Genomic DNA, 144,179 nt, shown 5'->3' with positions numbered 1-144,179 from the left:
TACTACCTAAAGACATTTACAAACATCCTTGCCGTGGGATATTTGGTATGTGAACCCAGAGTATATGCTATCCACTTGCCAACGAGGCCGATACTTAGTTAACACATGTGTCTGAATTGTTGAGAATGGGATTTTCCTCTGAAATTCGAGCACTACTATACTACTAATAAAAACATTAATAAAAATAATGTCATCAATGTAGTCGCTTCTAAACTGAAGCCAATCTCCAACTTCCTCACGATTTTTTACACATGAGATAAATGCATAACATTTGCTATGTGCAGGAAAAAACTGAGGGTGTTTTGCTGGTTTGTAAATAAATCTTAAGCATACGTTCCATTTTGGTTTATCATAAAATAAATGTTATGCAATATAAAAGTAGCACACTGTTCACCGAAGCTTGGAGTGACTCTACTGGAATTTCACGCAGGTAATAAGTTCTTTTGGTTTTCAGTTGTTTTAATTTGAGGTGTATTGCGGTATACTTCGTTCTTGAAGTAACCCCACAGAGACGGTTAGTTCAGGTAAAGGTAGTGGCATAAATGTCATCTCCCCCACATCGAGAAATCAGCTTGGTTTCTGGAACGTACTTAAGTCACAGATTTGAAGTTGCAATGAAAACAGTTTCATTTTTATAACTGGTTGATACAGACACTACAGTTCTGTACCAAACCTAATCAAAAATTACGTTGAATAAACAAAACGAAAAAAATAAAGATGACAATGAGCACAAAAATCACCCTTGTGGAAGTGAGTACTTGGATAGTTTACCCAGAATAATGCTTTAGGCGTGGTGACTATTAGTCATCTCTGGCAAAAAATATCTTTTCTTTTGGGATGTGACACAACCTCCTTTAAAATACAAATAATAAGGAAGCGAAAGTAAATAACAAGATATCAAACTAATCCGGAGAATTTTTCATTGTGAAAAAAAATTCAGTTTCTGACTAAGGATTATCCATAACACATGGAATGATTAAGAAGTAGGGATGAATTTTCAGTCTTCTCCACGATCTTAAATGTAAAAGGATTAGTGACAAACGACCTGCAATAAATAAAACCTTTTAGAACGCTTTAAGCAACGTATTTTAATTTTTGTTTCTTATATTTATTGCGATGTTTCCAAGTCTAAACTTTCCACACTTAAATAGTGGCCAGTGCTTATAGATGTGCATCAACAAGAATTGCAACATAACTGACTAAACAAACGCATCACTAAGTCTGGCAATGGAAGTCTTCATTGCCAGAATTGGAGAACGAAGGTGGCTGCTTGCCAAGGACGATAAATCAGTTAAATGATTTCAAAGAATAAGATGGAAAATCAGAAAAAGCGCGTCCATAGTTTCATACAAGAATAATCACTTGGTAATTACAAATTTTAAAGTAAAAAAAACAAACAAAGGGATCAAAAAATAAAACAAAAATACACGGGATCACGAAATAAAATGCCATATTTTTGTAAGGATTTCAACTTTGGAATGTTTTATATTTTTGCCATCCAAAATACGTAAACTAAAACAATAAGCGCGAGAAAAAGAAAAAAATACTACTATCAGCAGTGCTTTGTGCATAGAAGGCTGATTTTATAGTTTTTCCAAGGAGATACCATACATATTTTCCACCAACAGGTGGCGAGTAGAATACTGCTTCAGTATTCTACTCGCCGTTGGGCATTGTTTGTGAATGCCTTAAAGTCGGAATTTTATCTAAAATATGTAAAATAAATATAAAATATAAAATTATAAAATATGTAAAATAAATATAAAATATAGATTATGTAAAAATAAATATAAAATTTAAAATTTAAAAAAAAATGTATCATTCATGGTACTAACGTACTGTAGGTTTGCATCCCTTCGTGGGTGAGAGTCACATAAAAAGTTACCACAGTATAAAGCGATCAAAATTTTATGTGAGTGATGTGAATCGACTATAGTCAATTATTGGCTTTTGAAACCGTGAAAATAAAATAATGATAGTGTAAATTTTTATATCATTTCGCTGGCTATTCTGTTTTATTTATTTATATTCTTCTTTATTTATCATTAAAAAATACCTATGGAAAAAAAGTGCTACTGACCAGCTTGGTCAGTAGGCAGGCGATGCATTTCTAGGAAATGCTTTGTGGTTTAGATATTTGTCGCCCTTGTCAGAAATTGTGCTAATGCATTTACTATATGGGTTTTTTTTTTGGAGTTTTTTTAACTGTTTGTTATTAAATTTTTATTGTCTAATTCCTAGCCTAGCACAGCATACTGGAATCGAGCTGAAGAAGTGTTTGGGGTTCGGTCAAGTTTCGATAATGATCAGAATGTCTCAACATTAAGCAGAAACAGGGAGAGGGAGAACTCCGCAGCAGAGCATTTTCACCCAAAGGCTAAATTCCAACGTGCACACAAAGGGTCACTTAGTATAGTAACACTAACTAACACATACTGCGTCATTTATTCCGGTCCAGCAGGCCAAAGACAGCTGCGTTAACCTCATGCAAGCATTGGAATGCATAGCAATTATCCACAATGGATGTGATGTGCTTTGTTCTCATTTGTTCCATAGCCTAGAACCCACGAGTTCAAGGTGGGAGATATTCATAGGGTGGAGTAAATCCCTTGCGATTGTTGTCCTTGAGTTATAGGGTGGGTTTAGCCTAGGGACCGTTCTCCATTGTATGTGTTCTTGGAATTTTGTGCAACGTTTTTCTATAGCGTTAAACGGCAAATTCGTTTTATTAGTTACTAATTCGATGTTAACATTAATGTTAGCAATGATAGTTTATGAGATTGGCCCTACAAAATTATATTTTAAAATTTAAAAGATAAGTTAGGAGAAGAGAAGTGAAGGCAGCTGGAGACACCGTGTTTTGTGAAATGCATTTAGAAGAAAGAGTTTGTGTTTGTCGCAATTTTAAGATTCAAGAGATGTATTCAATATATATAGAGATTATTATTTTTTAAATGTATGTCTCGTTTCTTTTCAATTCTGTATGGAATTGCTATCTTAAACCGAAGAAAGTGCACAGAAAAGAAAATATGCCATCAAAAAAGAAAATTAAACAAGTACAGACATGATTCCAGTGAATTGTGAACTCATGTCTGAGGTTGGACTAGCTAAATGAAGAAATATGCCACCTATTATAGTTTACTGTACCTATAATTAAATTATACTGCGTCTGTTCACTGTAAAGTAAATTTTGCGTGTGATTCAATCGACGAACAGTACTAGATTCTTTTTAGTGACAGTGATGAGTAGAAGGAGTTTAGGGTGGATTCTGTTCAAGAACCTTTGCAATTGAAATAGTCTTGGGACAGAAGAATCCCCAAAATTTCAAAATTTGGAGAGTATGTGATGTACAAATGTTTCTGCAATAAATTTGTTACCATCACTATCTTTGCATTCCACGAAAAAAAAAAAATAAAAATCCCGATTAAAAATAAAGAAATAACAAGAAGTGTACAAGCATATCAAATGTATCAGTAAACGAACTCAAATTGATATGATACTAGTTTAGGAATAAATATTTTTTATATAATGGCATAATGTAGAAATTGATTTAAAAGTATAATGTATTTAGACTGTTATTTAGTAAAATAATTTATTACGCCTGTCTGTCAGCATAAAGTTTAGTAGTAATAATGAGAGAAAAAAATGGAACAGTACGAAAAACAAACAATTAGGGCAGTCCACAGTTCTCGTGTGCGCAGTCAAGTGGTTACATAACTAAAAGCTAACACATTATACATATCACATATTATTTTATTTTATTTATTTATTTTTGTTGTTATTGTTCCTGCAATTTTTTATATTTTGGAACCCGGCGCAAGCACTTCACTGTTTTTTGCCTACAGAGTTCCTCTAACCCGGGCGAAGAGTGAACATTTCTGCAAGAGGCCTATATATAGGCTTATATGTATGTATGTATGCGGGAATTGATGTCAGCAGCCACTCTTTTCATCAACAAAGGTTGGTGACTGAGGCAGTGGAAGCTGAATGGCTATTACGTAGACAAGTTTAAAAGCAAATGGAAATCAAATAGGAAACAACGTTAATTATTTATTATATCCAAAATAAGCATACGTTTTAATTTCCAACAATACTGTTTAGTACTGTACAATACTTCTAGAAACTTTTTCATTTTCGTAAAATTCTGATGACCAGACGTATCAAACTCATTATATCCAGTGGCCTATATACAGATGAATTTCTTTGAAAACACAATGCAAGGATATAATCCCACGCTATTCAAGGTTTTCCTTTATACTTTACTTGGATTTATCTGTATTTTAACAAGGTTCACCGTTCACTACTCAGTTGCTATAAACCTTGCTCACAGAACCTTGCTATCTTTTTCTTGCTGACGCTAATCTTGGCCATTTTCGCCTTTTATTTAACTTAAGAATAAAAAAAAAAAAAAAACAGAGAGAAATCAGGGGAGGGGAAGAGAGAAATAAAAGAAACTCTACGAGCAGCGCTTGACTCTCTTTTAAACTGATGTAGGTATCCGTTGAGTTTGCTGCCAACATCACAGCGTTGACTCACTCAAAATTACGCGCGTTCATGGGAACGTCGGCCAGCGACCGTGCGGTATGGTACCGGTTTGAACCAGAGTAAACCGAATCGTGTCAAAATACAAGGGAGTGTCAGCGAAAACGATGTGATTAAGTCTCCCAATTCTACAACACACATACACGTTTGCCTCGGAAAGCAGTAAAAGATATTTCCGGTATTACTGTTTTGGTTTAGAAGAATTATATCATCCATTCATTGATTAATATCTACGTACTGCTTACATTATAAATAAAAATAAAGTTTTATTTCCATTCTTTACCCAAACTTGTTTATTTTGTAAAATTGCCTCCTTAATGCCGTTGCTTTTTAATAATAGCAATGCAGGCACATTCTACCGGTGGCAAAATGCACTTTACAGTACGTATATGGCTATGCGATATCTTACTACTCATCGCAAGCGGCAACTCGACAGTTCTACCCCACCCACTAACTTAAGTTTGTTTCTTTTTCTTTGAAGTAGTAATTTGGGGATTTCTTTCTCTATGTATTTAGACTTTCATTAAAGCTGGCCTTTCAAAATTTACGTATAAATCTGTGAATTCATTCACAGAATAACGAAAACGCAACACTGTGTTTATGTCCAAACTTTTTTTGCGCAATTCACAACCACTAACTTGTTTTATCAGTTCTTCGGGGTAATTCTCACGTGTAGGTAGAACAAATGAGCTTGTGTGCGTTCAACCTACACATGCTTTGTGACGTATAAGATTGCGCAACTGATACTGGGAACTGCATTCCGTGTTCACGTGCTTGCGAAGGCAGTTAGGTTCTGTACGGGAGCTGATAAAAGCAAATCTCTTAGGGGGAGCAGCGAAATGACCTTCAGGGTAGTATATCTATTATGACGTTTCATGTCCTAGCTAGGAAACAGAGGGAGAAAATTACCGAAATTTTAGAGATTACTCGATTGTCAAATATCAACAGATAAAACCATAGTAGATGCCGCTTTCTAATCTTCTTTGACTTTGGCATCAAGTACCACGTGACACGTTGGTTTTACTATAATATAATATTTATTTGGTTCTGTGGTACGTAGACAAATGAAAACCGCTCGAGGTTATTCACTAAACTGATTTATCCAAGTTTGCTATAGTTTTGTGTGGTCTGATAACGTATGTTCAACTGAAATAAGAATTCTGTACTTCAATCAGACTTTTCGGGGGAGGTGGGGGGGGGGGGATAATGAATATAAAGCAATCAAAATTCAACTGAACTGATTTTTGTTTTAAAACGTAGCAAAAATTTAACTTTTCTTAAAAATGCATGTAAGACAGCAAATGTACGTAAACATTTTGTTGATTACATGTCCTGGAAAATGATGTCCTTTGGATTTATTCACATTCTGTTTCTTTCCCACATTCCCATCTAAAGAGTAACTTGATTAATTCTTTAATCAAGTTAATCATGCCTTCACTTTTTTTTTACTTGTTCACGCATCTCCTTAGGTATTGATAGAGTTGTTGCTCCTGCAGTAACAACACTCAAGTCAAGCAGTAAACTGTTTAATAACATTAGGTTACACTTCAGCAGTAATAACTGTTCCTTCAAAAAATAACGGATCAATAATTCGACAAAGTGAAACTGCACATGCCTTTTTTGGGGGGGGGGGCTTGTCTAACGGAGATTCGTGCAGTGAATGCGAATTTCCCGCGCTCCATATTTCAATTGATAATTTTCATAACCTCCGAGATGGAACTAAGCTTCGTCTCAATAGAATATATTATAGCTAAAATCTGAATGTTGTTATGGACAAAATTAAGGGACAGACAACAGCAACACACTCGGGCAAGTAATAAGCAGTATGTAATTCTTGCATTATGGATGTTTTGTTTTGTTGCACTGAAATCAATACCAAAAGAAAGCGTGTTTATTGAGACAAGTTCTTTAATGGTTTCGTGGAAGAGTATAACAAAGGTTGACAATCTTTCTGCAAAGAATCATCATTTAAAACTGAACTCCTGGTATTATGTTGAGAGTTTGTTAGCCTTCCGGTACACCAGAATTCATTTACTAAACGCGGTATTGATATTTGGTTTGTGTGTCACTTTTGGGAATTTGTGACACGAAATGTTTACACAGTTAACTTAAGATGGTAAAGAAAAATAAATAATGTTCAATAATAATAATAATAATAAAAAGGTTGTCGCTTTATGTTTCTTTCAAACGATGTAGTAAACTAATCATTAGACGAATGATAGAAGATAAGAATTAATAAAGGAAGTCACAATTTTTAGTAAAATTGGATTCCCATTAGTTGCAGCGGATAGTCAAGTGAGTTGTAAAAAATGAACACCGTCTATAACACAAATTTAGTAAACTACAAATTCACTAAAAAAAAAAAAAAAAAACTGTTAAATCAGCGCACCACCAGTCATTTAATTGACCAGTATTACACATTCATTAAGCAAGCAAACAAAAGCTATTGTTTGCTAGCTTAACGCCAAAAGGAGATGCGACAATGATGTTGGCAAATGAACTTATATAGCTCCTTCTTCAACAGAATGAATAACTCTAATGATTTCCCTGCATAAGCTATTAGCACTATTCTACCTAGCTCTGTAGAGCACATAAAAGTATAACAAGGAAGTAAATAAAAACTAAAATTAAGAGCAATGCAAATATACACAGCCAGTCAGACATACAAATAGGGATATTATACAAATTTGGACGATTGGACAAAACTGAAGAAGAACCTAAGAGATTGTCGTCCTTTATTTCAGAGAGGGTTTTGAACATTTACACACACACAAAGTAATCCAGGATTTCCTGCCACAAAAGACTGATTTCTTTTCTTTTCTCTTCTCCCCTAGTTCTGGAAAGTGTTATGCAATTTACTAATGTGCTCGAGACACTTATTTTCCTAATAAGTTTTACGTTTCCGAAAAAGAGACTATTTCTTAGAAGAGCAAAATGAATACAAACTTCACATGGGATGTTGCCATGTGAACGGATTTTTTTAACACTTTCAAGTGACTTCTGTGTTGCTATGAGAATGAATATAAAACTATTAGGTGATGCACAATTTTACTTTCGATCTATTAGTATGATTTTGGATATTAATTTGTTTTACTTCATTCAAATAAAAAAATAAATAAAATAAAAAGCGACATGAACGAAACTCAGTATATATATACTGTAATTTATTAATTAATTTATTTATTTTGTGATCCAAAACACAAGAGGGCAGTCGACAGTTAATAATATACTATGTAGATGAGTGAAGATCGGAAAGCAAGAAAAACCCTGTTAATATTAGATATGAAAATTTATAGTTTTATGTTTTAGAAAATATACACATGAAGGGAGGTTGTTCCGAAGGGCAGCAATAAACAGAAGAAAAGAAGGTGAACAATTTGTTCTGTGAGTTCAAGCTGAATTCTAAATGAGCGGATGGTAACTTGGCCGATTTATAATAAAACGGGGAAATTATTGATATTTTTCAGATTAGTAGTGAAGGAGAACAGGGGATATTCAGCCTATTCCGTTTTTAGTTATTACAAAAAAAAAAAAAAAAAAAAGACAGGAAAAACCGGAGATAATAATAATAATAATATAATGAGTATAATTATAATAATAATATTCTTATTTCTTATTCTTTTTATTAATAAACCAAAGAAACCTTGTGTGTTGTTATTATCGAGAGATCTGAGTTTTATCCCCCCACAAAAAAGAGAAGGGGACAGACCATAACACTTGAAATTACTTAAAGAAGACTTTATTTCCAAACTAGAAATGACGCAAAAATAAACTGGTTGAGTTTCTCCAAATTCAGGAAATTCAACGCACTTTTTCTACGATGCAAATTTTCACTTATGAACACGTTCATCCATCTGGCAGAGCCAATATTCTGCTCCTCATTCAAACTATTCGATGCAGATTTTTTAAGATAATGTCTCTCCTTTAACAAAGCGTTGTCGTATGCCAAAATGAAAGCTTTTTATGAAACGTTTAATTTTTTTTCCTATTTTTTCTTTATTTTTATTTTATTGTGATTTAAAATGTAATGTATGTGCTGTGGTTTCAATTGTCATTTTACAACTCAGCGATAAAAGATGGCAGCAAGGGTTTTTTTTAAAAGAAAATTTCTTTTACGTTGATCTGCTATTAAACCATCACCTTGTTTACTAGAGATCTGAAATTGAACAAAAACAAAGTGTTGAGTTTAGGCCAGGATTCCTGGTTTTACTTAGACCCACCACCACCACCACCACCATATAATACTGGTGTCCTACAAAGCCACACATATTTATCATTAGAGAAAAAGGGTTGGTTTTTATAATCAGTAGCTCAAGGACTCTAAAGAAGCTTAGTAAACTTTTTTTTTTTTTCAGTTTTTAATATAATGACCAAAAAAAAAAAACCCTCTGGACTTTGAGAAAAGGATTGACTAAAAGGCTATCACTACATGTACGTATCATTCAAAGAAAAGAGTCGTCACCAAATGGTGACTAGTTTAGTCAAGGAAAACTTGTGTTTTTGTGTTGTTTACAGCTCCTGAATTGTGGAACTAGGCTTATTAATAAGAATCATGAAGGTCGCATCCGTACCTCTCTTGCACGTACATTAACATTATAAGTCCTATACTTACTTAGAAATTAACAATAAAAAAAGAGAACCAAACACACCCTTAACCAGAAGTTTCATGGTTCTGTGAGTATTCCCAGTTCGTTACTACCGAAATATACCACAAAGAGTAACGAAGATTTTTTTCGTTTTGTTCTATTGTTTTCTTGTTCAAATAAACCATGTTCTGCAATATTCCTTTTTTTAACAGGTCGAACAGCGAAATGTTTTCCGCCAAATAACTCGTCTGATATCTCAAGTGTCCTTCAGTAACTTGTAATATCCACCAGTTCGTGGAAGTAGGTGTGGTATTGTCATTGGTAGATTTTCATAAGTTGCACCTGTCTGATAGATAATGTCCTAGAGATTTCATCCTTGACTACAGTTACAGTTGACTGTATGTTGAGTACCTTAATACTCAAATTTTAACAACAATGAAACAAAACACTATATTTACAAATAATTTTTAATAATTTAGTCCAAGCTTATTCTTCTATTTTTCCTTGAAATGACTATTAGTTTGACATACTAGCGTAGCGCAACTAGTATCTTGAAGTTAGAAGTGCGCCCTCTCCCATGAAGTTATCAACTAATTTGCATTTTAAATCACGCATAAAATGACAGCGATGGTTTTCAAGTATAATGACGATCAAGGAAGGCATCTATTTCTGGCTATTTTTAAAGTTATTAAATACTCGTAAGTAATGGAACTGATCCGAGACAATCACGAGGAATATTTTATCATTATTATGATTTCGCCATAACATTTATATTCTGTACACAACGTCATTTATTACAGCAATTAAACCTAGAGTTGATTTTAAGTGTTTCGCAATATGCGTAGACACAACATTAGATTTTATCAGTCTATCCATATGTGTGCAACAATTTCGCTCTGGCTGGAAGAATTTTAATGAAATTTGATGTCTGAGTTCAATCATTGCTAAAATTTATAGTCACTTCAATTTTGGCTGAAACCGAGTATGTTATAAAATTACGCACAACGATTTGAAACAATACAACATTATTTGTTCCAAAAGAAAATGAATAACTGGTCTTTGGCTTCTATAAAGATAAAAACGCCCGTGACTGTTCAAGTGCTGATAATAAATGACGTCACTGTACAAAAATATATTTCGAAATGTTCTTTTTATGATTATCTGGGATAATTTCTATACTGGCATATGGAGTGCAGATAATTTGTTATCATTTGCTATATATAAATTTGTATACTTTTGAATTTTTCTGCTTATATTGCCACTAAAAACCCATCCGAAACCAATATAGGGATGGCAATTTTCAGTAGAAGTCCTAAGTAAATCCCAAATTTCTTTGAAATCCGTTCAGCCAGAACGGAGTCACACTATATATGTGTACGAACCAGAAAAAAAATCTGATAGGTTAAAGCACTTTATGAAGAAGAAAAAAGAAAACATAGAAAGCTTTTTCTTAGCATCGTTCATGCTAAGGGGCTAAGTTACCTTGTAACTGTAGCCCCCTTTCACTTATTTTCACTCCTTGAACTCCGTCCCTCCTTTGCTGACCTTTCCATGAAAACAATGTCCATGACCCTGGCGGATCGAGGGTCAAGAGAACCCCATATTATCTTGATACAAACGGCTGCCAAAGTTGAATATCTATGGAGCAAAACATCCTGTTCTTTCTACAAAAGGACAAAAAAGGTTATAAATCAGTTACAGAAATAAGTGACTGGAGTTTTTGTGGAGCAAAGTTTTGATTAACATTTTGAGTTAAGTCAACTACAGTTGAACACTGAAAGCACAGTTCAGGCCTACTTTGTAAATTTTTAGTCAAGAGGACCTAAACAGTTACTTGCAATACCAGTTCAATTAGAACCGATTAAATCCTCCATTCACCTAGTTATAGATGCTCAACAAAGGAATTATGAACTTTTGAACACATAAATGTTAGGAAACGAAGAGTATTAATCTCTCTCTCTCTCTCTCCAAACACACACACACACACACACACACACACACACACACACACACACACACACACACACACACACACACACACACACACACACACACACACACACACACACACACACACACACACACACACACGCACGTGTGTGTGTGTGTAATATATACAATACATATCTTCGTGGTCTCAGTCCATTGTCCGTGACGTATCTCTTTGCACTGTTTATCCCAGAAAATTTTAAGAATTACATATCAAGCTAAATGTTACGAGTCATGCTATGAATGCGAATGAGGACAGATGACGTCACATCCAATCAAGTATCAAGAATTTTTATCTGTTTTTTTTTTTTTTTTTTGTATGACTCGCGACTGGTTACGGTACATTCTAATTCCAATCCCTTTTTTCTGTTAAAGACTTTGAAAAGAAAAGAATTTACACAAAGAAGATTCGGATATAAACGTCGAATTATAAATTGAAAAAAAAAAAACCTAAATAAAATAGCAATACTGGTGCAAACCCGAGTGAACGCACCATTGAGCTAAAAAGTTTACACAGCGATTCTGGAGATATATACTTATCATAATTTTTCTACAACAATTGAATTAGCTATTACAGAACGAAAACATACAGAACTGTTTTAGCAGTTCTGAAGTAAATAAAAATAACAAATACATAAAGATATTACTAGCTAGCTAGTTTTGATAAATACGTGATGAAGATTTTTTGGAAATACGAAAACATAGTTTATTGTATTGGAGTTAATTAAAATCAGTTAAGAATGATAATAAATAAATAGAAGTTTGGAAGCGATGGAACCAGGAACGTGTCTGTTCTTGGATCAAGCTCCTTTTTTTTTTTTTTTTTTTTTTTTTTTTTTTTTTTTTAATGGAGCAAAATTAATTCTTAAGTAACTTTCTACTATACTTTGATGAAAGTTAATGATAAACCCATTTCCTTGCATTTGAACAGTCTAGCATCTTCAGAAGTTTAGAATACTACCCCAAATGCAATTTGTATTTTTGGTAGAACAATTGCAAGATTACAAGAGTTAACAGAGAATAAAAAGTGAAAAGTAATGTTTATTATATTTTATTTTTTTTATCTCATCTACAAATTAATTCGCTTCTGGTTATATTTTGAGTCAGTTGTATTTATATTTTGTAAGTATATTTGAGATACATACAAAACCATATGTATTCGTGAATTCTGAAGTCGTCTTTAGCTATTATACGGCACTATACATATAACATACACAATAGGTACTCAAACAACATACTAGCCCTCTAACATATTTTTTTGACCCATGACAGCAAGTTTTGCCAACAGTGCTGTCCAACTGGCAGCTCGTGGAACGAAATTTTGCGGTCCGCAAAATTCAGAATAAACCAAATTTTATTTCTGAATATTTTTTGCCTATTTTAACACTTCTAGTGGTTCTGCAATTCCTGAGTTTATCAACTAACGGCATATGACTGTAGGCCCACAATCTTACTTTTTCAATAAATTTAATTAATATGTACTTCATTGCAAATAATTGTGCACATTTATAGCTATATAAGTGTGACGGCTTGATTGACTCGCTTCGAATCCTATAGGGAGATTTTTGATGCAGGGCCGACTCTACCGACGGTGCAAGACGTGCATTTGCACACGGTGCGACAAGTTTTTTGGAGCGGCAAAATTCGCATAAATTATACGAAAAATAAGGGGGATGGGGAGGCAAAATATGCTACTGCACGGGGCGGCCCTGTTTTGAAGAGATGCAACTCGGTGAAACTATAGATTTTAAAGTATTTGTTATTAATCATAAATAAATTTTTGATCTGGCTCTAACATAGTGCGTTTGTAAAAGTGTCGAGCATCTTATCTTATAAGGCGAACAGAATCGATCATTGTCCCGGCAACATGGAAGCATTATGTTGCTTTAAAAATAAACAAACGAAATAATTATCTTATATTAATTATTTACATGTGTTTCATAAATGTAATGTACATGTAGAAAACATCAGCCTCCCTTAAAAAAAAAAATCCTTGTCCCTAATGATGACACCGATTCATGCAGGTTAATTGAAAGGACAAACTGAAATGTCATGACAATAACAGAGATAAAATTCAATGTGAATACACTTAGACTTACTCTAAAATTCTAATGAGACTAATAAAACCTAACAATGATCAAAGGCATCGAATAATTACAGTTAGGTACTCTTTCGATTTCTATCTACCTATCTTCAGTATGCCCTTGAGTTTTAAAAAAGATTTTCAGCTTAAATTCAAGGATTTCTGCTTCACTCTTGACAGAGAAGAAATCGTTCACTTGCCAAGCGTTATAAGTGATGGTTAGTTTGTCAAGGATCCTCAGGACAAGTTAGGACTTGGTGGGTAGATGTAGTGGCAAGCCCCCAAGGACTGAATGGAAAAATCAATTAAAGCCTGGAGTGATCAATTTAAAGACAGGAAATCTGTGCTGTCTCACTTTCAAGGTAAAAACTCACAGACTGGCTACCACAAATCACATGGCTGTTGAGCAGTTGTCATTACCTATTTAAGTAATTAAGAAGTGGTGGAAATAACTAGGATGAATCACAAGTAAACCTACTGTAATTTATATGTCTTGTTAGACAGAAAAATGACCTAAAATTACACTGTAAAAATAAACTGAAATACAGGACGTCAACTTCATTTTACAAGTAAAATTTTCGATTTTGTATTTTTCATGTACTTATCAGTTCTTAAGTTGTGACATGACATGGAGTGAGAAGCTCTGTGACACTTTTGTTACAGACAGAGGATTTAAGCCATGATGAAAAAATTGGGTGATATCATTTATACTACACCCAATTTTTGTGATTTTTTTTTTTTTTTTAATTTATGATCTCTGACTGATACTGGAATTTTTATATCTCATCTATTTATCAAAGTATATATCAAAAGTGTTCATCTACTTATATGATGGGGCAATTACAATAATACCGAGTGCAGATTTGAAGTGGCTGAAAGAAATAAACGTGTCAATTAGCGCTATAATCAGTTTAACAAATGTTAAAGTAATTAAATAATTACTTTAATAGACTTGGAATTAAATACGAAAGAGCGGAAATTAAAATGAAAGAACATGAATTACACATATTCTTGAAAAACAGGTATCAGCCAATACCAAACTGCGAAATACAGTGGGACATAAACACGGGCGAGCGAGCGAGCGCGCACACACACAACTCAAGCAAGCAATATCATTCGATTAAAATAATTCAACCTAGCATATTTCAACAGAATAATTACTTTAAATTCAGAATATTGTTTCATTCAAGCATCATCCATTAACTTCGGTGAAATAGAAAATACAGACAGTAAAATAAACTGAATAAAAGAACTTCAAACAAATACTCGACGATTCCTTCTAAACGAATCTACTTTCTCTAAACACTGTCAAGACTTAGTTGTCTTTTAAGGTAGCATTCTCCCACTTGAATTTTCTGAGGAGTCTCTTCCATGCTTACACTTTATTCTTGATAGATGTCAATAATGTAAGTGCGAAATACTCTTCAAAATTGCCGTCATTAAGAAGTTTACCATGCACTCTCCCTGGCAGTGCATGCTGGAAGGCAGTCAAGTATGGCAACAACCATAAAAACAACTCAGTCAGGGTTGCACACATCATCTAACAAGCTTTCTCCTACACTCCGTGAGTCATCTTGATACATTGTAAAAAAAAAAGTCACTGTTAGCTTGTGCCATGATCCGGTGCATTTTCAGGTGCCGTAACCATACACCTGAATAAGCGATTCCGAAACCACCAATTATCCATCAGATCTTTCCCATTATGAGTGGAAACCCGACGAGGTTACTGCCTTAAGGAACAATCAACATTTCCTTGCCTAATTTCCAACTGTCATAACTCACAATTAATCATCAAATTAAAATGAACTGCAAACAAACTCATGGAAAGCAATTCAGAAGTTTGTTTTCATTTTTCCATATAGAAAGTGAACAACAGAGAATGATTAAATTATAAAAACAACGAATAGGGGAGAACAAAAAATTGACAGGTCCTTAAGAAAGTCCCAAAAAAACTACAGAAGAGAGATTTTGTGCCTGGTTTATAATTCGTAAATTGGTCCTCGTAAATTGGTCCTCAATATATCCAACTGCTTTTCTAATCGGATACTTAGCTTCACGAGGTTCAAAGTGCCATATTTTGTTCCCTAACCTTGGACTATATTTGTAATCGTCTTTGTTGGTAAACAACTGGCCCAACTATTCATAATGGAAGACAACAGATTTTATTGAATGGATACATCTACAAAAACAACTAGTTAGGAAACCTATGAATCTTCTCTCGTATTTTATTATTATTATTTTTTTTTACGAGAGAATTCTCCCATCTATAAATTTCCTTTTAAAAATGTAGAAAAGGCATTTGTTTCATTTCTATAACGGTAGTGAAAAACACAGCGATAAGTTCCTTCTTGTAGACTAACACGAGAGAGAGAGAGAGAGAGAGCAGATCAGAATCGAAAAAACGGCCTTAATGAAATTAAATGTTACTAAATTTTGCTACAGCGCATTCTAATTAGCAGCGCTAGTCTTCGAGTAAGTTCTGCTTATCAGATACACAATGTTCTCTGATTGGTTAAGCGATATATTTGAACACGGTGACAATGTGCTCTCTCAGTTATTCGTACTATGAGTTATCCGATATTATATTACACTTCCTTCCTGGCATGCTAATAAAACAAACCTTAAATATCAACCAAGGTTTTACCTTTCATTTCTATGAAGTAGATGAACAACCAAATCAATTATGGAATCGAATGCCAAGTGCATAGATTAGATACTCGACGACACTATACATGGGCATTTCTCTAACTTTATAATCAGTATTGAAATCTCTTTGGAGATATTTCAATGCTGATTATTCTGATTTAAAAGGCAGGTAGAAGTAAGATTGCATTTACATTCAGAAAGCGATTCTAGCGGATAGAATTTCATTCGAGCTACCTGACACCAGCAGATATCGTTGCAATAACCGATTCCAGTCATATATTCAGGTACTTATATAAGAGTAATAGTACACCTACTTGACCAATGAATAAGTTTATCTTGCCTTGTCATCACTTTTAGAGGATCATTCCAGTCATACATGTTGTTTCTGAGTGCATAAATAGTCTGCTTTTTGCGCACCACATTATAATCGCATAATTTAAAGGATACGCTTTTGCGTTTCATGCCATTACATATATAAACTGCACGATAGAGAAACATTGCTTACTATCGGTATTTAAGAACAAGATCGATAATGTTACCTTGAAGGAAAACATACGATATTGTAATACAACACACACACACACACACACGCACGCACACACACACACACACACACACACACACACACACACACACACACACACACACACACACACACACACACACACACACACACACACACACACACACACACACACACACAGTGGACTAAAGTTAAAGTTTTCATTGTTTAGCAAATAGCGAACAAAGTGTCAAGTAGGATCGTTCTTCTAGGTTATAAGATAGGACCGTGTGTTTGAAGCATAGCATTGAAATTCGATAGATTATCTTCAGCTCACTTGACAATGACGAGAAGATCAGTATTTTAGGTACTACTTATGGACTACCTTGGAGCTTGAATAATTTGAGTACTGCAAGGTTTCTCGAGAATGAAGAGTATACTGTCACCAACAAACTTATGGATAAGATTTGAGATTAGAGGTTATTAATACATAGGAAGAGTGTGGATAAAAGTACAGAACTCTGGGATACTTCAGCACTGATAAAGAAATCTGAAGACAGGAAGCTGTCCACCATATCAAGCAAAAGTGCAGGAGGAAGACTATATGACGATAGCTTTATAAGAAGACCAATGCCAGTCATCATGAAATATCTTAGAAATATGTGGTTCTTCAAATCTTTTCCATGGCTTGTGCTCAAAGATGGGTAAGTTACGAAGAAGTTTGTTGGATAAGGAGAATGGTGAAATAAATATTGGTGATCACCAATTAGTAATTATTGAGAGTATTAAAGTGCGTACGATAGTTTGATGGCTGACTTTTATATCCTTTTTTTAGGGACAGGGTGGCTTCCATGCTGTTGGGTAGATGACAGGTGAGTTTGACTGCTTATATGGGCAATGCAGGATGGGTGTTAATTCTGGATGACCGGAGGTCTTCCCATTTGGAACCACTATGATGCCATAAGGTAAAAGACTGAGAAGATTTGGGAGGAGATCGATTCTTAGATAAGGAAACGTGAATAAGGTTATGGTCGGAGTTGCAAAGAGGAGGGCAAACATCTACAGTATATCTGAAGGACGAGTTGGTTAAGAAGAAACACAGAATGTTGGAAGAATGATGAGGATTATCCAGTAATCGAATTCGCAAGTTAACAATTTGCGTTAGATATGGCTGACAGCAAGTCTTCCAGCTTGATCTGTGAAGTTAGAGGAGAAGAACCCATTTATATTTCTCTCTTATTGTGTTAATCTTCAGTGAAACCTGATTCATGCTGTGAGAACACTTTTTATTTATTTATTATTTTATTTTATTTAATTATTATTTTATTTTATTTTATTATTATATTTTTTGTAGATCATCGTATATTTTATATAAGGAATACGAATCCTACCTCCACACTTTCAGAATATATTTTCAGTTTCAGCAAAACATTGTGTGTGTGTGTGTGTGTGTGTGTGTGTGTGTGTGTGTGTGTGTGTGTGTGTGTGTGTGTGTGTGTGTGTGTGTGTGTGTGTGTGTGTGTGTGTGTGTGTGCGTGCTTTTTTATAAGAAAAGCATTTTTATAGCAAGTGTCGTAAGCACAACGCGCGTTGGATCATATTATCGATTATGTTTTAAAAAGAATTTGTGATCAATACATGATTTTGTATTGATCACACGATAACTCTACGTATAGCTTTTTTTATAAAAGAGGATTGTAATAACTAATGAATCTGCAAATATATTTAGTGAAATACGTGTAAACTCTCTATGCCTCGTATAAGATAAAATACTACGATCCTCACCGTGAAAACACCAATTATTATAGAGAGATAGTTCTTCATAAAGAAGTTTAATTTACCTGAAAAGAACAAGCATGGGAATGGGGAAGACTTTTTTTTTTTTTTTTTTTTTTTATACTTGCGAAATGAAGGACCAACAAGTTTTGCTATTATGCCATAAGTATGTTTTATTATTTTTAAGTTTAAGTCATATATGCAAACTTTTTTTTTTTTTTAATTATCGTTCCCGATCAGTCTTTTAATATTTATTTTCACATTACTTTTCCGGTTTAAAAAAAAGTCGAATGTAAGATATTAAAGTAGTCTGCTGTCTTCGTTTTTTTCTTTGCTAACTGATCAAGTCAATGAAAAACGTCCCCACATAAATAGATTAATAAAGAGTGGAGTTTCATAAGTGTGATATATATATATATAATCAGCGAGAATTATACATTTATGCATAATTGTGAGGTTGTGACTAACAGAAAGTGCTATTGAGCAGTTGTGTCTAACCTTTTTTTTTTTTTTTTCGCTACAAAATTTCCTCAGTAGCACATAGTATAATTTACAAACTATCGCTCTGACTTCATAAATTTCCATTATTGCAGACTAGTTGCCATAACCACGTCGACTGATAATTTTGAGGATTTCATACACGCGAATATCTACTAATTCACAACATCTGGAAGTGAAATTACAAGTACATAAATCACAGCTGTTCCGTACAATGCAGAGCATTTATTATGTAATTTGGCATCACCTTTGTGAGCGCATCTAGTGCACAAGAGATTTTTTGATATTTCAACATTAGTATTTCATTATTAAGCGTATAACAGTGTCGAATGATTATTATGTAAACTTTTACTTAAATTTTAACTTTTCATTCTCACTGTGTTGTATAAAGAAGATGTAATTCCCAAGGTCGTGCTTTTTTAAGATTTACTCCGTCGCAGACCTCATTCTTGTGTCTTTCGTCTTCTTATTCACCCACCGACTTCCTGGTTCTCTGTGCTCAGCTCAGGAAGTTGGATCTTCTTCAATTTCTATTTTCAGTTGTTGAGGGAGGAGATGGACAGCGGGAGAATGGGATATAGGGGGAGCTAACGTCACTTTTTATAGCACATCGCAAAATAAAGTTAAATAAATAAACTTTTATTTGTTACCACTTCAAAGCGAAGTAAATTTAGATTTGAGATCATTATAAGGGTGTTAAACCACGAAGTATTGACTGCACTTGTGCATACTCTAGATGTAAACATTATATTATTCTAATTTCTGCGGATGTTGCAGAAACAGATTGTTCAACATTCTAATTTTGAAAGAGTAAATACGACACTATATGCTAACAGTAACATACACTTTTATACTGTAATATTCTTAAATTTTTATTATTATTATAATACAGCTATATCGCCTGCTTCAGTTTCTTAAATTTGGTTGGAAAGAATGTGAAATACGAGCGGAGGATGTCGCTGACGATCGGTGTTTAAAACCAGAAGTTTTTTTCCCCCCTCCCATAACACTTTCAATCTCTTCGGATTCATTCCTTTTCCAGATTAGGGAATGTTTTCTTTCTTCTTCTTCTTCTTTTTTTTTTTTTTTTCTTTCAAGATGACAGTAAACTTAGCGAATAATATGCAAGACATTCAATAATAACTGGGGCTGTTGAAATTATTTTCATTTCCATGTACTTGTTGCAGACATTGTGTCCATCATTACGAGTATGCCAGCTTTTGTGATGGCAAATGTCTGTAACTTATTATAACTGATGCCAATCTCTTACCCTCCCCCCCCCCACACACACTTATTACAAGTTTCTGTTTAAACTGAACTGTGTCCGAAATAAATCATCTGAAGATTTACCTCATGCTGCATCAAAAGACAAGTATAACACATTTACGTCTTAGAAATCAGCAAAGTGGAAGAGGGTTTTTATCACTCCTGAAATGACGGTCGTATTCATGCACCCACCGTAGCGACTTGATTTTAGTTTGATGGGAACGGAACTCGGCGAGGCGTTTGCAGTATCCCTCTCGGCGTATCACATATTCCAATATACTGTACTCCTTTGCAAGGTTGTGTTGCGCTGTCATTTGAGAAATTGTAGCTCGACGATTCTTATAACCCTTGTCACAAGAATCGGTATTTCACAACACATTTCCAACCACAGACAGGATTGATGGTGGATGGAAGTATGATTATTTTATTTTTTTCATAGTACACTTTCGATGTGATAATCGACAGATAATCGACTTCTTTACTATCGGGTACATTGCATGCTGAAAGATGAAGAGTATTATCTTCCTTAGAGTTTTTAAAGTGTAAATATCACTAAGGTGTCCAAAATCTTCAACATTAACATAAAATGTTTTTGGTACGAAATTCGTTTGTGCTTTGGAAACCCAGTTTGAAAACTTGCTTCAAATATCAGCATTTTATCAGCCAACTGCCCTACTATAAATAAAAACTGAATTTTCTTGATAAATCTGAATATCCAATAAGCCCAAATTTCATCAAAATGTACCTTACTCAGTGGTACATTTTGTCTGTATGCTAACAGATGAGCAGGAAAACAGACTTGGAACCCGGAAGGTAATAAGCATAAGCATCAATGCGAAACACGTTTAAAAATATCCAACGGAAAAGATAACTGCAACTCAAGTATTGTATACTTCTACATCTATTCCTGTTTCGCGTACGTGAGATTACATGCTTTCACTCTGGTGGGAATGTAAGAATATATGTATTTTTTTTGAGAATATATTATATATATTATATACCTGCCTCTACAGAATGCATTAACAATTGATGCATTGGATTATAATATGCGCACTTTCGTGAGTGAACAAAGAAAATACAGCAGAGCACTGAGGAAAAATCAAACGTAATTCGCCATGGTCCTTCGACAAGTAATTGTTTATCCTTGGCCTAGTAAACGGTCTATCTGAGCTAATGGATGAAAGGTCATCTACATTCATGCCAGTACTCCCTTAATGGTTTTTCTTACCCCCTTTCAACACAATCCCCCTTTTTACGAGATAAAAAGTAACAGGAAATTTGATGTGTCCTGCTCTATCACGCAGATCAGCCATCTTCTTGAAGGCCAACTAATGCATGTAGAATCTCCACTAACAAACGTTTGATGCCGCGTTTATTTCTGTAAAACAGAAAACGTTTGTTCCTATTCTTCGTACTTTGATAGAAAGAGGTTCTTATTAAATTTATTCCTTGTGATGTATTTGTTTTCCACATGTAGTTCGAAAACATTAGGCAATGAAATTCCATTCTGATTCTGGTAAATTCATAAAGCCTTACAGAATTAAAGGGAAAATACCATTCGCAGGCCACTTTAGTGTCTAAAAAAGTATTATTAAAGAATCACAGTCTACAATACTCTCGTATTCATATTCATCGATTTTCCTACTGTATAAATAATCGTTCTGTATTTCCACGTATCAGCAGGATAAATCTTGAGCTTATCTTTCAGAGTGCTTCTTACTTTACGCACTTTAGTTTATCTTTCTTAGAATAAAAATTATATATATATATATATATATATATAAAACGTTCTCAGTTATTTTTGTGTTGTCTGCACGTAATTATCAACAATCTTGAGAAATGCTATCGAGGCATGTCTGCAGTGAACAAACATCTTACGGTTTACAAAATTCTTATGAGCTTCCTGTATTCTGTTCCAGGTATTCGTAAGATGTTTGTTGCTCGACGAATACGCTATTCCACACATGCCCTGACGAGTAGATTTTGCTACCTGGAGAGCAGTTACAGACTGCAAAATAGAATGTTTTATTTAATAAAAAAAATTCTCCAACAATGGTACAGCACCAATAATCACTACATGGATTTCCTACTGTGTCATTTGGACATATCATTAAAAAATTATAGGTCTTGGGAGGGTAACTTTTTTTGGTTGGTGAGTAGGGTTTTACATAATTTGTCGAACCCTATATATATATATCATTCAGATATTTTTATAAATCTTAAAGAAGTTACGAGAGTCATTTTTTTAAACATGATTACTCTCACTTCAGTAATCATCTCAGTATATACTTATTTCTCTTTTCATAGTTGCAAGTTGCAGTATTTCCATACGAAACGTAATGATCGTATCAGAAATAATTTCTAATATTTATTTCAAGACTCGTTAGACATTTTATTATCAGGCTCTTCGTCACGTTACTAGCTGATGTCAGACCAGTCTGGTGAAACTTCTGTGGTTGTCCAATGACAAAGGAATGTCTGCATGGTGTTATTTCACTTATAAAAAGTTATATTTTATTAGATCAACAGTTTTTTTTTTTTCACTTTTTCTACGAATCAGCTTCATCAGGATCTCAGGTTGCAAAATACCGAATGACATCTGTGAAGATAAGAAATTACACAAGTGAGCGTAAATAAGTATAAAATTGTAAGACCATTAGAAAAACAAGAATAATCTTTTGAAGTTGAACTGAAGTTCAACTTCAAATGATTATTCTCAAGATTAAGATCAAGTCTGGGAACAAATCCTTTTGCCACTTATACCTCATTTCATGCATGTACAATTGCTTAATTAAAGCACATCTTTGAAAATTGAATGTCATCTGTGCCTGAATACATATAATCTACACAAGCACTTCCCAAACTGTGGGCCGTAAGTTTTGTTGAGGGGGGGCTCGTGAAATAATGAAAACAAATTTAAAATGTTTTAAAGCTAAGATTTTTTAATCTTAAAAGAAACGTATTTAATTATTATCATTTATTATTTCTTTTTTGTTCTTTTTTTATATTTTAATGGAAAAAATCACACATTGGTGTTGGTTCACAAATTTTGCTTCTTGCGTATTTCGGTGCTTAATGAATATTGATAAATATATGCTTATTCATATAAGTTTCATTTCAAAGGTATTGATAAGAAACACACAAAAAAAAAAAGATTACAAACGCAAAATCTTGAATATAAATTGTATGTAATATAAATACAATAAATATTATAATAATATATGTCTATATTACGATTTTTTTTTTCCAAAGGGGGGGCCATGGCATTCATAAGTTTGGGAGGCACTGAATCTTCTTTTGTGACTGCGGTGTGCAACGTACCGCATTTTTGTCACTTTCCAGACAACATTCTGTTTTCTTTAGTAGTAATGGAATTCTGACATTTGTGATCTCTTTTTTTTTTTCCCCAACGTCTTTGATGTGTTCAATCGCTACCTATTTCTCCCCACTCCAATAACGCATGCGCAATGAATTTCAGACATTGGTCTCTCCATGTGCGTACAGAGGTTTCGGATCTGTTTGTTTTCTTTCTTGCTATCTTTTTTCCTCCCTAAGGGCAAAGAGGCCGCTTTAATTCCGTTATTCGTATGGGGTTAGAGCAACCTTGTAATTGTGAACTTCATGTTGATGGGTGACCGGTGTTGCATTGTTTCTAGTGAAATGATGACGTCATAACTATTTCTGATCTCGATTGCTTTAATTTAATGCCCTTCTTAAGATATTTTACTGATTTCCAGTAAAAAGTTGTTCTTAATAAATATGTGTACAGATCTATGGACGCATAATATAAATATATTTCAATTTAATATTTAAATATATGTAACAAACTTGGCAGGTACTTCAGAATGATCATGAGTATTAGGTGCCAAATACTCGTATAGTAAAAATCGGACTACTGGAGAATTCGAGGGTCTTAGGGACCTCAAGATTCTCTTCAATATTTCTCTTATTATTTTAATAGTTATCATCTTTTGAACACGTGATATCGCTGAAAATTCGCAAGTTTTATTCGCAAAGGCTGGGTGGGTAATTCGTTCAGTTAGCTGTTACTATAAAAATCGTATGATCATAGAATAGAACCTTGAATTTATCGCAATCAAACTAAGAACAAACTATCCAATTCAACAATTCAGTTCGACACAGAGATTAGCCTTCTAGTTTTACAAAATTTAACACCTCAATTAAGTGAAAATACGAGTCTCCATAAAATGTATTTTGCTTCACTAAAGCTGCAAATATATTTTATGATTCGTCATCTTCTATTGAGATCTTTATATTTAGACTGACAAAAGCACACCTGGGCTTAGACCTCGAGAAGAGCAAAGTTAACACTATCTAGTTCATTCGACCCTCTTCTTGGCCTCTCGCCAAGAATTACGATATCTGGAAGGTCATGAACTATGTATACCCTCCCTTCCCCAAGTCTATTGCATCAGCGGCAATAAACAGTTTTATTTTACAGATGGGTTAATACGAGTTTAATCACCATATAATTCTAGCACAGCAAATCAACAATATGCAAAAGAAATTTCTGCCTCAAACATCAATTTAGTATTCTTTGAGATGTGAGTGAGGATTAATCATACGCTTAACAGGTTTAAAAGTCTATGCTCGAATTGAAAAGACCATGACAAAACGGACTGAAAAAACGCTCCTTCTATAAATACCTAAAATGATGAAGTGAAGAGGTAAATAAGAGATTATAATGCCCAAATCATATAATGATTTGGGTATTATAATCTCTTACTTGAAAGAGAAATTTCAAGTAAGAGATTATAAGTGAATGAAAGCGAATTTCTCGTGAGTTTTCGATTATTGACTTGCGAAAGGCACTTAGGCTTTCTTGTCAGTTGGAAATATTGTTTATTGTTCTGTCAAAGAATGAATGAATGCTGGGGTAAAGGTTAGAAATAATATTCCCTCTAAATTTTTGCTGGCCCATGTGCGCAAGTTTCTAGTCTCAGACTCAATGTGCGTGGTGGTTGGTCTGTGCTCACAATAGCGAAAGTCACACCGCAAACACTTGTGATATATTTATTAAAAATCTTGTACGTTGCATATTAAATATTTCTCTAAAAACAATCTAAATTGTTACTCCTTCAGCTCCTTAAATATTGCATATACATGCAGTTTATAAAGAGAGTATGCTATATTTATGCAACCACTCAAATTTAATCGAATTTGAAGTTTATTCCTGTAATTTCGATATGACATTTTGAGGGTTTCACGCACTAAAACGTTTTTTTTTTTTCGTCTAGCTATAACTAGACGAGAAAATTGCAAACAGTAAATTAATTCGCTAAAATCCGTAGCTAGAAAACTTCGCCCTTGTTTGCACAAGTTCAAGTGACTGTGCTGACTACGCAGTAGACACTCTAAACAAATATGCGTCTGCAACTTGACGACATCATCGTCAGTTCGCACGCACACACACAGTGCAGGCTAAAAGTAACTACCGTAATTAGAGTGTATTAAGCTAGAATGAGTTAAAGCCTAGATGGCGAACCTATGGCACGCATACCAGAGGTGGCAGTTCAACATTTACAGGTGATATCCTTTTATACGCTTATAAATTATTCAACCTTTTTTTTTTTAATTGATACAATACGTACAAGTTAAATTTCGTTTTACACGAGAGAGCAGCTATGAAGACGTGCATATGATTGGTGCGGTATTAACAAAACATCGCGCGACCCAAAGACAAAGGCAACCTACAATTGTTGAGTTGAAATGCTAATTCTCTTCAACCGAATTCCATAACATCTGAAACTGTCATAACAACATTCCATATTCAGTAATTCTTGGTCCCTTCTGTGATGTGACACCTTTTTTGGCAACTCTTGTGGTAAAGTATAAGTTCTGTATCACTTCAACCTGAGTATTTACATCTGGGTCTGGCTCCCACTGACGAGACCTCAACAAAAGTCGAAACCGGTCTGGGTAGTGACTTCCCCCCCATAATGTATAACATCATACATGTCTGCTAGGAAATGTATTTTACATTATGGGAAATACTAAGGATGGTGATCAGAGCTTGCTCCACCTTTACTACGAGTTGCCCCATCTCATGAAAGGTTTGCTTACGCTTGGATCCGCCGAAACTTTTATAGTTTCTATATTCGGCACGAAACTCTTGTAGTTTCTCTATTCGGCTTTGAAATAATGTTGGATTCAATATCCACTTAATTTGAATTATATATTTCTTAGTTTTAACACATTCACGACAGGGGTGTCGTTTATCGTTTCGACGGAATTTTTCATTACAGGCGGGCTCAACTCACAAAGTTTCAACCCTTGGTTGATTTTTATTGCTGCTTGTTTGTGTTTGAGCTGGCAGGCAAACTCACACAAGCATTATATGGCATGTTTCAATTCGTGGTAGAATTTTATTTGAAGTTTGCCTTATGATTTCTCATAATGACATCGAGAATTTCAAATGCAATAAAACAAACACTTATTTCATGTAATTGAAAAATTGGACAAGAGTTTTTAGTTAGATACTGTGTTTCCAATGCCACATGTGGTTTTGCTTGAGTCTATACGGGGTAGTTTCTGTGAGAGGGTTCATGTAATTCATTAGTTAGCGCCATTTTTATTCAAGTTGTCTCTAATTGCACTATTTGTTGAGAAATATATTACACACACTGCAAAAGCCTCTGTACCTTATTCAGGGAAACTACTTTTAAAACTACTTGTTTTTCTTGCATCTGCAGTATAATGGCTATTGGGAAGGGCGTTTTGTTAACCGCAGAGAGCGAGTTACTATCTTACTATCGTCTCGACGTGAATATGTTTAAACATTTTTCGTGTGCGAGGTATATGCAAAACTTTTCAATGTCTTTTTTTCCTAAAGTAAAATCAGGGGTGCGAGCTATACGGGAGGGCAAGTTATATTCGAGTAAATACTGTAAGCGTTTCGCCGACAAGTTGACATCCCTCTGCTTTCTGCTGCTTCCTCAGCTGACTTCTACGGTGAGCTACAATCATAAATATTTTTCTCAGTACCGTTTTTTTTTTTTTTTTTTCAAACCAATATCATTAAAATCAATTTAATAATACAAAAATCAATTTTACACTGAATAATACTATAAAATTTTGGTGATCATAATGGGATATGTCAATGAAAATTAGCAGAAATTAATTTAATGATATTGGCCTGAGGAAACTAAAGTATGCTACAAGATTTCATTAGTCCAGTGAGTGATAACTAATTTAAACGTACTTTTATATTTTGTTAAATTAATTAATTAAGTTAAATTAATTTTCTATTAATTTTTCCATCATTAAAAACTGCCCGGCACGTCAACAACTCGATTTGTAAATTTTTTGGCACGCGCACGCATAAAAAGGTTCGCAACCAATGGCATTTGGGTTACAGTAATATTGGAGTGCAGACGCTGGAGAAATTATTAAACAAAATAAATAACGAGTGCGATTTATCATATAATTCGTTTTTATAGTATGTTCAAAAATTACTGAGTGCGAATTAGAACTTCTGAAGGCAAAAATTTTGTGTGAGCAGTTACTAGATGTGTGCGTTCCTTTTTCAACTCTTGTGAGCGCGAACACGCACACAGCTTAGAGGAAACATTGGTTAGAAAACAGATAATTGAAACTTTATAAATTATCCAGAGCTACGGCACTTTGCACTGTACACTATGCAAAGAGAAGAAAAAATCGCATACGTAAATTACACATGTCATCAGTAAAACCACAAGTTTCAAAACAACATTATTGAGATTATTATTATGGTTATTTAATAATAAATGTATAACAATGACTATTATTTATTAGTTAAATAATAATATGTTACAATTTATTATGATAATATATATTAGCAATTTCTTTTATTTATAGTTCAAAATTCTTATGGTAATTTATAATATTTTAATCATTTTAATACTTAAAATTTTATTTATTAATACTTTGTTTTAATACCTTTAGGTTATAAAATTGTACCGATGTGGGCAAACAAAACCTCTACTGGAAGCCTCTCAGTTAACAAACGATCGCCAGTATGGATTTGGCCGATGTCGAAATAGGAGATCTTCTGGCGTATGTCATTCACCTTCGCTTCGTAAAAATATTATGGAAAGGTCTGAGAAGCTGAAGTGATTGCTAGCCTAATGGCCTTTGTGCCAAAACTGATCAAATGCCTTAGAGGTATTAAGAGCAATCACTTCAGTTTTTCCAACTTTTCAGTAGTATTTTTTTCCATAGTAAGGTCCGTTTTGTGATTTTTGCAGCTTCTCTTTGGTCGTATATGACGTGATAGTGAATCGATCTTTATCTTCGAACTTTGAAACTAATGTTGGAAAACCACAAAACACTTCTAAAGTACACTACTTCTACAAGCCTAAATTCTAATCTCCCATCATTTTTTAATGGGGTCTCACAATCTTCTTAACTTCAATGTTTGCAGAACTCAATCTTGTCTGATTTCTTATTTCTAGACACAAAAGAACTCTTTTCTTCAGCCTTTCTCTTGACCACACTCAACTCTTTGGACTCTTGATGACACTTCGTTTTTGGGATATCTATTCCTTCCGATCTTTCTTGGGTATAAACACATCACAAATATGACCTCCATTAACATCCAAGAAAAGTTTTCTTATTCGCTCTAGGCGTTAATTTATGTCCAAACGACCATATATAAATCACAAACTTGATTTATATATCCAAACATTGAATACTATTCTCATATTTGGAAAACCTTTAGGGATTATCTCAAAAAGTCCTTAACTAAGTAAAGAAAAGAGTAATAGATTGATTAAAGATCATTTCACAACTTCATTCTACTACACTCTTTCATACAGAAATTCGATTTTATATTGTCTGCATCATCTACACTTATTTTCAGTTACATGCATTAGAATTGGCATCAATAATTCTTCCACTCTCATCGACTGTTCAACAGCTCTTATTTTATTTACATAATACGGTCTTGATATTATTTTTGGTTTTTTCCTGCATTTTTGGCAAACTATGAGGAAGCACACCCACGCACACACACACATACACACAAAAAGGTGCGCCGTGTCAAGCTATTTTTAAAGAATATAATAGGTGAATTGTTCTTTAATACTTAGTTTGTATTATATACGTACATGTTTAGTTATTGGTTACTACTTTTTTTTTAATTTATGTACTGACTTTGAAATAAATATCAGTTGATTATTTAAAAAAAAAAGTTAATTTTAATAAAATTTTAATTTCGTGAGCAATTCGAAATCCTTACAGTTACTCAAATAGTTTTAATTATGTAATTAATTTTATTTATTTGTGGCAGAGCAAAACCTTTTCGTAGTCACACTGTATTAGAAAAGTTCGGCCGTTGCTGTTGTTACAGTATACTTTTTATCAGCAATATTTTTTATTTCATGGTAGACGAAAATGTTGTGCAACCAACTGTTAAACATTAAATGTACAAAAGACTTTAGCTTCCAAGTGATAAGGAAAAAAAATTAAGTCTAGAGAGCCATTGCCAAATGAAATATCAAATAACATTAGAGGAATAACAAAACTGACTAAAAAAAAGGGGGGGGTGATAATCAGCCTCCAAGCTCTAGATAACGGTAGCTGCAATATCTTATATAATACTTACCCAAATGAATTTTTGCACTCTCACTAAATATTAATGCAACATGCAGATGTGTCAACTAGCAAAGTCAAAAGAGGCCAAGTGTTTATGAAATACATAGTTTTGTATGCTTTCCTTATTGCGTGTTTCAGGATTTATATTTTAGAGTTTTATTAACTTATATTTAATATCAGTCAAATTACCACAGGATAATCCCATTAAATTTAAGTCACTCACTATTAATGAAAAGTATTATAAACTAAACTGCTCATTATTTGCGATTATCGCTGATCTCACAAATAGCCACCATCGCTTATATAACATATGAATAAAGCTACTCGTAAATTAAAATCCAACAAAATATGCCATAAAAGTATATGAAAAAGTTATCGACAGCTGCAAATTAAAGTCCTCTGGAGTCTAGGGTATTTCATGTATATATCACTCATGATAGAATAAGAACAGAAAGTCAGAAACTATAACAAAGAACTGTACGTTTATCTTAATACGCTGTGTCGAATAACTGGGATAGAGTGATAGAGCAAATTATGGCAATCTAGAACAAAACTGAATTTGTCTTAAATTTTAATGAGACTTTCCTTATCAACCAAAGTTCATTTTAAAATCAGCGTGTTCTATGGCTGGTTTGCATGTCTTGCGAGATGATAAAACCCGAGATTGTGGAAGAGAGAGAGAGAGAGAGACCGCGGGGGGGGGGGGGGACAGCTATATCCGTATGAGACCGACTAACTTACATTTAAGTGAAAAGTCTTTATAATAATATGTTTCTGATACTTCAATGGAATCGAGCCTAGGTCTTTCTCAAGAGGCCATTGTTACCGACTGCGCGACGAAGGAGCTTGAGGAAGTACTGTAGTGGCGAGTATTTTATTACTGGGCTATACAGTGTTGATATAACTGTTGGGCTAGCACTACATTTCAGGAAATCAAAATTCACAAACATTTCAATGGAATCGAGCCTAGGTCTTTCTCAAGAGGCCATTGTTACCGACTGCGCGACGAAGGAGCTTGAGGAAGTACTGTAGTGGCGAGTATTTTATTACTGGGCTATACAGTGTTGATATAACTGTTGGGCTAGCACTACATTTCAGGAAATCAAAATTCACAAACATTTCAATGGAATCGAGCCTAGGTCTTTCTCAAGAGGCCATTGTTACCGACTGCGCGACGAAGGAGCTTGAGGAAGTACTGTAGTGGCGAGTATTTTACTACTGGGCTATACAGTGTTGATATAACTGTTGGGCTAGCACTACATTTCAGGAAATCAAAATTCACAAACATAGTTCAACAGTATTTGAGCTCTCCTTTTTTCCTGATCTTTCCGCCCTTCTAGGCATGTTCTACATTGCTTTGTACTAAAAAGTCAGCTATTTTGGACCTTTTTTTCCCTTCAGCACGACTATAATTCTATGTACAGTTGTTGGATGCACTTATCTTGCACGCAGCCATCCAACACAGACAGGTGTTATCTTAAGGGAACATCAGCGAGGTCAGTGAATACACCTCATCTGCTCCAAATGTACTTTCACAAGTCTTTCTGCCACAAGGACGCCCCACGCGAATTCATCAGAACTGACATCCCACGTCAGAGAATTATAACTTCACTCCCTGCAGTTTGATCTGCTCTAACTCAAAATTTCTTTACCGAATTTCGTTACATTCATTTATTGCCTCCATAGCTCTCGAAAATCTGATTCTGATTATTTGATTACCTATCTCATAGTTTGATTTTCTGTAGTCAAAATATCCAAACAGTGAAATCATGTTCCCTTGGGAACTTCACTGTCGATAACTCAACCTGCCTTCCCTTGTCCAATTCCTCTGATCAAACTGGTAGGGATGCGGAGGTATTTGTCATTGACAACCACCTAACACAAATAGTCCGTTTATCCACAGAATACCAGACAGTCGTCTGCTAACCAGAATACCAATCCCGCTAACATCCTTGACCTTTTCTCTTATTAACCTTAACGTCATCTCAATTTCTTTCACCAGGGACACCTTCATCCAGCTGTTCTCAGTCTCGTTCTTTAGGCCCAAGTAGAAATCAGAACGAGACTGAGAATAACTTCATAACTCACAAACAATGTCTTTTTTTTGTGATTAGACTTTGCATATAAATATATTTATGTACCGCTATTCTTTATTCAAGTATTTATTTCAGAAACTGCTTCAATTTTGCATAACTTTAGCTTCATAGAACACCAGGTTCTATAAAGGTTCCGTGAGGAACCTTTATTTGGTTTCTTTCGACGAAAGGTGAATTAGCCAGTCTCATACGGATGTAGGGTTTATTTTCATCTGGAAACTCGGGTTTTTCGTCCTCCCATAACAGGAAACGTCCCCGCGAACACACGCATCTACAGACATAGGAAACTACGGGAATGACTGACCGACCTATTCCGTGCGATTTCCGGTTTCGAATCGTAAGGCCACTAAGCCTAATACGTAAAGGAAGAAGAAGAAATTAGTGTTTTTAATTTATGAACTTAAATTATTTCACGAGTTCTTAAGCATCTAAACATAAACATTCCTTGTGAATTCATCAGTCAGTTACGTGAAAATTCCACTAACTTTTTAAGTTAATCTACACATCATTCTTGTGTCTTCTTAATGGTTTTTGCATGATAAATTTCACTGTGATTAATTAGTATTATAAAATGTTCATTATATAATCAATTTTATTATTACCGGTTACTTTGTTCTATGAGGGCATTACATTCTAAAACAATACCTCACACACACACACACACACACACACACACACACAAGAAATTCAAAATGACGTTTACCTGTCTATCACGTAACTTTATATTAGTTCTTATCGGCAATTAACTTAGCTATTACTGCTCAACTCTGCAAATATGTGTGAGGAAAGGTAGAAAACGTACAATTGTCCAATTTAAAGCTTACAAAGGGGGAATTGGTGAAATCTAGTTGTGCGGCCTTGCTTTATTAATAAATGTTTTTCTTTTTAAATTTAAGTCTTACGTATTCTTTACTTATATTGAACCCATTTCAATGTAGTACTTTTAAACAATAATAGCTAATATGATCTAAATTTTCAGATAACAGGGAGAAAGCTATTAGCTACATTATCAAGTTTGTAAAATAAATAAATATGACCGAGAGTAGTACGAAGGAATTTCTTAAAGATGGATGGGAGAAAGTCCACCCGATAAGACTTTCTTGAAAGCTGTAATTTTAAAATGATCTCTTTATATATTATTAACCACTCATATGCCATCAATTAATAGCAAAAATTCGATGAAACAAAGAAATACCTTAAAATGAGAGCGACGTATGGGGCATCTTCATGTTCATTACGCTTGACTGCTGGTTTTAGAGGTTTACACAACATAGAAACATGGATTTCTGAAAATAAAATACAAGGTAAATTAAATCTCTGAATGTACATTAAGAAATAAAACAACAACAACAAAAATCCATAACACTTATTTTCATTACATTACAAATTATCAAATGATTTGTAATGGCAGTATATAATTAGTTGAACAAATTATCTTAATTCCCGTTGCCAGTACGAATCCGAGAATAAAAGAAACGATACAGGAGATTGTGCCCTTCCCCAAGAAATTAAAGAAGAAAAAAAAAAAGTGGATGGTTAATAGTGAAAATGGAGAATTAAGTTTTTATTATTATTATTTGATTTTTATGGCGCAGACATCAAAAGTCATACTACGCCAGGAGACAGCAGTACATATGGTACTGCTGTCTATCACAAACATTCATGCCTGTGACGGAATTCGAACCTGCAGCCTCTTGGCTAGAGAACGATACGCTAACCACTTGGCCAACCAGGCCGGCTACAATACTACAAACTGCGATGAGTCTTGGACTCTTAGAGGTGTCGTTATAATAATATAAGGAATGTTAGGCACTGAACAATAGTAAAATTAGTAGGATTATATCAGATTTTAAAAGAAACATTTTATATTAGAAAAATGATGAATGTTTTCATTAAAATGATTAAAATAATTTACCAAATTAAAGTCTATCACTTTTCTCAAATCAATAAATAAATCCTTTTATTGTTCACTTGAAGTCAAAGCGTTTCGTAGCAGGTTATTATTTCTGAATGAACCTTACTTAGTTAACTTACAATGAAAACTGAATGTAACATTTAAACTAATAAAATTTTTACTGATTATTATAAAGATTGGTATCAAAAATTTTATTAAGTACATGTGTTTATTTATATAATACAAACGTATCTACTATACAGTGTGCTATTATTCATTTTATGGAAATAATATTCTTATTCATAGCGTATGCAATAAACGCAGATGACGTAAACAACATTTATACTCTACCTAAAATAGCAAAACGACTTTAATTTTGATCATAAGATTAGTGAAGATAAACGAAACCTAAAGAGTTATAACTAATAAAGCAAAAAATATAGTAATCACTCCTTGACACTGAGAGACGACAAATTTTTAAATCGAATGATTTTACTTACAAAGTGTTACTCAGCGTATTATGCAAAACGAACTTACCACACAATTTTTTGATAAAATTCCGTGCGTAACTCAAATAAAATCCGTCAGTGGCGCTGTTAGCATGAATTGAAATAACATTTATTATTATTATTTTTATTAGATCAACAAGTGCCAGTTCATTGAACCTCATAGTATATTTCTCAATTAATAAAAGCTTATTAAATGATTTCTACGGCACGACAAGGCTGTTTTGTTTTAGCAGATTCCTGCAAATTCACTATTTTTTATTTGTACAACATACAGTTAGCATAACTGGGAAACGTAATGCTGAAAATGAAATAAAAATTTACTACGCAGAAACCTATGATGAAATGAATGAGTTAGTAGCCGCTTCGAAACTTTAGTAAACATTACACAAAATCTAAAAGAATTCACACTCCCTCGGCTTATGTTTATAAATAATTTTAATTGAGATATTTTCACTATCCAGTTACCAAATCCGTTACAATTTAGAACATATTATAGAATTAAAACGATGCTTATTGATTTATATCTCTCATTAAATGGAAGAAATAATAAAGGCAAGAATTGTTAACCCTTGTGACCTTTCTCAGTTAAACAAATGTACTAAACTAATTGCGTCATGTTTTACGTCAACTTGAAACATTTCGCCATCAAAGGCCAACATGGAGGCTGAGAACAGGCCAGTCATATTTACTATATTTCGAGTACTTTATATCGTCACTGCTGAGTGTTCCAAATGGAATATGGACTGCCATCATGGGACTGATGGGTGGGTAAAACACTCGAAACTTACACAAGTGTTGCGTAAACAAGAAGCAAGTCTTGCTTTGTTTAGTATTTTTCTTTAGGTTTTGTATATGTTTATCATAGTGTGCATCCCTGTCTCGTCTAATCTACAACCCCCCCCCCCATCTCCTTGATGTTACTTGCACCCCCATCAAAAGTCCGAATGATATTAATAGCGTGATTTTTATACAAGACTTTACAGACCATGAGCAAACAGAATGATATCAACAAGAATGTGAAAGTTGGGGTCCAAAAGCTGGTAAGTATTTTGACTTCTATAGTTCTACTTCATAACCGAATTGTGTAGCTGCAGAGCTAGTTGCATAGGTGAATCATTTTCGGTAACAAGATACTTTCCGTATCATGATGCGAAAGATCTTTTTTTAACTGCCTGCCTTGGAACGTTAACGGAACAAGAATTTATAATCAGTCTCTTCTGAGAAATCCATGAGCGTATATAGAATAGCAACTACCTAACACTGAATATAAACACTTACTAAAAGTAAGTTTTAAAAGAGGTATACCGTGAGTAGACATATCGATACAAAATTAATAACGGAAAAAACTCACGTAGAAAGATTATTTAATAGTATAATTTTCGCCTGTGTGTCACAGGCATCTTCAGTACATTAAGCTCAAATTAAACAATAACTGACAATTCCAAAAAGCGCCACCTGAGTAGCTGGTGTAAGATAACTAAAAAGGTCAATAACTTTCCTTAAAAAAAAAAATCAATACAATGAAAAGTTAGGAAAGATTAGCTGATTTATAAAGTATTATCTCCCATAAAGGGGATAGACGTAAGCCGTCGGATCTGTTTAAGTTAGGAGAATGAAGTAGAGTTTCACATGTTTCTTTATGAAGGCGTTCCATGAGAAACTGACTTTTGTGAAGAACTTTTGTCTTTCTCCAATGAACTCTGTGTCTGGTGAAGATGGCATGTTCTGAAAGTCCAGACTTTTCAGGTTTAAAGTATTCAATATAAGATTGGTGTTCTTCTAGCCAGATTCCGTGCTCTTGTGGATTATCTTATTTCAGACAAACGGGAAGATCTGCCTCTATTCGGTTAAAGTCTTACTTCGCTGAAGTGAAGTCTACTGGCTTCACTTCAGCGAAGTAAGTTTATTCAAATTAAGTGGATATTGAATCCAACATTATTTCTTAGCCGAATAAGAAACTCAAAGATAGAAAATCTAAGAGTTGCATGCCGAATATAGAAAACTATAAAAGTTAGGCGAGTCCAAGCATAAGCCAACACGTGGTACATGCTGGGGCAACTCGTAGTAAAGGTGGAGTAAGCGCCGATCACTGTCCTTGGTATTTTCCAATAATGTACAACACAACTCCTAGGAGATGTATGCTGTTATACATTATGAAAGGTCATTACCCAGACCGGTTTCGAGTTTTTTGAGGTCTCATCAGTGAGTAGGTAGACCCAGATGCAAATACTGAGGTAAATAATGAGACCTCAAAAGAGGTCGAAACCGGTCTAGTATTGACCTTCTTCCATAATGTATAACAGAATACATCTCCCAGGAGTTGTGTTGTACATTATAGGAAAATACTAAGGACAGTGATTGGCGCTTACTCCACCTTTACTACGAGTTGCCCCAGCATGTACTACGTGTTGGCTTACGCTTGGACGCGCCGAACTTTTATAGTTTTCTATATTCGGCATGAAACTCTTAGATTTTCTATCTTTGAGTTTCTTATTCGGCTAAGAAATAATGTTGGATTCAATATCCACTTAATTTGAATAAATAATATAAATTTTCATTCACACTACAAATGAAAGTATTAAATACTCTTGTGGATATTTCTAAACCTATATACCTCTCAAATGAATATTTCAGTCTTTATTCATATTTTAATTAAATACACGAGTCCGATAAACTCAAAAAACAAAACTGTTAATTTGTCCAGGGCAATCATCAATGTCATACGCATTGATGCTTGCCGAATTGATAATTGAATCCTAAATAAGTCAATAGAAATCGAACAGTTCCTTTCTTTATTTGGTCTCATAGTCGGATACTAATTCTGGGCAAGTTAGATTATTCTTCTACATGGCTTTTTCCAATTTCATATGTTACACAAAGATTTCTGAAAGATTTCTTATATTCTTTAATACCAATATTTTCATATTTATTTCTGTTTGTAAATCTAGAGGAGAAATTAACGAAACCATTTTTATAATTACTTTTACTAAATAATGAAAGTAATGTATTTCGTTTAAAAATCCTGTTAGTTATTACTAAAAAAAAAATTATATTCACACCTAGATGGCGCATCGAACAAACTGTCAAGGTCTTATCGTGCTTGAGAAACACGTAAACTTTTTATTTTTAATACTTCAGTAGAGATATTAATAAGTTTTGAGATTTTTATTTTTTTTTTAAATAGGAAAACTACAGAGTAAACTAAAATGTGAATTTATAATTAGTACCAATAATCCAATAATGTTGTAATCCAGTTTTTTTTTTCTCTCAAAATGTTAACGTATACTGAAGGCATAGCTAATTTGGCACCTTCTCGAATGTTATTTGAATGGTTCGATAATATTAATTTAATGAGTCAAAAATGTTATTCTAATGATATCTGTAAGTAATCACTTGTTAATTGATCTAACGAATGCTTATAAATGAAATTACAGAATAATGGAGGTTGTGTTTAAGTATGCAGATAGATTATTAAATAAAATAATAAACTGACACAAAAGTTAAGCAATTTTCGTAGTGTTTGGAGATGTTTTATTCTATATATGGTATCCATCTTAAACTATTTCACTAATAGCTGTTGCTTAAACTGCAAGACCAAAGGTAGAACTGACTCAAGAGATAAGTTGAAGAGGTTCAAGTTTATATTATGGTAACACCACAGCAACACAGAAAGAATAAACTTTTATCGGTGATGACCTACGAATGTCGGCAATTTCAAAGCTTTCCAACATATTAATTTAACAGAGAGAGAGAAGATGAAGTTGACATAACTAAACAGTCACATTTCGACAAAATTAGTTTAAGAGAGTGAAGTTGAAAATTTTCAGATGAATTAGATTAAAGATGCCTTACATATATGTTTCGTTATACAGTTCGTGATTTTTCAATTTCTCTTATTAGGCAAGCTGCATTTGTTATTATTATTATTATTATTATTATTATTATTATTATTATTATTATTATTATTATTATATTTAAAATGCAATGACGATAAACGTTTTAAAAAACAATTAAACTTTTAAAAACGCTTCTTCTAATTGATGAACACACTGCGACTGTAAAGCTATTAGTGATGATAACAATTACACAATACGAGGGTGGTCGGAAAAGTTCTCGGCCTAACAATGAAAAATCGAATTTATAATTTCGAAATTATTTTTTTATTTTTCAACATAATCTCCCTTAAGACTAATACATTTATTCCAGCCATGCTCCAGCGCCATTATCTCGTCCCTGTATTGGTTATCATTAAGATCTGCAAAATACCCTTCTACAGCTGAAATCACCTCTTGATTCGAAGAAAAACGTTGACCAGTGAGGATGAGTATTAGTTTTGGGAAGAGATAGAAGTCAGAGGGAGCCAAATCTGGGGTATAGGGTGGATGTTCCAACAATTCATAGCGCAGATCCCTTGATTCTCCCATTACCAAAACACTTTTTGTAGGCAGATGCATTGTCCTGATGAAAGAGGGTTTTTTCTTCTGCAAACCGGGACTTTTCTCACGAATTTTTTCGTCTAGTCTGGATAAAAGATGGGAATAATATTCCCTGGTTATTGTTTTACACTTTTCAAGATAATTAATAAACAAAATGCCTTTGGCATCCCAAAACACCGATGCCATGACGTTTCCTGCTGATGGAACTGACTTTGTCTTCTTCGGCACTGAACAACCGGCTTCTGTCCACTGTTTTGACTGTTGTTTGGATTCTGGGGTGTCATGGTGAACCCAAGTCACATCCGTAGTAATAAATCGACGTACAAAATCAGTTTTATTCTTGTTAAAACGCTCCAAGCACTGTTCAGAGATTTTCATGCGAGTGCGCTTTTGATCTGCTGTGAGCAAGGGCGGCACCATCTTGCGCAAAGCTTTTTCATTTGCAATTCTTCATGCAAAATATATCCTACACGTTCTTTTAAAATGCCTATAGTCTCAGCAATTTCACACATTTTGACTCGGCGGTCATCCAATACCATATCGTGCACTTGATCAATGATTTCTTGTGTTGTTATTTTTTGAATGTCCTTCAAGTGGATCATCTTCAAGGCTGGTACGGCCACGTTTATACTCGACAGCCCATTTCTCAATTGTCGAAAACGAAGGAGAAGAGGGCCCATAAACTTTTATGAACTTCGAATGAATTTCTTTTTTTGTTAAACCTTCTTTTGTGTGTATTTTGTGTGTAAAATAATATTCGTATTATCCGAAGTTTCTCTCTACCATTCGCTGTGAACGCAGAATAAGTCAAAACAGATATAACATTCAGTTCAAAACAAACGAACATCACTTTTGCCGAAATATTTTTGAAAATCTCCAGATAATACTGAGTGCCCGAACATAGAAGAAACAATTAAGTACTGGAAGCAGCTGTGAGATAATATAAAAGAACAAACCAGAAATGCTAACTGGATTAAAGATGTTGAAAAACCACTGAAAAATATTTTGGTGGAAACCTTGTCATAACATCAGAAACAGTTAAAGACAAGAAAGTAAGTAAAGAAATGCAGTGTTCTAGACAAACACGAATTGCTTGCATTTGGATCAAATACCTAACCAGCTTTCAAGACCATTAGTTAACAATCTGTTGCAAAAGGATGCAACTGAAGATTGGATGACAACTATTGAATTAAATGGTTGTTGCAAAGACTCCAGAGAAACAAGCATCAACTGTTAATGAGTCCAACAAACAGAAGAAGAAGAAGAAAATAGCCTTGAATGATTACATCTAGGTAAGTAGAAAAGGTTCTAATGAAGGTAAAGGAATTTTCTCTGTACTGAAGTAGAAAAATTCAAGAAATCACTGTAAGGAAAAATAAATTAAAAAAAGTCAGATCAAAAGGTTGGAAAAATTAATAACTCCATGGATCAATATTTCAAGGATACTGAAGACAGATGACGATGAAGTTAGTAGGACACCGTCAAAAAAGAGATAGAAAGTCAGATACCTCTTGCTCAAGAAAACGATTGTAATGAATACTGAGATAGAAAAAGATCATTAAAGACAGCAAACGGCAACTATGCAGAGATTAAAAACAGTGAATCATCTGAATGGTTCCTGTGGTAAGTACAGGAACTACTTTGCTCAAAAAAGACTATAAACAAAGGCATGACTAGATTCCAAAAGCTATACACTACAATTTCTATAGGAAATATGGTTTCCCAAAAAGAACACTTTGGAAACATAATTTAAAAGTTACTGAAAAATGAAAATGCAAAGATACTATTATAAGACTTTAAAATTAAGTCTGATTGACAACTGGAACACCTTATAAAGGACATCACCGAAGTTGTAGTTGACCAACCATGTTTGGTTTATTGACATTGCAATATCCTGCGACAGTAGATGACAAGAAAAAAAGTGCATGAAACCTGGACAAATACAAGCATCTAAAGACTGAAATTCAACCAATTTGTAACAGAAGATCAACAAAAGTTACGACTGTAATATGAGAGCTAATGTGAAACATCTAGAAAACCGTGCACAATCCTTTTTTTGCTGTTGTAATTTGCACATTGTTCCAACTGGAAGTGGCTAAAAATACGTAAGGCTGGACATTTGTGAATCACAGCGAGTACGGAACTGCCTTCGTAACATCCATTATGTTTTGTTCAGATTTTCTAGGACATTTCTTAATAATTATCCCCTTCTTGAAATAATTAGCCCATTGTTATTACTTGTTATCTCCTTTTCCTTTTACCAAGTCCATGAACTCTTCCATGGACTTTAATTTAAAATTGTTCTCTTCCAGAACGTCAAGACTAATACCTACCAAAACAAGTTATTCCAGACCATGCAATTTATCGTAAAGCTGGTTATCACCGTCTAACCTTTTCTTATTGTTATTTAGCTACCGATCCTAATGTCCCGTGACAAGTAGCATATTTAAAAGATTATGTGTACTTATTATTTTTTAGGTGCCTTTTTATGCATGAAGTGCGCTTCCACTGTGCAATATTTACAATGTGCTACCTATTTATCTCGATGTAATTCATGCTTCAGAGATACCTCCATTGAATGACTAACTTGACAGTCATTTTCGACGTCATTTATTTCATTTCACTGGACAGATAAGTTCCAAAATGTTGTGGCAATTATTCTTCTTTTTGACACCATAATTGCAATATTGCAAAGGCTGCAGCTGTATGAACGCCTATTTTGGTTTATTTATTAAGAGGATATTTCGAAGGAAAAATTGTGTTAAATAGTAAATATCAAGGAAATGTGCATAAAAGAAAGCTTCAGAATCCTTGGTTATAGTAGTTTGCCTTCGACTGTCCAATTCTTTATTTATTTAATTATTTTTTTTTAATAATACTTCCCTTTTATCATTTACTGTAAATTTGGCATTCAAACACAGTAATAACTGACCGAGAGAACCGGGGATAAGTAACTATTTTTGATGAGAATGAAATGGTATATTTTTATAATACAATCATGGGAATGGAAGTCTGCACTAGATCGGTTAAGCTAACTTTGTCAAGTAGAACGTATTTAAAACTAGATTTCCGACTAACTTCCCTGATCATTAAAGCACGCGAGACCTTGACCTAATATTGCAACTAAAAGCTGCATTATGTTGGAGAGCATACTTTTACTCAGGTCGAGAAAAATTTCTAATATCCATTTCTGACATTAGTAGTTTGGAAATTTTATCTTCAAGAGGTGAATCTACAGCACTGAAGAAGAAAAAATAAATCCTCACCGGAATTTTTTTTTTTTTTTTATGTTGTTGTTGTTAAGGACAGTATTTAAGCATATTTAAGTTTCAGAGCTCTAAATGATCTTGGGTTAGAATTGGGGACGAAAGTACTTAATGCAGTTTCCTTTTTTTTAATGAAAAATCCGAGTTTCTTGGAGTGAAAGTCTTGTCACCTGTACATGAAACTAGCTGACTCACTTTCAGCTGAAAGCTCTTATAAAAGTTCCTCGCAGCGCAGACAACTTTCGAACCCATATTTTCCTAACCGAAGAATGAATGCCACGTGGTACTGGTAACTGCGCTACTGAAGCATATTGAATGATAAATTACCAAATTGGACAACTTATGTGATACATAATTAGAGTGGTTAGCGTATCCGCTCCCCAGCCAAAAGGCTGTGGGTTCGAATCACGCCGTGGGCATGGATGTTTGTGATTGTCTGTGAAAGTACTAGTGGTGGTAGTCAGCGGTAGATAGCGTTGGTATTAGATGATGAAAGTTGGTGAAATAATGAGACGAGGAGTTGTAGAGCTGATGCCCTCCCTCGATGAGTCTTTGGACTTCCTGGAGATGTTATGTAATAATAATAATAATAAAAACAGAGACAGTATGTTGTCAAAAATTTATCTTGATACCCAACTGTTTCAAAATCCTTAATCTGTAATCTGGCTACCTTTGGCAGTCATTAACAAATTCCATTCTCCTCCAAAATAATTAGTATCTACAGTAAAGTGGAGAGAGCGGTTGCACCCTCAGCCGATTTTAACCCTTTCCAAATGTCATCATTCTATACGGTTTGAAACTGCGCTAGCCAGTGCAACCTTTTCACACCTAATGTCACAGACATTATGGCGATGTGGCAATATCATGATGACACTCACTGTATCATTGTACAGGAGCGGTACTCTAGGCAACCAGGAGGAGTATGCGAATACTTTATACATAACGTTCAGTAGATTAGCAGTCACTGACGAACATATCCATCTGGTGTAACCTAATTCACTCCAAAGCACAGCTTTCCAGTGGTCTACTCAATGCAGAGCTTCTAATCACAAGAAGTTACAATCGTGGCAGTCGAACTCTAGTATTGTTTGGGAATGTTTCCCAAAAACAGCGATGTTGTGGTACAAGCTTCTATGGTTATGGAACTCCTGAACTCGTGACTAAAGGATTCCATTGTTGCTTGATGAAAAAACTCAAAAACCTTTTCAGTACTGTCTTATTTTCCGATCAGGTTATCTTGTCTGCTTGAACGATTCTTGTGTTTTACTTTCAACATAACGTTTCTGTCCTTCAGTGATGCCGGTCGTACTTGATCGCAAACGCGCTCTGCTTGTGGAACAGCCATACGAACTCAGTGATGACTAACATGGCAGCCTATGATAGCACCTCTAAAAGCTGGTTAACCATAAACAAGATAGAAAGGGCTTAAGCATTACTGATATTCAAGCACATGGAAATTTAACTTATTGGAGATACTACATTCATTTCAACTGAATTCTACTCTCCACAGAAGAAATATAACATCCAGATTGATTTTTATGTGCTTCCCACCCGCGAAAGGTTGTAATCGTATAGTACATTAGTACCGCGAGTGGATTTAAGGAGTTTATTAATTTTTATATATTTTTGTTTTTCATTATTTTTTGCTTGTTTCAGAAACTCTGCTGAGACTAAACATGGAATTTTTTCAAGCCACTTTAGGCCTGAAAGAAGCTGGGAGATAGTTTCACACCTGGCGATGAAATTCGTCTAAAGATAGATGAATTTCATCTATTTAGGTGACAAACATCCATGTCCTATGGAGGGATTCGAACCCACAGCCTGTTGATTAGAGAACTTGTACGCCAACCAATCTGCTAACCAGACCCGCAAATTAAGTGACAGACATAAGAATTGATTAGGCTTTGTGAAAAATATGCCGATTTGAAAGAAAATTGTTGATAAACTAGTAAAGAAATATCGTATTTGATCATTTTTTACTGTAAATATCATTCAAAACTATATTTATTGCCAAATACTGCGCCTGACTAAATGTAATTAGTCTGATTTACAACTGACAGTATTATTAAATGATCAACTCTTATTGTGAACAGAAGAGCTACTCGGCTGCATCGAACATTTAAATCACTATAAGTAAAAGTAATTTTACTAGTTATTATATATGATTATGCTCGCATGCTTTGGTGTATTTCTCATAATTTAAGTATGACTAAAAGTAGCCTGAAGACGGAACTTGTTCAGACCGGCTAGTTTCATTCTCTCGTTAGTGAGTTCAACTCTATAACTGAGAAGTTAATAGCTGTCACTTTATAAAAATATTGTTTCGTCCCTCCCTTTTAAGGAATTCGCATAGCTCATTTAAATTAATTTGTATATGTTATTACTGTCCCTAGGATTTTTCCTTGGAGTTATTTTGACTTAATTTCAAGTTATGTACTAGTATGTTTAGGAGAACTCAAGGTACTAAATTATTTCGTGCATAATAGTTTTTTAAAAAAAAAACTTTGTGGCGGACATTTCTTTAAAGAAGTTTGCCATATAATAATATAATAAATAAATAAAATATTAAAGTGCCTTTCCGTTTTTTTTACAAGTGCAAAATTCATTGTGTTCGTCAACGCAAGCATTTAGCAAATACCATATAGCAGCTCCAAATTAGTAATTAAGATCTTGACTAAAATTTGTCTTGTCAGGTTTCGTTTGAATCGAACTATTTGCAGCAAAATTTGGCAAAACGCTTTGAACTTCCAAAATTTTGTAGGTAAGAATGAAGAACTTACCTGTTTACATCTTTTACAATATTCTTATCAGGTAAACAGATGAGTCTTTGACTCCATGAGGTCTTGGGTAATAATAATAATAATAATATGCATCTTGTAAAATGCCTAACGAGGATTTTATTTTTGCTTAATAGAATGCCTAAAGGAAAATTAACACTTCATTGGTACAGTCAAAGAGTACAAGAAACACGTAACATCATAATCTAATCTTTGAGTGGCAGTTCTGACCAATCTGGACCTTATCCAAAAGCCTAAAAATCGACTACATATCATCATAAAATGTGAGATATCCTTAATAGTGCCATTTTCTGAACTTGAGAGATGTTACATCTTTTCCAAGTGTTTCATAAATTGTCCTAATATTAACTCTTAGCTCATCAATAATGATTGAACTGTTGTTGCCCTTTTATTCCAAATTATTTGAATTTAAGCCTCCATATATCTATACTTGGTAATTTTTTTAATGCCATTTTTTTTCTTCTAATCTTCTGTCCCCTGGTATTGCCTTGTCAATAAGTAACTACAATTAGGGGCAGAATATTATTTTATTTGCAATATTTAGTTATTTATTTTTTATTTTTATTACTTTTTCAGTTGCATGTTCCAAAGAGAATTTGCTAGTTGGAAAAATATATCTCCTACACAATCGATCATTCCTTTGTTAGTCTGTACGAACAATTTTGCCGCAAGAACTAGTAAGATGATCTACTGGGTGTTCTTTTATCTTTGCACACATCGGCATCATTATTGATCTTTCTATATTCGCCTTTATTAAATTATTTGTAATGTCCGTTTTTAAGCAGCAAGTATCAGATTTGGTTTCTCTAGTATCAGACCTTCTATATCATTCTTAATGGTGTCCTGCTGAAGCAATGGCCAAGTTAAGCGACTGTGACATTTCCACTTCGATATCCTTCAAATACTAGCCAATGTGTTGCTTTATTCTTTCCAAACGTCTGATCTTTTTTGTCGTTAATTTCTCCGTATACTGCTATTTTGAATCCACTATATTAGCTACCTTTTCTTGGAGAATTTACTTTAGCATATTTTCTATGCTTACGTCGATGTAATCATTCAGCGATTTCTTTTATTCTTCTATTTGCTTGACTTGCAAATGATCAGATCCGTTTTTTTTCTTGAATCGGTACAATTTTTCTTTTCAGATATTCAGTGAAAGCTTGCTTCTTTATGACTACCGGATACAAAACGTTTTCTGTCTCATGAATTCCATGAAAAATTAAATAAATAATTATTTATTATTTAATAATAAATAATACATTTATTCGCAATGTTTTGAGGATGGTCATGAGATTGAAAATTTCTCTCGTACGTAGGTTAAGCACCATCAGCGCAATCTATCACTGCAATGTAAGCCTTATCAAAAATTACAAAGAAAATCTTGCCTTCTGTATTGTTTTAGCAAGTTAGCAGTTGAGAAATTTTTTAAATTTTTCGAAAATGGATGATTTAAAAAAAAAAGCAACTCACAAAACTCCAAGATTTATTTCTTAAAAAATATACGTCATTAGGATTGTATAAATCACCTTTGTCTTTATGAACCTTTTAATGCAATTATTATTATTATTATTATTATTGTTGTTGTTGTTGTTGTTGTTGCACCTCCAGGGAGTTCAAGACTCATAGCGGGAGGGCCCTAGTAGGTATAATTGCTTTGTAACTATCATATCTCTCCTTAAAAGCATTCGCCGAAGATGTCCTCACAATGTCCCTGCAAGCGTATTCCAGTCACTCGTTACATGCCATGAAAAGAACATGGACCTCACATTCTTTCTGACCACCAGTGATGACCTGAGTTCGTTCCCCACCTGCCATGCGCTATAAAATTTTCTCTGTATCGATACTATGAAAATCCTTACTTGTTTGTACAGCTTGTCTTTATAAGTCAAGTTATGCAATCCAGATACGATTTTGGTTAACTAGTTCTGATCTTTGTTGATTGTTTCTCTCTCTCTGTCTCTCTGTCTCTCTCTCTCTCTCTCTCTTTCTCTCTCTCTCCAATGAACCCAGGCGACTGTATTTGATCAGATTTGAAGGCAGATGGTCCAAGATTTTTTGTCCTTTTATAACTTTGTCCAAGGGAACATTCGTTCGGTCGGACATTTCGTCCAATCTCAATTTGTCCAATCGATGTCAACTGACTATTATTGTCACCTGCGTTAACTGACTAACCAATGTGTCAACTAACTAACCTAACCTAACCTAACGTAACCAAACGTGCGAGGGCGGACCATGCATGTTGTCTTGAGCCCTTCTCTTTTGTGTCAACTGACTATTATTAATGATCACAAGTTACTTATAACTCCTTGGACTATGAAGAATATGAAGAATTGGACAAATTGAATTGGACGAAATGTCATCCATCTGATCTGTCATGTCATCCAAATGACAACTACTGAACGAAAAAAGTAATAAACGAAATCTTGGGATATGACGAGATTTGCATTGGACGAAATGCCTTGAAACCTTTGATCATATTAGTACAGATGTGATCTTATCAAGGCCCTGTAAAGTGTGAAAATACCTTCACTATTCCTAGAAGTTATTGTTCTTTTTAACGTTATCCGATGTGATGCCTTAACACCCCCTTGAAAATGTGGCTTTTAAACTTTAGCTCACTGTCTACCATCATCCCTAGCTTCATCGACCGCCTGTAGCAAATTCCGATTAATATATTAACCAGTTTGCAATGTCTTAAGCAACATTAAAGACACTATAGCATCTGCCCATAGAATCAATCTGGGAAAGTCTGCTGTAAGGATTCTGTATCTGAAATGTCCCTGTCATCCGACTCAACTTTAACAACACAGCTCATCATTCTCATAAAACTGAATGTTTTCCTCCAGACCATCAGTCCAAGAACAGGATCCTGTGATACTCCACTAATCATTCTTATTCTCTCAGATTCAGCTCCTGCATACATCACTTTTTGATATATGTCAGATAACCATGCTCCAGCTTAAGCCACAATCCTATTTTGCAATACCTAATCCTTTAAGTTTGTATAATAACTTCTTGCGCGTAATTCTGTCAAAAGCTTTGGCATAATCAAAAATAATCACTGTATAAAAAACAACATTAATATTATTATTAATGTTGTTTTTAAAATTTTTTGAAACCTTTAAGTAATAACCCTTTTTTTAAAAAATAACCCTTTAAGTAAATTTATCCAACCTTCCACTTCCTTTTTTTTTTGGTTTTCTTGTATTTAAAAACAATCTGATAAGTTCACTTAAGAATTAAAAACATAATAAATTTTCTTATTTACACTTATGGAAAAAAAAGAGAAAAAGAAGAAGAATTGCAGTCCAAATATTAAAAAATTAAATAATGTTCCTATATATTAAATGATTTATTTTCCTATTTACCTCATCCCTAGTTATCCATTAGTGTGTGGTTATTCTTCTTTGCCTCTGTGATGTAACTGGAAGGATGCAGCCATCTTTGTTGGAAAGTTCTAGGTTTTGAATTGACTCAATTACTTGAGACATCCAGACATCATCCAACGATGGATTATTGAATAGCGGATGGAAATGGAGGATTTCATCCGGAAAACTACACTTTTATCGTCTCATGAGACAGATCAACTAAATGAATAAAAAAAAATTAATGAAATAAAGAGCCAAAAGGCTTCACTTCGGCGATGTTAAAATTATTTAAATTAAGGGAATATTTAATCCCACATTATTTCAAAGTCGAATAAGAAAACTCTAAGATAGAAATCAAAGAGTTTCATGCCGAATATAGCAAACTATAAAAGTTCGGCGAGTCCAGGCGTGAGCAAACACCTGGGTGGTACAATACCGGGCAACTGTAAAGGTGGATAAAGCTAGGATCGCTATTCTTAGTATTTGCCCTAATGTAAAACTCATCCCCTAGGAGATGTATATTGTTTTACGTTAAGGGAGATAGGTCACTACCCAGACCGGTTTCAACCTTTATTGATAATAGTTTTAATACTTTACAGTACATATCTGTACTTTCAAATGAAAAAAAAAAAAAAAAAAACTTACAGGGATTTCTCATGTCCTTGGTTACCTTCACTAATCAAATTGTGATTTTATCTCTGCTGTTATTGAATTAAAATATATATGATTTTAATCCTGCTCCATCTATCCGAACACCTGGATTTAAAAATAACAGCAATAAAGTTCGAAGTCAGTTGACAGCAATTCCGACACTAGTGTGTAATCGTCACGCATACTAAGGCTTTGATATCACATGCGATATCCAAGAGTACGAAAGGTTAATAATTATTTTATCGCAAAATGTCGATATTTTGACTTTTATTTATTTATTTTTCAGTAGTGCTGGTAACGAATACTAAAAAAATACGATACGAATGTCGCATCTAATTACGAAAAAAAAAAATAAAAAAACTTAATATTTATTGTATCATTTTTTCTCTTGTAATTCACAATTCAAAATTGTATTGTTATACGTTTCACGACGATTTTCTATTGAATTGGAATAAATATAACTTTTTTATTGGTTCCTGAGATAAATACTTAATGAAATATGTCTAATACTGTGGGTTGTTATATATAATAGACGTGTATCTACTCTATTGGAATAACTTTAATTGCTATTTAGTCATTTCGTGCTTTCCCATTAAATTGCTTATAGCTAATCTCATTTCCAGTAGAATGGATGTACTCAACAGATAATTCACTTATATTGTTTCGCAATCCAACCAAGAACTGCACATTGTTATCATTCAATAATAGCTTGAAATACTGTGGGTCTTTCCATATATTAAGCAACCATGTTCCTGTTATTATTTCGCAAGCTTCAATTCTCTTATGTCGTTTCAACTTAAAGCAGATTATTTGGTTAATTTCTTCAATACATTTCCTTTTTATCTTTACCAATCTCTCTCTCTGTAATACTAGTAATTAAAGTTACTCATTAAACGCCACACGCTAGGAATAAATGATATTTAATAAAATCCCATCATTTTAAATTGGAGTAATTTATTTTTCTGTATAAATGATATATAAAAAAAAAGTTTTTAAGAAATACATAAACCCTTTGACATCGAAATGGATCTTAAAAAATCTATATTGCATTTCTTAAGTTAAAAAAAAATTAAAAATGTACTGAGTTACAAGGGCGATTCTTAATATTTTTAATTATAAGAATCTTATGATCATTACAGTACACAGCTTATGAAATTTATACTTTACACGGAATTAATGAAAAAACGAGAACATTTTGAAACTAGCAAAATACGACAAAAAAAAAGCTTTTTTTTTTTTTTTTTTTTTTTTTAAGGAGAGGGGATACAAATTGCATTGTACAACCAGTTTCGATTAGTTTGGCTTTTTTTTTTTTTTTTTTTTTTTTTTTTTTTTTTTTTAATGTAGCTTCCATCCACGAAAAGTTTTTGTACAACCACAGTATATTACTACCGTGGACAGGCTGAAGATTTTTTTTTTTTTTTATTAAGTTTATATATATTTTTTTATATTTCTATTTATTTTCTATTTATTTTATTTTTTTATGATCCGGAAACTCTGATCTAGAAATCAAATATGGAATTTTTTTCAAGACACTTGAGGCCTTGAATAAGCAGATGGTGGTCTCACACCAGGTGGTCTACCACCTACAGACAATCACAGAATCCATGCCTAAGGTATGGTTCTAACCCGCTGCCTGTTGATTGAAGAACGGATACCCTAACCGCTCCGCCAACCAAGCAGACCAAGTACTGAGAGAGAAGTATAACCACAGTGTAAAAGTGTCAACTTGGCTGACATTATTACATTATAGTGTAGATTTCTAAGCATCTAACCTCCGAAATTCGAACTGTACCATAAAAGGTAGTCACTTTTAAATAGTAGTCAACTTTCAATGCTACTCTTTTTCTGGTTCCTGTGAAATAAATCTGAATTACAAACACCGGAAAAGTTTACGTTTTAGCCATTCTTAATTCTGTACCACAATAATTTCAGTACTTCTTGAAGTCACATACGAGGAGAGGAGGCAGTAAGGAAACATCCACAGGAGCGGAATAAAAAAAAAAAAAGAAAGAAAGAAAGTAAAAGTAGAAAACTAATTGTAACTAATCGTATTATTAGCAGAGAATGCGTCATTTTTAAAATTTATCATAAGGCATAGAAATTATTTGCGTACGCACAACAAAACAGGTTTTGTCTCAATGTTAAACAAAAGACGATAAAATCAGCAGTATGTCGATTTGTATAAATCGTCACAGATAACATTGATTAAAATAAGGAAGTAATTATGAAATAAGCTAAATAAATTCTAATATATTTCGTGAGTCAGTTTTAGTGAAAAAAAAATTTTTCATTTTAGATCAAACGATGATTTTGCAAATTTCTGAACACAAAAGCGAACTTCCAAGTAATATTAAAAGATATGAAATAATAATAATAATAATGCCATTTTTCGTAGATCATCATCATAAAGCGGTTCTGTTAATATTATATACAGTAGACATTAACATAAACGTAACAATAGAGAATCAGACATTACAAGCATACCAAGAATCATATCAGAATGTTTCACGTGCAACAAGAGGAAAAATGAGTGAGAAATTGTTATTGTTGTTTTTTTTTTAGGGGGGAGGATTTTTATTTAAACCTTAATACTGCTTTAAGCATCTATTATGCATGGCACACCAGATTTCCTTGTTTACAAAAGCTGAATTTAAGTAACGTTAAAAGATATGAGTAAAATCGTTTTTTTAAAATTTCAAGGGCGTGCTGTCGCAATGGCCTTGGTTGCCTGTATCGTATTGGTTTAGTGCTCAGGGAAAAAAAAATGCTGCAAATGTTATTTGTACATATAGGGATCGAATTAGAGACATAAAGATTAAATCTTTCAATAATACTTTTAAAATCCCCACTTGCATGCAGCGGGTTGTAAAAATGATTATTAGATTTTCGCTAGTTTGGCTTCCTGTGTTTTAAGATTTTACCAACAAATAAAACTTATCAAAATGGACCAATAGAAGGCAATATAGTGGTCAAATGCCACTGACGTCACTCATATGGTCTGGTGACTATGGTGTAGTGACCATACTCCGTACCTAATAGGATTTGGGGGTGAAGTCTCTGTTTGAAGAACAAGCAGTAGATTTTGTAGATGCCCTTTCCACAAATTAGCAAGACAATAATAAACGCACATGTCTCTGGTGGAATTTGAACTCACAGAACAATATTCTGTTGTTTACAAAACAGAGACACCATCTACTCGAATACCACAAGGCTGGAGAATGATACTTAGAGCCATCGACAAGCAAAGAGTGCGATAGCTTGAATTTAAACGATCAGCTGTTGTCATCATTAGCTCAAGTATTGAATAGTTAAGTGCTGATTCTCAGTCTACTATGCACTTTTTTACATCAACGTAAAATTTAAAATTCAGGTGTCTTATATAACAAAATGCTTTGCTAGTTGAATAAATGTATATTTAATAAGAGAGAAATTAGCCAAAACTATAAACTAGAAGTATAAAAGACAGTATCGAACCTATTTTAAATTAAAAATATGAAAGTTGCGTTAAAACAAAACACTTGATCAAAAATTACAGTGTTTTGAACCAACTTAATATAGTAAAGATGTGAAAATGGTTCATCGACAGGAATTGATGATGGATTCAATATCAAGTGTTTTCTGAGAGAAAATTCGAAATGTACAAAACATACAAATACTACTTATGGCATTTAGCTAGAATACCGCAATCTCTTTCTCTTTCTCGCTCTTTCATCTATTTAAAACGTCATTTACCTGTCCCAAATTCCATAATCATGTAAGTTCCTAGGAGGGGTGGTCAGAAAGTAATTCCCTTGACCTAGATCGACTGGTCGTAGTGTATTGAAATATAGCACACTCGACAGCGCCTTCTCTGCTGCTGTTAGAGCTCTATCAACAATACATTGTCAACCTTGATATGCTTGAAGTAAGTTGTAGCTTGGTTGTACGAAACAAAGATTCACTGAAATTAGTGGATCGCTATCATAAAATAAAGAAAATGAGATGGAGGATTTGGTGATCAGGAAGGATATCACAATATTTCTTAATTATACTACAGCCTAACTTTTGTCAACACCAGCGAGTCATTGTTATATTATGTGTATGTTCAAACTATTACAGGATCATTTGTAAACATTGATGCTAAGCCCTTATCAGCTAGTTCTTTCAGAACCCTCCCCTCCAATAATGATCTTAATTCATAACTGCCCACTAAGTCCTTACATGTGAAATAACGTTACATCTTCCTGATTCACTTTCTCCATATCAGGCTCTTTACACTTTTCTCTATATTATAATGTACGACCTTTAAATACCTCTAAGAATAGAAAGAGACAGGACATACGAGAGTTGCTCGATAGCAACTCTTGTATGTCCTGTCTAGTTACTTTACTATAAAAAAAATTTGAGGATACTAACTAGATTTAGGTCAAGGAAATTTCAAACTATGACCACTCATTTTCATTATCTAGTAAATGAATCAAAGTTGCTATTTTGATTATTTATAATGAACAAGTATAACGATTTATATTAGGTGTATTGATAATTGATTATTTTAAATTAGCATTTTTAAAATTAGCAACTAATTTTAGTAAATACTATAATATTATTTTAAATGCTAAATAGTTTTAAAATTTATTTATTTATTATGCAGATAATTCGTCTACAAAACTTGAACGAGAATGATTTGGAATTACTTAAAAACCTACTGTTGTAATCATCCATACGATTAACAATTGAAATATTATCAACCAACTCTTGCAAGGAAAATGTTATTGTAATACTGTATAGTCTTGCTTATAATTCTGTTTTCTTATTCTACTGTGGTTTTCCTCATGATTTTTCTTCTATGACAGCCTCTTCACCTTTAGTGACACAGACAGCAATTTAATGGAAGCTTGCCATTAGTTCATAAAGAAGCATGGTGCATTCATTACCTTTGAGAAAACAGGAACACCGCTATGCAATCATTTCCTTTGGGGTAAAACAGAAAACCCATGAAATGCTGACGTCAGAATAGAACACTAAAAGGGAGCCGATTTATCTCGAAGTCACATTCCTAGAATGTTGGAAGTTACAAAACCTACGATAAAAAGTCTACTTATTAGACGGGATTTCCCGATAGAAATCTAGGGTTAGTGGGAGGGATTTTTTGTTTATTTTTATGTTTTTTTACATTCTCCTTTCGTTTACTGTTTAGTGTTCTAGGAAAATTATACCTATTTTTCACTTATTAGCTGAAATGTTTATCCAGAGATGCAGTTTTGTTTCATATGGGGAATCCTATAACAATGAAGGAAGCGATGAAAAACAAATAAAGACAAAAAAAAAAAAAAAAAAGAAAAGATGGTTTAAAAAGTTAAGTAACAATCATTCCTATTGTTTAAAAGAGAAATCTCCAGTTTCTCTTTTAAACAATAGGAACTTTTGAATACTACTACTATTAATAATAATAATAATAAATCTAATACTGATAAATATTTTTATTTTAGAGGTTACGCTATCGTGATTGATGAATATTTCGAATTTATTTCCAACTTCGGTACACTATAATGTCTTCATCTGTATTTTACTTACTAAATTAAACAAATACTTTTAGAAGATCCGTTATTTTTATTAATATGGGGAATAAAAGCTTTGGCAATGTTGAACAACACATTATAGGAGTTATAAAACTAAGAAATTATCTAATAGATACAATTTTATTTCAAAAACCAACCTAGTGTCATCATATCTATTGTACACAATGCACGGAACTTGTCAACTGACAAGTAAAAAAAAAAAAAAAAAAGATGGACTTTATCATGAGTAGCGCTGTTTAGAACTCCTCTAGGATCTCTGTAGTCGTTAGTTTGCAGACATTCTGGGCTAAAAAGGTTTAATATTACTTCAAAAGTTTAATTCATCATTCAAACACTATTAGATTTATGGAAGTTTTTTCACTTGTCTATGCTAATATTAGATTTAACTAATGGCTTACCTTTTTGATGATGGTATAAATAGTAAGATAGAAAGAGTCACATAGAGAGGTTGTAGGGTTCTTCAGAACTTTTTTTTTTTTTTGTAGATGGCGAAAATTTGCGTCAAGGGATATCTTCACTTAAAATTAAGAAGAAAAAAAAACGAGATATAAAAGATAAAACTTAAAATATTATTAATTGATATTTTAAATAAAAATACAATATATATACATTTTTGAATCATTTAATCACTATACTCACTAAGTGAATTAATGATTTTTATATTTTATAGTTATCGAATGATAAACTATCATAATCACGTAGTAGTTTCCGTTTCTGATGAGTATGCAAAGGTCACAGATGATAAACACACAAGCGCTTATCAATTCTGTAACGTCCCACAATAAATATTCAGCGCATAGTCTGAAAATATATTAGAACTGTAAATAACGACATCCATAAAGAATATCACGGTAGTAGATACAAGCAACAGTAAAGCACTTATGGAAAGTGCCGACAATATCAAGAGAAGACTATCCTGTCCCATTCCATACACACTACACAATCTTCACTCGACAAAACACATTGTTCGCATCCACAATTTTACAAAACTATCCCAAAATATAGTGAAACACGTAACCAAGAGGGGGGGGGAGAATGTCAATGTTAGAATATACAAACTTCAGCTACTCCATATAGATAAAGAATCTGCACCGAATAACTTACTGAGCACTTAATGGGGCAGATGATCCTGTGTTTTAGTTGCCATGACATCCGTTCTCGGTAGCTTAACGGACGATGGTGCTACTGATATGGGATCGATATCCCGTTCAAACTAGAAATAATCCTCAAATTCTGTATTTGTATATTTTATTTAGCATTTTAACATTATAATATTGGATAATTTTAGAAAATATACAACAAAAGAATGTTTTATAACTTAATTCCGAGGCTTGGTGCCGAGGTCAATAGGTCTAGATGGGAAATTCATTCATTTAATAGAACTTGTTACAAAAGAATTTTATTTATTTATTTTTAATTACTATTATCTAGTTATCCTTAATAAAAAAAATTCCTTTAGATAAATCATTTAATATTAGTGATTTATTTAAAATAGCACCTGGATATTGTGTTTCGTTATATTCTAGAATTTAATCCCTAAAATTGCTTGGTGATAAATGAAATAAATTGGAGAAACTTTGTTTTCACAGGATTAGGTTGAGGTTGTCATTATTATGATCTGCGCCTCAGACTTTTTGTTCTTCAAAGTATGAATCGCCGATACCTATTCTACATGATCGGTATATGTATAGTTCCCTGCAGCTATTCTAAGCAGAATAAGTAGAAATCAGAAAGTTATGAGTTACTGTGAGAGTTATTTCACACTTCGTAACACATTTCAGCCCCACCTTTTTTTTTTTTTTTTTCTGAAGGATCATAAAATGTAGTTTTAATTACAGCTGCGAGTCACTTGGTTCGTTATATCGTAAATATGAAACTATATTTAAATTTTATTTTAAACTAAACCATCTTTTTTGTCTGAATTTCGTAGCAAAATCATAAAATGCATTAATATATTCAACCTATAAGATCTCCCACACTATAAATGTAATAACGTGTGCACAGTGTTGTCAGTCACAACATGGGATGGAACGCAAGAGTTTAAAAAAAAAGCAAAAAAACTTTATATCATTACACAAAACACACCTTATCCAGAATTGTCTACCAAACCATGGAAACAATTATATATAAATCTAGGAGAGTTTATACTGGGCCATCGCTTAATACTCAGTAAGGTAATACTGAATTGTATATTAGGAAATACACTGAGTGGCCACTTTATTAGGAATACCTCTCAATTTTCCTAAATAGGGAGCTGTTACTAATAAACTGGCCATTCTCCGAATACAGTATATTCAACTATTGTAACCGCAAATGAGTTTAGCAGTATCGTAGCGCACAACTTCGAATTATTATCACGTGCAAACCTTTGTTATTATATTGTATTGTTATTGCATTGTGTTTGTGTATGCGTGCGCATGTGTGTTGCGTGTGTGTATTTATAGACTGAATGCAATGACGTGAGCCCATAGTCAACTTTTTTGTTGTTGTGGTTCTTCTATTCAATAGAAACGAGGCCTGTACTGCCGCTACGACTATTAATTGTGCTTAATGCTTTTACATTTTTATTTTCGTAGATAATACATATTTCGTACATAATATATAAGTTGATTTAGCTGAGTGTTTTGATAATATACAACAGGAGAGCAAATTACTCCTCATCCTTTGTATGCTAATTATATAGGTACTATGCGTTATACCAAGTGGCATCATAGCCTAAATATCTACTAACAAAAAAAAAAAAAAAAAAAAAAAAAAAATCACTTACAAAGAACGTAATAGGCCACACTAGTATTATTAGGTAACGAATACGAGTATTGTGTCATTTCATATTCGTGGCATTACTTGATGTGCATACGTTGCTTCAACACGTTCATTTTATCACGCGGTAGAGGAGAAGGATGAGGAAGATGAGGAAGGAGAAGAACAAGAAAAACTCACTAACCAATGAATTAAGTTACCACTCTCTTTTCAGACAGAAGGTGTTAGGAAATGTGAAATATTCCAGACGGTTCCAAGTTGATTATTAGTTTCCCCTACAAATTTACGATGTAATTCCAAGCAGATAAAAAGAACAACATTATATAGTTTTATTCAATTTATATAATAAAAGTGATGTTCTCATCACTAAATTTAACAATATAATTTTTTTTTTACTATGATTTCTTGTAAAGGGTGAGCATGCCAATCTTCTTCTTGAATTGGGCATTTTAATGAACTTTGGTGAATCAACTGTGGCTGATATATGAAATTATGTGCTTCCCTAAATAACATATAGTTTGCTGAATTCGCTAAGAGTCTAAAATTCAGAACACAGTGGCCATAATAATTCTTAAATGCTACAAATCTAGTAAATATTAACCTCCTTTAATCGACATTGCTATAAAATTTATCAAACAATTTACTGTGTTACGACTGTATTAGTCCTTGTAACCTTCAGTTAGAAAGACCTAGGTTTGAATACACTCTAATGTGAGTAACTTACACAGTTTCATACAGAGAAAGCAGAGATTTCCTCCTAAAATCTCATATCTTTTATCCCGAGAAAACAAGCAAACCAGCTTGAGAACACACGTAGTTAATTGACATAATATAACTGGCCCCACAACTCGAGCTTCTTTGGGCGTAATTTCAGCAGGTTATATTTAGCAACAGGTGTCAACACCGTCAGATTCATTTTTAACCGTTCGCCAGTCATAATAACTCTGCTCCGACAGACAGATTTTATGGTAATTCTTATCCCTCAAATTGTCCAATTTTAACTCTGCGAAATCGAGTAATAACTCCTTGTTGGTAGATGAAATTTGATATCTAATTTCATCTACCAACATCTAGTACTGAAAATTGTACGTTTTTTGCATTGCGAAATTTGTATAAAATTATTCTCTAGCTCTATGCAATGTAATAAAAATTAGTATTTCCGGTTTCATTTAAAATTGATGAAGAGATAGAAGTGCATAAGAATGGAAGGTGGGGTTCAAGAGCTGTTGCATAACCAGGATATCAATTCAGCAATAGGACCAGATGGGATATCCGTACGTGTGCCAAAGGATGTTCAGCCGAAATGGCTTGGCCCTTGACACGTTTGTATAACTAATTTCAGCTCAGGAGAGATCCCACAGGAATGAAAAGAATGTATTATAGTTCCTGTTGCCAAAGGATGGTACAAAAAATGATGTGCCTAACTACCGAGTTATCAATATATCTGGAACGGTGGTAAAGATTTTTTCTTTTAATGGAAAAACATGCAAAATGATTCCAACTTAGAAAGGTCTATAATTTTGAATGGTAAAGCACATATGTCGGAAATTAAATGAACTTCAATGCATAAGTTGAAAATAACAGCTGCTGTTGTAACGAATAACATGCTATAACCAATACTATTACTAAATTCAACCTTTCTTACGATTGCCTTCGATCATTTCCATACATCCTGGCCTAATTAACAAATTATTTATTGATTTCATTATCATTTTATAAATATATTTCATATTGTTGCCGAGTGTTTGGTTTAAACAAAACATTTTGCCTAATTTGTTAACAGTCTGATTTAATTTAAAATGAGTTAATGTTAAATTTTGAAAGAGATCTTTTGAAAACTTAAATTCCGTCACCCAAAACAGAATAACTGAATTAGCATCACTTTTTTTTTTCTATTAATCGTTTTGTTTAATTTTGTTCTGCAAATATTTAATTTAGTTTTAACCTATTATTTTTATTTATTTATTTATTTTACAATTTTTAATATATATATATATATATATATATATATTTTTTTTTTTTTTTTTTTGAGGGAATTTTTATACACTCGGTAAAAGTTCGTAAACCTTCATTTCTACCTGCTTCTCTCATCGACTGCCTCTAATAACCTACCAGATGCAGCCTGATAACGCCAGGGGGATTAAAGAGTAAGAAAAATAAATAAAAAATAAAATACGGCCAAGGATTTATATGTATTCTGCTGCAAGATAATACCTCAATTTTTCCAATTTTGTATTTGACACCGTTTTATCAGAACTACTAGTTCCACTAAAAAGAAGACAAAGTAAGATTAAATAAAATAATATGAAATAAAATTTTAATGCGTCAAAACCCGAAAGTTTTTGTATAAAAGACAGTAAAAAACAAGATCGTTAAAAGATAAAAATATAAAACTTGGATATGAAATGTAATAAAGAAGAAAAAAGGGAAAAAAATATTAATTACAATGGGTATGAACATTACCAAACACTGCAGCAGGAAAAACCAGAGTATTATCCTTGAAAAGAGATTATCCTTGCACTAGATAAAGTACATGTCATATTCATGATTATTTAATTAGATCCAAACAATATTCTTGTCAAATAAAGGGAATGCCTCTTCTCAAAGACCTCTAAAAATATACCTTATGTTATAAAGTAATTCAAAACAGTAGTGATCAAAGACGTAGGTATGTGACAAATATATAATATTTAAAATCTCAGAGCAAATCATTTCAATTCATCGTCAAATCAATTCAATTCCAATTATTCGAATTAAAACAAGTTAAAAACCAGATCTTTCTAATCACAGGGAGTTGTTAGTAGCGACTGGGTTACAGAGGTTCTCAATTATTATTATTATTATTATTATTATTATTATGGGCAACTCCAAGGAGTCCTTAGACTCATCGAGGGAGATCCATATCAAGAACAACTATTCGGCATTCGCATAGTATCTATCATACTTTGCTTTGAACTCATTTACAGTCATCGCACCCACAACAAACTCTGGCAGCTTATTTCACTCATTCACCACTCTCCAAGTAAAAAACCTAGTTCTAACACCTTTGCTGACTATACACTCTTGCTCAGTTTCCATGGATGTCCCCTAGTTCTCCCATCACCAGACCTGTTCTGAAAAATTTCCTCTGAATTAATCTTGTAAAAACCCTTCAGTAATTTGAATGTCTCAATCATATCACCCCTTTTCCGCCTATCGACCAATTTCTGTAACCCACAGATCTTCAACCTGTTCTCATAAGGTTCATTCCATAGACCACCTATCATCTTGGTCACTCGCCTTTGGATCCTCTCTACCTCCTCCCCATCAAGAAGAAACCCAGGGGCCCGATCTAGGCACAGTAATCAAGATGGGGTCTTATCAAGGCTCGATAAAGAGGAACAATAACTTGCTTGTCTCCGTTCGTCAAAATATTATTCAGTAACTAAGTGATCTGATGAGCTGATTTAGCCACTTTTGCAATGTGCCCCTAAACATCAACTCCCTATCCACCAACACTTCCAAATCCATGGCCTTGTCAATCTCCTGGAGTACAGTTCCACCAATGTGTTATACTGCTGCTAATCTCTTCACCCCAAAGTGCATAACCTTATTTTTATTAGCCCAGACTGCCAATCTATTCAAATCATCCTGAAAAATTCTGACATCATGTGCATTCACTATTGCTCTACCCTACTTTGCGTCATCAGCAAATAAATGAACAGTTCCTCTCAGATCCTTTCCTATATTAAACAGATTAAACAGCAGTGGTCCAAGAACAGAACCTTGCGGAACACCACTAGTAACAGGCTTTCTTTTGGACTCCACTCCTGAATAAACTACTCTCTGATATATCTCTCCATCAACTACCCTCCTATCCATCTCACCAACCCTATATCCATTCCCATATGTTGCAATTTACGGATTAGAATTCCATATGGTATCCTGTTAAAGGCCTTAACCAGGTCCAGCAGTATCACTGTAAACATTACCCTTATCCAGTTCAGCTGTCACTGTGTTATAAAACCTGAGCAAGTTACTGAGCCATGATCTACCTTTCACAAAACCATGCTGTCCTCTATACAGTATCCCATTTTCATCTATCCATTCCTGTATTTTGCTCTTGACTAATATCTTCAAAACCTTGACAACGATTTCTAATATGCTGATTGGTCGATAATTTGCAACAGCAGTCTTGGAACCTCCTTTATGCAATGGAACTATCTTCCCTTCTTTCTACCCCCCCTCGGGACTAACCCAGAGCTGAAACTTAAATTAAACAATATGGTCAAGGGAACTGAAAATTCCTTTGCCGCTTCACGTAAGAATCGAGCTGGTATACCATCCAATCCCACAGATGTATTTACATTAAGGTTCTGTAACATACTATTCACCTCCATTTCATTCACTACAATTCCTGTATCAGCCATTCGTTCTCTCATTCCTGCAATATCACAGCCTGGATGATATACTCTTGCCAAGTGTTCGCTTAGTAATTCTACTATTTCAGCTGATGCAGTTATCTCCCTGCCAGAGTATCAGAGTAAAGAATATCATATAGTTGACTTTTGATTGGAGAAAAGAAGCTGCTATTGACATTTTTTGATTCTCAAAATACATCCGAGAAAAGCTAATCGTTGGGTTCTATAGCTTAAGTAATATAATAAGCAACATTGTTTTATCGATAATTGTATAGTCAATAGGGGTTGGATAATTATAAGAACATAATATCAGCTAATGAACTATTGATGCAAATTTTCCAAGGTACTCATCTTCCTTCTCAACTGGTCTTTCCATCTTGCAGCTTGCCTACTCTTTTTCTCCCTTTTCCTTTGGTCAATATTTACCTCCTTCTTTTGATAGCAGATATCTTTCCATTCTATTTAGATGTTCCTTCCATTTCTATTCAGTCTAATGTTGTGCATCCTTTAAATTTTCTCAAAAATCTCATTTTTTTTTTTTTTATTTTACTTTTAACAGTCCATGTTTCCGAACCATACAGTGGAGTGGGAGTAACCATTACTTATAAGTTAGTTTCTCGTCTTGTTTATCTATTAGGTGTCCTTTTAATTGTTCCAGAGATTTTCTAAAAAATATTTATTTTTTACCCCTATACCTTTGTATTTTAGATATATTATTATGCAACCCAAATAATTAAACTGTATTACCCGTTTTATTATTTTTTTTTCTTCTATGATTAGTTCTAATCTACTATGACCTTCAACTTTAAACGTCACGAGTTTTTTCTTTTGTGAAATCTTAGAACTGTACTGTTGACTTATTTAATTCACAAACCGATTTTGAAGATCCTTTTCAATGTCTTGTAATATAATCTGATCTACTCATCCTATATTTACTAAAAAGGTTATGGAAGCAGAAAGGAGGGAAGGAAGATCTGAGGTATGATTTACCCGAAGATTAATGGACAAGTCACAGCGTATGATCTCCTCATAAATGTTATTGAAATTCAGTGACGCACCCAGAGGGGGGCCAAATGGCATTGCCCCCCCAAAGAAAAAGGAAAAAAACACTAGAAAAATTTCCAAAAATCTTTTCCTGATTAAAATTCATTTTTTTATTTATGTTGTGTCGTGTCTTCTATTTGTATACTATTCATGAATTAGCGATCATTGCAGATGCTCAGTCATAGGTCGTATGCGATGCGTGTGTATTCTCAAATCGTCTACTCAACCCCCCCCCCCCCCCCCAAATTAAATCCTAAGCGCCACTACTGAAATCTATAACTAAGCTACACATTAATAAATTTAAAAAATTAATTATAATTTATTTTTTATTATTATTATGCATGGCTTTATTCTTAGACTCTATTCTTTCTCCCTATTTAACGCAGCGAAATGGCAATCTGTATGTTCTAATTGGTATGGATTCTCTTGCCCATGGTAATAATGACAAAGAAGAAAATGTGTTATCTTTTAACAAATGAATTTCTTTTATATAAGAAATAAAACGAATTTTGCAGCATATTCATGTCCACACATTAAAAGATCGTTTAATATTAAGTCTTTGTACTAGCGTTGAACGCAGTAAACTTTACCCACGGTCATATTTGCTCTTATAAAATTCAGATGGCAATCATCCTTATGAAAATTGTCCTTTAACTTATTTATTTATTTATTTTTAACGAGAGCCAACAAAATTTAATACGTTATTATGCAAATTATGCTGACATTAGAGGAACTTGGAGTAATACGGAATACCATTTTGTGTGTAAAATGGTATTCTCCATTACCTGAAGTTCCTCTGCCTACTGTAAGTTAGGAAAGGAAGAGCTGTCCAAAATATTTATTAACATCACTGTGCCTTTGATTTATAATTTTTGATTTATAATTTATAATTTTTGATTTATAATTTTCTGTGGTAAAGGAACAAAAATATTCAGAATTTCTTAATTTGATTGATAACATTAAAAAAATAACTATCATCATCATCATCAAATTCCTGACATGTACTCTCAAGGGGTGTACAGGATATGATAGTACTACACGAAAAATTTACATCATTGCTAACTCCCTATCTACAATTTTCCTCCAAATCAGTCTGTTACATGTCAAGACTCCAACATTATCAGATCTTATATTTCTATCGTCTAAGGCACTTTGTACCGTATCAATCCACCTATATATATATATTGGTCTTCCTCTGGGTCGTTTTGTTGCCAACCTGGCAGAGAACACTTGTTTTGTTAATCTTTCCTCACCCGTTTTGTTTAAGTGACCATACCACCTGAGATTAGCTCTGCTAACGCATTCCTGGATGCTGACAATGTCAAGTTCGTTCCTAATATCCTCGTTTTTAAATGATATTGCTATTGATGCCATCTGTTCACGCCTCTAATCTTTCTCAGGACTTTGATATCTGCGGTCTCTCGTCTTTAGTCAAGTGTTTTGCTTCAGACGCAACTCTCAGATCCATAAATTAAAACTGGTTTGAACACTGTCTTGTATACAGCTAATTTAGTATTCCGACTAATTTCTCTCTTATTCCATATGAATTTATTCAATTGACTTCTTACCATGCCAGCTTTGTTCATTCTGTTGTCTATTTCCATATTTAATTTACCATCTTCACTAAAAATCGTGCCTAAGTAGCTGAAATGTTTTACTTGTTCCACAGGTTCTCCGTTCACAACACAGTTGACATTTTCAACAATTCTACCTATTTTCATTGTCTTTGTCTTTTTAATGCTGACCTTTATACCATATCTATTACAACAGTTATTCAATTTAGTCAGGGAATCTTGCAAACTTGTAGCTGATTTATTCATAAATATAACATCGTCCGCATAATGCAAACAGCTGACATTAACATCTCCAATTCTGATATCATGTTTAATACCACTTTCCTTCATAATGTGATCCGTATAGATAATGAATAACAGAGGGGATAATGTACATCCTTGTCTCACACCAGATTTAACATTAAACCATCTTCCTGTACTTCCTTCAATTCTAACTGCTGACTTACAACTCAAATAAGGACTAAGTATTGCTTGATATAATGCCCCATTCACACCATATAACTGTAGCGTATTGAATAGCTTCTCTCTTGGCATCTTGTCATGTGCCTTTTCCAGATCTACAAAACTTAAATACAAATCTTTGTTATATTCCCATGCTTTCTCAACTATTTGTCGTAAAGTGAAGATCTGATCCTAACAGCCTCTATTTGGCCTGAATCCAGTTTGTTCTTCTGTCCAGGCTTTCTGAACTATGCCGTGCAGCCACTGTAATACTTTTATACCAACATACGTCACCATTTCTGGTCGAATATCATCTGCTCCTGCTGCCTTTCCACATTTCAAGCCTTTGATGGCTTTTTCTACTTCAAGTATGGATATGTATTCCTGACTGTATGCCTGTTGAGTGTTTTTTTACCACTGTGCTATCACTGCTTGTTTCATTTAGCAATTTTTCGAAGTAATTGCTCTATACTTCAAGGATATCCTTTTCTCCTGTTTTAATGTAACCTTTATCATTTCTAACTCCTTTTACAGCACTCCTTCCTCCATTTCTAAGCTTCTTCAACAACCTCCAGAATATCTTACCAACTTCTTGATATTCATTTTCTATGTTCTTGCCAAAGTCCTCTCATGACTTTTGTTTCTCTAGTTTTACACAGTGTTTCGCTTTCTTACATTTGTCTCTGTATTCTCTAAGAGCAAAAGCTGACTTATTTGCCAGGAACTTTTGATATGCTTTCTTCTTTTCCTTCACTGCCTCTTTAACTTCCTGTGTCCACCATGTAATTCTGATTTTTCTATCCTTGGAGACTACCTCACCACATGCCTCTCTGGCTGAATCAATCAGGGTTTTCTTCAAGGCTTGCTACTGAATAACCAAGGTTTTGGTTCCTGTTCTCAAACTCTTTCATTTTTTCTTCAATAATCTTTGAGTGTTTTAGTCTGCGGTTTATATCTGATAGCTGCTCAACTTTCATTAGCTTTAAAACTTTCTTAAATGTTCTTCTTTTCAATATTAAATTCAATTTTATCCTGCTCAAGACTAAATAGTGATCACTTCCAATTTCAAATCCACTGTACACTCTGGTGTCCTGCACCAGGGAGAAAACATCACTATCAACAATAACATAGTCAATGAGACTTTTCTTATTCCTTGCTTCTTCTCTCCGTGTGAATTTGTGCACATTTTTATGTTGGAACATGGTGTTAGTAATAACCAGTCCATGTCTTGAGCAGAAATCCAACAGGTATTATTATTAGCTTTGCTCTTTTCTCCAAATTTTCCCAAAATATATCTGACAATCAAGGAAAAGAAGAGCAACATTTCCTTTTTCATTGTGTCAGTTGCTTTCTGTAAAGCATCAAAAAATTCCTCCGCTTCTGCTTTAGTAGAACCGTCTGTGGAACCATAGGCACAAATAAGTCTCATTGTCCAATTCCCCATTCTGATATTAGCCCACATCACTCTACTTGAGACTGCCTGCCATTCAAGAAGATTAGCCTCGTATTTTGTGTTGAATAGTATGGCTATTCCTTTTTTTCCTTGATTGTCATTTCCTGAATATAACATTTTGTATTCATTGCTCATAAAGAGCTCACCAGATTTTTTTTTTTGTTTCAATAACCCCTATTATGTCGATCTGGTACTTATATAATTCCTCAGTTAGCTCCATTTCTTTGCCATTCAGGCTTCTTATGTTGATAGTACTGACCTTTAACTCTGTTGATGTTGAGTTGGGGTGTGCTTTCAGATTTGTTCCAGTAGCTGACTTTTCTCTGTTCGCCCTGGTTCCCTGGCGAAAACAACGGGAGCCTTGTTTAACCGGGCGACGCCCCAGCCGGCATGAAATTTTGTCATGTTGTACCATCATTTTGTATATTGGTTTAACCAGTAAGAATACAATTTATTCGGCTAAATCCCAAATTGCCAGCCCATCCTCGCTCGTTCAGCATCCAGATGGATACCTAACAGGGTGCACCACGAAAAGGTGAGGATTGGACATTAGGTCAGAAGCCCTGGTCGGTTGTCCGCATTCCTTTAAAGGCTATGTGGAGGTCTCCTCTCAGTTATACAGCTTTGACCCTTAAGCACCATATTAAAAAAATAACTATTGAGAACTTAAATTTTATTACGAACTGCTATTCACAATGGCATTCCATCTTATCTCCTATCGCATCATGCGCAGTGTGTTATGCTTTTTTATTACTCACCATGATCTTTATCCTGATAATGACTAAATACGCATCACTAAAACGCAGTAATTTTACATCTTTCATGAGTGAGATTGACATAAAAAATGAAACGTGCAAAGTTGTTATTCACCGCATGTGAAAAGTCGTTTATATTTTTGGTGCAAAGCACTTCCGAAGTACAATCACAGGAACAATACGATTCTCTTTGGTTGGAACCTAGGTTCGAGTCACCTAGGGCTTGAGGAACGTTTACAAGGAATGTTTAACTGAAGATGAGTTAGTCATTCACTTAAAAAGTGGGAGGGTAGAAAGATACTGGATGTTATAGTTTAAAACAAGGGGGGGGGAATGACAGAAAGGGAAAGAGGTATTTGAAAGCAATTTGCGTTCATATTGTAATTGCAGTGACGACAACTAGTGAAGCAAAGGATATTTTTACTGCTAATAGAGAAGTAAATGATATAATTGTTAACTGGAACCGAGTTAATGGAAAATTAGTTAAAGAATGTAAATCCTATTAATTTCTTAAATCTTGTCAATGGCGACGATTTTATAAGCATCGCTATAGGATTTACAAAAGAAAGGTTTTCAAGGAATAGAATGTTATATATATATATATATACACACAGTATATATATGTTATATAATATATGATAATTATAACATGTTATATATTATAGAATGTTATAATTATCGGCTTGCGATAAATTTAAGTGGGGGTACTGCATATTCAAAATAAGAAAAATAATTCATTTTTTCCTAATCAGTAATCAATTTATTAATAAATAAATTTACATATTAAAAAATTGCTTTCTTAAAAATATTTCACCCTCACCACAAACACACACCAATAATAAAAGTTTCAATAACACAGAAATAACGCGCGCAAGCATACAATTTATCTGTAGCGACACTGCTCCACGAGCAATGTCGGATTCATTTGTTATGTGCAGTGACAAGTGCAAACGAATATCGGCGAGTCTAGCTGCAATTGGCCGAACGTGATAATTCCGACACTGCGTTAGATCGCAGTGAATTGTTTCGTAATCTAAAGCATTAATCGAATGATTCCAATTATTAACTATTCAATCAATGTCGAAACATAAACTGTAACCTTTAACATGTTGTATTGCATTTATATAATGTTTACATTATTATTATTTATAAACATAAACAAAATTTAATGTTTTCGTGTGCAGGTGCTTATGTACAAGCCGCAAATGATAGCTAGTGAATTAAAAAAGATATTTGAATGACTGAGAAGAGAAAATTGGGGAATTATAGAAACATAATTCTAGAGGTTTCTTAAAACAAAGAAAAATGACGAATAGGAAATTCTCAGAGGTCAAAGGATTGATCGTTGAGTTGATGTATAGTCCCTGGAGTGGCAATGAGATAAATGTTATCATCCAAACAGTTAAGTAACAGTTAAGTACCAAGAGAGGATAACTCCTAATCATTGGACACAGGAGTTTTCTTCCAATACAAGAGATACCCAAAGGAATATGCTAACATTCGTGGCTGAGTGTCTTTTGAGTGAATTTTAACATTGTTTTGATATTCGGGAAGTACAGTCATTTTTCGATGCAAATACTACTCACTGTGGGACAACCACACTCTTGATATACAGTACATGGTGTAGCTATATTGTGATTCTTGAGTCTCGAGGGAGCATTCTTTCAGCTTGTAAACAGTGTCAATTTGTATGTTATCATTATGTTACCTAAAACCCAGCTAAGTTTTTATACTAGGAGAGAGAGAGACTGACATTTATGTCATTTACGATCCTTGGAATATCTACACGCTGTTGAGATTTCCCGCTTCTGTTGTCCTAATTGATAAGTTTTTCTTAAAAAAAAATCAGTAAATATATGCGGAAACTAGATCACAATTACACGAGAAATATCCCCACGTTCTGCAGTTCTTATAATGACTCTTTGGAGGGTGCTACATAGAGAACATTCGCATCTTTTGCAAGCAAACTAATAAAAAGCAGATTACGAACTTCTGTAACTAGATGCTCGCAAGTCATGGTATATGCAGGTTCATTTTATTCTTAAATAAAGCGAAGTTTAATCAAGATGGAGTGAATGTTATCAGTAAGGGCATTTCGGGACTGGTGAAAATCCTCATTCGATAACTGAAAATATTAAAACACCATTTTTCACTGTACTGTTCTAATCCGGTTAATCAATCCATCATGTGTGTTCAATGATCGTCTCACACGAGAAACTCTTTTTTTTTTTTATGTAAAATGAGTTGCCAGGCTATTTGAAGGATCTACAGTGTATTTCTTACAGGGTTCAGATTATCTCATATTTCACTGTCTCGACCACAGTCTTGGATCCCTAGATCTTCGACTTTGTTGGTCTACGCTAAAGGATAACTATAGGGATGCACTTCATCAGAGAATTTAAGATTGTACAGATACATTCAAAGTAACCCAAACCAATGACGAAGAGATCATACAAGCTTATCACCAACTGATACATAATTCTAGTATATTACGTCAGTTAATTACAGTAAAATTTTTTTAGTCAGTACTTAACGTTAATAGGAAACTCTCATTAAAGTTCCCCATATTCTGGATGTTCCGAGGACAATACGACTACATTAAATATTTGAAAATATGCTTCTGTGGTGGTAGTTAACGATAAATGTTTATTATTCTTTGCATAGTGGGGATGTAAATAAATAAATAAATGAAAGAACACTAAGTGGAATGTCGTATATGAAAGAAATAAAAATACCAAACGGAATTGAGTGTGCTCTCCAAAAAGACCGAGGAAATAGGAAAAGATTTGGAACAACTTGAGTTGAAATAGTGGTCACAATGAAAGCGTGTAGATGGATTAACCTAACTGAACAGTTTGGGTTCAAACGCCATACTGATCCATTAATACTTAAATAAATATAAATCCTCTAATGCCTTTTAATTCTCCAAAGGGAGTAATGGCACTTTTTCTTGCGCGAATTTTTCGAAAGTCGGTAGACAACTATCTCCACTCTTTGTCCTCTTTTCAGCTGAGTGCAATTCTCATAAAATGAGAACTGTATTCAGCTGAAAAGAGTCGAAGCTGTAATATTAATTTGTATTTATTTGTATATAATTCGTCTGTGTTCTGTAAAGGTCGATTTTGCGGAGTTGTAAAGTTAAAAATCTGATTTTTCTTCCTAGCAACAAAAACCCAACTTGCATGTCCCAAATGTTGACTGACTCTAAAATAGGCTAAAAAAAAGGCTTAGGAAAAAGTTTCTCTTGTTGGTAACTAGAATAGAGCATATATATAATGGTCTTTCTTCTGCAGACCTGTCATCATGCAAATTAACGTGGTTTCTAAGACATTCCATTTAATTTTTTAACTTGAATAAGGCACTTCTCATCGCAAAATATTGGAATGTAGTTCAGAAGATTAATGGCATATAATTTGACCAGGCAGACATTATGTTTCATTATATTAAGTATTCATTTCAAACCTACCAAGGTAAGTTTATTTATTTTATTTTGCTTTTATTTTAATTTTAAAGTTTGAACTTCGAGAAACTTTATTGTGCTGGAAATAGTCTCAAGAAACTCTGCAAAAATAGTTGCAAAAATAATTAAACATTTAAAGATACCTGTGTATTTAAAATGGCCACCAAAACTACAGCTCATGAAACTATAAAAAAAAAAGTATTTGATGTGCAAATAAACATGGTAAATTGACGAGTTATTAGCAAAACGTACTGAGTGATTTGCTTGCACACTGGGAAAACTCGCTAATGCTGCATCGATAAACCGAAAAAAAAAAAAAAAAAAAAAAAACGGAGGGACGTGATTCGAACTTTAGCAAACACGATATGGCAAGGATGAACTAGTTTAGCGTCGAGATCCACATCAATTTAGATGGAAAAAGTTTCTCGGTATTGTTGGAATGGATGCAAAAGCAATTTACAGATTTAAAAACGTGTGCATTTAAAATGGCGACCTAGACTACCCCTCATTGTAACTGTAAAAAAGGCATTTGATATGCATAAACTCATGATGAATTGAAAAATTCATTGAATTACTTTTATAATTCTAACTGACGTATACCTTTGTGACCCTTAAACTTTTCTTTCATTGAAATTCGGAACACCAATTAAATCTTAGAATCAAAAATAAATAAATAAATAGGCGAAAGTGCTCATATACTCATGCACATAAGAATTCCTGAATGCAACCACCAAACATTCTCAGTACAACTTGCAAGCATTGATTGCATGGTGAATAATTTTATGAAACAGGTTTTTCCACTTGAAAGAATGACACACCTGTATGAGTTATGAATATTTTTTCAGCACACACCTGACGAACTAGCTTGAGGACATTCGAAATGAGAACTCCAATCATAGCTAGATTCGATAAATTACTCTATTAAAATTATATCAAAGGTTAGTAGAAGAGTTGCAGTTTCCCCATGAGGACAAATTATGAATGAATTACTAAAACTAAGATACAAAATTCTAAAGAAACTACACGGCGAAAAAAAAAAAGAAAAAGAAATAGCTTACTTTACTTTCTTTGATTACCACGATAGATGTTAACACAGAAACTTTTCAGTCCTTGAACTATTAATAATTTGAATGATTTTTAAATCACTCAGACTAGTATATCAATAGTTTTATGTTTATATTCATCGAATTTAATACTGGAATGATCATTATCGTTCGTTTTAAGCAGCCATTTGTAATTTTTAAAGACTTGGTCAAAATTCTGTTACCATTGGTAAGATCACGACCTTTTTTTCTAAATTAGGTCAATCAATTGTTGAACGAATGTTTAAAGTACTTTTCTCTTTTAATGTAAGAAGAATCAGTACTAAGGATTTTAGATGTAAATTAGACAGATGTGCACCAAAATGTATATCATCTTGTTCCTTAAAAAGAAATGTATAATAATTGAACTATGAGAAACACAAACGAATATTTGCTTAAATAAGAAGAAAGGGGAAACGCGAGTACAATATGACTAAATGAAATAGAAAGTTAAAATAAAAAGATGTATTACGAGCAAAAAATGACACTCTGTAACAGCTTAGGATGTTTAGAATAATAGCCGAAGTAACTAAAGAAGAGGCCAGTGTATTTTGTTTATTACATGTGTATGTTCTTCTCTCTGGTTTGTTTGTTCTTCGGAACTGAGGAAAAGGTGCTCTGTGATATAAAGCGAAACAGATACAAGAACAAAAATCAGATTTGTAGAGACGAGGTACAATAGAATTATAACGAAATCAAAGCGATAGGAATGTTTGGATGAAAGCAAGCCAAAAAAGGATGATACAGTTGATTACATGTGCGAATAAAAGAGAGAAATATGCTGATTATTTCTGGTAGTTAATGGGAAAATATATTGTGATGTGGTGCTGGATAGATATGAGTATGATTTAATTGGTGTTATCTTCTGAAAGCTTCTTTCTGCTATCACCTTCCCCCAAATCTGTAGAACTTGTATCTTCGATCACAGTAGCACATAGTTTCTACAGACTTGAACATTTTAATTCAATTCTTGAATATTTCAAATAAAGCAAGCTTGCTCATAAATATGATACGCATTTACCTGAAAAGTTTTAAGTTTTAGCTATCTTTTTCTTAGGATTTGTTAGTGGTCCTCAGCGATACTCATTTGGTCAAAACTGCATCTGCATCGTGACTTGTAGCAGTATCATGTCAAGAGCTCTGTTTTTCACTTAGAGTTGTTGACATATCTCCTTGTGTGAACTACAGTTTGTTCATAGCCAATTCGTCTTCTATCTAATAATGACTCTGTTTTTAAAGTTTTAGCAACTCCCAGTTTTTCAAAAGTATACAGAGATGCTTCAGTAATGCTATAAATATTCAGTCGTTTGAAGTAACCGGTTTATGTTATCGGATATGTTTTGTATCTTATTGCACTTCTACGGATTAACGACCCTTATGCATTACGAAAGTCCAATAATAATATGAAAAAGGAAAGTCTATGTTTTATCGTCGAAACTGCTCAATCTTTGTGATTGATTTTTATAATAAATAGTGTTTAGAATCAAATTAAATTATTTCCCATTCTATAAATATGGAAAGTTCACTTGGTGCTTTATTTGATCTAACCCATCAAGGTTACCCATTTGAGAAAAAAAACTAAAAGTCCCAATCAATCTCATGGAACTTTCTTCTTCTTCTTGCAGGTTTTCTCACTTGTCAGCAGCTGTCTGTTTTTAGATTCTGTTCTGCACAATTCCTCCAGTCCTCATCCTGTAAGCTCTTTTCCTTATCGCTCTCACAATGATCCCTTTCCACGTAGTCCATGGTCTTCCTCTTTTTCTTCTTTCAGTGGGCTCATAGAACCTATTTCTGCAATGCTCTGTATAGGCCATATGGCTGTTTAGCTCAAGGTTGAAATTTATATGCATTTATATAAAAAAACATCAAGAAAATTCCTTAATATTTTTGTATTCTTCCAGATTGATGTTAATATATGCAATTGCTCAGGTGATCCATACTTTTTAAAAATATCTTTGAGATACCGTGTACATTTATGGAAGATACGGCACTTCTAATATGTCAATGACCAATATTTTTGGAGAACATGCAAAATAAAACTTATATGTCATTTTGAAGTGAACGACTTAATTTGATTTTACTTTTTTTTTTATATTCAATAAATAATCTTTGGGAAATCAATCTTATCTCGCAATTAAAACAAAAAAGTTCAAAATTTCCTACCTGTACTCATAGTTTTCAAATTGGTAGCAAGTTACTATTATAAAAACTGTACCAGTGTGTCCTGTTTTCTGCTTATGATTGCCTTCGTGTTTTTTTAACTCAATAGCATTTTTTCTGGAACATCGAGCCATGCATATTGTAATATCGAACCACTGTTGATTCCCCAACAGTGTTCCGAAAATAAATTTAATAAATGCTATTGATTTGAAAAACGAAGGCAATCATAAACAGAACATCATATCATATTATTCCAATTACTGAAAAACAATTTGCACAAATCAGTGCGCACTGATTTGTGCAATATATATATATATATATATATATGAAAGTTTTTTCTTATAACCAAGTAAAATAAACAAGTAATTTTTATAAACTTGGTTATTTTAGTCCTAATCCCAAGTAAGCAAACAGTTAAGTTTGCGCCTGAACGTAGTTCAAGTCTAAAGGTGGTGCAACACCAGGGCAACTCGTTGTAAAGGAGGGTAAAGCTCTGATCACTATTCTTAGTATTTTCCATAATGTATTGCAGAGATCTCTTAGTGAGATGTGCTTTACATTATGGAAAATACTAAGAATAGTGATCAGAGATTTATCCACCTTTACAATGAGTTTCCCTAGTATTGCACCACCTTTAGACTTGAACTACGTTCAGGTTCTAAAGGTGGTGCAATAGTGTGCTTGAACTACGCGCCTGCAAGTGATGCAAGACTAGCTGATCCTACAGGTAGTGCAAGACCAAGGCAACTCGTGGTAGAGGTGGAACAAGCTCCGATCACTAATCTTAATATTTACCCTTAATGCCAAAACACATCTCCAAGAAGGGGATGTATGATGTTTTGTATTAAATATATCCCCTTCTTGGAGATGTGTTTTGGCATTAAGGGTAAATATTAAGATCAGTGATCGGAGCTTGTTCCACCTCTACCACGAGTTGCCTTGGTCTTGCACTACCTGTAGGATCAGCTAGTCTTGCATCACTTGCAGGTGCAAACATGACATTTTTGTCTGTTTGCTTACTTGGGAAAAATGGAGTAAAACCAGGTTTAAAATTGCTTGGTATCTTTAACATATATATATATATATATATGACTACTACTATTAACTCGGGGTTGGGATATGTTCATTTTTAATATTAACTGACTTAAAACCCGAGAATTATAACAAAATGAGATTTATTTGAAAACGCAACATGTTTCGTCGAGATTAACTTTATCAGGCGTTAAGAACATAGAAAGATATTAAAAGACACCGAAAATAACATTGAGACACTCTAAAGCTATACAATTATAAAGTTATAATATTCGACTGTGAATTACAGTTATTATGAACTTGAGCTATAGTCCGTGTTAAAGTTCTATTGTTGTACACTTGTGCGTGTGTGGAACCACGCGATCTCCAGTATCTGATAGTAGAGCTGAAAGAGTCAGGCAAATTATAGCTAAGATTATTGTTCATATGAAGCGGGTCCAAGGTGATTTCTTTTGACTCCACAATGCGGAATTCCACCTCATCATGGCAAATGTGTAGGTTTGAAGCTGATGTCCAATTTATCTCATGTTGGCGGCTTTCGTTGTTCGTGTTTATTGAAAACAGGACATGGCCCGACAGAGCAGTTGCTCTGGTTCTCTTATAAGCAATGTCTCTCTGGTGCTCCTCGAGACGCAGTAGGATAGATTTCTCCGTTTGCCCATAGTAAGGCTTTCCGCACTCACATGTGACCTTGTATACACCTGGGAATTGTAGAAGGTTGTGAGATTGTTTATAGTTGTTGAAACGTGATCTTATTTTTGGCAGAGTCGAGAAGCACGTTTGTATGTTAAACTTCTTTAGGATTCTACTCAGCTTTTTGGATAGTGTGCTGATATATGGCAAGACGATATGACCTTTGGAGTCGTCCTGTGTCTCTACGTTACTACGTTGACGGTGGGATAATTGGTTGTTAATACTTTTTAAAGAGTAGCCATTGTTTTTAAAGATCCATTTAAGATGTTGTAGTTCTTTTTTTAGTTCTTCTTCATCTGACAGTACAGATCTTGCACGATTCGCAAGAGTTGATATAATACCCAACTTTTGCGCTGGATGGTGATGTGAGGACGCATGCAAATATCTGTCCGTGTGTGTTGGCTTTCTAAATATAGAGACTTTTATTGATTCAGGCGTCTTGGTGAGTTTAACATCTAGGAAACAGATGGAACTATTTTCTTCAATCTCCATGGTCAATTTTATATCCTGATGGAGGTTGTTTAAGTGGTTGAGAAACCTGTGAAGATTCTCAACACCATGCTCCCATATGAGGAAAATATCGTCCACATATCTAAGCCAAATTCTTGGTTTTAAACTAAAAGAGGAGATTGCCTTTTGTTCAAAATCCTCGAAAAAAATGTTGGCTAATACAGGAGAGAGGGAGCTTCCCATAGCTAATCCTTTGACCTGTTTATATAGTTTACCTTCGAATTCAAAATAGCCAGAGTTTACACAGTGAGATAGCAGAGAGAACATTTTATTTGAAATCTTGTTCTTTAAAATATGGAGAACGTCCTGTGTCGGAATGTTGGTAAAGAGTGCTACCACGTCAAAGCTCACCATGATGTCAGAAGATTTTAGTTTTAAGTCCTTTATTTTAGAGACAAAATCTGTTGAGTTTTTAATATAAGAAGAAAATATTAAAAATTAAAATAAAATATTAAAAATCTACAGATTAACAAGGACGTCGTCATCTTAAAAGCTGATAAGGGGAATGCAACTGTAGTTCTAGATAAAATAGACTACCGAGAAAAAATCTTAACATTGTTAGAGTCAGATAGTTATTCGGAAATTGAGAGAGATCCAACAAGAGAAATACACAATAGAATCAATAATCTCCTACAAAAGACCACAGAAATTCCATCATCATCCTGCCCTTATTAGGAATTTATCTAAATTCACTATGAGCTACTCTTGATATTGCACATCTTCGCTCTCTTCCTATTCACTGCTCGGTATAGGCTTCCCGCCAGTAAATTTCTAGTTGTGTCTGTCCTTAGCTAATGTCCATCATCTTATGCCTACTTTATAGATCATCCTTCGATCTTGTTCTTTGACGACCTTTCCTTCTCTTACCATCCTTCGGTATCCACCCCGTGTTTAATTTTGTCCATCTTAGCTAGAAATTGCCATTTACATACTGAAAATACTTCAAATATTCTCTATTCTAGTCGTCTGTCTAATTCTGTTATATCTAATTTTATTCCGATATTGGGCTACTATAATTAAAACCTCACAGATTTATTATATTTTGATATAATTTGTTTTGAAATACAAATCTTCTGTTCAGAAGATTAGTATTTTAAAGTTCAAAATATGCCTCTTAAGCCAGGTTAAACAGCATTGCAACCTCAGCATCTCTCACCAGTCATAAGCACTATCTTTACTCTATTTCACCTAGCTCCTCTCTCTCTTTCTCTTGTCCTTTTTATATCACATAATATTCTTTTAATATAAGGGGAGTACTACGTAATGCCACCATATAGGACAATTGGAAGAATGACTGTGTTCCTTAGTCGGAAATACCTATAATCAAATCCTGTCTAGGATCCGAAGAACACCGAGCGAAGTAGATGACTCACGGAGCTAACAGGGTTTTCATCTAACAGCTCTTGTCCTTCCCCCACAATCTTTCCCAAAACGAACGAACTGAAACAAAACAAAACAAACAAACAAACAACAACAAAAAAAAAAAAACCCATTGCCAACCAGGCTAATTAACCTCGCCATCATATGCCAGATTTATATATAAAAAGAATTATCTGACCGCAAGCCAATGAATCGAGTATATTTAAGGATGCTAATGATGTATTATGGTTTCAGAATATTCTGAGTTGAATATGAAATTTTGTCGTTGCAATTTTTATTAAATTTTTTTGCAGAGTTTTCATTATTGATTTTAAATTGTGAGGAATGATTATTTGTGTAGTGAATTGCATTTTTTTCTGTTTTGGACATACAACAGAACAGACTCCACTGACTCTGTGGTGGGTTTGCAATGCTCACTATTGCAATTGCAGAGACTTCCTACTTGATAGTCTTGATTTTGATTTAATTTTTTAGAAAAAAAAAATTAAATCTGCATCACTATGCTCTTTGATTATGGAGTGGTCATATTACGGCTGTCAACCGTCTCTAAACTTAAGCGACCTATAAAAATTGGCTGAAATTTGAAGTGTTAATAACAGTGGCGTAGCTAGAGCTGTTGCCGCCTGGGGCGATCCCTCAGTTTGCCGCCCCTTTCAATACACACCAAAAATACTACAAAAAGTCAAAACGACGTATAGGGAAATAAATTAAAACACTGTTTATTTTTGAAGTAAAACTTTAATTTCAACATTCTAAAATGTTATATTTCTTGCTTTTCTGTTAGCAAAATCGTCGATGACATTGGCGAAGTCTATTTCATAGTAATGTAGGTAATTAATTCTTAATCAATTTTATTTAGAAAAACTCCTCTCACAACTAGCAACACTTACAGCAATTGTGAGGAAAATTCGCAGTAATGTTACAATATTTGGAAATGTGTTCTCGAGAGTATATTTTAGAATTAACTGCACAAGTTCAAAAAGGTTCAGAGTTCCACCCGGGGCGGACTGTCCTCTCCGCACCCCTTATAGCTGCGTCACTGGTTAATAATGTCCTTAAGATGTCATTGCCACCATCAATTTCCTGATATGTAATAGTATGTTGTAGTACTATACGATTAGCTTGACATTGCTAATTTTTTTTTAAGGAAACCGTCAAAAGGATTCCATAAAAAAAAAAAAAAAAAAAAAAAAAACCACCTTTAATGTTGGCTTTATTAACATGTGTGTTGAAAAGTAGAAAACTAAGAATTCAGATTCAAATTTGCATATTAAACAAAGTTTGATTGCGTATATTTTCAGTACATTTACAATGCTGTATTTAGTATGTTTATATTGAGACTTTCATATAGGAGACAAAAAAAATCAGTGTATTTGTTTGTAAATTAGTGCTTCTATAGCACAGGCGGGAGGCACCTACTCTTTGATTATGGGATAGTTATGAATTAAGGTTGAAGCAACTAAGGCCATGAGGGCAGGGAATTATGTCTATAACTTGTGCGTGTGCTGGTCAGTTTGTCTGTTTGGAGGTATGAAATAGCAGAGTTTCCGAAGGGAAGTATGAGACCTAGCTAACTCACCTTCAGTTTGAAAAGATCTCAAAGTCATGAGCTACGGAGACTCAATTCCAAGGTCGGAAAAACCTTGGCTAAATCAGTATAAATTTTTATACTGATTAAGCCAATCTCATACAGAAATGACAAAACTGTTTATCTCCGTCCTCTTGCAAATGCGCGCTCGTGTTTTACACAAACTAGTCTGAAAAAACAAGCAATTTAGAGTCAGTCTGTTGACTCCATGGAGGTGCCCGTACAATAATAATAATAATAATAATAATATAAGCAAGCGAATATGTGTTTCGATAATCGGAAGAGCACTTTCGTACTTATCAAAAATGACCAGACTATAGATGTCGAAGGCTCCAGTTTTGCTATATTGCTAATTTATGATATATTACATGTCCACGAGCTAAACATACTGTCCAAGAATATTAGCGTATTTATTTTGTGATCCGGCTTCGAACCCGGATTATAATGAACGTCTTACTGATATGAAGAGATATTGAAATAGATTACATAACATTTCTTACAGAGAAGCACGTTTTACAGGGACACCAAGTTTTATTTTTTGCGCATAAAATATTTCCTAAACTGCATAAGTTTTTCTTCTTTTTAATATATAAGAAGAATATATTTAATATACATACTAAAGCTGTTTAATGATGAAACCTGCAAATATCAAAAACTATCCGGGACCTTAAGAACTGTTATTTGAAAAATTAACCAACACTATTAACTTAATAATGCACTGTATATTCCTATGCAACTTTCTGAAGTGTGTATGGAGATTTATTTTTCTCATATTTTTATAACAAGCAGTTATTAATCATACTTTGAACAGCAATTATATGAACGTTTATACAACGTCAATAGCACAGTTTTTGCAGATTAATTATAATTAAACTCATGCATAACAAGTTTTCATGTTATCGGGTTTTCACGTATTAGGTTTTTATTTCTCCTTCTAATATATATATATATATTAATATTTATAATTAAAATGTTAGAAACATGTAATATCAATAAATGAAATTGTTTTAGTAATTGTAACACAGTTTACTTTTAACTCAAATGCATTTGCCAATTTATTGACCTAAGCTAAAACCAAAACAACTAAAACAAAACGACAGGTACTTATTAATTTCTGTGGTATTTACAGAAATTAATTAATTTACAGAAAATTCACTAAAGCTGTTTAATAATGAATTGGACAAAATTCACAAGGATTTTCAAAAATATTTTTCAGTGAAAAATTCACTTTTCAACATTTTTTAAAATTGAAATTTTTACTAAAGTTGTGCAGTCATATGTTTTCGTAAATTATGTGTGCATCTTAGAAGTCGATGTTTAGTTTGGATTAATGATAATAATAGTTAACATTATTGTATGAAACTGTTTTGTATACTTTTTGGTGCAGTTTAAAACATTACTGGTTTGCGTTTATTTAGGTACCGTTTAATAGCGTCATCCTAAAAATGTTGCTCTTTTTATGATTAAAGGATTCATGCTTGGTGAGGAAATACGTAAAACAAAAGCGAAGTTTTCCTTCACACTAAATAAACCCAAATTACACAAAGCAGATAATGTTAATAGTCGTAATCTACTGTAAAAAGGTTATTGCACACTTCTCCCAAAACATTGGGTGAGTAACCAATCAGGTTATTAGGCTTTGCTCACTATGACATCACATGTTAGTGGTGCGAGAGTATTCTTCTCCAAATATAAGTGAACTGGAGCCCGTTGTTGATGTCTTTTTGCATGGTGAGTTTGGCTAATTCTACGTTCAAAACAAGACGCATAGTAACAGCCCTGGCTCCCTTTTCTTCACTTTGTGTAACTTAAAACTTCCACCATTCCGCCAATAAGTAAAGATAAGATTAACGGGTGGGAAGCTTCTCATCAGGTAAGAAAAATTACAGTTTTATGATTTCAATGTACATGTACTGTAAGTGCAGTGACTTCTTGCTATCGGCCATTATTAGAGACACGGTAGAGTAGCACTGCAGACAGGAAAAAAATGTTTAAATTTTATGCCTGCAAATATGCAGATCCTACATTTATTTCATGAAGTGAGTGCTGAAATGCATTCTAGTGTTAATTGGTGTACGAATGTATGCATTTTATACAAAACCCTGCATGTACATATACAAAATTGCATGTTACATATACGTACATTGTGACGCATGAATCATTTTCATAATTCTTGCCTTATGCTTTATTACTTTGCCATTTGATTTGACTTTCTTCATTTGCATTTTTTAACAGGTAAAAATGCAGTATAATCGAATTGAAATGTGTGCATGTTGTGGCACTAGTTCAATAAAAAAGTTGCTTTTTATATAAACTTTGAGTTTCATCCTAAGTTTATCGAAAGAATCGTCGAAGATAAATGGGATTAGTTAACATACTCAAATTACTTATGATTATTGTGGAACATTTGGCACTAGCAATTATAAGTTGTTCATTCGCATTGCTTTTGACATTTTCGTGAAATATGCTACCAGTTTATTTAGAACAAATATTAATGTGATAATGGTTGAAGTTCTTTAATGAGATTCAACCATGAAGTCGGCTGTTATTGTTGCGTTTTGTTGTTGGACAGGTTTTTTGGACACCAGTTCCAATCACGAAGTTCGGAAGCTTACGTCATTTTAATGTCGTCATCATCATAGTTTATTCACAATATGAAAAGGGAAAAGAGATTTATATTAAATTAAATATTGCAAATTATGGTCTTCCAAGTCTCTCTATCTTGAGCTATCTGGTAGATGTCAGATGGAGTTTTACAGTTCAGCCTACTGATGGTTTCACATATGTATTGCCAATATTGTTTGCATGGTCTACCTCTACTGCAATTGCCATCTTCTGGTTTGTACAGGATGAGGGATTCCAAAAAGGATGAGACTTCAGTATGTGCAAGCCATATCTATCTGCGTTGTAGTTTTTTGACTATATTGACGAGTGGTTCTTGCTTACCAGATTTTGCACAGCAGAGTTAGTGACACGTCCAACCAAGGATCAGTCTGAGACATGTAGTTCCAAAGGAGTTAATTAGATCTGTAGTTTTTTTGGTGCTTATTATCCAGGTTTGAGAACCATACAAGAAGATGGATCTACTGGTTGCATGGTATAGTCTTAATTTTGTCTTTAATGATGCTTTCCAGATGGAGCGGAGTTTGTTGTGGAAGACTAGGGCCAGCTGTTTACATTTTCTAATATCATTTTCTGTATTGCTGATGTATGATCCAAGGTATTGAAAGTCCTTTATTCTTTCTAAGGGTTTATTGCTGATTTGAAGTATCAAGTTTTCATAACCTATTGAGAATACTTTGGACTTTTGGATGTTGATCTGCAGACCAATAAGTTTAGCCTGTGCCTCTAGTAGACAGATGTTTTTGTGCATTTGTTGGTTCTTTATCAATAAGTACAACATGGTCAGCAAAGTTGAGATCAATTATTTGCATGGTGTGGGTGAATGCTCTAATGTTAAAACCAAGATCATCTGTGTTGATGGTCCAGAAGATGTAGTCCAAGCATACTAAGAAAATAACATTTATTACATTATATTTTATTCGTGATCCAGATTTTCCCTATTACTAGATCAGGTTACTAATATTACTGCCTCTGCATGGGAGATCTCCCATTTCCCAAGATGCTTATAGCATGAAACTTGTCTCATAACAACTTTATTCAGACTACAAATCAGGACCCATTTTATGTCATTGTTTATAACTGTATCTTGGGCCAGTTTGTTTGTTTGCTGGATGAAAATCTAGGGTTATGAGTTGAAAAACCTTTCCACTACTGTATGAGATTGGGTAACTAGCCTTCAGTTGGATTTGGAAAGCAACTAGAATCAAACCTGGATCTTGACAAACTAAAGGATGCAAGTCACATCATACATTACAGTACTGCTTATTAGGGTTCATTATCTAATATGATAATTGGGATCTAACAGATTAAATGAAAACTGCAGGGATATATATTTCTTATTGCTTCTGGCAGTTGACTTTTGGCATGACATTTGCCAGTGATCACTTGCTGAGTTGAGCTTTTATGGTTAATGCTCATTCTGGTGCCTGCCAGTGGTAAGTTTTTGGAATTTCTTTCATTTATTATATAAAGAGCTTGCCATAAACCATTTCAAGTGGTCCGAAAATCTGGGGATAGCATAATTACATTACTTGTTGGTAAGCATTACTTTTTATTAACAAATGTCTCTGAGTTGATTAAAGAAATTAAGAAAGTAGTTTCCTTATTTCAGGCCATAATTTATAGCTGCTTTTCAACAGGAAGATATTATTTTATAATTGATTTGTAATGCAGGTATTTTATTTCCTGACAATGTTTATTATGTTACTTGCAGAACAGTGTGTGAGCAGTTTTGAAGTATTAACTGCATCTAATATGAATCAGTTTGAGGAGATACCACATCTAGTATTAGTGGGAGGATAATATGTGGCCTCCTTCTGAATCCTTGACTCCCTGGGTGTCTTATAATTAGCCATTGGGCTCTGAGACCACTAGGGAGTCAAGGACTAATAGAGGGAAGCCATTTATCACTCACATAATCTGGTAGACCTCAGATTCATTCACACTAAGTGCACTTGCCACTTCAAAAGACAAAACTGTTCTACTCGTTTATTGTTCTGCAAGAGAAATGAGTCCTTGGCCCTTAATTCGGGTATGCCAGGAAAATCAGCCTTGAGAACAAACAATTTACAGAGAAAAACTACTGGTTTTTCTCTGTAAATTATTGGTGGTGATGGGCAGTAGATGATGGTATAGTATGCCCACACGTTAGAGATCTCCACTTGGAAACTTGTCAAGAATAGTAGATTCATGCTGAAGGAAAAAAGAAATGAAGGACGTATGAATTGGTCGCCAACACGTGAAATTGCCTGCTTTATAGGTAAAATTTTCCAACTGTTATACAAGCAACAGTCAACTACAATGATCATAAAACAGAAGTTAATTTTCCGATGTGTAATAATAAACAACTCATCCCACAATGCAGATTGATTATCCTATTATTGGAATGGATTCTCCTTTTTGTGCCATGTGCAGAAGTGTCGAAGGGTCTCTAATCTGTGGGTGAACTTTAGTTGTGATTCACTGTAGTTGGTGAATTAATTGGTGGAAACAGTTTTAAGAGTAGGTGCCTTCCCTCAGTGAGTCTTTGGATTCCTTGGAAATGTCGCATAATAGTAATAAATAAGCAGGCACAGTGGACCCCTCCCCCCCCACACACACACACAAAAAAAGCAAAGATTGGTTTTGAAAAGGTAATAAAATTTTTTGAATGATAAAGATCCTTATTTTAAACTGATAATTCTCAACCATCTTAAGCTTAATTATGCTATGGGCTTAGATTAATTTCTTGCACTGTAGTTTAGATTATTTCCTTGAATGTTTGTTGCAGAGTGGGATTTTACCTATATTATTTTCCTGGGAGGTCAACACTAGTGAACAGTATCATGCCACCCCTTAAAATCATCCACAGTGTGCACATTCACCACTCTTTCAGACAATGCATTCCATGCTCTTACCACTTGCCATGCAAAAAACGTTTTACTCTTTTACTTGCAACTTCCAGGGATGGCTTCTTGTCCTTTTTCCTTTCCCTCATTCTACCATATGATAAATCTCCTCAGCATTAATACAATAATAATCCTTCAGCAGCTTAAATGTCTTGAGCATATCTCTCCTTTGCTTTCTATCAACAAAACTCTGCAGTCTGCATGTTCTTAGTCTATCCTTTAGTATAGGAGATGGAAAACAACTACTGGGGATGCTGAAGTCAATCAGCATGACTAATCAAACCTGGATCTTGAAATGGACAAGAATTTCCTTCTCAAAATAGGAAGGATTCTGAATATTCACCATTACATACTTTCATTTTATTCTATTTTCATATCAGTTTATTTACTGCTTCCAGATATAAACATACTCGCTTTTTTTTTTGAATCCTTTCTAATTTCTAGAAGTCACTGCAGCAAACTTGGACCTAGTAAGTTGTTAGAATGCAAACTTTGACATTTAAAGTTTTAGGTCTGGTATACAAAAATACCTTATATTTTGATCCTATATAAGATTAATGAGTAGGGAAGCGAACAATTACTTAAATATTAAAAGCACAGAAGATATTTCTGTGAAACCAGCTGTGGACAGTATAGTCCCTGCCGGTTAGCACTACAGGGATATTCTTTCTCGATTTCATTGCAGATAAAGCTTTCTTTTATATAGAATATGTATCTGTCCCATATTACCTTTTTTTTAATGTTTCAAAATCAACTATTGTTTGCCATATTTAAAATTATTGGCATCAACAGCCAACTTCACCTCTATATGGAGGCCCACTAACAATACAGATTTTAGCACTCTTGATCCACAGCTGCTGTTAACCATCATTGCTCATATTTTGGACAAAAGCTATGGAAAAATGCACATAATCCTTTACATTTTTTGAACATTTGAATCACATCTGGTACAGAGACCCTACTCAGTAAACTACCATCTCTTGGTTTAGTTTCCTCACTTCGCAGTTGTTTCACTTCCTCTTTTTGTTCAGCTATATATTGATAGTTTCCTCTCTTAAGATTTCCACACCAATGTTAGAGTACCTTGGTTGTGTACTTTCACTGCCTCCTCCTCTGCATAAATGATCTCCTTTCACTGATCACTTTAAATCTTATCCATAGTGTGGCTTATTACAGTGTAAAAATTATTAGTTCAAAATCTTCCATAACCAGTCTTGCACTTTTCTTCACTGAAATGAACCTTGTTAATTTCATTGCTGCCTTTGCTAAATTTGGTATCAGTGAAGTATTCTTTTTTGCAAGAAAGATCATTTGGTTTAGTCTAGTTGAGATGTTCTTTCCATTCCCCACTTCTCACTTATAGATCTGGTCACTGTCTCCCAAATTCATTCAGTCTTTGAATACTGCCTGGATGGTACACCTGAAACTTCATTAAGAATGCTTGATACTATCCAGGAAAGGGTAGTATAATTTAATAGAAAGCATTATTTAAATTAGGGGATATTAAATCTCACATTATTTCAAAGCCAAATAAGAAACTCAGAGATAGAAATCAAAGAGTTCCATACTGCAAAGCAGAGTTTCAGCTTTGAAATAATGTGGGATTTAATATCCCCTTAATTTAAATAATTTTACATCGCTGAAATGAAGCCTTTTGGCTCTTTATTTTAGTAATTTAATGGAAAACATTTCTTATAATGTTTTGCATTGTCTCTTCTTCTGCTGAACTTACCATCATTCCTTTGCTTTTGTCCAAGACTAAACACAAGTAGCTGCCAGTCAACATTCATTTATCATCTAGCTTCATTTACCAGACCGACTCCTTTCTTTCATTCCATCTACTTCTTTCACTCTGCCTCCTCCAAAGACTTCAGTCTGCTCATGAAATGTCATTACTTATTTCTTCCTGTCCTCTTGTCAAGATAACACTATGCTATAGGTTTTACAACCTTTCATGTGTTGGTCTGATATATACAAAAATATCTTTACAACAATTCCAGATGCATAAGTAGAGTTACAGAATAAATCACTTTTTTTTTTTTTCCATTAATGATGCTAGTTTTTTTTTAAATATTTGCTTCTAATACTTGTTTTAAATTTAGTTTTATGCAAAAAAAGGAAATTTTTTTTTTCTCCTATAAACAATCTTAAACATTAATATCAGTTCATATAAAACCCTTCATTTACACAACTGTATTAGTGCATTTTTGAATGATTAGTCTCCAAAACATTGTCAGTTTGACAGGACCAATGATGTTGCACAACATGGTGGCAACTCAGAAAACATTAAAGGTTTAGGTTTAAATCAATATAAAGAATTACTAGACTCCAAGTGAGTCAGGGACTCATCAAGGGAGGCACATATTACCCACATAAGCTGTTATACCTATTTTTGAATTTATTCACAATATACACAATATTTATACATGCACCAACCATAGGGAAAAATAGTTGTCACCTCTTTCTTCCCACATTCATTCTCAACTTCTATGAATCCACATCCTGCATAATTCCATCTACTGGTATTATGACTATTTCAGAAGTTTAAGTCTATCGTATTACTCCCATTTGCTAATGTCTGAAGTCTACAAACAATCTGTCCTTGTAAACTACATTCCAGTCCTAGTAAAATCTTTAACACTTCTTTGCTCTGCATCACGTTGCAAATCAGGAGACGACCAGATCTGCACACAAGTAGTCTAGGTGAGATTGTATCAAACCCTTATAAAGAGGAAAATGACTTGCTTATATAGCAGTTCATATTAGTGTAAAGAAGTAATCTCTATCCTGATTGGTTTTTCCTAGCATAATCTTGCCAATATAATATGCCATTCGATATATCATTACACTAACTTTCAGTTTACTAACATTAAATTGATAGCCATTTTTCATACATCCACAGTATCAGTCTGTTTAAATCATCCACAAGTGCTGCATGTCAGTTACATTCCTGATTACTCTGCCTATCTTTGCATTATTGGCAAACAGCTGTATTGTTGCCTGTCAAATATTTTTCATTGTTGTTGAATTGAATTGAAAATAATAAATAGCAGTGGACCAAAGCTGATTCCTGTCGTACACCACTGGTTGCCTCATATCTTGCCCACTTGCATCCCTCACACACACCACTTCTTTATCGGTAATTCAGCCATCCTCTTATTCAAGCTAATTGTTTATAAAACTAATACAATACAATGGCCTTAGCAAATTAGTACCATGCATATTCATTCTCCTTGTTTAACTCAAATGTAAAATTATAAAATATGAGCAATTTCTCAACCAGACTTCTTCTTAGTAAACCTATGCTGTTCTTTGCATAGTACAGATTCACTGTCAACCCATTTCTCTATGTAAGCTCTTACTAACTTTTCCAAAATCTCCATGCCAGAGATACTGATAGGTGGATAGTTGAACATCATTCTTTGCACCACCCTTGTGCAATAAGATTGTGTATCAAAGCTAATTAAAATTAGTATTTAATGCTTCCAATATTTCATTTGTTACAGAGACATATAGTTGTGATATGTAGATGTCTTTTCTATTTGGTCTATTGAAATGACTTTTCTATGTCATTTCAATAGCCTAGAATCTGATTTTCCTATGGAAAAGGAAATTAATAATAATCTGGCCTTTCTAGAAATCTTAGTCACCCACCTATCTAATGGTAACCTGTCCTTTTCGGTATATAGGAAACCCACTCACTCAGGCAGATACATTCACAAGCTTTCAGATCACCTTCTCTCCCCCTCAATAATATGGTGTAATAAAAGAAAAACTAACCCATAGAGCTTATAATCTTTGTTCCGATGAGACCTCTCTTGCAACAAAACTCAGTCATATACACCACACTTCTCAATCTAATGATTACTGTTCCCATGTTATCAAAAAAAAATAATTTTCCCCAGTCCATAACATTCTCTTTAGAAAGATTTCAGTAATGCTATCAGCATCCCATATGTCTGAGGCACATCAGAAAAAATATACAGAATCTTAAATACAATCTTTGCACCACTTTCGAACCCCACTTAAAACTAGCTCCTTTAGGAGCAGATAAGGATAAACTCCCCATCAGTTCCAGGTGTATATAGTTCCTTGTTCCTGCACAATGGCCTACTATGGACAGGCAGGAAGATTAGCTACCATCTGAATGGAAGAAAAAATATCTGCAGTCATGACCATGGTCAATCAGGTCTTGCTGACCATGCTTTGGTTACTTCTCAAAGAATCAACTGGAAAAAGCTGCATTACAGGAAATTCAGAAGAGAAAGGCTGTTTTCTGCTGCTCTTAAAAATCAGCCTAATTTAAAGAAATAGTTGCATTAAACTTCTCAAAATATGGTAAACACTAATACTTCAAGATCCTAGCTTACATCGTAGACCACCGACAGGTGTCCATAGAGGGCACCCACCTAGTTAGGACTCTAGTATTTTGTCCATGTGTTTTAGTTAGTTTTGTGTGTGTAAGGTCATTTTGTACTCCTTGACTATGTCTGTAACTGTGGCAAAATATTGGAAGCATTAAATACCACTTTTAATCATTTCCTAGTGGTTTCACTCCATTAATCTCTTATGATTAAAGTTTATTATACATTCTTCCCTTTTCTAAGACACAATTATGTAGTGTCTTAGTGTCAGAGGCCTAGCTAGTTCAGATGAACGTTCTTTTAGTCTGTGCTTGTATCCCATCAGTTTTTCGTGCCGAATTCTCGTTCAGTTGATGTAATAGCGCTACTCTACCTCGTATACCTGAATTTATTTATCCAGAGTAGAGGTAGCATTGAGTTCAATGTTACATATCATCTCATCTCATCCGATTGGTAACGGGTTGAGTCCACTAAGAAGAAAGGTTCTCCACTTATCGCGATCTTTAGCCATCTCAATCATGACTCTATAGCTGAGTAGATGTGAATGTTCTTTCAGCAACTTTATCCAAGTACTTCTTGGTCTGCCTCTAGGTCTTTTTCTTCTGATATATCCATTCAGAGCTAAATATGGGAGTCTATGAGGGGCCATTCTCTGAATATGACCAAACCATCTCAATTGATGCTTAATGATTGTCTATTATATTATCTGGGAAGTATAAATCTGTTCTGACTTGATCATTAGTCTTGTGTTGCATCCAATGGGTGTTATTAATTTTTCTGAGGCATTTTATTTCAAATGCTTGAAGTTTCTTGGGTTGTTGAGTTAATATTTAGGCCCTCCTTTTAAGCATTTCACTGTCATACCGTGGCAAAAGACTAATCATTCTAACTCTCTCACTCTTTTCTTTTGCTACCTCAAACAATTCATTCAGGTCTTCTATCATTTCCATTTTATCTCCTTTCAAATCATTCGTACCTGCCACAACAATCATTTCTTTCACCCTTTCCTTTTGCTCTCTAATAGATTCAATTACATCATTTTTGGTCGCACCAGGTTGGTACGATTTTGTCAAACCCTCTACTAACACACCTCGTACTAACGAGTCTCCATACAGCACTCTATCCTTCATTTTGTTCATGTTCACATTCATACGCCTATTTTTCCTGTCATATTCAATCGACTTTTGTTCATGCACTCTAGCTGCTGTTTTGCCCGTTCTATCGCACCATTTAACAACGCGATCTCACTCAATGCATCTATCTCATTTTTTTTATTCTCTGAGAAACCATTAATACTATCATTCACACTTTCTACATTCACACTCATAATTCTCATGTACAACCTTGCCGTTTCTTGTCATATCGCTATTTTCTTCATTCTGAAGTTTGACAAAAATATCACACTCCCGATCCGAAATACACTTCAATTCCTCATTCTCCCTACATTTTCTACACACATTCAATCCTTTATCATCATCTATCCACACTCCGACCGCACTCCGCAAAGCGTACATTTCACAGCTAGTACACTGACTCGTTTCTTTTAAACTACCGTTCTTTGATAAAGATGGTGAACCATCATTACAGGCCGCCATTTTCCTTCGTACAGGTGCCATAATTATTGCAACGTGTTTTATCAAATAATAAGTTATAACACACCAAAAACACACAAACAGACGCGCTGAAATACGCAAGGCAAGGTATTAGTGAAACATGGCTGACTGTAGATGATATAGCTAGTGGGATTGAATGTGATGGGTATAGTGTGTTCAGGAATGACAGAGAGAATAAAATGGGGGGAGGAGTATTGTTGATGATAGCTGATAGCTACAGCCAAGGAGAATGGAAGTTGAATTGCAGGATAGAGAAAAGAGCACATTTGAGGCCATTTGGTGTGAGATTATGGCTAGCAGAACTAAATATACAATTGGGTGCTGCTATAGACCAGGTGATGGAAAAGATGGTGGTGACAGTATGCACAAGCAACTAGAAGAAATGAGTGGAAGGAGGGTGATTATTATGGGAGATTTCAACTATGGTCGCATTGATTGGAGTGAGGAGAGGACACACGGGAGGAAGGAATTGGATTTTATGCGGTTATTAAGGGATAACTATCTGCGACAGCATGTAATGGAAAATACGAGGGGTCAGAGAGTGTTTGACCAAGTAATTGCATCTGAGAATTTGGCTGTAATGTATATGACCACGTTGCCACCAACTGGTGAGAGCGATCATAGGGTCTTGACTTGGGAGGTGGCTAAAGGTGTAGAATTTTCAATTAAGACAGGGTACGTGTGGAATTATCGGGCTGGAAAGTATGACAAGCTTAGGAGTTTGATTGGTTCAGTGCCATGGCATGTACAACTGCAAGGACTAGAAGTTGATAGTGCATGGGAGGTAGTTAAGAAGTGCTTGCATGAAGCAATGGCTGACTGTATACCTAGAGTCCGAATAATAAATCAAGTAGGGGTTAAATGGATGAATAACACCATTAAGCTTGAGCTGCAAAAAAAGAAACAACTATGGAGGGAATTTAAGGAGAAAGGTGACTGGCAGGCACATGAACGGTATAAAGCGCAGGCCAGAAGGGTGACAAGTGTGGTAAGAAAAGCAAAAAAGGAGTACGAAAGAACATTGGCCATGCAGGCTAAAGAGAAACCCAAACAGTTTTTTAGATATGTAGCAAGTAAAAGGAAAAATGTACATGGCAGAATGATTTTAAAGAATGCCGATGGTAGGGAGGTAACTGAATCAGTTGAGATAGCTGAGTTACTGAGTGAGCACTTTGCAAGAACATATCATCCAGGTGGTGACACTGCAGAAACGAATAAACCAGTAGATTATACGAGAATTGTGGTGAATGAAGTGGAGGTGAGTAGTCTATTGCATAACCTCAATGTCAATACATCTGTGGGATTAGATGATATACCAGCTCCTGTAGTACGAGAAGCAGCTAAAGAATTGTCAGTACCCTTGACCATTTTGTTTAATTTGAGTCTCGGGTCTGGGTTAGTCCCAAGCGGGTGGAAGGAGGGGAAAATAGTTCCACTGCATAAAGGTGGTTCCAAGACTGCTGTTGTAAATTACCGACCGATTAACATATCAGGAATCATTGTCAAGGTCTTAGAGAAATTAGTCAAGAAAAGAATACAGGATTGGATAGATGAAAATGGGATATTGTATGGGGGACAACATGGTTTTGTGAAGGGTAGATCATGCCTCAGTAACTTGCTCATGTTTTATAACACAGTGACGGCTGAACTGGATAGGGGTAATGGGTTTACAGTGATACTGCTGGACCTAGCCAAGGCCTTTGACAGGATACCACATGGAACCCTAATCAGTAAACTGGAGCAGATGGGGATAGATATAGGGTTGGTAAGATGGATAGGAGGGTGGTTGAAGGAGAGATACCAGAGAGTGGTTTATTCAGGAGTGGAGTCAAAAAGACGTCTTGTGACTAGTGGTGTGCTGCAGGGCTCTGTTCTTGGACCACTGCTTTTCAGTTTGTTCATCAATGATATTGGAAAGGATTTGAGAGGAAGTGTTCACTTGTTTGCTGATGATGCAAAGTTGGGTAGAGCAATTGTGAGTGCACAGGATGTCAAAATTTTACAGGATGATTTGGATAGTTTGGAGAACTGGGCTAGGAAAAATGGATGTCAGTTTAATGTGGCAAAGTGTAAGGTTATGCACTTTGGGGTGAAAAGAATAGCAGCAGTATATCGCATTGGTGGAACCATACTCCAGGAGATTGAGGCCAGGGATTTGGGAGTGCTGGTGGATAGGGAGTTGAAGTTTAGGGGGCACATTGCAAAAGTGACTAAAACAGCTCACCAAATCACTTGGCTTATGAAAAATACTTTAACATGCAGAGACAAACAAGTTGTTGTTCCTCTGTATCGAGCCTTGATAAGACCCCATCTGGACTTCTGTGTTCAGTTATGGGCACCAGGGTTTCTTCGTGATGGGGAGGAAGCGGAGAGGGTCCGGAGACGAGTGACCAAGATGATAGCAGGTCTGTGAAATGAACCTTATGAGAATAGGTTGAGAATTTGTGGGTTGCAGAAATTGGACGATAGGCGAAGGAGGGGTGATATGATTGAGACATTCAAATTACTGAAGGGTTTTTATATGATTGATCCAGAAGATATTTTTGAAAATATGACTGGTGGTGGGAGGACTAGGGGCCATGCATGGAAGCTGGGCAAGAGCGTGGTTGACAAGGGTGTTAGAGCTAGGTTTTTTACTTGGAGAGTGGTGAATGAGTGGAATAAGCTTCCAGAGTCTGTTGTGGGTGCTACGACCGTGAATGAGTTCAAGGCAAGATATGATAGATACTGTGTGAAGGTTGAATAGTTGTTCCAGACATGATGTTAGGGCCTCCCTCGATGAGTCTGTCGACTCCTTGGAGTTTCCCAGAACAATAATAATAATAATATCCAGGCTTCTGAAGCATAAGTAGCTGTCAGGATAATTGTTTTATATAATTTTAATTTTAGACTCGTTAGGATTTTTTATTTTTCCATATTTTGTTTAGTTTATTCATGTTGGTCCACCTTAGGTTTAGCCTGTGTTTTACTGTTTCCATATTGTTGAGGTTACTAGATATGACTGTCAAGATAAACATATTTATTAACTTGTTCCAGCAGGTGATTTTCAAGATTAATAGAAATATTTGCTTCTCTACCGATCTTCATTATTTTTGTTTTATGAAGATTTATTTTCATACCATAAGTTTTACAAGAGTAATTTAAAATATTGATAGTTTTTTCTAGCTGTGGTTTAGAATCTGCTAAAATAATGATATCATCCACATATTTTATGTGATTAATGTTGGTACCATTGATTTTTAGGGGAGACCTGATATGTTGCATATGCCATGCGTTAATTCATAGCAAAATGGACATCGATCAGCATTCAGTAATTCTTTTTACTATTTTATTTTATTTTTTTCACTTGTAGCTTAACAATATTCTTTTGGTTGTCTTTAGCATGCAGAGCCAATTTCTCATTTTGATTTAAGAATCTCTTGCTTAAATTACACATCTACTTCACTCCTATTCTATTTATTCTTTGGACTCTATGGACTAGTATATTGCATCATATTTTTTAAAAACTTGCTCTGCACTGCCAATATCCTTCCCATCTAACAACTGATACCATTTAACAGAACATGGTATACTCCTCAGTTGGTCATAATTTCTTGCTTTATAGTTTTTTATGCAATCTTTTCTGAATGAAACATCCATATACTTGCCAACTCCCAGGTCAGAACAGCATAATCATTGTCACCAACAGACGCAGAGCAGTGAAACTTTTAACTAAATTCCCCTCTGACCCTATAATATATATAGCATCTATCAGGTTGATTTGGTGATGTATTGTCACCAGCAAACAGTTTACTAGGTCTGTAACATCCTGTGTACCTGATTTTCCTGAACCCACCTCATATCACTCAGCTTCTCAGTACTGGAGTCTTCTTTCCACCCTAAATGGATTCAAATCATTGAATGTCATGAGTAGCACGCACCCAAATCTCCTTTTTTCTATCCTTCCTCCCTAAAAGTGCTGCACACTTGATTCCAGCTAATGTCTGTGTCAGTCCCCCCCCAGCCCAGTATATTTATCAAGTCAGCAAATTCTATTCTTTTGTTCTTGATACTCTCTTAGCATTTGTGTACATACAAAAAAAAGTTTTAGAAGTAATTTCTGTATGCTCTCTATAGTCTGCACGATCCTGTTAGACACCTTTCAGATTCCTGTTCGTATCTAATGCTTCATATTATAGAAATATGATGAACATAGTCATCCTTTCATTATAATCATCTCATTATCATTAACAAAGTTGCATAACTTAGCTGCTGTTATGCATGGTCTAGTTTCCCTGATTCTGTGTATTAGGTCTTATACACGTAATTTCTCTTGACTCGTAGATATTTGGGGAAATTTTTTGTCCTAGACTTTTTAGAAGTTTCAATATTCATGTATATTTTAAGGTTGAAATTAATTGGTTATCTTGTAGGATGATTAAGTGATCTAAACATAAAAGGATGCATACATCTCCTATCCTCTCATATTCCATTACGATGGCAATTCCCAAATTGGGTTCAGTTCCATGAATTTTCTTCAGGTGTTCTGCAAGAATTATGAGGAACAAACATTCCTGAGAAGCTCATTGGAAAAAAAAATGCAATAAATTTTATATTGCCTCAAGAACAAGCGAATTTTGGTTTTGATTTGGCTGGAATAACCAAAAAATGTTTTGGTTATTCCAGCTCTGATTTATGGGCAAAGCTTGATTTATTGCTCTATCACCTTTGTAAGTGAAAATCAGCTTTTATGCCCACAGGTAGCACATGTGTGACGTGTTTTTTTTTTAAACTGAGATCATAGATGGACCACTTACTTTTCCATTGAAAGAAATTCTGCTATTATGTTCTCAGCATTATCTGAACAAAGATGGAGATTTTTTTTTTTTTTTTTTTTTTTTGTAAAATAGCCATTTATTAGTTTCCTATTGAAGTTTCTGAAAAAAGTCAGTGAAGTGGAGCATATAATGGTGAAGATGAATATTATTAACATTTGGATTGACAGGATGTTGGAAGTTTTTTCCCACTTGGTTAGACTGTAATAAATTTAGTTTAATCCTTTATCCAAGTGTAAGCAAACAAAGTTTGCACCTGAAAATATCTTCAGGACTGAGATAAGGTGGTACATTCCTTGGCAACTCGCAGCAAAGGTGGGCCAAGCTCTCAGTATTTCCCATAATGCAAAGCACATCTCCTTGTGGACACGTATACTGCTATGCGAGTTGCCAAGGGATGTACCACCTTACCTCAGTCCTGAAGATATTTTCAGACACAAACTTTGTTTGCACCTGAAGTATCTTCAAGACTGAGGCAACTCGTGATAAAGGTGAACCAAGCTCTCATCACTACTTGTCTTAGAATCTCCCATAATGTAGAGCACATCTTGCAGACATGCATAATGCTATGCAAGATTAGCTATACTTGCATAGCATTATACATGTCTGCAAGAGTAATTTAATAATAAGGTGAGACACCTTTTGGCAATTTGTATAGGTAAATAAGAGTTCTCCATTACTTCCACCTTTAGTAATAACCACCTCTGGTTCTGGTTCCCACTGATGAGACCTCAATAAAGGTTGAAACCGGTCTGGGTAGTGGGCCTTCCCTTAAGACATAGTATTATACATGTCTCCAAGGAGATATGATTTACAGATACTAAGACAAGTAGTGATGAGAGCTTGGTCCACCTTTACCATGAGTTGCTTCAGTCCTGAAGGTACTTCAGGCACAAACTTTGTTTGCTTACACTTCGATAAAGGATTAAATGGAATTTATTATTTGGATTAACATTGACAGCTTAATTAGATTGTGGAATCTGTTTATATGAATATGTTTACATAAATTCAGGATTCCTCAGGGTTTAAAAAAATGTTTTAGTGATTCCACCATACTAAAAAGCCTGGGAATGATTACATTATGATAATCAGTGGTAAGCGACAACAGTCATTTGTAATGAACAGCATTCCTCATTAGATGCAATGACTAAGGTAAACATCTGAAAAAATCAACTAAAGACATAAACAATCTGCATTACATAACTGATTAAACAAACTTTTTTTCCTGATTTTCTTTAATTGTAAAACTAAAAATTCTCATTCATCACAGATGAATAGACAAGTGCATTTTTCAAGTAATTTTTCATATTTAATCAATTCTGAAGCAATTATATTGAGCCTGACTGGGAGTGACAGTAATAATACTGACCACTTTTTGAGCTAAATTGTGGTGCTCAATATGTTACCTTTTGTGACATTACATAGCTAGTTAAATAGCCTTAAATTTTGAAGATTATTTTCTGCTTGAAATTTTGCAAAATAGTTCTGCTAAATAGATATTTATTATGCTTCTTTTATTTAGATTTACATTCATCTTTTCATAGTGATGCTAGTTAAATGAAATGCTTTTTTTGTTCAGTTCATGTTTATTTTTTTAACCTCTAAGAGATTAAAAAAAACCAGCTTAAATTCTTGGTGTCCAACTTGAACTTTATAATTTCAATCTGAAATAAAGTTAAGAAATGAACAGCTAGGGAATGCTTTTTTTTAAGGCATGACCCACAAATGATACTTGTGGGCATGGCTGCTCTCGCACTGATTTGTCGCTTACAAAGGTTGTAATGGAGCAATAATCAATCTCTGCCCATATATCAGAGCTGGAATAGCCAAGTGTTTTTGAAAAAGCTGATGCAGAAAGATTGTTCAAATTCTGTTTAGATACAAAGATCCTTTGTATAGATTTTTCATCCGAGGGTGAATTAACCAGTCTCATATGGAAGTGGTAGGATTTCCACAGGAGTGGAAATCCTACCGCTTCATCCTGCAAGAAAAACCAGCCAGAGACTATGCAATTGACACCATATGCAAATGATTAACAATAATATTAGAAAATTAGGTTTTCAGCATCATTTTAAGATATAAAGAAAAATGATGCTGTTAAAAAGTTTCTGCACTGATGAGAATTTTTACTTAGTCAGCAGGTATATTAAATTTTTTAGTCTGCACTGTATTGACAATGGAAATCATTACTATACAGATAAGACTGAATTTACAAAGTAGTTTATTCTTGCAGCATTATATACAAAGCTTCAGAAAATTAGAGCAGCATATTGTGGAGTTTGGCATCAAGAGAAGTGGTACTAGCACTTCAAGCAGATAAGTATTTGTACAAGAAATCAGCAGGCTAAACCATTACAGCAGGAATACCTGTTGATTTTGTAATATCTCCTAACGTCTTCCTCAGTGTTTGGAAGAGTTACAATAATAACCAGTCAAAAAATAATATAAAAGATGTCCTTTATTTCTTAACATCTCTCTATATATGCAGCACTAATATACTATTCTGAAGCAGTGAATGTTATTTAAATTACTTAAAAGTAATTTTTTTTTTAAGGAGAAACTGACCATGTTTCTCGTTATGGAGATTATTCCAATATGACAGTTGTATCCATAATTCAGTTGAGTGCTCATCACTGTAGCAATGAAGGAAAGAATTATTACATCTTTGTTCATATAATTTAATCTCTTCTTCTGAGAAGATAAATTATCTTCTGGGCATTAGATAACAGCATATCCACATGATCAAAGCAGCATGTTATTTTAATTTGAACATCTGTGATTAGTTGATCTGGGTAACAAAATTCATAAACAAATTCTGTTTATGGCATTTGTGATAGCAATGATATTCATAAGAATACACAATGATTTATTCTTTTGAATATGCATATCTAATAATCATATTCCTTGACATTTCCCATATACTAACATTGTTTCTTTTCAGTTTCTTATGCCATGGCACTGCATTGTACAACTTTAAATTTATTTTAAGCACTAGCTCTGTACTTCACATGCTCGTTGATTGGCATTCCCACGTTTTAGCCACCTCCCAAACAGGACTGCGTGATCACTTTGCCATTTACTGCAAAATGGGTGCTACCTTGGTTATGGATAAATTTTCTCACCAGATCTAGGTAGTTGTGACTGCATAAACTTAATTTTCTTTCCCTTCCTTCCAGTTCAAATAATTAGTCTCCAATAATAGTGCTCATTGAATTGTCAATGTATGCCATGTTATTTTGTTGACTATTTTTATATTTAGTCGTACTTTACTTTCTTTATGCATTGCATCAAAATGAGCATTTGAACACTCTTAGCTATCAGTTTGAAACTAATCACAGTTGTTTGATATTGTTATTAAACTTTTATTCAAACTATAGTAGTACTCCAGTATTTAAAAAAAAAAAGTTTCGCAAATGTTTCTATTTATAACCTAGGCTGATTCTTAATATTGTTTTGCTGCTAGAAATGATCAGTTTAAATCAGAATTAAAATAATTTGACAAATTATAATAGGTTCTAAACACATTTAATGTAATTCTATGAGGGGACCTGGAAAGTTTTGATAAACAACTAGAACAAAAATTATTTTGTTGTATATATCTTAAAAGAAATTTTTTTTTTTTTCTGAAAAAATTTCTATATGGAAAAATTTTTTGTTCTAGGTGTTTACTTCAAACTTTCCAGGCCCACCCCTCTTGTATAGCCAATGTGGAATTATTAGTTTGAATCTGTTTCTCAAAACTATCTATTGTAACAAATCTTGGATCATATTTCTAGTTTCTTTCATTCAGTCAGAGTAGCTTGACTTGTTTTTTAACATCCATTATAGATGGTCTGAAATTGGGATTGTTTGATAGATTTATTTATGAATTATGTAAATAACAAATTTGAATAAAATTGTTCCATTCTGCAATAAGATTCCAATAGGAGTTTATACATTTTGTGAAATGTACTTTAAAATGTTGGGTAACTAAAAGAAACTTTAGAAGATGCAAAAACTATGAAATAGGACAAAGTATGTTCAGATTCTTCTCTGAACTTGTGTCCTTTCCCTTTTAACAGACTTTATTTGGAATAATAGTTCTTTTTTCAGAAAAGAAGAAAAAATGAAGCTAGTAGCTTAATCAATCCTATTTCCAAAAGTTACAGTAGAATATTGAGTTGTGTGGCAGAGTAACATAACTTATCCTTGGTGATTTATCACCTTAAATGAAAAAAATTAATTTATTGTACTTATTATTTTGCTGGTTTTTTACCAATCAAAGCATACATTACAACTGTAGCAAGCACATCATATAACTAAATGGTTGTAGAACCTACTCAAATTGTAACTGAATACACCTTGTTGATGCTTTTTTCAGTTAGGAAGTGGTGCCATCTAGACCATTCCTTCCCAAACTTCTGGATGTCAGGGCCCCCTTTGAAAAAATTAAAATATTTCACAGCCCCCCTCAAAAAAAAATCGTAATATAGACATATTATTATAATATTTATTGTATTTATATTCAATACAAAACATACATGGCAAATATTGCAAAAACCAAATGCAAATATTAAACATCTTACACACACATTTGGCATTATCTTATATTTTTATATAGATATATTGTTATTGTGCATTTGCAATACAAGCACATGAAACATAAAACTATTATTAATAAAGAAAGAAAGAATTAAAAACATAAAAGAAGTTTAATAACAATTTAATGTGATTGATGTTTCAATACTGTTAACATCAATATCAGGTGAAATATTTGAAACAGCAATTCTTAGATTTCTGCTTTGAAATGAAACTTATATGAATAAGCATATATTTACTAATATTCATTAAGCGGTGAAATACGCAGGAAGCAAAGTGAACCCACACCAATGAGATTTTTTTTTCCATTAAAATAATAAAAATTAAATAAGTTTCTTTTTAAGATAAAAAAAAATCTACTTAATCTTAACATTTTCAATTTGTTTTCATTATTTCAAGCCCCCCCCCCCCCACTCAGCAAAACATACGGCCCCCGGTTTGGGAAGCGCTGCTCTAGACACAGGATAACCATTGTTAATTTGGAGAAGTCAGGCTATATTTCATCTCTAAATGACTATCCCAGATCTTTTGCAAATTGATGCTGATTCCTGGTTGCAGCTGAGGTGGGGAAGTTCATGAAGTATTTTATCTGTTGCCAATTGCTACAATCCTTGCAATACAAAATACTGAATCCCCCCCCCCCTACAACCAACTCATAAGATCGCAACATCCTTGGAAAAGATGGTTCTTCACAAATGTAATCTCCATGTCACAACTCATTATCTTCTGACCTTCATATCTTTTAAGGATGGACCTCATCCTCTTGTACATCCTGGAGGGTATAAAATTATTCGTCTATTTATCCTCCTTTGGACAGACTAGTAAATCTGTTAACATCCACCTTTAAGAACACAAATTTACATCTGCTTAATATTATATGGGTCTTTGTAGTTTTCAGTTTTATATGCCATAGCAGTGCATCATACAACTTTAAATTTGTTATAAACACTGACTCTGTACTTACATACTTGATGGAAATTTTCATTTAGCCAACTTCTAAAACAGGATTGCATTATCACTTTGCCATTTGCAGGAAAAATGGGTGTCTCTAAGACCTTTATTGGTCTGAGACTATTTTTAGAATGGGCATCAGCCATGAAGCACTCCTCAGTACTAAATTAATTTGTCAAAGATCTGGGAGACAGGCATTCTGAGACCAAATGTAGCCTTCTCCAAATTAACTTTGATTATCCTGCTCCCAGATTACAACTTTATAGGACAGTTCTTTTTCATTTAATTTCAATTTTCCTCAATTATCTAGTTAAGTGCTATGTGCTTGCTACAGTTGTAATTCATGCTCTGATGCTGGTTAGCAAATTAGTAAAATATTAGTAAGTTTAATAAATTATCTTTTATTTTTTGCAATTTTTATATTGCAAAGCACTGTTAACAATTACTTATTGTTAGTGAGAAAGGAATAAATGCCTATTTACAGTAGGAATTAATGAATTAAGAATAAACTGATCTTATACTTGTCAATGCCGTTTCTTTCTAGAAAAATGTACCTACAGAAATATGAAAAAATGTAAGTTGGCAGGTACATTTTTCTAGAAAGAAACAGCAAGTTTCTTTCTAGGAAAGTATAAGATCAGTTTATTGATAAAACTGAATAAAACAATTCCAAAATATATCTAAACCATTCTTAATTGATTCAGAAAAATGCTTCTGAATGAATGCTTATAACATGAAGAATGATGAATGCACAGTTTTTGAGAAATGGTGCAAAAGTCGGTCTGACATTACATTTTGTGTTTGGACGATTTTCTTTTGAAGTCTGCATGAATTTTCAAGTATATGTTTAGATTTTGTTATACAAAAGCCATGACACTTTCATAGTATCATCACAACAGGTAAGAAAGTAAATATTTTCATTTTGCTTTCAGTTACTGAAGCACTTACCTAAGTTAATCACAAAAGTGTACAATGTATAGTTGAATAAGAACGGGAAATTGCAAGCTTTTATTCTAATGTTCTGATTGCTTTCTTGGTGAATCAAGGGCAGTCAGTTTTTTTTGGCAGAGAGATTCTCCCACATCTGTGGAAGATTACTGATTATCAGAATAGCCTGTTACCTTAAAGTCTGCTTAACTTTTGTAGCAGACTTTAAGGTAATTGCAAACCACCTATAAACTAGTATTTGAACCAGCTTCCCTTATCCACTCATCTTAAAGATGAATCGCCCAATATCAACACCAAGAGTGCAATTTACATTGCTATTGTAACCGATTATTCTAGTAATAATAATAGGTCTGCAGCAAAATTAGGCAAACACAAACTATCATGTAGTCAATGGATGGCCTCATTCATTGAGTTTATGTATAGACGTATGCTTAGTGAATCAATAGAATAGAATTAATGCAGAATAGAGTAACATACCACATGCTTTCCACCCTTCTTGTAGTAAGGTGGAAGATGCCATTATCCTAATCACTCTGCTTCAGAAGTTGATCAAAGCCATAAAAAGAAGCCACACCATCATATTTAAGATTGTCATTCTCTAATTGCCAAAAACAAAACTGGCTATCTTTGACTGCACCTAGAGAGGTATTGTCAGAACATTAGAATGTTATGTTCTTGTTTAATTTTTATTGTTAGACATTTTTGTCTAACTAGTATAGTATAAATTTTAAATCCAAAGCTGTCTAAAGTTGAATAGTAATGTCCATTTCATGACAAATTTTGAAATATGCAGTACTTTTCTTATAGCAGCAGAATCATTTTTATTTGTTCTTAGTTATTTAATAGTTCACTAAACTGCCTTTTTGTTCATTACAGGGAAGGCTCGCCGTTGATTTTCAGTGCGCGTCTGTAGTCAGATACTTGCTTTTGACCCACGAGTGCGAAGGCGGTCCGCCTTGGGATAATAGCTGAGAGTTTTGGATAGGCTGAAACTTGTGTTAGCCATGTAAGTAATATATAGCATATGAATCTGTAGCTTACAGAACTTTTTAAAACTATTTTGATGGTGGTTTTGAATAATTAATTTCCAAAAAATTCTTAAACATTGTTTCTTTGTGTCTAAGCAGATGATAGAACCTTGCTTAAAAGCTTCCATACTGGTATCTTTTACATTTCCATAATGTCATTATTAATGATTAAACTTTGCACCTTATCTATTCCAGCAATTTAAAGTCTAGACACTAACAGTATTTTTAAAACTATGTACATCTTTTGTAGTTAGGATATTGCTAATCTACTTCTTCTCTTAGTGTAATTTTTTAGCTTAAGCTTTTGTTTAATTTTGAGATTTTAGGTGCCAGTGTAAAGATACCAAGCAATTTTATAATCTAGGTTTTAATCCCTTTTTCCCAAGTGAAGCAAACAGACAAATAAGTCAAGTTTGCACCTGAACGTAGTTCAAGTCTGAGGCAATTCATGGTAAAGGTGGAGCAAGTTCTGATCACTTTTCTTAGTATTTCCCCCTAATGCAAAGCGCATCCCCTTGCAGAGATGTATGATGCCATGCATTAAAGGCAAGGGCCACTACCCAGACCAGTTTCGAAGTTTATTGAGGTCTCGTCAGTGGGAGCCAGACCCATAAATGCCAAGGTTGAAGTGATGCAGGGCATATAGATTTTACCTAAACAAGTTGCCACAAGGTGCTTTGGCCTTATTAAATAAAAATCTCAAGATGAGAGTAAGATGTAGAAAGTTTTTAGGATAGTTCTTGACATGTAAACATGTCAAGAACTATCCAACATCTGCACAGTATCCACAGCAGACTTTGACATCTATTCCACTCATTCACTGCCCTCCACTAAGTTTTTCTTAGCCATTTATCAAGTATACTTATATAAATATCCTGGAAATAAGGAAATTCCTCTAATTCCATTTATTGGGCCAACATAGTCTCCTAGACAGCTTATATTTCAAGTAGTGTGAATCAGGGCAAATTATGCTAATGGTTATATTCTGTGTTTAGGACCTAGTCTGTTTGTCTTGTTTTTGGTAACACTGTCAACATGGTTCTTTCTTTCTTTCTTTCAGACTTTTCTGTTGGTGGTGCCTATATTGTATTCTGCTGTGGCTGAATACAACATAGGCACCATCTGTAGCTGACTTCTCACTATTTGCCCTGGTTCCTGGATAAAAACAGTGTGGACTTTTTAAGCTAGCAACCCTAGCCAGCATGACATTCTGTTGTATCATTATCCTCTTGTTTATGCTAATAGAAACTGTATTTTTTTTTGGTCTGTTCAATCTCATTTTGGCAGTGCATCCATGTTGATTCACTATCTAGGATGAGGTAAGAACCATGAGAAGATAAATATTGGATTTCATGTTAAAGCTGTGGCCAATTCTCATCCCTTTTAAAGTCCCATTTATCCAGCTTTGTTCCTTGAGTGACTCTGTAAATATTATATTCTTAATCGCATTTCTTCTCTGTTACTTCATTTGAAAAACTGTTAGTGATTACTCCAATCATCCAGATTATCCTTCAGTTTTTTCATTGTCTCTGAAATTTCATTATGAACTCTGATTTATTTTGTGGAATTCCTTCATTTCTAATCTGAATAAAATTATAGAATTAATGTCTTTTTACTGTATGCACCATGGAGTCATGATTTTTCTGTCTGATACAGAAAATCTTTTTCTTTTGAAAACAAGAATCATACTTTAAAGCAGAAAAGTACTGAATTTATAGTGTTTAGTTTATATTTAGTTTTTCCCTTTGATCCCTTCTATATGTATCTTGGCATTATGCATTGTTACTGAATATACAGGAATACCTTGATTATCGCAGTTTCGATTATCACGATTCTCGATTTGTCACGGTTTATAATTTGATACCAAAATTTCAATTATTGCGCTCCAAATTCAAATTATCACAGCCGTGAGATGTAGCCCACTACGTATGCAGCCAGTCACCACTCTCCAGGTATTGCTCTCTTCTACCGCTTCATTTTTATCCGATGGCACCTGCTCACCAGTAACTGTCCGCCTTTGCCTAAAGTACATGTGGATATTTATTTCTTTCTTATTTACTCCTACAATGAATGCTAAAAGAAACAAGGATGATATCAAGTCTACAGCTATCAAGAGAGTACAGTCTAAATGAATCAACTGTTCGCCATATTTTAGACTACTCTGCAAACTATAAGCAACTAGGACAAAGTGCATCGACCTCGTCTGGGTCCCAAACTAAGAAACAGAAGCCATCTTATGATTGAAATGGAAACGCTATTGTCAGTGTGGATAGAAGATTGTAACCAAAAGAGAATTCCTCTTAGTCAAATGACTATAAAAACAAAAGCAATGAATTTGTTTGAAACTTTAAAAAGAAAACAATTAGAAAGCGAAAATGATTCGGCATCAGTAGTGGAAGAAACTTTCTCTGCAAGTTCAGGGTGGTTTGATCGGTTCAAAAAGCGATCAAGCATTCATAGTGTTCGTGTGCAAGGTGAAATTGCAAGTGGCGATGAAAAAGCAGCAGCTAGTTTTCCTGATGAATTGCAACAGATCATTGAAGAAGGAAATTATACCGATGACCAAATACTTAATGCTGACGAAACAGGCTTGTTATGGAAAAAAAATGCCAACTAAAACATTTTTAGCAAAAATGAAAAATTGCAGCCTGGCTACAAGGTTTCAAAGGAGCTTGTAACACTTTTACTATGTGGCAATGCTTCTGGAGATTACAATATGAAGCCTCTCTTTATCTATCATTCACAAAATTCTCACCCACCTAGAAGTTTAGATAAAAATTTTCTCCCTGGTCATTGGAGATTCAATAGAAAAGCTTGGATGACAAACTATTTTTGAGGATTGGTTTAAAAACTGTTTTTGTCCTGAAGCTGAAAGGTACTGCAAGTCATTAAATCTTGATTTTAAAATCTTGTTGATATTAGATAATGCACCTAGTCATCCAACAGCACTGAACGATTTGTGTGAAAATGTAAAAGTTATTTATTTCCCACCACCTAATACCACTTCCATCATCCAGCCAATGGATCAAGGTGTGTGTGAAGAACTTTTTCATAAGCAATAGAAAAGACTACAGGAGATAAAGCTATGACTTTGACAGAATTCTGGAAGGCATTCAATATCAGCAATTGCATTGAGAATGTCAAGGAAACATGGAGTGAAGTAACATCTAGCAACCTGAGAGCAGTGTGGCAAAAGATTATTCCTCACTGTGCAAATGATTTTAAATGATTTGAAAATGAAGTAACCCATGTTATCAATGACATAACTAAGCTTGGCTTTGATCTAGGACTAAAAGAAATTGAGAAATGCGATGTTCAGGACCTGCTTCAGTCCCATGATAAGGAGCTGGATGATAAAGACCTAATTACGATGCTCAAATCGATGATGATGACAAACAAATTGACGTCGCACAGAAGGAATTTACCCTCAAAGAAATGGATGAAATGTTTAGAATTGCTGAAAATTTTAAAGAAAAAATCTTGAACAGCGATCCTAATCTCGAGCGATCAATGAAAGTTCATCAGGATATAGAAAATTCCATCCGTTGCTACTGAGTTTTATACAAAGAAAAAAAAGAGAAATTCCACCCAGACAAGTCTACACCAATTTTTATCCAAGGAAGAATAATTGTATATACTCCTTATATATAAATAAATTAAAGAATGATCTTGTTTTTCTAAATGAACCTTCATTTTTTTACTTAACACATTTCTTTTTTACTTCATATATAAAATCTAATTAATAGATTTGAAAAATCCTTGACAGTGATCACCCATTTTACAAGCATTATTTATCCTGATTATAGCAGATCTGATTATTGTGGTATTTTTTGTGGCAACAATAACTGCAATAATTGAGGTATTCCTGTAGTTGGAACAGTGTTTGAAGAGAAGTAAAGTGAGAATAAAGCTTGCATTTGTTATATCCCTTCTGTAGACTTGGACCTGTTTCCTGGAATCTTCTGACGCCTGTTTAACACAAGCAGCCTACTAGTCATTCCTATAACCATGAAGTCTCATTCAAGCCAGTCTGCTGTAAAAATTGTAACTGACAAAACAGCTTTTCAACTTGTAACAGAAATTGCTAACTGTTCTGTAAGTACTGGTATTTTTCTCAATATTTTGATTAATGTATGGATTTTATATTCGTAGGAGGTTAATGCAACTGACAACATTTATCATACAGAATCTTAAAATCCTTAACACTCCTTGCATCAACAACATTCTGGTAATGCATTCCATTTGCTGACAGTTCTCCATGTAAAAAAAAAAATCTACTCCCTACCCCTTTTCACCACACTCTTAACTTCCAGGGATGGCCTCTGGTTTTTCCTCTCTCACCTACTTTTTTTTTTATAATTCTATCTGGAATCATCTGATAAAATCCTCTTACTAACTTAAATGTATCATGGTATACATTTTTGGTCATTTTTATAGATAGAAATATACTTTTATTAATACAGACCAGTATTTTACAAATAAACATTTATTAAAACCTACCAGTTTCGCCAGCAAACTGTCTGGCTTTTTCAAGGTATTACGGAGATATGAAAGTAAATGCAAATTAAAAGGAACATAAAAAACGTTGTAAACCAAACTAGTATCTATGGTTACATGTTTCGCGTGACAAAGATGGCTTATTGTTCTTATTCATTATCACGCATGCGTGTTTGTTGTAGACTTGTAATGCGATTACTGGCTAGCTGTAGTTCAGATTGATTGAGAGAGAGGATCAAGTTTTTAAGGAAGCCACAATAGTACTAATAACCAGCGGAAACCTCAACAGAAATCAGGGTATAATTCTCAACAGTTCGTGGAAAAACTTGATCCTCTCTCTCAATCAATCTGAACTACAGCTAGCCAGTAATCACATTACAAGTCTACAACAAACACGCATGCGTGATAATGAATAAGAACAATAAGCCATCTTTGTCACGCGAAACGTGTAACCATAGATACTAGTTTGGTTTACGTTTTTTATGTTCCTTTAATTTGCATTTATTTTCATATCTCCGTAATACCTTGAAAAAGCCAGACAGTTTGCTGGCGAAACTGGTAGGTTTTAATAAATGTTTATTTGTAAAATACTGGTCTGTATTAAAAGTGTTTCTATTTAAATGTATCATATCACTGCTTTTCTTCCTATCCACCAAACTGCAATCCACATTTCTTCAACCTCACTCTCTCTCCATAGCCAGCATTCTGATCCTGATATTGTCTTAGTCACTTGTCTGTGAGGCCTCTCCAATGTTTCCACGTCACACTGAAAACCAAGTGACCAAATCTGAGCACAGTAGTCCAAGTGGTAGTTTGACTAGTGCTTTATACAGTGGCACAGCCACTTCTTTATACCTACATGTTAATCTTAGCAGCACTATAATGGGCAGTCTTTACAAATTTCAGTATTTCCTCTAAACTTCACTTATTAATATTAAAACTACAACCCCACTCCTTTGTCCAATTCAAAAAAGTATTCAAATCTTCCTGAAGGGAATTAACATCAGACGTGCTACTTATAATTCCCACAACTTTTCTTCATCAGCAAACAACTGAAGATTCCCAGTGGTCTATGACATATCACGTGGACTGACTGGGTGTTACAAGTTAAACAGCAGGGGCCCAAGAACAGAACCCTGGGGCACACCACTGGTCATGCTCCTTTTTTTTTTTGAGATGTTTCATCATGCTTGCTGGTATCATTCAGAGCCAATCTCTGATCCATCTAACCAATATACTATCTATTCCCATCCTCTGCAGCTTGTACACAATATCATGTGGTAATCTATCAAATGCTTTTGCAAAGTCAAAGAATATCATTGTATATCATACTCCCTTAGATAATGCTCGTTATCTTATAAAATAAAGGAGAAATTGCCAAAACAGAACCTATGCTGACCATCATAGAGAATGCTATGTTCACCAACCAAATCCTGTATTCTATTCCTAACCAATCTCTCAAACACCTTGACTACAACTGCAGTTATATAGACTGGTCTATAATTGGAAATTTCTATCTTAGAACCATACTTGCTGAGTGGTACTAGTTTGCTTTCTTTCCACTCCTTATATTTCATTTATATAAATGAAATTTTATATTTCATTTATATAAATGAAATTTTTATATTTGATTGCCCTTAAGGCATGGTGGAGAGAGAACACACACACACACACACACACACACACACACACACACACACACACACACACACACACAGACCACATTGGGAAGAAAATTTACCATGCAGATAATTGAAGTATAATTAGTGTGCTGTAACAGAAGTCATTTGGCATGCAGGGGTTAACGTAATTGAAGATTGGATAAATGGTAGATTACTCTAATTGTTTGCTTTCAGAATCCCTATTTTTTCCAGTTCTGAGTGCTAAATAGCACAATTCAGATATTATTATTATTACGGGCAACTCCAAGGAGTCGACAGACTCATTGAGGGAGGCCCTAACATGTCAAGAACAACTATTCGTCTTTCACACATTATCTATCATACCTCGCCTTAAACTCATTCACGGTCATAGCACCCACAAAAGACTCTGGCAGCTTATTCCATTCATTTACCACTCTCCAAGTAAAGAACCTAGCTCTAACACCCCTGTTAACCACATTTTTGCCCAGCTTCCATGTATGGCCCCTAGTCTTCCCACCACCAGCCCTATTCTCAAAAATAGATTCTGGATTAATCTTATAGAAACCCTTTAGTAATTTGAATGTCTCATTCATATCACCCCTTTTCTGCCTATCAACCAATTTTTGCAACCCACAAATCTTCAATCTGTTCTCATAAGGTTCATTCTACAGACCTGCCACCATCTTGGTCACTTGTCTTTGGATCCTCTCCCCATCAAAAAGAAACCCTGGCGCCCATATCTGGGCACAGTAGTCCAGATGGGGTCTTATCAGGGCTTGATATAGAGGAACAATAACTTGTTTGTCTGTGCTCGTTGAAGTATTTTTCAGTAACCAAGTGATTTGATGAGCTGTTTTAGCCACTTTTGCAATGTGCCCCCTAAACTTCAACTCCCTATCCACCAACACTCCCAAATCCCTGGCCTCATCAATCTCCCAGAGTATGATTTCACCAATGTGATATACTGCTGCTAATTTTTTCACTCCAAAATGCATAACCTTACACTTTGTCACATTAAATTGACATCCATTTTCCTTAGCCTAGTCCTCCAACCTATCCAAATCATCCTGCAAAATTTTGACATCCTGTGCACTCATAATTGCTCTACCCAACTTTGCATCATCAGCAAACAAGTGAACACTTCCCCTCAGATCCTTTCCTATATTGTTAATAAACAAATTGAAAAGTAGTGGTCCAAGAACAGAACCCTGCAGCACACCACTAGTCACAAGCTGTCTTTTGGACTCTCACCAACCCTATATCCATCCCTATATGCTCCAGTTTACTGATTAGAATTCCATGTGGTATCCTATCAAGCCTTGGCAATATCACTGTAAATCCATAACAACAGTCATTACTGTGTTATAAAACATGAGCAAATTACTGAGGCATGATCTACTCTTCACAAAACCCATGTTGTCCCCCATACAGTATTCCATTTTCATCTATCCAATCCTGTATTCTTCTCTTGAATAGTTTCTCCAAGACCTTGACAAAGATTCCTGATATGGTAATCGGTCGGTAATTTACAACAGCAGTCTTGGAACCTCCTTTATGCAGTGGAACTATTTTCCCCCTCTTTCCATCCCCTCGGGACCAACCCAGACCTGAGACTCAGATTAAACAATGGTCAAGGGTGCTGACAATTCTTTAGCTGCTTCACGTATGAATTGAGCTGGTATACCATCCAATCCCACAGATGTATTGACATTGAGGTTTTGTAATAGACTACTCACCTCCACCTCATTCACCACAATTCCCATATAAACTTTTGGTTCATTCATTTCTGCAATGTCACCAAGTGGATGATATACTCTTGCAAAGTGCTCGCTCAGTAATTCAACTATATCAACTGATTCAGTTACCTCCCTACCATCGGCATTCTTTAAAATCATTCTGCCATATACATTTTTTCTTCTACTTGCAACATATCGAAAAAACTATTTAGGATTGTCTTTATGCTGCATGGCCAATGTTCTTTCGTAATCCTTTTTTGCTTTTCTTACCACACTTGTTACCCTTCTGGCCTGGGCTTTATACTGTTCATGTGTCTGCTGGTTACCTTTCTCCTTAAAATTCCCTCCATAGTTGTTTCTTTTTTTGCAGCTCAAGCTTAATGGTGTTATTCATCCATTTAACTCCTTTATTTGTTATTCGGACTCTAGATATACTGTCAGCCATTGCTTCATGCAAACACTTCTTAACCGCCTCCCATGCACTGTCAACTTCTAGCCCTTGCAGTTTTACATGCCATGGCACTCTACCAATCAAACTCCTAAGCTTGTCATACTTACCAGCCCGATAATTCCACATGTACCCTGTCTGAATTGTAAATTCCACACCTTTAGCCACCTCCCAAGTCAAGACCCTATGATCGCTCTCACCAGTTGGTGGCAACGTGGTCATATACATTACAGCCAAATTCTCAGATGCAATTACTTGGTCAAACACTCTCTGACCCCTCGTATTTTCCATTACATGCTGTCGCAGATAGTTATCCCTTAATAACCACATAAAATCCAATTCCTTCCTCCTATGTGTCCTCTCCTCCTTCTAATCAATGTTACCATAGTTAAAATTTCCCATAATAATTACCCCTCCTTCCACTCATTTCTTCTATTTGCTTATGCATACTATCTCCACCATCTTATTCCATCACCTGGTCTATAGCAGCACCCAACTGTATATTTTGTTCTGCTAGTTTCAATCTCATACCAAATAGCCTCAAATGTGCTCTTTTCTCTATCCTGCGGTTCCACTTCTATTCTCCTTGGCTGTAGCTCATCCGTTATCATTAGTAACACACCTTCCCCCCATTTTATTCTCCCTGTCTCTCCTGAACACACCATACACCTCACATTCAATCATACTAGCTGTGTCATCTTCTGTCAGCCATGTTTCACTAATGCCAATAACCTGTGGTCTGGAAGTGCCAACCAAGGCCAAAAATTCTTCCTTGTTCCTAATACTTCTGGCATTTGTATACATGAACTGAAGAAGTTGAAATAGTTCTTTACGCAGAGCGTAATAGAACTATTTCACTCATTGCGCCAGTGTCATCATTTTTATTTTCCAATGATTCATTCAATCGTTCTGTATGCTTAACTTCATTCTCTCTTACAATGCCAATCTCGCACTACTAATCAGGTACTACCTCACAAAATCCTCATTCATACCTCGAATATCGCTGTTATCTAGATTCTCACTTTCGACAATGTAATCGCTCACACGACCTGAAATACTCTTTAAATCCTCACATTCTTTACACTTTTTGCACACATTCATTCCACAATCATTGTTTAACCAGACTCCAACTGCTCTCCTCGATGCATACATTTAGCAAACGTTACACTGAATCAAGTCTTTTAAGTTAAGATTTTCAGATAAATATGGCAATTGGACGCCATCTTTGTATTCCTCTTTATGGGAGCCATGTGCACAGATAATCGATCTATCAATTTACTATTAAAATACTCAAAAAAACACACAAATCACCCAGACACGTTAAAATACTATGCAAATTCATCAATTTTTACTCAAAATGTCACTTATCTGGTCAGGAGCTATTCTCAGACACTACATACTATATAGCCCTCTATTGATAATATGATAATAATATTATGTAACCATGTAAGCTATTACATAATAGCTGTGTGCAAATTAATTTTTAAAAATAATTTTAATTTTTGAAGTCATCTTCACATTTACTGCACCACTGAAATCTTTCATTGCCTATTTTCATATGTGTAATTAATTTGAATATTTTGAAATGTTCCAGAAAATACAACACATGGAGTTGCAAATAATTGCAAACATGCAGGGTTTTATCTGCATGTGATTACTTTACACTATACACATCTATTGAATCTCATCAACTATTTTAGGGATTAATACATATTTGTTTCTAGACAGAATTAAAAAAAAAGTTATACCACTCACCATTTCTGTTAACACTTTTGTGGAAATTCCAATTCAGAAATTGGATAGCTTTCATCCCTTTTATACCTTGGTTTACATGCTTTCTTTAATGACTACCATTTAGCATTTTGCTATTAATACCAAATAGTATATCTTTTTTCCAACTAACAATAGTTATGGGTTAAAATTCTGCCATGGACATCAGTGTTTGTTAATGTCCTTGGATGCAGTTGAATTTCATTGTCCACTGTGAAATCACCATTGTGCTTATTGCAAGCTGGATTTCCAGATTATGTTTAAAAAAAATAAAACTAGCTTTCAGTTTCAGCACTGCCCTTCTGCTACAGAGACCTGAGTTTTAATCCGATCCAGAACACCTGAATAACCGTTATTAGACTTTACAGTTCAAGGCGAGTTAGCTGTTCTTTCCAGCCAAAGGGTGATTTTTGGAAGAGTAGGATGCAAATACTGTCTAGGATACAAAGAATCTTTAAGGGTTTTTTTTAACTTCAAGAGTTAGCCATGCTCATGAGATTCATGCTTTTTCTTTTCAGAATCTGTCTTTGAAAGGACAACATATAGGCAATTACTTCTACAAATTTAGATAGAATTAATTGCATGAGCATAAACCATTGTAAAAGATGAGAACTTTTGTTGTTCATGTTACTTTACTAATGACATGATCCTGAACATGGACTGTCAAATAATTTTTATCTTGGCTTCTTTTTTGTAGTCTTGAAAAATTGAATTTTTGCAAATGAAGCTATTCTTAATAGCTTGGTATAAGGGAACACACCAACCAGTTTGGTCGTAATCTATTTTTTCTCATCTAGTGTAACACTTCATTAAGTTCATCAACTGGCATGTTAAACTTACCTAGTACTACTGTGCGAGATAAGTTTAGCCTACCACTTATCTGTGTTCAATACAGTTGTCACTAAAATTAATAACTTTAATCTTAGTAATGTAATAAGTTTATGCATCTTTTAACTGTAACAACACCCTTACTTTGAATTTTATCTGATATTATGAACAGCAATAGAATAAAATAATAGTTTAAAATAAACAATTTTATAATTCGTGGTGAAACACTGTGCATTGGTTGATTTACTGGCACGGCAGTGAGCACAGCTGTATAAATGGGCATTAGTCATAGTCAGTGGTGTGTTGAGACCGGTTGTTAATGTTTTTAAGTCGGGCGAGCTGGTTATTAAAATTCTTTATGAAAGGATAGATGAATGGTGGTATATACTTTTTCTCGTAAATATTTTGAAATTATATAATAAACACTTACATATATTATTATCAAAAATAAATGCATAAAGGAGAATTCACAAACTCAATTTACGAACAGGAATTTGGAAACTATTTTATTTACTAAACAATGTCTGTAGTCATTAAAACACAAACATGTTATCAAAACTTCTGAACTGGGTATTTGAATAAACAATGTCTTACTTTTTGGCAAATTTCCAAGAACTTGCAACATACTGGGAAACATACAAAATGCAACATTGTTGCACTATCGATAAATAAGAAAAATTCGTCGCGACAGCTACAGTCTGGTCATTTGATTGACTAAGAGTGGTAATATTAGTGTTACATTTTTTTTGTTCAGGATTTCATTTGCTAATAGGTAAGTTGTAGGTAATATAGGAAAATTTTCTTTAATGTTTTTTTATATTTTTTATAAAGTTATATTATTTTTATATTTTTTTAATTTTATATAATTAAAAAATCAGGGTTAGAGTTTTGCGGTCGAAAAAGTGGATAGCCATTAGTTGAAAAAATGAAATAGAACGAAACTTCTTAAACATTAAAAGGACAAATGTTGAAGAAGCAGAAACAAAGACATCTGAAGATACAATAGAACTTTGTGAAGAATCAAATTTTTCATAAAGTGAGCCGGTTGTTAAAAATTACCAACACACCACTGGTCATAATTAAAACATTGTGTTGGAAAAGTTGTAAGGTGGGATATTACTGTATTATGCTCACTTCAACAAAATGTTGTGAACTTCAGATCTGTCCACCACCAAATACTTTTGTCTCAATATAGTCCAATTCCATCAGCAAACAGCTTCTGAACTTTTCATTCTAGAGTTCTTACACCTTACTATTAAACTGGCTACCATTATCCTTTGACTGTTTCGTTGCCTTAGCCAGTTTGGTATCACCAAACCACTGTCTTCTCCTTAGTATGATTTCCAGTATTATTAATGTGCAAATAAACAGCCAGTCTGTCATCTGATTTCTGGATTTCTCTTATCCATGTCACCAACTTAGTCTATCCCCCATTTGCTCCATGTTTCATAATAGTTGTTATATCATGTAACACCTTCACAATCCAGCATTATCATGGTGCAGTTATCTTTCTCATCTGTCATACTCTTAAAGCCTGACCTACTCTTCACAATGCCATGTTGCCCCCATCCTCCCCTAGAGGAATGTATTTCTGTCCACACATTACTGAATTTTACCAATAGAAGTTTCTTTTCTTGTTATATTATGCAAACAAACTGCAAAAAATCTATGCTTTGGGATGTTGTGTATTGTGATTAATTTTTTGAACTTTTTTTTTTTTTTTCAGGAACAAGAAGAACCTTTCTTTGTGGTGGATATAGCAGATGTCGTGTTGAAGTACAAAGTTTGGAAACTGAAAATGCCTCGTGTCCAACCCTTCTATGGTAATTTATGAAAGTTTTCCATCACTGACTTCATAATTTTGGTTTAATTTGCTATCTCACACTTGCTTATTGGAATTTTTGTTTATTGTAGCTGTGAAGTGCAATGATTGTCCTGTTATACTTCACCTTCTGGCAGCCTTGGGCACTGGATTTGATTGCGCTAGTAAGGTAAGTAAGGATGAAATTAACTGTTATTCTATTGGCATATTTCTAATTATGGGGTAGACTATTGCAAAATAAGACAAATAGCAAACCAAAACTTGCTATTGTTATGTAGTACACCTTGCTGCAAACCTTAATGTTTTGTCCTTAATATATTGAGAAATTTTTGACAGATTCCTATGAATATGAGGTTGTCTGTCATCAGCCAGGTAATTTCATAAACCTGATTAAATTCATATGGATGATTCACCCATATGGATGAAGCATATCATTTAATTTAAACCCCTTGTGTTCATATTTTCTTAAGGCTAAAGTCTCTTGCTGAAATAAACATAACATAACATTCAGAATGCCAAAAAATTATACTGTTTACCTTATCCAAGTAAGCAAAGTTTGTGTGAAAGTAAATCTACAATGCAGTAGAAATCGTTTTGGGACTTCCTATAGTTCATTACATTATACACATAAGAAAGGACTGCTTTGCATTATGGGATACAAAGGAAATTAATGTGAAATCATTAAATTCTACATACAAGTAACCTAGTTATGAAGAAACTTCATGGTCTCTTTGTTTGCTTACACTTGGATAAAGGATTAAATAAGATTTAATTAATTCATAACCAAGTGAATACTTTCTACGAGCAAAACATTTTTGATCCTAAAACATAACATGCAATACAGCAAGTATTGGGAGTTTTACCCGTCTTAGAAAGAGAATTAGTTTGAAACCATGTTAGGTAGTGATAATTTAAAGCTACACTAATAAAAAGCAAATATGTGTGATTACTATTTGCAGTACTTAAAAGTGCAGCCTTTAAATTAAATGGTTAAGGTTATGTAAATCTTTTGTGATCATAAATTTGGAGCTCTTATTTAGTTTGTTCCTAAATTTTAAGTAAATGTTGTATAATTTGATAAGGTTTAATAGTGTACTGAATTTCCTTTTTTTTTTTTCATTAGTATATATGCCTGGATGAAATCTCATCCATTCTTTTGCTTACTATATAAAGTGAATATTGCATATATTTCTACATTTATCCACTTGCAATTTTTCCCCTATTCTGTACTCAATACTGTTAATTGTCACCAATATGATATAACTAGCAAATATTCATTGAATATTTGTGTAGCCTCTTGCAGTTAACCTATCTCCAACAGCAAAATTAATTCAATTACTTGCTTCCTTTACTATCTGAAAAGAATTCAGATTTTTTTTTTTGTTCTACTCCTGTCCTATTCCAACATCTTTCTTGCACTTGTCATTTTTCTGATCTGCATTTTATACTCACATGGTCTGCTAAGTACTCTCCTGCTTATCTTGTTTTATTTTCCAGCTTCATCTGTCTCATGTACATTCTGAGTTGTTAATTGGTTGGAAATACTTAAGTTTGAATTCTGTTTAGAATGTGAAACATTTTCTTTTATGAACTGTTCAGTAGTTACCAGATCTCAATGGAGATGGCAGATTATTAGCCATGAAAATTACATGCAATCACCATTTTTGTAGCTAGGATTAATTGCTCTATTATAGTCTATATTTAGGCTAGGCTTTATAAAAACCTAATGCATTGAGAAAGATCTATATTATAAATAATATAGAATTAATAACGAAGATGTATATTATAAATAATTGATAATTATGTATTAATTTTATTGTATACCTAATTGCTTGATCATATTTTTTTTAGAACGAGATTGAAGCTGTACTTGACAGTGGAGTTGAAACATCTCGTATTATTTATGCCAATCCATGTAAAACTCGCTCTTTTATCAAGCATGCTGCAGCTGTTGGAGTTGATCTGATGACATTTGATAACAAGATGGAACTACATAAAGTGAAAGCTCTTCATCCAACTGCCAGGTTAGTAAATTTTTATTAATTGAAAATAATATAAACTTAAGCAAGACATAGTGAGCTGGCATTATGGTTGGTTGTTTAACTTTTCTTGAAAGAATTATATGTAATAGTTTTTTTGCTGTAATGAATATATCTTTGCCAATAGGAAAGCTGACTCTGCATATATTGTTTCTTAAAATTTTGAAAAAGATCAGAAAATTTTGATCTTTTCACAAACTGACAAACCTGTTTGTCAGTTTGTGAACTTGATGGGTACAGCTGACTTGCATTGTATAAAATGTCTTCATAACGAGCTGTGGAAAGTCTTGATTATAGTCCAGAAACACGAGGTTCTTCTAAAGAATATTCATAAACTATTCCTATGGTTCAGAGTTAATTCTGTGTAGGGAGTCATCTGTACTTGTGTATTATTTTTCTCCAAAAAATGTTGGATATTAGTTATGTAATTTAATTGTATTATCTATTCCTCAAAGCAAATTTTTATGATTTTACTTTCAGTGTTATTGCATATTATAAATTTTTGTTCTCTTCCATTTGAAAGAATTTTTAAATATAATTTTCAGTTTTAAATTTCACATGGACCTGGTTTTTCAATGAAAATCTGGCTATGGGAAAGATGCCAGGGAATTGAAGGAAGGTTAGATAATGCCATTGCATAAGGGCAGTAACAGACTGGAAGTGTCTAATTATAGGCCAGTTTGTGTGTCATCAGTAGTTAAGATCTTGGAGAAATTAGTGAGGGACCGTATATAGCGTTGGACAGATGAGGGTGATGTTATCTGTGAGAGTCAACATGGATTTGTGAAGGGGTGTTCTTGTTTTAGTAATATGCTAGCCTTTTATAATAAAGTTACATGATGAGGGAAAGGCATATACTGCGATTTTCTTGGACATTTGACAGGGTATTATTAGTTTATTTGACATAAGCTAATATTCAAGTTGCAGCACATGGATGTGGATGTCAGGTTGGTCAACTGGATTCAGGATTGGCTATCCAATAGGTATCAGAGATGTGTATGGTTGGGCAGTTTCAAGGAGGTGGAGGGTTACAGGTGGGGTCCCACAGGGCTCAGTACTGGGACCTATATTATTAAAACACTTAAGGAATTGAACAACGTAGCTAAGGATATATTACACTTTAATAAATACTTTCCGATATTTCAGCAACATCACATTGCCATCTTCTAAAGGAACTTACAAAAAAGGTACATGCACGTACCTTTTTTGTAAGTTCCTTTAGAAGATGGCAATGTGATGTTGCTGAAATATCGGAAAGTATTTATTAAAGTGTAATATATCCTTAGCTACGTTGTTCAATTCCTTAAGTGTTTTAATAATGCATAACCAATGTATAAGCCTGTCTATGGGACCTATATTGTTTAACCTTTATATTAATGACATGGTCAGTGGATTGCATGGGTATATTCAGTTGTTTGCCGATGATGTGAAGCTGGGCAGGGTTAGTAATAGTGCAGATGTGGTGACCCTGCAAGAGGATTTGAATAAGCAAGACAGATGGGTAAATGAATGGGGGTGGGTGTCAGTTTAATGCAGCAAAATGTAAGGTCTTTGGGTTTGGGACACATCGATGGGACATTGCATACTCTATTGGTGGAGCTATACTGGAGGAAGTAGGGGAGACAAGGGATTTGGGGTTGATGATTGATAGAAACCTGAAATTCAGGGTACATATTGCAAAGGTGGTGAAGGTAACACAGAGGATTGTTGCAATAATGAGTAGGACAGTGACCTGCAGAGATAAGTTATCATTCCGTTGTATAAGACCCTGATCAGACCACACTTAGACTATATTATTCTCAGGTTTGGTCCCCAGGATTTGAAGGGGATAAATTAACGGTGGAAAGGATATAAAAGCGGATAACAAAGATGGTTTCAGGACTGGCTGAGGGAATGTGGACTGCAGAGGTTGGTGGATAGAAGGAGAAGTGATATGATTGAGACTTTAAACTGTTGAGAGGTAGTTACAGGGTTGACACTGGGCAGTTCTTTTGCTCAGTTGACAACGAGAAAGAGTGATGACAAGGAGTCATCCCTGGGAGTTAGGAAAGGAAACTGTGAGCAAGAGAGTGAGGAGCCATTTCTTTGTATGGAGGGTGGTTGAACTTTGGAATGCATTGCCTGATAGAGTGGTGAAAGCGAGAACGGTCAATGAGTTTAAGGAGTGGTATGATAGACTGTTTACCTAGGAGGGAACTCCCATGATGAGTCTTTTGACTCCATGGAGGCCTGAATAATACTATTTTTATGACGCCCTGAAAAACCTACTTTTATATAAGTTTTTAGCTTAAGTTAAATTAAGTCCAGTTCTATATAGAGCAGAAAATTTTTCATCTGACTAAACAAACTAACTGATCTGAGAAATTTTTTTTTGAATCTGGACCAGGTTTATATGAATCGCAAATTACATCACAAGAAGTTCTAAACTTTCATTATCTGCATACTTATATTACAATTATAGTACCACAACTGTATTCCTTCTCAGGAAAAGGCAGTTTGGAAGACTGTACAATAATGTTGAATTCAAACATAAATAATTATAAAGTTTTTTAACATTTGTTATAATCAAGTGTTCATGTTCAGTAATTTAATTATTAAATGCATTTTTAGTTATATGAATCCAGTGTATACATAAAGTAGAAACAAATTTTTGAAATTAAATTGTTAATAACAATTCAGTGAGATGAATGAAAATTTCTCTCACTGAATTTTCACAAAATTTTGAGAAAAGGTTAATGGTTGACTTTTAAAAAAAAAAAAAAAAAAAAAAAAAAAAAAAATCATTTAATATTTCCATTTAAAAGTGGCTTTTGAAAAACCACTTTAAAAATAAAGATTTTCTATTTTTGCATATTAATTGCTATTGATATTCATTTCAGATTAGTTATTAGAATTAGAGTTGATGACAGTAGTGCCACGTGTCGCCTTGGCATGAAATTTGGTTGTGACGTTGATGATGCACCCGACCTGTTACAGTTGGCTAAAGAGCTGGGACTTAATGTTGTTGGAGTCAGGTAGGTATAAGATTATTGCAACAGTTATCATTTCTAAACATCTATTCTATAATATCTTCTAAATTAATAGTTTTTAAGCACCTTTAGTTTTATTCTTATACATATTTGAAGATGTGCTTTTTTTTTTCTTCTAGTTTTCATGTAGGAAGTGGTTGCCGCGACTCTTCTGCTTATTCCAAAGCTGTTGCTTCTGCTCATGAAATTTTTACAATTGGTGAGGGAATGGGTTTCAACTTCACTCTTCTTGATATTGGTGGTGGGTTTCCAGGAACTAGAAATGAAGTAATTTCATTTGAAGAGGTAGGTTATCAAATTCATTTTAACTTTTTAAATTATACATTTTTGGTCGTTTTATAATAGAAATACAATTTTATTAATACAGACCAGTATTAATACTTTCATATCTCCGTAATGCCTTGAAAAAGTCAGACAGTTTGCTGGCGAAACTGGTAGGTTTGAATAAATGTTTTTATTGTAAAATACTGGTCTGTATTAATAAAATTGTATTTCATTTAAACTTTATTTAAATCAATTTCAGTATATGCTTCACCACAAAGCAGAAATCTGTAAATTAAATGGAAATTTTAGCTTATGGACAAGATTAAGGTACCATGAGGATTAGTTACATTTGCTGTTACCCTTCCCTCATTCCTATTAAATTTTTACCATTTGGCTAGCTGTCAGTGACGACTAAGTGTGGCTACTCATCGGTGTTTAAACGTTTTGAGGTTGAAAGCCCTTTCTATCCTTTAAAAACTTTAAAAAAGGAATTAGAGAATTTTAGTCATCACTTATGCATTAAGCTAGTGGATGCATGGATTAGGTTTGTTTTTATGGGTTTTGTTGAAAGTTGTAATCCCACGTCACACCCCTTCTCTTTACTTAAAGAAAAGAAATGGCTCAAAAAAAATATGTAATTGGCCACTGTTGCATTATGCCCTGTTATATCGTTGTTCTATATTTAATTATTGTTTTATTCTTAATTTCTATATCTATGCTTTTTATACTTAATTGTTTACTTTAATCTATCCTTTCTCTGGGGATAAACCTTATACGATCAAGATCCTACCGGCTGTTCTATTGTTATATATTTATCTTTCGTTATTTATTCCTTCTTCTCTTACTTTAATCTTATTTTTATATCTATGATTGTTTCCTCTTCAGATACTGGCAAATTTATATATTGCTGCACCAGCTAGTATCCTATAGCAGAAAAGATCTTTACTCAGGGAGACAATACTAGATTCTTAGCTTTCTTACCCAATATCTTATTTAACTGCCGTATAGATCTAGATTATTGCAGTTGTAACCTAAATCTATATTTTATATTCACTCTCTAAATCCTTCCTGCCAAAATAGGTTCTATTAAGTGGTAATTTGGAATCTTAATCAGGCATGACTCAGGTTCAGGGAAATATGACATGTTTATTGGAATATCAAATACACATTACAAACTCATACACTTAATTATCCTCAATACTAAATAAACTCGAACTAAGAGATTAACACATTTAAAACTTATAAGGCAAGCTAAACACAGTAATTACACATTGGGGTATAAATCAAATGATAATAAGTTAAGCTAAATTCCTTCTAGCAGTATTACTCATAAGAACAAGCTATCAACCATTCTAATATGTTACTGAGACACTAAATTCTACCTTTCATATTGCATCAAGTTAATCCTATCACATACAAGTTACAAAAGATCTCTCCTAAACAATTCTTCTTACTCACAAATGAGGTTAACTTTCTAAATAGTGACTGTCCACAGAGTTCCTTACTATAAAGTTCTTAATTTCACAATCATAAACAATCTTCTTTCTTCTAATGAACATTCACACAAAATTAGAGCAATAGCACCTTACCGACTTTTTTCCGCGTCATTCTGCGCCATGTGTTTTTCTGGATATTTCTAATCTATTTTGGCTGTTTATATGCCGACGTAGGGGTTACACTATCTTCATTCTTTCTGCAGGAAACGGACTCAAAATTTTTGCATTTCAGGAACAACTCGTTGGGGCTTTTCAGTGATGGCCTGATTCTGCTAGGACTGGAATTTTTACCTTCAGCTTTGCATAGAATCCAGCTTCATTTCTTTATGAACGCTCGCTCCCCGACATCACAGACTTCACTGCCCACCAACTTCCAAACCACCCAACAGGAGAACGATATGACAAGAGATCAAGAAAAGGCCTATTGTTCCAGGATCAAACTCCCCCTTTATACTCCTATAGAGCAGCCTCATTTTGCACACAATCCTTACTAATTTCCCCCTTTGGCTTATCCTTCATTTCTATGACGCTGATATACTCGGATTCATAGAATACATGGTTACGTGATTTTTCCGAATAAGCTACCCCCGCCAGCATTACGCATGTAGCTTTAGGCCTTCCAGGAATTAATACTTAACAGGTTTATGATGACTCACAATAGATTTTACATAATTTAAGTAAGGCTTAAATTTAATTCACATTATCCCTCTTTTTTAAGACATACAAAAATAAAATCTCAAATTAATCACAATAGCTTAAATATAAGGTGCTTAAATAAAGAATACAAATTTTTACATAAAGTGAAGTTTCACTTTTAATTACAACTGATGTGCAGGTATTTCTCTGTTTGCAATTTTTTATATGTTAGACCCAAAATGAATTATTTCTTTCCAAGATTCCTTCATTTTGGATTTAACAGCCCTTACTGTGACTATTTAAACTAGAGTAGTTTACTACTGATATCTGTTACCCTGCTGTTCCATTTGTAGAATTTGGGTTAACACTTAATGGATTAGCTTTTGTAAGCTTGTTATTATAGCTGCTGAATGGAGCCATAAGTTACATTTATCTGTAACATTAGTCAGGATTTGAACTAAGTGAAGCTGTTGCATTTTAAAATTCCATGATTTCATTTCTGCAGTTTCAGAAACCAATATTTATTCACTGGTGTTTTCTAGGTTAGTTTCATATTTATTTGAATACCTCAGTTTCAAAAATATTGAAGTCAGTGGGTGGTTTTGAATACTATTTTTTCTCATCAGTAGACTTACCTGAAATAAGATTATGGCATAAATATGTGTAATATCCCCACAGAAATAGAACTAAAAAACAACTTCGTTTGTGGTTATGAAATTAATCTTTAATTAGGAATATAGTATGGTAATAAGTTTCAGCACTGTTCAGATTTCTTCTGGTTAGCAGAATTACAGCAAAAATAGCAGTTGCCATACTGCAAGCTGTTTGTAATATGGCAAATGTCATTTTTAATTGCAGTATGCCATACTACAAATGCTTGTTACATAAGCCTTATTCTTTAGGGAGTATTTGCTATATACATCTCTTTAATTTCCTTATATTAAGACATGAAAATGGAAGTATGGATATACACAAACTGGTCTATACATGGATGTAAGTCTCCTAACGTAGGCTATTAATTATGTGGAATTTTTATGTATGTTGGAGTTGCTCTTTGTACAATGATTACTTAACTTGCATTCCATTTATCATTCTATTACATAATCATTCTATATTCTAGTGCACTTATCATTTCTATTAGTAACAACATCCCACTAACTCACATTGACTTTAGCTTAACCTCTTGGCCATAAAATCTTTCTGCTTCAAGCTGGGTGCAAGTATATAATAGAAATAACAGTTCTAATTCATTTTGATAAATGTACATTAATGCCCCATTTTATGACAGTACACTCATAACTGCACTGTTCAGTTATGACCAATTCCCATTTATGACAGTTCTAGTGACAGTGTTCCACTATTTTTTAACTTTTTAAAAAAAATGGTTAAAATTTATAACTTGTTTTATTCTTTACTAATGGCAAATAAATTCAAAGTAAGGGTTGCTGTGTGATGGAAATATCTGTGAACCTGTTATGAGTGTTTCCCAAATCTTCGGAAGCTTAATACAACCGTATTTATTCGGAAGCTTAATACAACTGTATTAAGCTTCCGAAGATTTGGGAAACAATGATCACCAGAGGTCCCACCTTACATTCCAGGCCACTTACTACTGCCCTTAGAGGGCACTCCAACTAGATAGGACTTTAGTGTCACCCACGTGGTTGGGCTCAGTATTGTTTATTATTTGTGTATGTTACATTTAACTGTTTTTGTAATCCCTGTAGATGTCCTAGTGACTAGGACGAAATATAGGAAGTATTAAATTTTATTTTAATTCTTTTTGAGTGTTGTAAAAAAAAAAAAAAAAAAAAAAAAAAAAAAAAAAAAAAAAAAAATCCATTAAGCCTCCAACATGATATAATAAATTTTAGTTTAATCCTTTATCCAAGTGAGCAAACAAACTTTGCGCCTGAAAGTATCTTCAGGACTGGGATAAGGTAGTGCAACTCGTTGCAAAGGTGGAGCAAGCTAACGTCGCTCCTATCTCAGTATCTCCCTGCGGATATGTATAATGTTGTGCATTAAGGGAAGGGCCTCTACCCAGACTAGTTTCGACCTTTATTGAGGTCTCTTCAGTGGGAGCCAGGCCAAGAGTTGGAGATACCAGGCAGAAGCATTAGCAAGGTCATCTCTACCTATAGGAGTTGCCAAAGGGTGTGCCACCTTTCTATTAAATTACTCTGGATCTTTTCCCATACTTCTGCATTTTAGGTTTTTGAATGTAATGTTGAATGGCTTCTGAACTACTTAATGTTTCATCTTCCTCTTAATGTGCTAGCTGATTGCCTGTTACAACACACTTGGCTACATGTTACTGAAGATAGGTAATTGATTGGCGCTCTGGCTGGTTTTTGTTTCTGCGATGGGAGGTGATCCCTAACTATCTGAGACTTAGTTGAAAATCTCTTAAGGGTTCATCATGATCCATGCATTTCTAACCAAAGGATGGCTATATGACCAATTGTAGATAGCATGTTATTTGACCATTTCTCTAATAAGTCACATTTTGTACTAATCCCCCTCCCCTCACACACACACACATAAACTATTCTAATTTTTGTTATTTTTATTCAGATTGCATCTGTCACAAATGCTGCACTAGAGGAATATTTTCCTGAAGGATGTGGAGTTGATATAATTTCTGAACCAGGGCGCTACTTTGTTGCATCTGCATTCACACTCTGTACCAACGTCATTGCAAAGCGGGAGGTTCCTATTCCTGAAGAAAATGGTAAGAGGATATTAATATTTCTGAATTATCTGATGCATTATTACTATATATTTGTTATAGCATTATCTACTATAGAGCATACTTTGTGAGAGGAAACTTGAAACAGGATCATAAAATCTGAGTTACCAAGAAGAGGTAACTTCTTCTGTATATCTGGAAGGAGAATTGGTTAAGAACAGATGAGTATTGAGAGAACAGGATTATCTGTTAATTTGGTTGGTAGACTGACAGCTTGTGCTTAAGAGCACTGGATAAAAACCAGATGGTAATAAAAGAAACATTGAATGCCTAACATTCGAGAGATTCTTCAAAAAAAGGGTCGCAACATCAACTCTTAATAACATTGAATAAATCGCCAGTCTCCAAGACAAGAAAGAGAACTACAAAAGTGTGGTTTCTTTACCTTGTATCAAGAACATTAGGGACAAAATGGCAAAAGTCCTACAAGAACATCATTTAAGCTGCCTTTAGACCTGTACAAAAATTATCCACAATGTTAAGATCACCAAAACAACCACATCAACCTATCAAGAGACTAAGAGTTTATAAAATGTATTGCAATTGCAGTCTGATATGTTGGAACAGCATTACCTTCTAGAGTAATCGGTCTAAAAACATGTCATATGTAGAAGTAATAAGCATAAAATCTGGATTGGGCTTTTGCACTAACAATGAAAAACAAGTCCATTGGAAATCATAAATACCATACGTAGAAGTTAATACTTGCAAATTTAAAGAGGCTAGTGTGTTGATACGATGTCCAACCCAATGTAATAAAAACCATTTCGTGATGTTAAATAAACTTCGGACAGCATCATATTTTAGAGATCTACATATTGATGAATTAGGCAACTAGACAATGTTAATATCCTCATCTCGTTCTTGCATTCGATGTGTATTGCATGTTGAATTAAAGTACTTAGGAATCTCCATGTTAATACCTCTTTCATATTTGAGTTTGTCAATCTCGCCAATTTCTCATGGATGATAATCAAGAAGGATAAAATATAACTTGATAGGAAAGGTAGTCAGCAGCCCTGGTATGACAGTGAGATGAGGCAGAGGGCACAGATGATGAATATGTTAGTGGAAATGTTGAAGATAAAGGAGTGCAGTTTGTTAATGTGTGGAATGAGTTTGAAGGATGAATTGAAGAGTCAAAGTGAACTGCATATGATTAGTTATGGTTAGAGTCATTTGGAGAGACTGTTGCTGGAAGGGAGAGAATGAATCGGAGATAGTTTACGAAGTGATGATGTGGGAAAGTAAGGAAAGAGATTGAAGTGGTGTTTATGAATGCACAAGTGGGTAGCATGAGTGTAGAGAACAAGTGTACAATTGGATTTCAAGAAAGTTCTGGTATGGGTAAGGAGAAAGAAATGGCTCAAAGAAGATTTGGAGAAGTCCACTAATAAGTGGTACAGAGAAGTGAAGGCTGGATAACTGGAATAACAAGGAATAAGAAATCTCATTGACATTTTGTTGTTGAATGTTTTCCCACTGGTTCAGGACACAAGAGTATACAGAGGATTTGAAATAGGAAGTGATAACATTTAATGTTGAGCAGGATATAGTTGAACTTCATATTGAAAAGAAGGGTATGTAAAAAAAAAAAAAAAGTGTTGAAATGAATCAAAGTTGAACAGCTATCAGATTTGAACTATAGATCAAATACACAAATGTTACCCAAGATAACTGAAGTGTTAACTTGGGAACTCTTTCAGTGGCAAACCCTAAAGAAAACTGACTGATTCAGCCAGAGACATGTGGTGAGGTTAATCTTCAAGCATAGAAAAATCAAAACTCCATGGTGGACTCAGGAAGTTGGAGGCAATCAAGGAAAAGAAGAAAGCATATCGAAAGTTCCTGGCAAGTAAGTCCAGCTTGCAAAGTCTTAGGGAATACAGAAAATGCAAGATTGTTAAATTAGCTAAACAGAAGTCATGAGAAGACTTTGATAACATAGAAATTAATGTCAGGAAGATGGTAAATATTCTGGGGACTATTGAAAAGCTCAGAAATGGAGGAAAGAGTACTATAAGAGGAATTAGAGATTACAAAGGAGGCAAACTGAGGATAAAGATTCTTGATGTATAGAGTAATTATTTTGAAAGATTGCTAAATGAAACAAGCAGTGACAGCATGGTGGTAAAAAAACACTCAACAGGAATGTCATCTGGAATATGTATCTGTACTTGAAGTACAGATTTGTAATAGGTTTTCAACTTGAAGTTGAAAAACTATTACAAACCTGAAATATGGAGAGGTAGCTGGAGTAGATGTTTGACCAGAAATGCTGAAATATGGAGGTATAAAAGTTTTTACAGTGGCTACACTGCATAATTCAGAAAGCCTGGTCAGAGGGTAAAGTTCCAAATGATTGGAGTAGCATGCCCAGTGCCTATCTATGAAAAAGGGAATAAAACTGAATGTGAGAATTGAAGGAATTTCTCTAAAGAGTATTTCTGGTAAAGTTTATGCAAGTATACTTGAGAGAAATGGCTAAGAAAAATTGAAGAATGAGCAAGGTTCAGGCCAAACAGAGGTTGTCAGCATCAGATTTTCATTTTAAGACAAATAGTCTTAAATGGGAAATATAACCATTCTGTATCTGCAAAAGGCATATGACAAAGTACTGAGAGAAAAGCTGTTCAAAACGATCCAGTTATATGGTGTAAATGTGACATATCAAGCAATACATGGTCTCTCTCTGTTTGAGTTGTAAATCAGAAGTTAGAATTAAAGGAGGTATAGGAAGATGGTTTGATAAGTTAGGTTTGTGATGAGTGCACATTATCTCCACTGTTATTCATTCTATATGGATCACATTATGAAGGAAAGAGGTATTGAATGTGATATCAAAATTGGAGATATTTATCTTAGCTATTTACTTTATGCAGATGGTATTATCCTTTTAAATAAATTCAGGAAAGTTTGCAGGATTTCCTGACCAAAATAACTGCTATAATAAATTTATGAAAATCATTAAAAAAAGACCATGAAAATAGGTAGGATCATTGAAACAAACTCCAATGGATAACCTATAGAAAAAGTAAAACATTTCATTTATTTTGGCACAGTTTTTTTTAGTGAAGATGGCAAATTCTATTTGTAAATAGACAGCAGAATTAGCAAAGCTGGTTTTGTGGGAAGTCAACTGAATAAATTTATTTGGAATAGGAGATTAGTCAAAACACTAAACCAGTATACAAGACAATGTTCAAACCAATTGTAACTTGTGGATCTGAGAGCTGGGTTAGAAATAAAACACGACCAAAAACTGACACCAGATATGAGTCCTGAGAAAGATTAGGGGACTGAACAGATGGAATGAATGGCAGTATCATAACAGAGTTAATCTTAGATAGTATGGCCACTTAAACAGAATGGAAGAGGAAAAATTAACTAAACAAGTGTTCTTTGCCAGGATGGCAGGAAAAAGACCCACAGGAAGACCAAGATCTAAGTAGATTGATAGAGTAAAAAAAGTGCCTAAGAAGACAAATTGATAATACTGGAATATCGACAGATAACAGGTTAATCTGGAGGAAAATTGTTGATAGGAGGCTCCTAACGAAACTTTTCATATAGATCCAGGAATGAGCTGTTGTGTATGAATGCTAGAAGTATCAAACATGGGATATGAAATAATTCCATTGATATGAGTTTGTTCACTCAAAAATTGTAATAAGTGAGCCATGGTTGGACGAGGATGATGTAGAATAGATGGAAAGGTCTTTTGATGCAGAAGGGCACTCTACCTTCTTCTTTACCCTTTGTATTGATAGTTACGTATATACAAGATAGATGCAAGGGAGAATAGTGGCAGTGGTTTTAGAAGTGAATAGAATCAAATACTTAATTGGATGTTGCTCTATACTTGATAATGTGGAGGGTAGTGATTATGACAATATGTATTGGGATGATGAAATAGAAATAAAGAAAATGAATTTTTCTAGTGTTTGAGGATTAACTCTCCAGTAGAGTATGTAACAGAGTACATAAGGATTGAGGATCCTGGATTTGATTTCACCAAAGGATGTCGTTATAAATGTGGTGTCAAATCTCTCTCCAATTAATGATTGACCATGAAGTAATTACCTGAGTGATTGCCAGTCATGTGATTATGAGAAGCCCAGGAGAGCTTGCAGCTGTAGTATGGAATGAGAAATTGGGTGAAAAGGAGATCGCTGATATTTGGGTATTGTTTAAGATCTATCTAGTAGAAGCAATTTCTAAATCTATTCCAAGGGTCAGATTAAATAAGGTAGGTGTGAAATGGATTAATGAAGAGATTAAGCATGCAATATAGAGAAAAAGCATTTTATAGAGGCAACATAAGAGGAGTGGTAATAATAAATTCCATGAGGAATGCAAACAGCCAAGGAGGATGACTCTGTTAAGGGTATCAAAAGTTCAGTATCAGCGGTGGTTACTAATCAAGCCAAAAAAAAAAACTAAATACGATAGAATGATACTGGAAAAAATAGTATAAGGACAACTGCTGCAGAGGATATAGTTGAGATGACTTGGATGATATATCACTGCATATTTTGAAGAAATGTGCTAGGGAGTTGACATCTACCTTGGCATATTTAAGTATTACATAGTCATTTTCCAGAGTAGTGGAAGGAAGGGAAGACTGTCCCACTTCATAAGGAAGATGACAGAAATCAAGCATCATATTATAGGCCAATCTGTGTTGTGGTTAGTGTTAGAGAGGCTAGTGAGAACTAACATCCAGAATTTGATGGATTTGCATGGCTTTGCTAAAGGAAGGTCAGATTTTAATAATTTACTTATTACAATAAGGTGACAGCTGCTTTGGACAAGGGAGATGGATATACAGCGGTATACTTGATGATCACCACATAATAAGTTGATAGTCAAACGAGAGCTGATGGGGTTAGATGGCTTGGAAATAGACTATCTGATAGGAATCGGTAAGTTGTGTATAGGGGAGCAATATCCCAGAAGAGGAATCACTAGTGTGCCTCAGGGGTCTGTTTTTAAGACCATTGCTGTTTAACCTGCATGTTAAATATTTGAATTGGAATATTCAGTTGTTTGCAAGATGATGCAAAATTAGGAAGAACTGAGGAGTAGAGCTGATCATGTGGCCTTACAAGAAGACCTGAGTGAATGGGCATAGGGAGGTTGCAAAATGTAATGGTTTTAAAATTTGGAAAACAGATGATGTAGAGAAGGGGTCTTCAACGCATGGCCTGTGGTGCCGTGGCCTGCCGGCCATTTTGATATAATACCTATTTAACCATTAAATTGCAATTAAATAAAAAAATTTCAATAATGCTCACGGGCCACTGAGCTACACTGCGGTATTTAGAATTGTAAGATGCTTTCCAGATTCACAGGGAATGCTGTGCATTTGATACTTTACATAAAATCCTATAAAAATAAATATTAAATAGACATGCTTCTTCAGCCACATACCAGCACCAAGTGGTACTTAAGTACTAGTATTAACATCACGGTTAGATGACTGAAACAATAGTTCATTCGAGTGCGCTGTCTAGTGCCTTCCAGATACATCTTGAAGGTTCTCGATATTGAGGTCTCATCAGTGAGTAGGTAGACCTAGTTAATATCAAGTTTGTAGCGAACAGAACTTATCACCCTTCTATGAATTGATAAGTCGTAATAAGTTCTGTTCGCTACAAACTTGATATTAACTAGGTCTACCTACTCACTGATGAGACCTCAATAAAGGTTGAAGCCGGTCTGGGTAGTGACCTCTCATAATGTTGAACAGTAATACAGCTCCTAGGAGCTAAGTTCACATTATGGGTAAATATCAAGAATAGTGATCGGAGCTTGCTCCACTAGACATGAGTTGCCTCAGCTTGCACTACCTTAAGGGTCAGTTGCTGCAGTATCCAGGTATTTGCTTACGCTTGGAATCGCCAAACTTTATATAGTTTCTACTATATTCGCCATGAAACTCGGTTTCTTATTCGGCTAAGGAACGATATGGGATATATATCCCTTGACTTAAACAAGTCTTCTATAGATTTATTTTCAATGCCAGGCTCAGTACAAATGGAGCCTGGCATTTTGGCTTGAACTCCAAAACAACTCTTCTTTGAGAGAAAAATTATTCAATGTGCCCTTTCTTACATTTTACAAAGACTAAATTTATGAGGACGCATTCCCTAATCTTTGCTGGCATGCTTTGAAGACGTGCGCTTTGTTAGGAAGCACATACATATGTGAGCAGTTCTTCTCCAGAATGAAGCATGTGGAGTCCAAAACAAGAACTTGGATTACGGACTAACATCTCGTGAATACTCTGTGTAAAGCAACTCCAACATCGACAAGCTGGTCAAGGAAAAACATTGCCAAGTTGCCCATTTTCATTGTAAAAAAATGAATGTTTTCTTTATTAAATTATCTTTTTTCAAGTATTGATTGTATTTACTTATCATGAACCAGACTCCTGCCTACATTCTTAAAGCTGAATTTGTTTATTTTTATAGGATTTTATGTAAAGTATCAAATGCACAGCATTCCTTGAGAATCTGGAAATCATCTTACAGTTCTAAATACCGCAGTATAATTTAGTGGCCCGTGGGCTTCATTGAAATTTTTAATGTGGCTACACTGTCTGAAAGGCCCTCTTGAAGGCCCCTGATGTAGAGTTTTTACTCTTGTGGGGATATTATTATAGGTGGAGAAAATAAGATTTTTGGGTGATGGTGGATAAGGATTTAGAATTTAAATGGCACATTAAAAAATTGTCGGAGTCAACACAACAAATTCTGGCAATAATGCAGAGCACATAGTGACTTCTAGAAGCAAGGAGATTCTGGTTCCATAAAATCCTGATGTAGAGTTTTTACTCTTGTGGGGATATTATTATAGGTGGAGGAAATAAGATTTTTGGGTGATGGTGGATAAGGATCTAGAATTTAAATGGCACATTAAAAAATTGTCGGAGTCAACACAACAAATTCTGGCAATAATGCAGAGCACATAGTGACTTCTAGAAGCAAGGAGATTCTGGTTCCATCGTGTGAAGTAGGGTCGAAAAGTTTCCAGCCTGACATACAAATTTTGTGCCAATTTTAAAATGATTTGCATGATAATCCCATCTATGGGGTGGTTAATGTACCAGCTTCAACTCTACTTTCATCATTCAGTTGGAGTTTGACTAACATGTGACATTCTAAGTGGCTGCAATGTTAAAAATTGAGTACTGTACTATGATAGTTTTTCACCAAGAAATGCCTAGCTTCTTGGTTTCAAGTTTCTCCTAGGAAGAGAGCATTGAAGATGATCCTTGTAATGGTCAGCCTGAGGAAAATGTCCCTTGTTGAGGAGGAACTGCTCAGTGACAGGTGGCTGAAGCTCAAAGAAAACTCAGAAAGGTTGGTTCTTTCTATAACATCCATCTTTTGCATCATTCATGAGACGTTTCACATGACGAAGGTCAGTGCAAGATGGATGTCCCAGCTTCTCTTTTCAATTCAGAGGGATCGTGTTGAAAAGCAATGTTATTTTTTTGTTTTTTTTCTATCACCTCTAAAAAACCTCCATAAGTCAGGCTTAACTTATGGAACCACCCTCATGTGGTCTTGATTAGACCACATATGGACTACTGCACACTGGTTATCAAAAGGATAGATATTGGAAAGAGTTTAGAGACAATTGACTAAGGTTCTGGTCTCTGCAATGTTGCATGAAGAAAGGTTGAAATTTTGCAGTTTGCAGAGTTGAGTGGATAGAAGCAAGAGGGGGTGATATGATACTTACAGGTTGGTAAGGCATTGTTATAGGATTAATGTTGAATAGGTTTTTCATAAAATGGTTGGAGATAGAACAAGGTCATCTCTGGATGCTGTATCAGTAGGGAGTGAGAGGTAGGTTTCTTGGAGAGTTGTGAATGAGTGAAATGCATGGCTTGAGTGTAGTGTCTGCAGAAAATTTGAATGCATTTAAGGCACAGTATTGAGGATGAGCTAGGTGTATGACAAAGGGACCTGCTACAATGAGTGACTCCTTGAGGATCTTGGGATAATAACTTTGTACATATTGATTTGTTTTTATTTCTATTTTTGCTTAGTTTTCTATGAATTATTTGCTGATGATAAGTATACACTTTTTGCATAGTGACACATGCAGAAATTTCTAATGATTTGGAATTAGCCACCCACCCTTTGCAAATCCTAACTTCATTCCATTTTTTTTTTTCTCAGCTCTTCTTTGTATCAATATATTTCATGTATTCTACCATTTTATTGGAGATTGGATGCAGAGCCACTTTTAATGGATTAAATAATCAAAGTGGATATTAGATCCATCATTATTTCAAAGCCGAATGTACAAACTGAAAGTTTCATAAGGTAAGTTGATCAGAGAGCTTACAAAAATACACTCCCTGACATTCACCACGAGTTGCCTTAGCGTGGACTACTTAAGACATAGGCACCGCCCAAGTGGTTATGCAAGTCTTACGTAGTCCATACTAAGGCAACTCGTGGTGAATTTGAAGGAATGCAGAGAACCAACCAGGGCTTCTGATCTAATGTCCAATCCTCACCGTCTCATGGTGCACCCTGTTGGGTATCTACCTGGATACTGAACAAACGAGGATGGGCTGGCAATTTGGGATTTAGCCAACCAAATTGTATTCTTATTGGTTAAACCAAAATAAAAAATGATGGTACAACATGACAAAATTTCATGCTGGCTGGGGCGTGGCCCGGTTAAACCAGGTCCCCATTGTTTTTGCCAGGGAACCAGGGTGAACAGCGAAAAGTCAGTTACTAGAACAAATCTGAAAACACACACCAACTCAACATCACCAGAGTTAAAGATCGGTACTATCAACATGAGAAGCCTGAATGGCAAAGAAATGGAGCTAGCTGAGGAATTAGATAAGTACCAGATCAACATAATAGGGGTGACTGAAACAAAAAAGACAAACTGGTGAGATCTTTCTGAGCAATAAATACAAAATATTATATTCAGGAAATGACAATAGAGGAAAAGGAGTAGCCATAGTATTCAACACAAAATAAGAGGCTAATCTTCTTGATTGGCAGGCAGTCTCACGTAGAGTGATGTGGGCAAATATGAAAATGGGGAACTGGATAATGAGACTTATTTGTGCCTATGGTCCCACAGAAGCTTCTACTAAAGCAAAAGTTGGAGGGATTTTTTGATACTTTACAGAAAGCAACTGACACAATGAAAAATTGGTCCTTGTTGGGGATCTAAATAGCAGAGTAGGAAATGATTGTCACACATACAAAAATATTTTGAGAAAATTTGGAGAAAAGAGCAAAGCTAATAATAATGGCAAATAACTGTTGGATTTCTGCTCAGGACATGGACTGGTTATTACTAACACCATGTTCCAACATAAAAATGTGTACAAATTCACATGGAGAGAAGAAGCAAGGAATAAGAAAAGTCTCATTGACTATGTTATTATTGATAGTGATGTTTTCTCCCTGGTGCAGGACACCAGAGTGTACAGAGGATTTGAAATTGGAAGCGATCACTATTTAGTCTTGAGCAGGATAAAATTGAATTTCATATTGAAAAGAATAACATTTAAGAAAGTTTTAAAGCGAATAAAAGTTGAGCAGCTCTCAGATGTGAACTGTAGACTAAAATACACAAAGATTATGGAAGAAAAAATGAAGGAGTTTGAGAACAGGAAGCGAACCGTGGAGATTGAGTGGCAAGCTTTGAAGAAAACCGTGATCGATTCAGCCGGAGAGGCATGTGGCGAGGTTGTCTGCAAGGATAGAAAAATTAGGACTCCATGGTAGACACAAGAAGTTAAAGAGGCAGTGAGGGAAAAGAAGAAAGCATATCAAAAGTTCAAGGCAAATAAGTCAGCTTTTGCTCTTAGAGAATACAGAGACAAATGTAAGAAAGCGAATCACTGTAAAACTAGCTAAATAAAAGTCATGGGAGGACTTTTGTTTAGCTAGTCAAGAAGGTGGTAAGATATTCTGGAGGTTGTTGAAGAAGCTTAGAAATGGAGGAAAGATTGCTGTAAAAGGAGTTAGAGGTGATAAAGGTGACATGAAAACAGGAGAAAAAGATCCTTGAAGTATGAAGTAATTACTTCGAAAAATTGCTGAATGAAACGAGCAGTGATAGCACAGTGGTAAAAAAACACTCAACAGGCATACAGTCAGGAATACTTGAAGTAGAAAAAGCCATCAAAGGCTTGAAATGTGGAAAGGCATCAGGAGTAGATGATATTCAACCAGAAATGCTGAAGTGTGGTGGTATAAGTCTTACAGTGGCTGCAATGCATAGTTCAGAAAGCCTGGGCAGAGGGACCAATTCCCAATGATTGGAGTAGATCTCTAGTGGTGCCCATATATTAAAAGGGAAATAAAACTGAATGCGAGAATTACAGAGGTATTTCCCTACTGAGTGTTCCTGGCAAGATCTGTGCAAGTATACTTGAGAAATGGTTGAGAAGAATTGTGGAAGAAAAGCATGGTGAAGAACAAGCTGGACTCGGGCCAAATAGAGGCAATCAGGATCAGATCCTCACTTTACGACAAATATTCGAGAAAGCATGGGAATATAACAAAGATCTGTATTTAAGTTTTGTCGATCTGGAAAAAGCATATGACAAGGTGCCAAGAGAGAAGCCATTTAATTACTCTACAGTTATATGCTGTCAATGGACATTATATCAAGAAATACTTAGTCTGTATTTGAGTTGTAAGTTGGCAGATAAAATTGAAGGATGTACAGGAAGATGGTTTAATGTTAAATCTGGTGTGAGAGAAGGATGTACAATTATCCCTTCTGTTATTCATGATCTATATGGATCACATTAGGAAGGAAAGTGGTATTAAACATGATATCAGAATTGGAGATGTTAATGTCAGCTTTGTGGGGACGATGTTATACTTCTGAATAAATCCGCTGCAAGTTTGCAAGATTCCCTGACTAAATTGAATAACTGTTGTAATAGATATGGTATGAATGTCGGCATTAAAAAGACAATGAAAATAGGTAGAATTGTTGAAGATGTCAACTGTGTTGTGAACGGGGAACCTGTGGAACAAGTAAAACATTTCAGCTACTTAGGGACTATTTTTAATGAAGATGTAAATTAAATGTGGAAATGGACAACAGAATCAACAAAGCTGTTATGGTAGGAAGTCAATTGAATAATTTCATATGGAATAAGAGAGAAATTAGTCGGAACACTAAATTTGCTGTATACAAGACAGTGTTCAAACCATTTTTAACTTATGGATCTGAGAGCTGGGTCAGTAGTAAAACACTTGATCAAAGACTAGAGACCGTAGACATGAGAGTCCTGAGAAAGATTAGAGATGTGAACAGATGGCAGTATCATATTAAAAACGAGGATATTAGGAAAAAACTTAGACATCTTCGGCATCCAGGAGTGCATTAGCAGAGCTAATCTCAGGTGGTATGGTCACTTAAACAGAATGGGCAAGGAAAGATTAGCAAAACAAGGGTTCTCTGCCAGGTTGACAGGAAAACGACCCAGAGAAATACCAAGATATAGGTGGATTGATACAGTACAATGTACCTTAGACGATAGAAATAGAAGATCTGATAGTGTGATAATATTGGAGTCTTGACAAGTAACAGACTGATTTGGAGGAAAATTGTAGGTAGGAAGTTAGTAATGATGTAAATTTTTCATGTAGTACTATCATATCCTGTACACCCCTTGAGGGTACATGTCAGGAATTTGACTCCTTTTAGAAAACTAAAATAATGTTCCTATAGTTTGCAAAAGCATGAAAAACAAATAGTTTTTCAGTGTATCAATCAATAGATTACAGAATCATTTACACTCTGTACTATATTTAGCAACTTTATAATGAAAATCACTCTCACAGATACTATGTATGCAGGTAAAAGATTTATTGTAGCATTAAATATAGCATAGATGTAAATGCGTTTTATCCTTACATAAATTTTCTGAAACTTTAGAAAATGTAACAGCTGTTTATAATGCAGTCATTAGGTATAGAAAGCACAATTTATGTAAAGCAAATAAAGTTGTATGTTTATGTGCTTATATGTATGTATAATGAAATAATTTCAAATTGAATTTGAGATTTTCAGTATCATTACAAAATTTCATAAATGCTAATTTTATAAATAAAATTCTACTGAAAAAAAATGCATGCCATGTATTTGTGAAAATGCAAGTCAGACACAGATGTGGCATGCATGTATACATATCATGCATGCATACATATAATATGTATACATGTGGCATGCATGCATACATATTATACATTAAAGCTTGTTCCTACCAGCATTTTCTGGATATGTAGACACTGCCTTGGTGCAAACATGTTAAGCTGGAGTACATTAAACAGGATCCACAGTTGCGTTGTCTATCAATATAAGTTATCACAAATGCCACCTTTCTTGGTGAAAGGTGCACAGTTTGAATTAGTGATACTATTATTGTACCTTCATGTTTTTTAATAGTGTAGTAACATGACATCTAGTGAGAGGAGATAATGTTAAACATGTTGCCCATATAGTGCATGTTTGCTGTCTGTTGAAGATTACTTCACAGCATCCCAAAAACAATACTATTCACTCTCCCTTCAGTTGCATCTGGCATAGGGTAATTCAGTTGATTGGGAAGCTTTTTAATGTGTTATGTCTTGTCTCATGTATTATCTGGCAACCCACAAGGAGATCACCTATGTTCTATTTTTTTGGATGGAAGATGTTTTGAGTATCCAAATATGTCTGGGATACCCTTGATGAGTCCACAGTGCATAAAAGAAAGGCTGAAACCTGGTTCATTGGTCACTTTAGTCTCCAATAAACATATCCTAAGCTGATATATGGCAAGCTACACGATGTTCCATAATCTGTGCCTTAAACACTGGTTTCCTTGTTATATTTCAATGGTGTGAAGGAACTTTTACAAGACTATCCAAAACAATCTTTGCTTATTTCTTATGACTTCACTTCATCTCCCTGCAACAGAGGATAGTGATCTTCAGTCATATAGCATCAGAACCTCTGTTATCCTTTTTAAAATTGGTGATCTCTCTTTTAGATATTCAACCTCTCATAGAAACTATGTCCCAGGTTTTCACTATTGACCCCCACAGCTTTGATATGATATAGGATTTGCACTTTGTATGTGGTTTACCCTCACATGGTATACCACTAATGATCCAAGAAGAAAGTTTGCAATCAAGGTTGTTACGAGCATACATATATTTCATATATATACATATATATACACACACACACACACATAAAACGCAAATCTGTTATATATCACTTGGGACATTAAACCAGGCCAGCCATTATCTTAAAATTTGTTTATTTTATTTGAAAATGCAAGTGGAAATCAAATGACAGTAATAAGTTGATTGATTTTAAAACCCTCAAATTGTGAAAATTTTGGATACACAGAATAAAAATGACTCCCATAATTAATAGGAAATCAGGAAAAAAATTTGCAGACATTTAAAATTCAATTTGACTTGCATAATTATGCAGCTTCATTCCCCTGGTTTTACTTGAAGTGACTCTACACTCTAACTGTCTAGAAAGCACTTCAATTAAGATATAATAAACTAAATCATATTACTGCTAGTTGCTTCAGCCATAATTCCAGCAAAACTTAGTCTATTTGCCTCTATTTTGGGATGTTTCCAGGATGAAAATCCTGCCACCTCCTTCAGAGACCATCTAGATTTTTAAGAGTATTCAAATCCCGGATGTAATTTGGAAGTTGGTCTTGCTAACAGCATTCTCACTGTGAGCTAAGTTTAAGTATTTTTAAGCATTAACTACAAAAAGGATTCATGATCACTATTCATATCTCTTGTATCAGTTATTAGTAATTTGTATTATGACAATTGTCTTGGTTCTGATATTTTATTAATCTCATGGATGCAAAAGAAATTATTCGTGTATTTTCTTTTAGTAAAACTGAATATTAAATTCTCTTTCTGATAGTTTAATTTTCGGTTGTACTATATTTTTTCCTGTCTTTCTATTTATAGGTGAAATGGGATGTATGTATTATCTAAATGATGGAGTATATGGATCATTCAATTGCTTGATATTTGATCATGCAGAGATAAATCCAATACCACTTTTGGTAAGCAAAAATTATATTTTTATCCCATCAAAAAAAAAAAAAAATGCTAGTCTATTAGCATATGCTAATATTATGATTTGGTCTGATCACTGCCCTAGCTGTAGAGAAGTCAATGTTAATATTTTCCTTCATTTCCGAGTTAGTTGGTCTCAGGCCACTGTGTGAGGTTTTCCTCCGGGATTGCTCCGGTTTTCTCCTCACAAACAAGAAAACCAACCATTGTACATAATTTTCAGGCATCTACACCTGCAAGATGTGTCAGTTATATTTTTGACTTCTCAAGTTTAGGAAGGTCATTAAAGTTGTTTTGTGAGTTAGCCACTCTCAGAATCTGAAAGATCATTTGTATTTATTTTTGGAGATTCTAAAATAAAATTAATACAACACAATGTATATTTGCAGAATACCAACAGATATATTCTTTAAATATATGCTTGCAAAATGAATTCAGATTAAGAAATGAATTTAAACTCTATTATGCCATTCTTTCAGAAGAGAAATTCACCCCTTAACCTCTGTTTGAAGAACAGTGAACAGACTGTGTACAAAATGAACATACCTGTTCAGAATTTTGAATTAATGTATTTAAAATTATGATTAATATAATTGATTCTTAACTAATTTCCTGAATTTTCAGAAAAGTTACTTATTCACTGCTAGTAGAATTATTCCATTAATTGAAATGTTGGTATTTCTTTTTTAAGATGTTACAAAACAGTTGCTCTTTTTTATATATTCAAGTAGTTCTTAATGTTGGTTAATTAAGAATCACAATTTTTATCTTTTAGATATCTGAACATATCTAAATTTTTTTTTATTTGGAAATAAAAATTTTATAGGATATTGTGGATCGGTCAATGTTACGTAGCAGTCTTTGGGGACCAACTTGTGATAGTATGGACCGTATAATGGAAACATGTTATCTTCCTGCTATGAATGTTGGAGAGTGGATTGTCTTTGAGAACATGGGTGCTTACACAGTTGCTGCAGCTTCCACATTTAATGGATTCCAGAAGCCATCTACAATTTTTGCCTTGCCATCTCACATTCTGTAAGTTTCTTCATTATAAAATAGCTTCAATGCCATAAGAATGGTCCATTTTAAGCATATCAATAGCACTTTTTTGTATTTGTTATTGTGAAGATTAGCTGAAGAAAATTAACTTATTTAGAAATATAAGTTGGAAGGAATCTATACACCTAACACTTTTCCATTTTACATAAAATCTGCAGTATTTGACCCTCCATAAAGATTGTAAATCTTTATCAAATTAATTCTTAATTTTTATTCACAAAGGTGTGTACTCAGATAGTGATATGCTTTCACAATTAACCTTCAACTAGTTTCCTATGAACTTTCCTACTTGCTAGTCTTTGATAAGTGCTGCTTTATTCTTAAAGCATGCCTTAACTGCATCTACACCTATATATGTGGCAGTCTTTCTACCATTTTGTTCACACTTGATTTGATGTTGTTCTGTTTGGTGATTCTACTATCTTAAATATTCTGAAATATTGTCAAGTTTAAGATTAATGTTTTTTAATATAGTTCTACTATTGATAGTGCCTATTTCTCTCAGAACTTGTTGCTCTTCAGTCTACTGAATTGTTACATGTGTTTAAATTTTTTTGAATGCTGAAAGTTTTCTTTAGTTTATAAGTTAAATTAAGGTGTTATTACACCTTTTCACTACTTGTATATGGGAAATGACTTCTGCATTACTTCAGCCTTGGTATCTCTTCTAGGTCTGGCTTCCACTAGTCGCCAAGTCGAAACCAGTCTCGGCAGTGGCATTTTCTCATAATGCATAGCATTATACATACTCAGAAGGATGCATGCTTTGCATTATGGAATACTAAGGCAATTGATGTGAAGTCATTAGCCTCTATATATGAGTGGCCCATTTGTAAAGATTCTTCATGTGCAAACATTGTTTGCTTACTTGCATCAAGGATTAAACCAAGAATATAATTTCTCGGCATCTTTAATTTATAACTACCTTGTTCGTTGCACCTTTTTACAGCTTGGAGATCTTTTTTGTTTTCTTGCTTGTCTATCTGTGCATCCCCCCCCCCCTCCATTGATACCGGGAACTTTTATTAATCATTAAGTTTGTCCCATCTTAGCTGCCCTATCTTACGTCAATATATCTAATTTTTTTACGTACAATGTAACCTTAACCCAATTTTCAATCAAAAATGGAGCTGCCTCCTTTTTATGTAGCAATGCCTTGTCTTAGATTAAGTTCTGTTAAAGGAGTGTTGAATTTTTGTTAATGAAAGATATGTAGTGGATGAACTGTCTTTATAAATGGTCGGTGACCTGGTAGAACGAGATTTGTGATGTATTGCTTGGTTGCATTTCAAATACTGCAGACCATATAAAAAATTTTAATAACTACATACAGAAACTTGAATACCATGCTTTTATACTACAACATGCAACTTTGACATACAAGAATTTACATTTCATTTATTGCAAAAATTTTATAAATTCTTAATGATGTCTTTTCTTTCACTGTTAAATTCACACCATCTTTGTCAATTCAGACAAATATATCTTAAATCTGGTATGGTTGACCCCAAGTTTTCACCTACCAACTTACTTCTACTTTGATCTTCTGGCAGTCTCAAAAGATTCTGGAGGCTTCTTGAACAATTCCAGAGACTTAAATTGTTAAGAATGTTTACACACATTTTACTATGCCACAATTCTAATGACATAATAAATTTTTCCTTATTGCAAACACTGTTAGACAAACTTTTCACACTAACAAACTACTGAAAATTTTCTACCTAAGTCCATAGGTACAATACTATGCTGAAAATCACTACAGTAAGTTATCCACTATAATGCTATTGGATTCTTATGGTTTGCTGTGGTGCAATGTTCCCTCTAAGCTGTATGTGCACACTGATCAAAAAGGGTAGTGCACGTGCCAAGTAACTGCATGCACAAAATTTTTGCCTCCAGAATTTGTAATTTACAGCCAGTTTTTTAGCATACTATAAAAACAAATTATGATAAATCATACATGTTGCTTAATTTTATTCAGTAATTTATCCATTATCTCTGCTCTAATGTTATTCCAACTTAATATCCTCTGATTAGTTACTTTGACCTGCACAAGCTGACCTCAGTAAGCTGCAGACACATTTTTGTTTAGTGTCTGTTGTCTAGACAGTAGTTATCTGAACTCATACAAGCAGTGATGGATTTATGTAACCTTATTTGGGGTTTATGGCTGGTGGTTTTTGCACTTGCACACATGAGCAGCAATAATTAGAGGGAATATTGCTGTGGTTAATTAAGTGTATGATACTTCTCTCCCTTAATATTAATTATAATGAGAATTAGTTTCTCATATCCTGATTTGATACTTGGTTATTTTTCAGGACTTTTTTGCAGCAACTTCCAGCTTGGCCACAACTTGTCAAGACCTTGGATCCTCACCATGTGGAGACTGAGACTTCAGATGTAGGGGTTGATACTCTTGGCTGTTGTGTGCTGCAAATGTCAGAACCTATCTCAGCTTGAATCTTTTTTGGACCAGAATATTCATAACTTTTTGGAAGTATTAAGATCTAATATTTTTTTTAAATACTCTAAAACTTTTTCTTAACAAATCTTTCGACATTCCATGTTCTATATTATTGGAGGCCAATCTTGTTCAAGACTTCAAGGGTGGCTTTGGAAGTTTCCAGGAAATTAAATGTCTTTGTGTCTTAAGTATGGCTAACATAAATCAGCAGTAGTAATTTTAATGTGTACATTCTCCAAATAAAGCCTTTTACTGAAGTAAGCTTAAATGTTTTTGTTCTTGTTTTTATTTTTTACTTTGAAGAATAAAGAAATTTATATGTATTTTCTAGATAGTCAGTACTTATTTTACATGCTTCTCAGACATGGATGTAATCCATTTTAAACCACTGATACATGCAATTCGGTTTTTTCCTACAACCACTTCATAGAACAGAAATGGTTCATGAAAATAACCCTTCCCTTTAGAGCACGTGTAGTGGTTAATTGCATGAAGGTGCATTATCACTTAAGTGCATAACTTCCTTTTATAGAGAACAAAGGGTCAAAACCAAATAATGGGGAGGAGACCCTTATCTTTCAGGAATGCAGAGACCTAACTGGGGCTTCTTACCTAATGTCCAGTTCTCGCCTTCATGTGGTGCACCCTGTCAGCAGTTATCTACCAGGTACTGAATATATGGGGATGGGCTGGCAATTTGGGACATAGCCTATACAGAGTACAATTTGGTAGGCTTAAAACACAAATTCATATGATGGTACAACATGAGATTTCATTCCAGTTGGGCATCACCTGGTTAAACAAGGCCCCTGCTATTTTCATCAGGAAACTAGAATGAACGGTGAAATGTCAGCTATGGGAACAAGCTGCAACTCAACGTCTAGAGCAGTGGTTCTCAAAGGGTGCGTCAGGGCACACTGGTGCGCCCTAGAAGATTTCTGGGTGTGCCCTGTGGTATTCCAGAGAAATGTGTCCAGATATAAAAATAAATAGTTACTCTATTATATCTTTTCATTATGGATATACTGCTCTTTTTGTCAACACATCATTATTATGTTAATTAACAGCGGTTTTTCTTTCAAAGAGAACAAGAATATGGTTTATTCTTGTTGTGTATATTACTTATTTTAAAAGTGTTGGAAGTGGATATTATGTGCATATTACTTATTTTCAGATAAATACACCCGAATAAAATGGATAGATTTCTCAAAGAAGTGTGATATTGAAGAATCAGATTCTGATAGTAAGCAAAAGTTAAGTGCAAGTAAGAAAGCAAAATCGCGGCCTACTCGCAAATTAAATAATGAAAGTTATTTAAGCTTTAGTTTCACTTGGACCGGAAGTGAAGATCATCCTTTGCTGCTATGTTTA

General features: G+C 34.3%; 1 protein-coding gene and 1 long non-coding RNA gene across 2 annotated transcripts; both read left to right on the top strand.

The window, feature by feature from the left end:
• Positions 1 to 16,615: 16,615 nt before the first annotated feature.
• On the top strand, positions 16,616 to 29,421 carry LOC150095317 (uncharacterized). Its single transcript, XR_016550072.1, has 3 exons — positions 16,616 to 17,052; positions 17,184 to 17,621; positions 27,833 to 29,421. It is a non-coding gene; the product is annotated as an uncharacterized LOC150095317 (long non-coding RNA).
• Positions 29,422 to 80,106: 50,685 nt separating this feature from the next.
• On the top strand, positions 80,107 to 143,065 carry LOC150095316 (ornithine decarboxylase-like). The gene is made up of 12 exons (XM_090410748.1): positions 80,107 to 80,266; positions 102,048 to 102,177; positions 106,137 to 106,294; positions 114,848 to 114,944; positions 115,036 to 115,112; positions 116,795 to 116,967; positions 119,862 to 119,996; positions 120,131 to 120,296; positions 124,985 to 125,141; positions 139,169 to 139,266; positions 140,106 to 140,317; positions 142,663 to 143,065. The coding sequence occupies exons 3-12, from the start codon at positions 106,208 to 106,210 to the stop codon at positions 142,802 to 142,804; spliced, it is 1,344 nt and encodes a 447-aa protein (XP_090266874.1). The 5' UTR covers positions 80,107 to 80,266; positions 102,048 to 102,177; positions 106,137 to 106,207; the 3' UTR covers positions 142,805 to 143,065.
• Positions 143,066 to 144,179: the final 1,114 nt, after the last annotated feature.

The sequence above is a fragment of the Typopeltis vanoorti genome, chromosome 20 (assembly GCF_054136105.1).
Source record: "Typopeltis vanoorti isolate ZY-2024b chromosome 20, IOZ_Tvanoo_1.0, whole genome shotgun sequence".
NCBI classification, from domain to species: Eukaryota; Metazoa; Arthropoda; class Arachnida; order Uropygi; family Thelyphonidae; genus Typopeltis; species Typopeltis vanoorti.
Note: the sequence above shows the minus strand (reverse complement) of the source record. Positions and strands in the feature narration are given on the sequence as shown.

Bases quoted from the DNA above. Each gene is read 5' to 3' on its own strand.
- LOC150095316 (XM_090410748.1), top strand. From the start codon at position 106,208: ATGAAGTCTCATTCAAGCCAGTCTGCTGTAAAAATTGTAACTGACAAA. The intron at 115,113-116,794 runs GTAAGTAAGGAT...TATTTTTTTTAG, and splicing joins GATTTGATTGCGCTAGTAAG to AACGAGATTGAAGCTGTACT. The intron at 140,318-142,662 runs GTAAGTTTCTTC...GTTATTTTTCAG, and splicing joins GCCTTGCCATCTCACATTCT to GACTTTTTTGCAGCAACTTC.